The 125,000-nt window shown below is 42.5% G+C and overlaps 2 protein-coding genes across 5 annotated transcripts in view; one reads left to right on the top strand and one right to left on the bottom strand.

The window, feature by feature from the left end:
• The first annotated feature begins 19,329 nt into the window (after nt 1–19,329).
• On the top strand, nt 19,330–85,575 carry LOC121860703 (sodium-dependent phosphate transporter 1-B-like). Of its 3 annotated transcripts, none has more exons than XM_042358015.1 (11): nt 19,330–19,658; nt 68,086–68,606; nt 73,342–73,440; nt 73,572–73,715; nt 76,008–76,190; nt 76,360–76,479; nt 76,994–77,056; nt 80,675–80,845; nt 81,329–81,615; nt 81,859–82,097; nt 82,367–85,575. In XM_042358015.1, the coding sequence occupies exons 2-11, from the start codon at nt 68,414–68,416 to the stop codon at nt 82,455–82,457; spliced, it is 1,590 nt and encodes a 529-aa protein (XP_042213949.1). In that variant the 5' UTR covers nt 19,330–19,658; nt 68,086–68,413; the 3' UTR covers nt 82,458–85,575. The 3 variants fall into 3 exon arrangements, with proteins under 3 accessions (XP_042213949.1, XP_042213959.1, XP_042213940.1); XM_042358025.1 differs by lacking the exon at nt 19,330–19,658 and adding an exon at nt 46,777–46,965; XM_042358006.1 differs by lacking the exons at nt 19,330–19,658; nt 68,086–68,606 and adding an exon at nt 67,587–68,046.
• Nucleotides 85,576–101,357: 15,782 nt separating this feature from the next.
• LOC121860720 overlaps nt 101,358–125,000 on the bottom strand; it is a 63,109-nt gene continuing 39,466 nt past the window's right edge. For both annotated transcript variants that reach the window (XM_042358037.1, XM_042358046.1), the window contains exons 6-7: nt 123,835–125,000; nt 101,358–102,242 (exon numbers count right to left, since the gene is read on the bottom strand). The exon at nt 123,835–125,000 is cut by the window's right edge and continues 724 nt beyond it. The gene's annotated coding sequence lies outside the window, so the exon portion shown is untranslated. The remainder of the gene's footprint in view (nt 102,243–123,834) is intronic.

A 125,000-nucleotide genomic window follows, 5' to 3' on the forward strand; every position in this document is an offset into this window, starting at 1 on the left:
CACATTTTGAATTCTCTCCCCATATGCCCTTCTCTTGTCGTTCTCGTTCCTCCTATGCGCAGCATCGAGAGCTAGGTTACGGTGACAAACGGCCATGGGATCAAAAATCCTGATGTCGAAGAAAGCTCGCTGTCCCCGCGTCCAGAATCCTCGAGCACTGACGTCCACACGGGCTTCGTTAGATGTGTTTGAAGTCCTGTGTTGGAAGATCTCGCCATCCAGTGGAAGGAGGGTCGGTTCTACCATGACGTCCCGGCAGATTTCCTTCAACATATTTGCTGTGAGATCCCTTACCTCGTCATGCCTCATGCATATGAAGCCCCCCTTCTTGCAAACCATGGCGTGATCGCCATCATAGGAATAGCCACACACGCATTGGGAGGGCAAACCATCTACTGGCCAACCGTACCTTAGAGCAATGGCATCTGTAAATTCTTGTTTGTTAAGGCTGAAACCATTTGCCCTTATCGGTAACGTAGTTAACCAGTTCGAGGCGCCCACCTCCTGCGCTATAGCTACTTTTTTTGTCAAATTTTCTGGAACCAGCAGCAATAGTTGCTGCAACATGTCATTTTGGCAGTGCTGCCGATCTGTTGTAATGGACCTACGGATCTTATTAACTTCGCTGGTGTCCACTTCCCCTGTTGCATTCTGGGCTATTATGTGGTCAGTGAGGGCTGCCGTGAGCTTAAGTGAATTTTGATGTTCAGAGTCAGCAATCTCCTCTGGATTAGTTAGTCCCATCCCTCCCAGTCTTGGTGGAAGTGCAAGAAGTGTTCTTTCTACTAGGGTTAAGTCGTGGTGTTTCACTAGTTTGGGAATGAACTTGACACTGATTGCTTCTTCCAAAGGGTGGAGGAGGGGTCGGATCTCAGGGATGGTACGCATCAGGTAGTTCCAACGATGCTTGACTCCATGTGTGAATGCTGCAAAGGCCGCATGTGGCTCTGTGTTAGCAATCTCCGATAGAGCATGGATTTCGCTAACCCACTCATTCACTTTTCCCCCTACGTACTGGGTCTTGAAGTCCGTAGTGCCAATTACTGCGCCTAGATGTCTTTGGCCGTCCTTAGTTATTTTGACCTCACTTTCGCCGAAAACCTCCACAGCCCGATCATAATGATCTGGCTTCACGATGAGGAAGGATTTGCTGGCGTTAGGGTGGTACCCTATATGTGGACCTCGCGATGTTACCAGGTCCCACCACTTTTTGATGTCCTCCACTTTTCCTGCTCCTGTGAGGTCATCAGCATATGCCACTTGTTTGACCCCAGTTGTTTCATACTTTATTTCTTGTTGGAGCACTGATAGGCCTATTGCATACATTGCCATTGCAACGGGGTCCCCCTGTGTTGTTCCCTCGGTCGACTGTAGGATGGTATCACCTCGTAGAGCCTTGTTGTTTACTATGTAGAGGTCTGAAGGATTCCTATACGAATTTTCAACATACATCGCAAAGCTAGGACACTTGATCTTGATGTTGTGCAGTGCAGCCTTGCGGTTAAGTATGTTGAATGCGTTTGAAGCATCCACCAGAAGAACGGCCTCACAATCACGCTGCTCAAATATCAATCTCATGGCGTGAATGGCCGCCTCCCCACCAGCCTGGTGGCCAGCACACACTTGTAGGTTCCCTGCTGCTGCCCTGACATCATCCTTTACCACCTCCATTATACACTTTCCGATGATCCGCCTCAGCACTTCCCCCACCCCTATAGGTCTACATCCTGGATTCTTTTCCAGAGGAATAAGGCGGCAGGCCGTCAGAGCCTGGAGGTGATGGCAGCAAGAGGATGCAAGCTTTCTTGCAAGGGTGGCAATGGCAGTGCAGAGTTCGCTTGCTACAGGGCCAAACTTGTTAGTGCTGAGGATGACTCTCCAACCGTTTGCATCCAGACCTGAAGGGCCGGCTCCTCCTCGAGTCTTCAGTGCCTTTTTCCACACCATCTCTCCTGTTATTTTCTCGAACAGGACAACATTTGGTGGGATATAGTCACCCTGGAACCTGATGCCTTCATCTTCACTTGCAGGGGGATGTTTCTCTTTCAATAGTTTTAATGTCGCACTGTTTATTGGCATCACTCCACCGGAGGATTCATGTGTTAGAGATCTTACCGCGAGAGACACTTTTCCCACACGCATTTTGTTTCCAAATTTTCTTGCCACGTCATCGGTGTTTTGCTTTCCGTCACCCGTAGATTTTAGTCTCTCCTGCAGTGTTCTTGCTTCACATAGGAGATCATCTAGGGCCCCAGTCCGCCACATTGTCGATCTTCTCTTCATTGCTGCCACATTTTCTTTGTGCTTAGCCTTTGTGTGTGTCCTCTGACAAAATAGATGTGGTATTATTGCCAGTATTTGAAGAGCTAGGGGGGCGAGGAAGCGGTCCTGAGTGTAATCAGTCATGAAGAAAGTCATCTCCCGAATCATTTCTTTGGTGGCCGCACACTTGGGTGGTTCAAATAAGTTAGCGGGCGACCACTTGACAATTTCTGAGTAGGTTTCTTTGACCCATACGCCTGCATTTTCCATCGACATGCCTTTCCACTGAGGCGGCAGTCTCTCATTCTCCTCCTGGACACCTGCTACTGAGGGAGCAGCATTTATTAGTACTACATTTTCGGGTTGAGTAGACTCACTGCTATCATTTGGGATATCATCGGGTGGTTGGGTCCCGGCGATATCCACTGTGGCCGCCTGTGTCGGCTCCCTGCCACGTGGGTTCCGACACTGGTCTAGCTTCCTGCAACCCACACATGATCGATTGTTTCTCGCACAAAAACAATTTGTGCAGTTTTGGTTCGGGCTAGCACAGACGCAGCAAAGACTTGCCAGGCATAGTGACCAGCAACTTGGGCGACAGATATTTCCGCCTCCGACCTCTGCTATTGGGCCCATACGGACGAAGGAACTAGATCTTATGCGTATGAGGCACAGGGGTGACAGCCTGGCCTTCGGTGTCCGAGTAGTATTGGCATACGCGTGCGTGTGGTTGTGTCGGGCACCCCCCATGTGGGCGATAATCCACACATGAGAATAATCCACTGGGAGCAAGAATTGTCACACCTAACACTTGATTATGTCACTTTGGTAGAGATAGCCACCATTTCTATGGTCTCACTGATGTAATATTAGTTATATATACTCACTGGGTCAGCCGACACTACATGGAGTGGCCGTTACTTGAGGCACTTGGCCCCATAGGGGCGAGAGTCGCGATGCCACCCTTGCTAGGGTAGGCCTATCGACACACTGGCACTGACACTTGGCAACTCCAGCCACCCACTACTACTACTACTACTACTATTTTTTTTTTTTAATGGCTCCAGCCTCCCCCAATAGCCACACCTTCGCCACCATTTATTTACCTTAATATTAAATATCCTAATACATAAGAAGCTATCCTATCTGTGTTAAATTAGTTGAGCCGCAGATCTATGCGGCATTCAGTGACTGTAGCCTCATAGTCAATATCTGCAGCAGTTGTCGGAGTAGGGGCAGAAGCTCTCGTTCCCCTGAGGCAGAGCAAAGCCGACCGAAGGAGAGAGAAGGACAGTCGACATCTCATCCAGGCTGTAACATAACTTCTGGGCTGCTGCTTCTGTTCGGAGATCAGCTCCGCGAGTCTGGCGTAGAAACATCTTGCACTTGGGCCCATCCCACCTGAGGTTGTGAACACTAGAGGAGTGAAGCTGCCTTGATCAACATTTTGTATTCTCTCCCCGTATGCCCTTCTCTTGTCGTTCTCGTTCCTCCTATGCGCAGCATCGAGAGCTAGGTTACGGTGACAAGCGGCCATGGGATAAAAAATCCTGATGTCGAAGAAAGCTCGCTGTCCCCGCGTCCAGAATCCTCGAGCACTGACGTCCACCCGGGCTTCGTTAGAAGTGTTTGAAGTCCTATGTTGGAAGATCTCGCCATCCAGTGGAAGGAGGGTCGGTTCTACCATGACGTCCCGACAGATTTCCTTCAACATATTTGCTGTGAGATCCCTTACCTCGTCATGCCTCATGCATATGAAGCCCCCCTTCTTGCAGACCATGGCGTGATCGCCATCATAGGGAGAGCCACACACGCATTGGGAGGGCAAACCATCTACTGGCCAACCGTACCTTAGAGCAATGGCATCTGTAAATTCTTGTTTGTTAAGGCTGAAACCATTTGCCCTTATCGGTAACGTAGTTAACCAGTTCGAGGCGCCCACCTCCTGCGCTATAGCAACTTTTTTTACTACTACTACTACTTTGCTGTCACTCTGAATCGAGTATGACGATCTTCCAGCTATGATACAATGATATGAGTTATTAAGGATGTCACCTTCGTTGGTGAGCTCTGAGCTGACTTGAGAGGCCGATACGGGATGGGCAGGGCCACCCACAGACGTCTTTCCGGCGCTGGCGCTAGTCTGCATCGGTATGCAGTCGGGCTACTTAGAAAGTATTGACACCTTCTCATGTGGTGCTTCTCCTAGCATTAAGGTGTGGAATGATTGTCTCCAAGGTGAGGAGGGTCGATTTGGCTCTTTTTCATGTTTGTCTTAAGATTATCAGGAGAACTGGATGATGGCTGTGCGTGAGTTGATTTATGTGGTGAGGCAGGAGCGCAGGCTGCAACCACACATCTTGGTTTTCCCTTTTCCTGACCCAGTGGTGCAACTAGTTGCGACGACTGGGGAGAAGGAGAGATGCAGTGGACTGTCAAAAGCCCAGTTTGTTGGGTTTCGCCTTAGTAACCTGTCCATCTTACATTGCCTTCATCCGCCGGTGTAGTCGTTGGGTTCCCATGTTTTGTGTTTGTTTTTCGGGGAATAGCCCACCCGGGCACAGGTCATCGACCCACAACAGGGCCCAGGGGGTGGGGGAATAAGAGTAAAAAGAACTTAAAAATAGAAGAAAAAAAAAGATTATATTAATTTACACCTCGAAGATGCCGGAAAACCAGCTTTTCAAAGTGAGGCAGATTGTACGAGTATGGAAACACAGAAGAAGGCAGAGCATTCCACAGTTTGGCTGTGTGAGGAAAGAACGATGTACTATAACGGGTTATTCTAGTGTGACCGACATCTACAGAGAAACGGTGGGCACCGCGGGCAAGACGAGTGTTGCGAGCCCAAGGCCTTGCCAGCGGTACACAGGATGCCAAATCCACCGAACATTGTCTGTTGGTCACCTTTTATGCCTCTTCCGCCGTTGGGGTCTTACTGGAGCTCTGTAAACATGGCTGCCTGATGCGGGGCTCCACCACAGATTTTCCGTTCGGGGTTTTCTCCCGTAGCCTTGTACCTACCAAGGTTATTCCGCAAGGCAGCGGGGCGGTGGTTGGTAGGCGCTGGGGCGTGTCCACATGCCGGAGGGCCTATGCGCATCCTACTGGGGCCCACTGCTGATCCAAGATCCCCTGCTGGTCTAACCTGGGGCCGCGAGGCACCCAGTTACCGTGTGTTGCCACAAGGAGGCACAGCAGGAGTCTTGGTGGTGAAGAGGCTCTGTACTGGCAGGGGTGACTTACACAGGGTTGCTTCACTGATCACCACGAGGGCTAGCCAGCGGCGGTAACTAAACGAGAGAGGAAGCAAGTAGTGCCTGCACCTTAACACTACATATTGCTGCCACACTAGACGCATTACACCACCCTATGTACACACACACACACACACACACACTAAATACATAGACGCACACAAGCGCGCGTATAGTCTCCACCCTGGCTCTCCTACTCTCAATTTTATTTGATCTGTGGGGCGCTGGTGCAGGAATACCGCATGCCGTTATTGTGTCAATTGAGTCTATTACACTGTGGCTATCCTCTAAATTACGTCAAATTATATTTTAAAGATAATTAATTCCTTCATGAAACACCCAAGATTAAATGTGGTACATGTATTCTTGAAATTTGATGTGAGAATATTGTGGCAGCCCTGGTTTTAGCTGCATTACCAATTCAGTAATATAATTTTGGAAACGTCTTATTATCTTAAATATCGATGAATAGTTTATTGTTATAAAAGAGTTGCCTTTGGATTGCTTAATATTCATCCTGATAGTGACACAGCAGAAAATAGATCCACCAATCACCATCACATACAGCCATACTTCACCAAGTATTACTAGGTAAAATTGTGAGTACGAGAACCAGGGTGGGGTCAATGCATCTTTGGTTGACTGTACAGTAGGGGTCAAAGGTTCGTTCGCTCCCAAAATGAAGCAGCATTGACCCCAAACGGGATACAATAGTTAGGGTAAATCAGTTCGGAGACTCATTTCCGTGAATCAGTTTCACCTCAGGGACCGAACTTTTGTCCTCGACTGTACATCAGATAATACTCCTGCAAAATACTTTCATTGGCCCTCCTTGTTACTAAGATGTGTCACTTGATAGTTCACAGATGTAACTTATTGGTTCACAAGTGTTACTTATTGGTTCACAAATGTAACTTATTGGTTCACAGATGTACCTTATTAGTTCACAAGTGTTACTTATTTTTTCGCACAAGTAACTTATTGGTTCACAGATGTAACTTATTGGTTCACAAACGTTGGTGGTATCATGTTCAGTGTGTTCAGTGTATCTCGCTGTACACACCGTTGACTAGACCCTGAGTTACACCATAAGGTCATTGTACTGTACACAAGAGCTTAACACAGGCTCTGGGGACAGTGTTACACCCATCATGTGTTACACTGAGACACAATTACGTCAGAGATTTATATCACGAGTGGAGCAGGTTAGGCAGGTCCACCCAATACAGTCTACCCGAGGCTGTCATATAAGAACTGGTAGAGATTTATAGCCTTGGTTTTGACAGTTTGGTCAACACAGTAATGTCTGGGACTGGCTGTAGAGTCATCACTGTCACGCTGGTGGTCTGGAGAGTTTGGTGGTAAGGGAGGGAGGGAGGGAGGGAAGGAGGGAGGGGGAAGAGAGAAAAAGAGGGATACATAAGCAAAAGTTATTGGAATGCGATTAATCTATACAAAGAGTGTGTGTGGGGGGGGGGTCGAGGCTAACACTATCCATGATCAGTTACATTAGACTGGCCATGTTACCCGCATGGACGACAGTAGACTGCCAAAGCAGCTACTTTACAGTCACCTAACGAATAGTAAACGTAATGCTGGCGGGCAACTGAAAAGGTTTAAGGATAATATTGAGACAAACCTGAAAAAATGTCAAAACGACTCCCTCACCTGGGAGACGATTACTCCACACAGTAACACTTGGAGGATCACACAAGAAGGTGTCAATACTTTCGAATTAGCCCGACTGCAAACCGAGGCAGACAAGCACCAGCACCGGAAAGAGACTGCTGCCGCCCCTCCCGCACTAGATGTAGCCCTCCATACGTGCAACATCTGTGGACGGCCCTGCCGGTCTCGTATCGGCCTCTCGAGTCAGCTCAGAGCTCACCAACCTAGGTGACATCCCTAATAACTCATATCATTGTATCATAGCTGGATAATCGTCATACTCGATTCCGATTGACAGCAAAGTAGTAGAAGTAGAACTATTACTTTTAACTAAAACGAGAGATAGACTTACTGTAGTAGTGATGTACTGCTAGTGACCAGGGAGGTGTAGGAGTGGGGCCAGGAAGGTATAGAAATGTGGCCAGGAAGGTGTAGGAGTGTGGCCGTAGAGGTGTAGAAATGTGGCCACGAGGGTGTAGGAGTGGGGCCAGGAGGGTGTTGGATTGTGGCCGGCGGTATAGGAGTGTGGCCAAGAGGGTGTTGGAGTGTGGCCGGCGTTATAGAAGTGTGGTCAGCGGTGCAGGAGTGTGGTCAGCGGTGCAGGAGCAGGTGTGGTAGGTTAGGTACACGCGGTACAGTCCTCCAGGAATTTGTCACCACAGCCGAAGAAATGTCATCAGTAACTCATCACGTCGACAGTGTGTGAACCCCGACAAGGTCATGAGGGCACAAGAGAGTCATGTGGATGCGTCACAGGATCATGTTGGTCCAGTAGAGTTCAGCGGCCTCTGACTTTTTCTTACTTGACGAAATCTGCTGAGTTAACATATTTTTATTGAGAGTAAAAGTGCCATAAGTGTGCAGCTGTAGTATTTGCCGAACTTATGGTTGCAGTTTTACTTAACACTGTGTGAGACTTGATACAGGAGAGACGCAGTAAAGTATAAAGGTATCCCAACAGATGACCAATTTCCGTGTCAACCAAAACAAACAACCATTTTAGTCGCCCCTGATGCTGGCTTTATGGTTTAAGAAATTTACGTTTAAAATTAACCAAAGTTGGAAAGTGAGGAGGTAGGCTACATGACCACCATAACCTACATTTGACCTGTAAATATGTTGGTCACTAATTACTTTCCTCGGACTTGTGTTGTTGTAGTAATGAACAACTCTGATAAAGCGAGGTATCACACGGTTCTACTGTACTGTACGTTCACTGCTTCTCACGCCCTCGCCTGCCGTTCTCCCTCTAACTTTGTGTTAGTGGCGGTGACCCATGTGTCCCTTAACATGACTCTTGCCACCTGTCCACTAATTGGTGACCGTGTCCCGTGAATCATAATACAGAGGAAATATGAACTCAGTCATTGTAAAAAACACCACAGGTGTTGGTGGACTCCGCCAGTGACTGATTGTCTTGGGATATATTTAGCTCACGCTGTACCGTAACTTGTCGCCGCCAGGATAACTAATAAGAGTCGTCTTTACATCAGCAACACCTGCTGGAGGTGAGTCATCGTTCTCATCACATATTTAGAAGAAAATAGAAAACATTAACACCAGACAATAACAGGTTGTGAAGGAGGTGGAGACTGGTTGTTTGTGTGAGCTGTACAAGAGGTGTGCGTCAACAGCCAAACTTCTTCATTTATAATACATGTGACATTATAGTTGTCCTGGGTAATGTACAGCAGAGGTGAACATGAAGGATACTGCTACACGTCACTGTTTTATTACTTCTTAAAACTTGTAGCTGATGTGATGACACGTCTTCTTTTGTCTCGCTCTCTCTCTTAACGGTGACGGGGATTAGAGGATAAAGAGACAGAGTATTACTATAATATCCTTGGGTTAAATAGGTAGTAGAACCCCTCCTGTCCATGAAAAAGCTACCCCCTCCTCCCCGTGAAAAAGCTACCCCCTCCTCCCCGTGAAAAAGTTACCCCCATCCTTCATAAAAAAAAAGTTATCTTTGACCCTTGATTTTAATTTTCTTGCTAGAAAGTTGTCAGAGGAGGTGCATAAGATGAGGCAACGACACTTGGGGTGTGAGGAAGACAGACAGATAGATAGAGAGATAGACAGAAACTTATAGTGCAAAGACAGACGAGACCGATAAATTGACAGAAACGCAAAAACGGACACAGACAAAGTTAGATAGACAAATAAAGATCGACAGATAAACCCACACACACACAAAGAAATTTCATTAGAGAGAAAGAGAGAGAGAGAGCGGATGGGGGAGATGTTTTCAGTGTGGTAGACTTGACAATGACCATCAGTGTATCAGAGAGGTACTTGTACTTGTCAACATAACAAGAGAAGTTCAGCTGTATGATCTAGTTAACAGGAAGGTTACTGGGACAAGGATTTACCTCCTTCTTTATTCTTTAATTACCTCTCTGACCTGACCTAACCTAACCTTTCTAGTATTAAAGGAACCTAATTTTAACATTTTTCTTACGTTCGGAATATCTCTTCTTCTTTTTAATTCGTATATATATTGTTAGTGTGTTTGTAAGGGAAAGGAAAACAGATGCTTAATTCAGGTGTACTCAGTTATAAGTAAAGTGTAATGAAATATAAGAACTAGATAAAAAAATAGTCGTAAAATTTAAATTGGGTTTCACCATATCACGTTACTGTCCTGGTGAAGAACTTTTATAGACAAATGCCTCGTGGCAACTCTCAAGGAATTAAACAGTTGTAAATGTTAAATTTTGGAAGTGAGTATTGAGTCGGGTCACCTGATAGAATAGCCTATAGTAGTATACAAGGTGTTCCATAAATACCATTGATAAATCAGGGGATGTATTCCTGAGACATATATAAAGATAAATGACCACGTTGTCAATTGTCAATAATTTCAGAGTTACAGCACATGACAGGTTTGGTAGGAATGTGATGAAACCTGTATTGGGTGTAAATGAGACATCCGCTGTTGCTAGTGGCGTTTATTAAAAATAATAAGAACATAAGAAAATAAGGAGTCTGCAATAGGCCGGTTGGCCTGTGCATGGCAGCTCCTGTCGAGAGTTACTACCACTCTCTATCATCCATGAATCTATCCAGCCTCCTTTTAAAACTTTCCAGCGTTTCAGCACTTACTACAAAATTGCTAAGCTTGTTCCACTCGTCCACCACCCTATTTGTGAACCAGTTCCTTCCTATCTCCGTCCTAAACCTTAACTTATCCAACTTAAATCCGTTACTACGAGTCCTATCCTGCTCGGATATTATAAGAACTTTATCTATATCCCCTTTATTGATTCCTTTCACCCAATTAAATACTTCTATCATATCTCCCCGCACTCTTCGTCTTTCTAGGGAATGCAAGTTTAGTTTCTTTAACCTATCTTGATATAGGTTTCTAAGTCCCGGAATCATTTTCGTCATTCTTCGCTGCACCGACTCCACTGAATTGATATCCATTCTATAATAAGGGCACCAGAACTGAACAGCATAATCGAGGTGCGGCCTGACTAACGCAAGATATAGTTGCAATAAGACCTCTGCACTCTTGTTACTTACACTTTTAGATATAAAACCTAATACTCTGTTTGCCTTATTTCGAACATTAGCGCACTGTTTTCTAGGTCGTAGGTCCGGGCTTACAAATACCCCTAAGTCTCTTTCACAAGTCGACTTCTCTAGGTTGATGTTGTATACATTGCTGGTGTTGAATTTCATTTGCCATTTTTTTTACCACTCCTGCAGTTTATTTAAATCCTCCTGTAGTGCATTTGCATCCTGCCCTGAATTACTCTGCCGCCCTATTTTGGTGTCATCTGCAAACTTGTTTATGTCACTGCTCATCCCAGTATCTAGATCGTTTATGTAGATTATGAACAAGAGTGGGCCCAGTACTGACCCCGAGGGAACCCCATTGGTTACACGGCCCCACTCAGATTTAAGACCATCTACGTTGACCCTCTGTCTTCTATTGGTGAGCCATGATTTTATCCAATTTAAAACTTTCCCCTCGATACCATGAGCCTTAACTTTTCTCAGAACCCTCTGATGCGGTACTCTGCCAAACGCTTTACTAAAGTCTAAGTAAATAACATCGTAATTTTCGTCATTATCTACTACCTCGAAGACTTTCCGAAAAAACGTCAGCAGATTTGGTAGACAAGATTTTCCCTTTGTAAACCCATGTTGAGAGTCGTAGATTAATTTGTTTTCTCTAAATGGAAGAGTAGGAGGAGAAAAGGGAAGAGGAGAATGAGGAAAGGGAGGTGAAGAAGAAGGAACATGAGAAGATGCAAGAGGATGAAGAGGTGATGGAAGAGAAGAAGGGGATGGAAGAGAAGAAGAGAAACAGGAGGAGGAGGAGGAGGAAGAGGCAGCAGCGAGTCTTGTTATACAACTGTGAGTTTACAAAAATATCGTGACAGTAACAAGACACCGATGCAATATCAAATAAAGACACACACACACACACACACACACACACACACACACACACACACACACACACACACACACACACTCTTCCTTCAGCTGACGCGGCCATGGTCTCTTGACCATGGAGGCAGCAGCCAGTCTGGTCTGTCTGGCCTTCCCTTTTCCCATGTCTTCCTCCCCATCTGGATTTATCAACATCCTCCCACCAACAGTACTGTGCAAAGACTGACGATTAGCCCACAAGTAATATACAAGTCACAATTTCAACTCGAAAGGAAAAAACAACTGTTAGAGCGACAATCAGTACTTAGCGGCCAATGTTGACCTGACGCATCCAGCCCGTGGTACACTCGCCACCCCCATCACTGGATAAGAAGCCAAGAAACTCTCCAAACTACACCAGGAGAGAAATGAGGACTCCTACTCCACCCAGGTGAGGAACTATGAATTCCTAACTACATCATATGAGGAACAAGAACCATCTCCAACACCCTGTGTGAGCTGGAGGACCTACCCTGACCACGTGGTACATCTGCAGCTGAAGTGAGGTAGCGGCTTAGCATTCAGGTACAACGGCCATCAAGACAGTGGGAAGGACTTTGTTGGCGCCGAATTCAGGTCACAAGAATGTTTACAAGACCAGCTCCCACAGTCCCAGATCTAAAGTTGATCTATATGTTGACTCTGTTTCTTATGTTTTTGTATTGAAAGCTTTTGTCAATCAAGTGACCCACTCCCCAATTTCACCACATAAGAACAAAAGAAAATAGGGAGTCTGCAATTGGCCGGTTGGCCTGTGCAAGGCAGCTCCTGTTTGAAGCTATCTAGCGTATTCGAGTTAATGATGATTGGTAACTTGTTCCATCTGTCTAGGGATGGGATGGCAACCCTGGCTGGTTCTCTCGAGAGGGCAGTTCAAAAGATGTCGAAGTCTTTAAACTGCTAGGGGAACATATGAGCACTGGGGTGGAGGAGACTACAGTGGGAGTGGGTAAACAAAGTGAAAGGTTACAGGGAAATAGTGCTAGGAATTATGACAAAACTAAATTAGGCAGGGAGTTAAAACCTAAACACGACAAAGAGAGGACTCAGAACACAACCTACTTAAATGTCTACTACGCAAACAGTAGAATTATGAGAACAAAATGGATGAAATCAGGGCGTTGGTATGTACCGAAAAAATCGATATACGTAATAGCATTCACCGAAACATGGATAAACCTAGATTCACGTGAGTTACCTGTCGAATACCAAATTGCAGGTTACAAATTATTCCATACAGATGGGCAGATTAGGAAAGGAGGCAGAGTAGCAATCTATGTCAGGGATAATCTGAAGTGTGAAATAAATAAGGAAATAAAAACTGAGCGGAATACAGAAACAATTTGGATAGAATTAATCAATGGTAGGGAAAAGTTAATCATAGGAGTAATATATAGACCTCCCAATCTTGATAGAGTCAATGAGTGCCTTATTTGGGATGAAATGTGCAGGGCTTCCATACATAGCAAAGTCTGTATAGTAGGCGACTTTAATTTCAGCCAAATAGATTGGATTGACCTTACGGGTAAGTCAGAATCAGAGAATTTTCTTGAAACAATCCAGGACTGTTTCCTAAGCCAACATATAACCGAACCCACCCGGGGTAATAATATACTCGATTTAGTTCTGTCAAACAGAGAAAACCTCATTAGTAATGCCGAGGTAGGGGACGAACTTGCTAACAGCGATCACAAAGAAATTAGATTCCAGTTAGAATTTCAGAGCAGACCCAAGGAAAATTCCACTGAAGTCCCAGATTTCAGAAGGGCAAACTTTGATAGTTTGAAGAGGCAGCTGAGAGAAGGGGTATCACGCTTGGGGGTGAATTACATGACCTCACATGAGGTGACCTCACACAATGTACCCACAGAGGGCGACCTCACCTTACCCGGAGACCTGCCGGTAGAGAATGACCTGATAACGAGATCTGAGGTTGACGAATTCCACAACAACTTAAATAATGAGTTACTTAATGCACAAAGGCAGAACAAACCATACAGAATACTCAGATAAAAAAACAATGACCCTAAATGGATAAATAATTATTTAAAGAACATTATTGGACAAAGGAAGGCAGCAGGTAGGAGAATAAATCATGGTGAAGTTTACCTCCGAGATTATTATAAAGTATTGGCCGGTAGGGTTAAGACGGAGATAAGAAAAGCAAAGAGGAATAATGAACTGTAGATAGCAAGGGAGGCGAAGTCAAACCCCAAGGGATTCTATCAAATGTATCAAAATAAAACACGAGAAAAGATTGGACCAATACAGTCAGATACCGGCGAGCTAACTGATAAAGACGGAGAAATGAGCAATAATCTGAATAAATATTTTTCAACAGTTTTCACCACCGAAAATTTAAACATGATACCCGAGGCACCGACTCTATAGAGTATAGAGAGATAGTGAAGCCTGAAGAGTCAATGGTTTATGTCTAAGCAAGTTATTGGAAGCTCCAACAACTTTCCCTGAATACAAATTCGCAACTTTCGATTTACAGCAGGTACCTACTTTGCTGCGAGGTGAACAGGGACCAAGGGGGGCTGGGAAGTGTGTCCCAACAAATTTCCACCGGCCCGGGAATCGAACCCGTGACTTCTTGCTTGCGAGGCAAGAGCGGTACCGCTCTACCCACCGGCGCCCCTAACACCAAAATAAGATTTAAAATCAGTGTGTCACCAGTTGTTTCATGGCGTCTAACCCATCGTGATACTGTGGGTTCGCTCACCCCAGTTCGTCGTGTTATCTCAGTGTTTTGTTTACCCTCCTTATGAAGGGCAATGATAAGCTCTCACATCTTGCTATGTCCCCCCAATAATTCCTCGCTCTATTCAATGTAAGATCCTGTTGATGACTGGCATTGTGTTGGTGCCCTTATACGACATCCACTCTGAGTCATGATCTGAAGCCTCGGAAGATTCACATCGTTCGAAAACGTATATACTCATTCATGCTCAAAGGTCGCGGATGTAGAACTACCAACCGCACAGAAACAGGTCGAGTAACACTGCTCGGAAAGCCTCGAATCACATCAACCCCCATGGCTAACGATATTTTTTTGACGACTCTACAATGTACAGTCAGCCAAAGATGCACCGACCCCACCCTAGGTCTCGTGCTCGCCATTTTACCTGGCAATACTTGGTAAAGTAAGGTTGTATGTAAAGGTGATTACGATTGGTGGATTGTTTTCGGCTGTATCACTGTCAGGATAATTATTAAATAAACTATTCATTGTTATTTAAGGTCATGAGACGTTTCCAAATTTTCGTATATTTGCTTAAGTAATGAAGAAAATTAAATTAATGAATTTGCAACTCAACTACAACCACAGCTGCCACAAGATTATCATCAAATTTTATTCACAATTTAAACAAACATACGAACATTTGGAAACTTCTCCTGACTTTAAATAACAAGGAATAGTCTATTATTATAAAAATGTTACCTATGGTTTGTTTAATATTTATCCTGACAGTGATACAGCTCAAAACAATCACCATTACATACAGCCTTCCTTTACCAAGTATTGCCAGGTAAAATGGAGAGCACGAGACCCAGGGTGGGGTGAGTGCATCTTTGGCTGACTGTACATGTCAGGTTAGGATTACGTCAGGTTAGGTTAAGTTGGATTACGTCAGGTTAGGTTAGGTTGGATTACGTTAGGTTAGGCTGGATTACGTCAGGTTAGGTTAGATTACGCCAAGTTAGGTTAGGTTGGATTAGGTCAAGTTAGGTTAGGGTGGATTAGGTCAGGTTCGGTTTGATTAGGTCAGGTTAGGTTAGGTCATACTGTACACAGGAAAAGTTATATTCACTCACGTTAAAAATGAATTTATAAACAGTTTGAGTGCGGGAAGAGTCTTGCGTGGTTGATAAGATGAAGTGGTAACTCTCCTCCTCCCTTTAAATCAGTCGCGTCATTGTTATTCGTCGCGGCATAAGTGGCTTTCACTCACATACTCAATGAGGTTTTTCAGTGTCAGGATTCGCCAACCTTATCTAATAACCGGGGTCCGGACAAAAGCCTCCTTGGACAAATCCCCGGACAAAACTCCCCGGACAAACCCCTCGGACAGAACAGCCCGGATAATACCCCCTGGACAAAACCATCTCGCCGCTGTAGAATAATTAACCCGTTGAGTGAACATAAGAACATAAGAAAATAAGGAGTCTGCAATAGGCCGGTTGGCCTGTGCATGGCAGCTCCTGTCGAGAGTTACTACCACTCTCTATCATCCATGAATCTATCCAGCCTCCTTTTGAAACTTTCCAGCGTTCCAGCACTTACTACAAAGTTGCTAAGCTTGTTCCACTCGTCCACCACCCTATTTGTGAACCAGTTCCTTCCTATCTCCCTCCTAAACTTATCCAACTTAAATCCGTTACTCCGAGTCCTATCCTGCTCGAATATTATAAGAACTTTATCTATATCCCCTTTATTGATTCCTTTCACCCACTTAAATACTTCTATCATATCTCCCCGCACTCTTCGTCTTTCTAGGGAATGCAAGTTAAGTTTCTTTAACCTATCCTGATATGGAAGGTTTCTAAGTCCCGGAATCATTTTTGTCATTCGTCGCTGCACCGACTCTAGTGAATTTATATCCATTCTATAATAAGGGCACCATAACTGAACATCATAACCGAGGTGCGGCCTGACTAGCGCAAGATATAGCTGCAATAAGACCTCTGCACTCTTGTTACTTACACTTCTAGATATAAAACCCAATACTCAGTTTGCCTTATTTCGAACATTAACGCACTGTTTTCTAGGCCGTAGGTCCGGGCTTACAAGTACCCCGAGGTCTCTTTCACAAGTCGACTTCTCTAGGTTGATGTTGTTAAGGCTGTATACATTATCAGTATTTGTTCTTCTAATATTAAGTACACTGCACTTGCTGGTGTTGAATTTCATTTGCCATTTTTCAGACCACCCCTGTAGTTTATTTAGATCCTCCGGTAATGCATTTGCATCCTGCCCTGAATTAATCAGCCGCCCTATTTTGGTGTCATCCGCAAACTTGCTTATGTCACTGCTGATCCCAGTATCTAGATCGTTTATGTAGATTATGAACAAGAGTGGGCTTAGTACTGACCCCTGGGGAACCCCACTGGTTACACGGCCCCACTCAGATTTAACACCATCTATGCTGACCCTCTGTGTTCTATCGGTGAGCCATGATTTTATCCAATTTAAAACTTTACCCTCGATACCATGAGCCTTAATTTTTCTCAGAAGCCTCTGATGCGGTACTCTGTCAAATGCATTGCTAAAGTCTAAGTAAATAACATCGTAATTTTCGTCATTATCTACTACCTCGAAGACTTTCCTAAAAAACGTCAGCAGATTTGTTAGACAAGATTTTCCCTTCGTAAACCCATGTTGAGAGTCGTAGATTAATTTGCTTTTCTCTAGATGCGATCGGATGCTATCTGCTATAATTGATTCAAGAAATTTCCCCACTACTGACGTCAAACTGATCGGCCGGTAATTTGACGCTAATGCACTGTCTCCCTTTTTTAACATGGGTACTACATTTGCCTGTTTCCACAAGTCTGGCACAACTCCGATGTCTAATGATTTTGTAAATAAGTTTACGAGGGGTCCGCTAATCTGTTCCCTACACTCTTTCAAGACTCGAGGGAAAATTTCATCCGGCCCTGGGGATTTTGTCTTCTTTAGTTTATTTATCTTCTTAAGAACATCCTCTTTTCTGATAGTGATATTCTTTAATTTCTCTTCTTCCTTTCCCTTAAATATCAGTTCCACCTCTGGAATTTCATCGCGAATTTCTTCTGTGAAAACTGATAAGAAATAGCTGTTCAATGCTTTGCTTATTTCTTCACTGCCATTTATCACTCCTCCCCTCCCTGACTTTAAAGGCCCAACTTGACCTTTGTCCTATATACCTGGAAAAATCCCTTGGGATTCGCCTTGGATTCTCTTGCTATTTTGATTTCATAGTCTCTCTTTGCTTTCCTTACATTATACCTATTTCTGAGCTGCTCCTCCCCTCCCTTTAATTTCTTATATATTCCTTTCTTTATTCCTATGTCATGTTTAAGTTTTCTGGTCATCCACCTTGGCTCATTCTTATTTGACCTATTTTTTCTGTATGGTTTATTTTGTTCTTGTACTTTATGTAGTATACTAGTGAATATATTATAATCATGATCAATTGTTGTGTCATCTATGACCTCACCCCTTCCTACTGGGGACTGACATGACTGTTCCCAGGTGACCTCACCTAGGTACCTTCTTAACCCCTGATAATCCGCCAACCGAAAGTTTGGGACTCTGACCATATTGTCATTGTTCTTTGTTTCCCAATTTAGGGTGAACCTGATTTCTCTGTGATCACTGTTTCCTAGTTCTTCCCCTACTGTGATATCTCTGATAATATTTTCTTTATTTGTTAATACTAGGTCGAATATATTGTCACCTCTAGTAGGTTCTGTAATTAGTTGTTTCAAAAAATTGTCCTGTACTGCGTCTAGGAAGTCTTCAGATTCATAGTCACCTACAATGTTGTCCCAGTCAATATTTCTGAAGTTGAAATCCCCCATAATGCACAGGTTGTTATATTTTGCTGCCCTACTCATTTCCTGCCATATAGGCTGAGCTGCTTCTTTCCCAGACTTGGGGGCCTGTAAATCACTCCCATAATTAGTTTTTCTCTTCCTTCCGTGATTTCTACCCATACAGACTCGGTTCCTATTTCACCCTTTATTGAATTATTGATACGACATTTTAATGTATCCTTGACGAAGAGTGCGACCCCTCCCCCCTTCCTACCTTCCCTGTCCTTGTGAAAAAGGTTATACCCTTCTATGTGGTACTCTGAAAAAAGTTTTTGCTCGCCAGATTCATCCAAGTTTCGGTGATTGTTATCTCACCAGTACTCGCTCCCAGTAACACGCCTCGTGTAAACGTTCTTTAAGTCTATTGTAAGGAAAGATTTGTGCACTACCTAAAGATGCTTGTTGTTCAGACCCAGTGTTCAGATAGTTTAGCGTAACGTTAGTAAACTTCCTCTCACAGCGTTGATAAAAAAGACGAAATGTCGACTCCATCAAATATCATCACAAGTGACACTGTGGGAGGTGAGACAGTGGCGGTCACAGCTCGCTCGCTTTGCCCCCCCCCCCCATAAAAAACCAATTGCTACAAACAACCTTAGGATGATTGACATTTTCGTTATTACAAAACGTATTTGTAACAAACTAGTCATTATATTTTTGAAGAATGTATATAATTTCACATAATTTTCAGAAAGATTTGCCTTGCTGGTGGTGAGGGAACACATAGGTGGCGCCTCTCCCACACTTACCTCAGTCCCTTCACTCGTACAAACCCCACAGCTTTTGTTTCTCTGAGGAGAAAGACCTCCATTGATACAGTTACTATAACTTCAAAACACTTATCCAAAATATGAACAGTGGATTGCGATGTGTTACACGATATGTTTTACATAATCCTCGGGTCCACATCATAATTTCCTTTTAAAACATAGAGTATTATTGCCATACTGGGCACACAAAAGAGAAATATACTCTTGTAAGTGCAGCTGACACTAGTTGGGTGTGATGATGAATACGTGGAGGTGGGGGGTGGGGGGGGGGCGGAGGTGTGCGGCGCGTGCCTGCTATTGGTGCTGGCTGGTAGTGGCGGCGGTGGCAGAGCTTGCTAGTGTAATCCAGCCCGCGGCGCCTACTGGGCGCGCCTCTCCTCCCCTCAGTGCGGTCACCGACGGCAACACCTCTGCACACCTCTGTTGCTCCTCTACCTGCCGCTCCCCCTCACAGTCGTCTTCACCCGGGGACACCAGTACTGTAGCCTTTACCGTCAGTGGACAACCAAAGGCGGGAAATACATTCGTAATTCTGCAGAGAACTAAAGACTGAAAACTGCATATAGATAGAGTGGGTTGTACCACGTTGTTCTAGAGACCAGGAGAAGAAAAACCACATCGTGGCCCTTCTATCAACGCAAGAATGATCTTCAAATTGACTCACCTTGTAAGTACAGCTCTTGTTATTGTGTGAATGAGGGCGTGGTGAACATTACTTTGAATGGAAGCAAAATTAACCAACTTTTGCGCACGGGTCCCTGTGTAGTGTGAGGCACTACCGGCTCCCTCACCCAAGGTTAACTTGCCGGTACTGACGTACGGCTATAATCCCGCTCTCTTAGGCGACTCACTGCTGATATCCTCAACAGTAGTTTATCAGTGTTCTTTTATCTTGTACTGTTTCATCGTCCTTATTAGTCATCCTGTTCTGGCTGAGTGTGTACTGTAGTAGTGGCCAGCTAGTCGCCGCGACCCGAAGGGGGAGAAAGCAGTAATAGTGAGGGAGGAGGAGGGTGTGTTTTATAAGGGACAGGTTTAGCCCTGTACTAGGCTCATATTATTAAGGATTATGTCGAGGCTGACGGTGACTTTCTTCGTGCTGGCGTGAACCAACACCACCAGATATTTTTGTACTGAAGCGCGGCGCCCTCCCCCACTCTCTCTCTACCCTTCGTCCACGCACTACCACACTCTGGTCTCTCCTCCACACTACCACACTCTGGTCTCTCCTCCACACACTACCACATTCTGGTCTCTCCTCCACACACTACCACACTCTGGTCTCTCCTCCACACACTACCACACTCCGGTTTCTCCTCCACACACTACCACACTCCGGTTTCTCCTCCACACACTACCACACTCTCTTCCTTTCTGCTCTATCTACACTATCTCCTCTGCTCCGATCGTGTGTAAGGTTACAAATAATATTCCCTGCACATTTCTGACAATAACTTCGCTCTACTTGAAGGTCGTGTAGATAAGAGACGATTAGGATTTGGATATCATTTAATTCACATTTTTGTCTCTGTTGTAACGTTTTTTGTTATTGTGAACGACTAATGATATGCAGCCCCTTCACTAGCTAGTTATAGGAGTCAGGTAGTGCCAAGTGTTGAGAGAATTTTCGTCGCAACTATTCACACACAACTGAGGTTCAAAAGGGTGTATCCTCTCGATGACACTTTACTGGGGGGAGGGGGGGGGGAGTAAGGTATGTCAAGTCAATTAGTTATATTGGTTGATCTGTGTATTTCCTGTATCTTTTATTTTCTTTTTAAATTTTTTTCGTTTTGTTATCACGTGAAGATTAGTAGGCTCTCCAGATTATTTCACCTGGTGATTAAACACGCTAATCTAACCTAACCTAACCTGACGTAACCTAACCCCCCTAGGAAACTTAAGTTCTGGTTAATAATTTTTTTGGAGCTGCATCCCTAATGACTAACCATGAATCCTCAGAGGCAAAAGCATAAATTATTTCATGTTCTTTTCACCGACTTTATTGTCTTTCTACTCGTCTAATATTTCTAAAAGTTTAATTGTATTCCCCGTGGAAGTAATGGGAGGGTTGTCACAAGTGGTCGACAGAACGCACAGTACACTGTTATTTTCAGTATTTTATCTTTGTCCCTCCCAGAAAGATTGAAACGTGCTAGGGTGTCTAATGTTCAGGTGAAATAAGCTGGGTGTCTAATCATTAAGTAAAATAAGCTGGGGTGTCTAATCGTTAAGTAAAATAAGCTGGGGTGTCTAGTCGTTAAGTAAAATAAGCTGGGGTGTCTAATCATTAAGTAAAATAAGCTGGGGTGTCTAATCATTAAGTAAAATAAGCTGGGGTGTCTAATCGTTCAGTAAAATAAGCTGGGGTGTCTAATCGTTATAAGCTGGGGTGTCTAATCATTAAATAAAAATAAGCTGGGGTGTCTAATCGTTAAGTAAAATAAGCTGGGGTGTCTAATCATTAAGTAAAATAAGCTGGGGTGTCTAATCATTAAGTAAAATAAGCTGGGGTGTCTAATCGTTCAGTAAAATAAGCTGGGGTGTCTAATCGTTAAGTAAAATAAGCTGGGGTGTCTAATCGTTAAGTAAAATAAGCTGGGGTGTCTAATCGTTAAGTAAAATAAGCTGGGGTGTCTAATCATTAAGTAAAATAAGCTGGGGTGTCTAATCATTAAGTAAAATAAGCTGGGGTGTCTAATCGTTCAGTAAAATAAGCTGGGGTGTCTAATCGTTAAGTAAAATAAGCTGGGGTGTCTAATCATTAAGTAAAATAAGCTGGGGTGTCTAATCGTTAAGTAAAATAAGCTGGGGTGTCTAATCATTAAGTAAAATAAGCTGGGGTGTCTAATCATTAAGTAAAATAAGCTGGGGTGTCTAATCGTTCAGTAAAATAAGCTGGGGTGTCTAATCGTTAAGTAAAATAAGCTGGGGTGTCTAATCGTTAAGTAAAATAAGCTGGGGTGTCTAATCGTTAAGTAAAATAAGCTGGGGTGTCTAATCATTAAGTAAAATAAGCTGGGGTGTCTGTAGTGATGGGTTGTCAGACCACAGCTGACATCTCAGAAACTCTAGGCCTTCCCTAGGTCAAGTGTAGGGTAACTCTGCGGTTGACCAAGGATTGTAAATCAACTAGCTCCCCCTCCCATGTCACACATGTAAGAGGGCACCAGCCGGCTCTCTCCCAATATACACAATGTCCTACACCGCAGAGGGGGGCCAGTCTTGACCCGACGTTTGAGGGGTCAAGTGTAACTCTCACGGTGGACCGGGGGTTACAAATCAACTAGCTCCCCTCCCATGTGACATGTCACCACAACAGACATGTAAGAAGGCACCAGCCGACCCTCTTCCAATATACAATAACCTACTCTCTGAACAAAGGCCGGACCTGACCTCACAATTAGCCAGGTCACTTGTAACCCTTGGAGCCCAACTCAAGGCCTCTCGTGTTACACGGCCCCGCCTGACGACTTCTCCTTACATCTCAGAAACTCCAGTCTGACCCGACGTTTGGGAAGTCAAGTGTAGGGGAACTCTCACGGTTGCTCTCCCAATATACACACGGCCCCGCCTGATGACTTTCCCAGATAGTTCTGAAAAGGTCCAGGCCTGACCGCACATTTGCGGGGTCAAAATGTAAGGAGACCCTTCGCCGCCCCCCCCGGCCAGCTGAACCTGACGGCTCGCATCCCAATATATAGGACGTCCTGGTCCTCCCTCGAGGATTCGCAGAGAAGTAGTTGTCTTGTAACAAGGTGGCCAGCTACGACACCACCAGGCCTGCTCGAGCCGAAGTCAGAGGCCGGAGGCAAGTCGCCTCCGGTCAGGACCGAGACTTCCCTCCGGTGTCCCAGCTAAGCAGTCGCCCACCCGACACCAGTGTCCCCGCTAAGCAGTCGCCCTCCCGATACCAGTGTCCCAGCTAAGCAGTCGCCCTCCCGACACCAGTGTTCCAGCTAAGCAGTCTCCCTGCTAGGCCTCCCCTAGGTCACGTGAGTGTTTGTCAGAGCTTTCCATGGGATGAGTTACCTACGTGGGAAGTGTATTCATTTCATGTTCGTGTCCGAGAATCAGAGTGTCTAGTAACGTAATATGATGTCCTAGTAACGTAAATATAATGTCCTAGTAACTTCAATAGAAGGTGTTATTAATGTGTCCATGTCATGTTCGTAATTAATAAAGAGTTGTAACGAAGCAGTGTTTAAGAAGTCGCCTTTAAGAACGTAATAGATGTGTATTGACGTGTAAGACACGACCAGTGTACGATAAGAGTAAATAACTATCACGGCCACGCTACCAAAGTCTTCCTCTCTTTTATACTCCTCTCGCTATAATATTCTACTACTATAACCTCCTAACTTACTTCTTCTAACAAGATCCGTTACATTACATGTCTAATCGTTCAGTAAAATAAGCTGGGGTGTCTAATCGTTAAGTAAAATAAGCTGGGGTGTCTAATCGTTAAGTAAAATAAGCTGGGGTGTCTAATCGTTAAGTAAAATAAGCTGGGGTGTCTAATCATTAAGTAAAATAAGCTGGGGTGTCTAATCGTTAAGTAAAATAAGCTGGGGTGTCTAATCATTAAGTAAAATAAGCTGGGGTGTCTAATCATTAAGTAAAATAAGCTGGGGTGTCTAATCGTTCAGTAAAATAAGCTGGGGTGTCTAATCGTTAAGTAAAATAAGCTGGGGTGTCTAATCATTAAGTAAAATAAGCTGGGGTGTCTAATCGTTAAGTAAAATAAGCTGGTGTCTAATCATTAAGTAAAATAAGCTGGGGTGTCTAATCATTAAGTAAAATAAGCTGGGGTGTCTAATCGTTCAGTAAAATAAGCTGGGGTGTCTAATCGTTAAGTAAAATAAGCTGCAGTGTCTAATCGTTAAGTAAAATAAGCTGGGGTGTCTAATCGCTGGGGTGTCTAATCGTTAAGTAAAATAAGCTGGGGTGTCTAATCATTAAGTAAAATAAGCTGGGGTGTCTAATCATTAAGTAAAATAAGCTGGGGTGTCTAATCGTCAAGTAATCCTTTCTTTGTATTTATTTTTGTATTTAATTTTCTTTTTTTCTCATTTATTTTATTTATTTGTTGTTTGTTTATGAGGTTTGTTTTATTGACTTCTTTATTTTCTGTATTAATTAATCATTATATTGGCATTTGTGTTTATTTACCCTTCTGGTGTGTAATAATAATAATAATAATAATAATTAACGGTTTATTGAAAAAGTTCTGCAGCCCGAAGGCTGAAAATATACATTGGACATAAATGACTTATTACATACACTGGTGGTTTAACAAAAGCCTTCATTAGAGAAAGGTAAAGGAACATACAGTGAACATACAGATTAATGTAGGTGTTGAACAGCAAAAACGTAGTGTAGTAACTCCCTCCCAGATGGTGTTAGGAGGGACCTCACGTGGTGTAGTAGTTCCCTCACAGATGGTGTTATGAGGGGCCTCACGTGGTGTAGTAATTCCCTCACAGATGGTGTTATGAGGGGCCTCACGTGGTGTAATAATTCCCTCACAGATGGTGTTATGAGGGGCCTCACGTGGTGTAGTAATTCCCTCACAGGTGGTGTTATGAGGGGCCTCACGTGGTGTAGTAACTCCTTCACATATGGTGTTATGAGGGGCCTCACGTGGTGTAGTAATTCCCTCACAGATGGTGTTATATGAGTGAGGTGTGGTTCCAGGCCTTTCTATCGTAGACGGATTAACACATCGCTGGTAGTTGGGTCTCACAGGCCGTTATCACTGGGTACCTGGGACCTCACTGTGTGAAAGGTCAACTTGAGTACCACTGTTACTGTTGAGTTGTTCTCACTGACTTAAGCACTGTTCACCACTGTTCACCTCTGTTTAACACTGGTTCCATTTCTTTCCTAAATGAAATAGTAACTTCTGGCGTGAACTTGTTGATATTCCGGTGGGGAGGAGGGTTCAGGGGAGGGAGTAGGTATGGGCCAACATAACAGTTGACCTGGCTGCTCCGAGAGGAGCGCCAGGTACGTCTTGACCCTTCGGTGGTCAAGGATGTAGTGTGTGTGTGTGTGTGTGTTAACCGGAAACTTTTCACCACAACTCGACTTAAAAAAAAAAAAAAGATCGATAGTGACACTTGACCAATCAGAGATGGGCTACTTGACCAATCAGAGATGGGCTATTTGGGAATTGGCTAGGGCGGTGGGGGCGTCACTAAGTCTAAGGTCAAGGTCACCTGCGAAATAACTACTGGCCGATGGGTCAAGTCCGCTATGATGGACCATTATATTATTTCCCTCTTTATATCTGTTGTTGATTATTGTGGTTTCTTCTATGTCATCTGTATTACTTTGTTTATTATAATTATTATGAGTATTACGGTACATCAGATTAAGGGAATACTTAAATTAATCTAATTACCTTACGGATAGACACACTAGCTTATTGTACCTAGTGATTATACTCCCTCGGTTAGGTTAGCATTAGGGTGTTGAATTATAAGGCGAAATAAGCTCGGGTGTCTAAACTTCAGGTGATCCATCACGACATAACCACGAGAGGGGATAATAACTGAACCCATAGTTGTTGTGGTTAACTAGCTGCCACAAAAGTAATAACTGTTGTTAATAATTGTTCGAGGGAGAACTTACGACTCACACTGAAGAAGTCGACTATATGCAGAACCTTGTGTGCCAGGCCCATGGATCTCATAAAATTGTAGGGCGATTTTTTCTCCTAGCTGAAGACGTAAGAGTGATAAGAATTACGTCTAAAATTGAGCTGAATCATAAGAATTGCTTCTAAAATTGAGCTGAATCATAAGAATTGCGTCTAAAATTAAGCTAAATTATAAGAACTGCGTCCAAAACTAAGCGAAATAAAAACATTGCGTCCAAAATTAAGCTAAATCACAACTGATTTCGAAATTAAGCTAAATCATAACTGCGTCCAAAATTAAACCAAATCAAATGCATCCAAAATTAAGTCAAATCATAAATGCGTCCAAAATTAAGCTAAATCATAACTGCATCCAAAATTAAGCTAAATCATAACTGCGTCCAAAATTAAGCAAAATCATAACTACGTCCAAAATTAAGTTAAATCACAAGAATTGCATTCAGAATTGCACCAAATGTCTTCCCATGTTAAACCTTCACTGAATTCATTCACGCAACACAAGTCAAAATAATGCCGGAGACTCTCTGCTTCATTCTGGTCTGACATGTTGAATGAACGTACGAGGGAGAGCAGTAGTATATGTTGATGGCACTATAGAGGGTGATGTGTGTGTGTGCGTTTTGAGTCTTCAGTTTGGGGGGAAATTCAACATTGGGAACTGTTTGGTAGTGTAGATCCGACGCCTCGTCCCGTGTCTAGGTGTTGAGTGTGACACTAGTAGTACAGTAAATAGGCTTTCTTTGTCATACAGTAACGCCATAGCAAGAGAAATAACCCAATTATGTACATACGTGACTTGGAAGGTGTATCAAGTAGAGCGTTGGCCGGGGCTTATTATAAACACTGGCGCTCCTCCTCAGCACCTCAGGCGGGGGAGGCCACCTCTCACTCCCTCTCTTACTCTGAGCGTGAAACGTTTAAATTGTGCTTAATTCACTAGCAGATGTCCCGAGAACTAATTAACTACACCTACATTGACAATTAAACTAATGGAATTTATTTTAAGAGCCAATATTTATAATTTCCTTTATTGTTATCAAATTTGTCCTGTTTTACGACCCAAGTTTAATATGACAGAAAAGGGACCAGTGGTGAATTATAGTAAACTTGAGGAGGTGGACTAGGCAGTAGGTAGGTAGAATAGCAGTTGTTCACGAGACCTGCCTGGGGCCACCTGCCAACATGTATAAATATACGCTTCTCGTCACATGCTGGTGCTGTGACGTCACCAGGGAGGGAGGAGGGACGTTTTCCAGCACCATCAACTGCTCGTGACCTGCCGCACTAAACGTCTGCCAACGTCTTCCGCTGTACTTAAATTATCCTCACTTTCCTCATCTGTGAAGTTACTACCTATTCACAACTGGGTGAACTGGGGGGGGGGTGACCCGAACCCGTGATCCTGAAGGAAGGAGGGCGACCATTGTAGCCACTCGGCCGCTGAACCCAACACAACTTTTTACATTATGCTTAATTACTCGTACCTTCCGGATTTGTGGTAGTCCCTCGCTGTGACCTCTTGCCACTACACCTTGCTTGACCTCTTTACTTACTGGCCGTATGTATGTATGATACTCGTGAACATAATATAGAACGTATGGGGATATAGGGTCAGGTTGGATGGCAGTGATGGCGGCTGTTAAGAAGTTGACACGATACATCCAAGCTTCACCGTGGACTGTAGACTGTTCCCTCATACAGTGTAGCTTAATTGTGGGTCACCATCACTACCTGTCAGTTGTAGTGCGTTACTTGGAGTGGTGTAGTAGTGCGTTAGTGTTGTGGTGCGTTACTTGTAGTGCGTTACTTATAGTGTAGTAGTGCGTTACTTAGAATAGTGTAGTAGTGCGTTACTTAAGAGTAGTGTGGTAGTGCGTTACTTGGAGTAGTGTGGTAGTGCGTTACTTGGAGTAGTGTTGTGGTATGTTACTTGTAGTGTTGCTGTGCGTTACTTAGTTGGCGCCTGCCTTGCTGTCATAACTTCCCACATCTACTGTACACTCCACGGTTCTCTGCCAACTTATCATGTGCAGTATTTTGGACCACTACAAGGCAGAGTGTGGTGGTGGTGATGGTGTTGGTAGTAGTGGTGGTGAGGGTGGTCGTGGTGGTGTTGGTAGTAGTAGTAGTGGTGTTGGTAGTAGTAGTGGTGGTGAGGGTAGTAGTGGTGATGATGGTGATCGTGGTGGTGTTGGTAGTAATGGTGGTGAGGATGGTCGTGGTGGTGAGGGTGGTCGTGGTGATGGTGGTCGTGGTGGTGTTGGTAGTAGTGTTGGTGAGGGTGGTCGTGGTGGTGTTGGTAGTAGTGGTGGTGAGGGTAGTGGTGATGGTGGTCGTGTTGGTAGTAGTGGTGGTGTGGGCGGTCGTGGTGGTGATGGTGGTCGTGTTGGTAGTGGTGGTGGTGAGGGTGGTCGTGGTGGTGATGGTGGTCGTGGTGGTGTTGGTAGTGTGGTGGTGGTGAGGGTGGTCGTGGTGGTGTTGTTGGTGGTGGTGATGGTGGTCGTGGTGGTGTTGGTAGTAGTGGTGGTGAGGGTGGTCGTGGTGGTTGATGGTGGTCGTGTTGGTAGTAGTGGTGGTGAGGGTGGTATTGGTGGTGGCAGCATTAAGTGTGGTGCACCAGCGGGTTCTTAGCAGAGGTTGATCTGAGTAAGCCAGATAAAAGTTAATCAATTACCTCAGTTTCTCTTTTTTTTTCGTACATGGAGGAGAAAGTGGAGTAGTCTTGCTGTGGTCGTTTGATAGTTTGGTCCTCTGAAACTGAGAGCTTAATATTACCAATGATACACGGAGACTGTTAGTATACTCTGCCGTCTGTATTATTACTAGTAGCAGCAGAAGGGGGCGGATCCAGGAATATCAAAAGAGGGGGTCCAAGAAGTTGTGGGTGGGGGAACATGACGAGCACAGCTAGCCCACCCAGCTGGGGGGAGGGGGAGCTGTAAGCCCCCTGATTTTTTTTTTAAATCTGACCAATATCATTGCCATTTTGAGGCCATGTGCACTTGATATTAGGAGATATTCTGAAGTCAATAGTAAATGCTTTTTACTATTAAAAAATGCCTGAGTACAATACTGTATTAAAGATAAAGTGCTGGAATTTTCTGATGAAAAGTGGGGTCCGGACCTCCAGGACCACCCCCCCACCCGGATCCGCCCTTGAGTAGTATAAATGTTGTTTTACTAACTCAGCTCGGATAAATAATTTTGTGTTAGGATAATTAGGTAATAAAATGTGTGGAGAATGTATGCCTATAAGGTGAGATTGGAGGCCATAAAAAGGTAGTAATAGCAGTGCCTGCTAGTAGTAGTAGAGAGGGAAGCCGTACCTTAAACCAGTGTGGCTGGGGACGGTCTTAGTACACCACCCGGGCCTCTTCACAGTGTTTGCCAGCTTATGTGGGAGGGGGTGTGGTGTGTGGTAGGGGATATGTTGAGGGGTGGGGGGCTGATTCTCTTAGCCAAAAATTATTTAAGGACTTTTACCAATTGGAACACTATGTAAACCATGCGACACGGTTCAGTGGCCGTTTAGTTTAGTTTAACAAATTTATTGGCAAAGCTTGTAGTACAGTTTGCCTATTCTGAGTAATTCAGTCAGATCTTGACACTGAGGGTGGTATCACTTCTCACTGCCACGCAGGACAGAGGTTCATACACAAAGAAATACATCATATTCATTAACAGCTATATATGTATAGAGGTCAGATTCATGTGGGTAATGTCACTGTTCACTGCCATGCAGGACAGAGGTTCGTACACAAAGAGATGCATCATATTCATTGACAGTACAAATATATATATATATATATATATATATATATATATATATATATATATATATATATATATATATATATATATATATATATATATATATATATATATATATATATATATATATATAGAGGTCAGATTCATGTGGGTAATGTCACTCTTCACTGCCCAATCAGTCTAACATCAATAGTAGGCAAATTACTAGAATCAATCATTTCAAACTATTCGAAACCACCTGGAGAAGCACAAGTTGATCAATGATTCCCAACATGGCTTCACAAGCGGGCGTTCATGTCCAACTAATCTATTAACATTCTTTTCATCAGTTTTCGAATCGGTGGACGAGGGGCACAATTATGATGTGGTATATCTCGACTTTAGCAAAGCCTTCGACAGAGTCCCCCACGAAAGACTAATTAGAAAGGTAGAAGCGCATGGCATCAAATGGATTAGGGCGTGGTTACGGGACAGGAAACCGCGAGTGAGCATAAACGGCACTAAATCGCATTGGAGCAACGTCACTAGTGGAGTTCCCCAAGGCTCAGTACTTGGACCATTATTATTTATTATATACATAAACGACATAGATATCGGCATAGACAGCAACATAAGTAAATTTGCTGATGACACTAAAATAGGACGTGTGTAATTAAATCTGACGAGGACTCTGCAAAACTACAGGAAGATCTAAAAACAATTTTCGAATGGTCGGAAAAATGGCAGATGAAATTCAATGTGGACAAATGTAAAGTACTCAGTATAGGAGATGTAAACAGGGAAACCAGTTACCAGATGAACGACGATGCCATTGTGGAATCCGACTGCGAGAGAGATTTAGGAGTAATGATAAGCAGGAGCCTTAAGCCAAGTAAACAATGTGTTTTTGCTCGTAACAAGGCTAATAAAGTACTTGGGTTCATACAAAGGAGTGTTAGTTAAAAGACTAGCGAGGTCATCTTAAGATTATATCTAGCGCTTGTGAGACCTCACCTGGATTACACAGTTCAGTTCTGGTCACCGTATTACAGAATGGATATAGAATCCTTGGAAAGAATCCAGAGGAGAATGACAAGACTAATCCCGGGCATCAGGAACCTTGAGTACAGAGACAGGTAAAAGCATCTTAATTTGCACTCCCTCGAGAGACGTAGAGTGAGGGGCGACATGATAGAGGTGAATAAATGGAAGTCAGGGTTAAACAAAGGGGACATTACAAAGGTACTCAAACTATCCAACCAGGAGCGAACCCGTAGCAATGGTTTTAAATTAGACAAATTTAGATTCCGGCGTGAAATAGGTAAACACTGGTTTGGAAACAGAGTAGTGGATGAATGGAACAAGTTACCAAATATCATCATTAACTCGAATACGCTGGATAGCTTTAAACATAGGTTGGATGCTTATATGAGCAATAGGGGTTGGGTATAAACGGGACTGCCCAGTATGGGTCAATAGGCCCGCTGCGGTTTCCTCCATTCTTAAGTTCTTATGGTCTTATACAGGACAGAGGTTCGTACACAAAGAATGAATCATATTCATTGACACTATATATAGGTCAGATTCATGTGGGTAATGCCACTGTTCACTGCCATGCAGGACAGAGGTTCGTACACAAAAAAGGAAATACATCATATTCATTAGCAGTATATATAGGTCAGTGGATCACATACATTGGAGTCATATTCTAATTGAAGACTAATCAGTGTGGGCTAGCAAATTTTGGATAAACAGAGAGAATGTCCTCAAGCACCCCTGATTCAATGTAGTAATTACATAGTTCAAGATACAATAAGTCAGGTGACCTGACAGTGAGCAGCAGTACAGTGGTGCCAGAGCTCTGCCTCAATAACTGTCGGACAAATTTGAACGTAGAGATAGCCGAGAAAAAGATCCCTGTTGTATTGTGGATAAAATTCCGTGGGCTAAATTTAAGCATCCAGGAAGTGTATCTAACTGGATGAAACACGAGTAAAACTGTATGCTTGAACCTGAACGTTATTGATTATAGGGTACAGTAATAGTTGTACTGGTCCCCAAACACAACCTATACTTAACTATTAGGGATATAAACCCTTAAGACTGGTGAGGCCCAACAACCTTACCTCAACTTCCCTGCCGTCAGTTTAATTTATTTTTTTGTCATTACTCGGTGTTTTAGCAAAGCATTGTTGATATTCCTGGCACACGTGATGATGGCGTGGGAGGCTTTGTATGTCACGCACACTTCGATGCTAGTGTGTGTGTGTGTGTGAAAAGCAAGTTTTTCAGGAATAATGGGCCCAGGCCTAATAGACCCCAACCTAATTATTAAAATTGAAATCCATTAGGACTGGAACAGCCCAAAAATCTCCTGTCCGTGCACCCTCTCCCCCTCATCGTGGCTGACAGACTCGAGTCGTGTCCTGCCCGACACCAACGCCCGGGTACCATGACAGTCCCCCCACCATACCAGGTGCCGGTGTATTGTGTACTCAGTGACTCGTGCAGGCGCTGCTGGTTGTGTCCAGGAGGGGAAGTGTAGTGAAGCAGGGCCGAGGAGAGGACTGGGTGAGGCCGGGCCGAGGAGAGAGCTGGGTGAGGCCGGGCCGAGGAGAGAGCTGGGTGAGGCCGGGCCGAGGAGAGAGCTGGGCGAAGCCGGGCCGAGGAGAGAGCTGGGTGAGGCCGGGCCGAGGAAAGGACTGGGTGAGGTAGGGTCGATGAAAGAGCTGAGTTAGGCAGGGCCGAGGAGAGAGCTGGGTGAGGCAGGGCCGAGGAGAGAGCTGGGTGAGGCCGGGCCGAGGGAGAGCCAGCCGGGCCGAGGAGCTGGCGAAGCCGGGCCGAGGAGAGCTGGGTGAGGCGGGCCGGGCCGAGGAGAGAGCTGGGTGAGGCCGTGGGTGAGGTAGGGTCGATGAAAGAGCTGGTGAGGCCGGGCCGAGGAGAGAGCTGGGTGAGGAGGCCCCGAGGAAGCTGGGTGAGGCAGGGCCGAGGAGAGAGCTGGGTGAGGCAGGGGCCGAGGAGAGCTGGGTGAGGCAGAGGAGCGCAAAGGAGAGAGCTGGGCGAAGCCGGGCCGAGGAGAGCTGGGCAGAAGCCGGGCCGAGGAGAGGCTGGGCAGAAGCCGGAGCCGAGAGAGCTGGGTGAGGCCGGGCCGAGGAAAGGACTGGAGTGGGTAGGGTCGATGAAAGAGCTGGAGGCAGGGCCGAGGAGAGAGCTGGATGAGGGCAGGGCCGAGGAGAGAGCTGGGTGAGGCAGGGGAGGAGAGCTGGGTGAGGCAGGGCCGAGGAGAGAGCTGGGTGAGGCAGGGCCGAGGAGAGAGCTGGATGAGGCCGGGCCGAGGAGAGAGCTGGGTGAGGCAGGGCCGAGGAGAGAGCTGGATGAGGCCGGGCCGAGGAGAGAGCTGGGTGAGGCAGGGTCGAGGAGATGACTGGATGAGGCAGGGTCGAGGAGATGACTGGATGAGGCAGGGTCGAGGAGATGACTGGATGAGGCAGGGTCGAGGAGATGAGTGGATGAGGCAGGGCTGAGGAGAGGCCATCTTCGTGACGCTTCGTGACCGGTGTGAGCCAGTTCCAGGCAGTGTTAGCGGTCACCTTCAGCACCCTGACCCTGCTACAGTAGGTGCTGCACCGCCTGCTGTTGGTGGATCTGCTGCCGACCTGGCACTGGCTTGTCTCCTCCATTGTCATCGTCTTACTGGTGTTGTCGAATTGTGGCTGTAGTTTGATACAAGGCCGCAGCAGTTTCTATTTGTGGAGGGTTACGTCAGTGTCGCCAGGTGTCGTGTGAGGTGCACACCCCCCTCAGATAAATGATCATGACCCATCCTTCCAGGGGTTACCTGGCCACAACCCAGCCTTACAGAGATCACCTTTTGGCTACCACACTAGGATGGCTGGATACTATGCTACCTGGAGATGAATATCACAGTTATTCATGCACAGGGGAGAAAGTCTCAGAATATTCAAGTGAATATTCCTCCTTCCCTCGTTTTAGTGGTAAGGACTGATGCACAAAAAATTTGTGACGCAGAAATGCATCCGGGTGCAGCCAACACTGTTATACCTTCAGAGAGAACTTGGTGAACCCTTTAGACGAGAAGACTTGTGAGCTACCGAGGTACCGGTATACCCTGCATTGAAAAAACTTCAACTTGTATGTAATCTTACGTCCCAGGAGGCCAGTCTTTTGTGTTAGCAATAATAGCAACACCGGGGCACCAGGTGGGTTTCAGTCATTCGTAACTAGGTATAGCACGTTACCAGGTGGGGTGAGCGCCCCTGTATTATCCATCATTGCATAATGGGCGGCTTGAGCATCACTGCCCAGCCAAGTGCACCGCCAGGCTACCAGAATGTATTATATTGTTATTACTTTGGACCGCCTAAAAGAGCTCATCAGAATAGCAGGTGAAGTAAACAAGGGACCCAAACAAATTTATAAAGAAAATACGTGTGCTTTTGTAAATTATTTTATACGAACATAAGTTTGGAGAGGTTGGCAGCACTGAGTAACCACGTGATACCAGGTACATGTTGGCGCTACTGCCAACGTTTCCCGCGCACTGCGTGCAACGTGGGGGAAGAGGGAGGGATGGAGCCGCCAAATGTGCCTTGTCTCGTTGGCAGGGACATGAAAGAAGGACGCGGTTGAGGGAAGTGAGTTAGAATATGGGTGTGAGAGAGTGGTGTTACACGGATGAGGGGGACTAGTGGGGATATGGGTGAGGAACGGTATTAGCATTATGGGTGAGGAACGGTATTAGCATTATGGGTGAGGAACCGTAGCAAGACATGGATGAGGCGGCGCTGGAGGGTGGTGGTTTGAGAGAGAGCGGAGGGGCAGGTAGAGGGGTGACCCATCAACACGGCTCAGCTGATAGGGACTGAGCTAGACTAGTCTCCCAACTCTCCCTCCCAGCTCTCCCTCCCTCCCTCACACAGGAAACTGACTTGATAACGTTCCCGCCGCCTGATAATATGGCAGTATCGACGATGCCGTTCTACATGCATTTATAAACGGAAGACTGCCACTGACCCATCACGTGTGATTCTTCATGGGATTTTTTTTATGACTCACAATGTATTTAGACAAAATTAGTAACACACTGTAGATGAAGTTAGTTATATTTAAGACTGTAAGGATAGCGAGCCTCACTGTAACACACTAGGCATCATAAAGAGGAAAATGAACCCACAGTTGAGCGGTCGTTTCGTAACACAGCCCGGAGGCTTGTAGGGGAATATCCCCGCGCGGGGTGTACTGCGGCCACCCTGTAGGGGAGCCACACTCTTATTTCACTAACATCTGCATGGCAGTGTTGGACAACTTGGCAGCGTCACACCACTAAAATCAAACTGGTGTTCGCTGCCCGTCAATATTTTCCTCTTGTTGACCGGTAATGACACACCCTGTATCACCTGGTCATGTGAGGTTGACCGGTAGTGTCACACCTTGTATCACCTGGTCATGTGAGGTTGACCGGTAGTGTCACCCTGTATCACCTGGTCATGTGAGGTTGACCGGGAGTGTCACACCTTGTCTCACCTGGTCATGTGAGGTTGACCGGTAGTGCCACACCCTGTATCACTTGGTCATGTGAGGTTGACCGGTAGTGTCACACCCTGTATCACCTGGTCATGTGAGGTTGACCGGTAGTGTCACACCCTGTATCACCTGGTATCACCTGGTCATGTGAGGTTGACCGGTAGTGTCACGTGTATCACCTGGTCACCTGTATCACATCACACCTTGTCATGTCACCGGTCACACGCCCTGTATCACACCTGGTCATGTGAGGTTGACCAGTGAGTGGTCACACACCCCTGTATCACCTGGTCATGTGAGGTTGACCGGGAGTGTCACACCCTGTATCACCTGGTCATGTGAGGTTGACCGGGAGTGTCACACCCTGTATCACCTGGTCATGTGAGGTTGACCGGTAGTGTCACACCCTGTATCACCTGGTCATGTGAGGTTGACCGGTAGTGCCACACCCTGTATCACCTGGTCATGTGAGGTTGACAGGTAGTGTCACACCCTGTATCACCTGGTCATGTGAGGTTGACCGGTAGTGCCACACCCTGTATCACTTGGTCATGTGAGGTTGACAGGTAGTGTCACACCCTGTATCACCTGGTCATGTGAGGTTGACCACCCTGTATCACCTGGTCATGTGAGGTTGACCGGTAGTGCCACACCCTGTATCACCTGGTCATGTGAGGTTGACCGGTAGTGTCACACCCTGTATCACCTGGTCATGTGAGGTTGACCGGTAGTGTCACACCCTGTATCACCTGGTCATGTGAGGTTGACCGGTAGTGTCACACCCTGTATCACCTGGTCATGTGAGGTTAACACTTGATGGAGAGAGTTTTGATCAGGTAAAGGAAAAAAGTTGATAGATGTTCATTAACGACTACACACACACACTCTCTCTCTCTCTCTCTCTCTCTCTCTCTCTCTCTCTCTCATGTTTATATTCATGAACAGTGTATATATAAAAGTTCGTATTTCTAGGTCGCGTTGGGAGTTTATTGTTGTGTAAAGAATGTAGAGGGTGGGTGGTGCCGGAGCTGTTGAGCAACACACACACACACTGGTGGGACTCCCAGCCAACATCACCTAAGTCCTAAAGGATACGTTGTGGTTGTTTTTATAGACGTATATGACTACAGCATAACTATTTCCAGGTACAGATAGTGTTTTTTTTTTAAGTTAAGCAAGGAGAAAATCCCCAAATGCCGAGTCGACAAGAATTCATCACCACCGTGTATCACCAGATGGGTGTGTGTGTCCCCGTAGATGTTATCAAATTGGTACCCTGGCTTATCCCACCTGATGATTAAATACCTTAACGCTACCTGGTGGGGGTAGGTTAGGTTAAGTAATGCTGGGTTAGGCCAAGTTTAATCATCAGATGAAATAAACTGAGGATGCGTAATCTTCAAGTGGTCCCAGAAAAGTTTTGTTTTAATTTTCATTATTATAAAGTGCTGCCAGGCACTCCTTCAAGTACAGGATAACAGCGAGGCAGGCGGAGGGCAGCAGCGCGCGTATCGAAGTTTGACCTCAGTTACCTTGTGAGGCTTACTGTGATAACTGTAATTGCCCAGGAAGGCGGAACTACTGAATTACCTGAGATTACTTTATCAATAGTACCCCAGACCCAGGTGTTACCTATCTGTTCCTTCACATAAGATTAGCTGGATCACGTGGGGATTAGTCTCGCCAATTTAGTCTAACCTGACTCTCCGGGTGTAGCGTTTGGGCGCTTAATCATCAGATGACATAAGCTGGGGTGGTCCATCCAGCTCAGTTGTTTGTCGGGACGCTGTTGTACACATAGGTGATCACTTTGTATTGAAGGTCAACCATACTGTGATCTTGTCTTCATTGAAAAACTTTTAGTTTATTTGATAAAGTAATATTTTTTAACACTGTTGAACTTAGTCATGGCAGAGTTTAATGTTTTAAGTTATTGAACACAGGACACCTCCCTGTTGTGACGCCGGTGGGGCTCGTGTTAATACCCACAGTCTTAACCAGTGGATTATGGAAGGTTATTGGGTGTTTCACCTTTTATTACATAGGCTTATAGGGGACCACTTACAGTCCCTTGATGTTTTTGTTCACAGACAGAGTCCCTTTAAGAAAGTTACTCATCTGAACCATCGGTATATATTCCATCATTATAATAATAATAAACGGTTTATTAATAGAGTTGCAGCCGGTGGCTGAAAATATACAAATTTACATGTGATTTTGACAATAATATGCGTTCAATACATTTACAGGGCTGTACAGTACATAAATCAGGAGCTGTTTATTATTTTAACAATAGATGGGATGGTGCTGTTCTTATGTCTATCAGTGCGGGCTCTTATGGGCTTTATTTTGTTGTAGTGGCGGACTGCGCGAGGTGGGCGGGGGACTGCCGGTGGCAGTAGGTGGCGATGACGAGGATGGTGCAGTAGCCCACTGCCAAACCTTGCTATTGCTTGGTGGTGGAGGTCACTGGGGGATGGCATTTCCAGGGTGGAGAGAGCGTTGTTGTAGCCGGAGTAGTCTGTGCCGAGCATGATTCTGCAGTCTCTCTTCTGTACCTTGTCTAGCTGACGTTGTTGGGTAGAGTTGAGAGAAGACGACCAGGCTGGTGACGCATACATTAATTTGGGGAGTATAAATGCGTTGTAGATAGTCCTCAGCTCTGGCGTGGGTGCCCTGAGTGACCTGAGTCGTCGTAGCATGTAGAGTCGGTACGAGGCTGCCTTGATTGTGTTGTTTACATGGGCCTTCCAGTCCAGTTTGTGGTCTATAGTTACACCCAGGAGTTTGGCAGACTGCACTAACTGGAGAGGATGGGCACCCACTGTAACTGTTGGAGCTTGCACTGGAGTGGTGGCGGCATTGAAGTGCATGACTACGGTTTTGGTGTGATTGATGGTGACCTTGCTCTCCGTAGTCTATGCCTGTAGCCTGTCCAGGGTGCCTTGTAGCGATGAGTTGTCCGGTAACCGTGTTCTCTACCAATGCATGCTGATATATCGCTTAGACTTGTAAGTCACAGAGGTAACGGCGAAGAATAGTATTACACAGATAATAATGGAGTACCTACTGATATTTTGGATGTGTACATTACCCAAAAGATTCTGTAGTGACACATAGAAAGTGTCTTTGTAAACACGCCTGGCCGTCAGCACCGTGGTGAGAGGTAACGTTAAGACTCTACTCACTGTCTCTTACATTAAACTATTCACGACGAAGGTAAATATGTCCCTTAAGGTACCATACAGTTGCTCAAGTCAGTTCTCTTGGTGTGGGATAAACAGCAGAAAACAACGACATTTATTGACGCTAGAAAAATAAAAAATAAAAGACGAATAACAAATTAGATAGTTTGTTCAAGTATAGAGAGGAGAGCAACTGAGTGAAGCTGACCCAACTATATACTTCCTCCTGCGTGAGAATAATACGTTATTAGAGAAGTACTTCTTACATCCCAGGAAACAAACAGTTCCATGTCACACAAAACAGTGAATCTTAACGGCCCCAACTGACTGTCTTGTGATGATACAAATTTACATCGAGTGTGAGAGTCCTGGTGACGAGGCTATTTCCGTGAGCTGTGGCCCACTTGTTGGTCACAGGTGTTCCCCATATCCCAGGACCGTCACACACGCATCTAGGGTCGTCACACACACACCCTGGGTTCGTCACACACACACACCCTATGGCCGCCACACTTACACCCTGGGACCGTCACACTCCCGGGTCTGAGTAAGACTCGCCTAGCTATGGGTGAATCATTAGAACTAGTAGTAGGAAGACACGGCCGCCTGGGTGTTAACGAAGACCCTTGTGTTTGACGTAATAAACAGGAGGATAATAACGCCCAGGTAAACAGGTGTGTGTGCGCGCGCGCGCTGGCCTGGCACTGGTGCCAAGTGGGTCAGCACCATCTTCACCCCCCCCAGGACACTCTCTATTTGGCACCTCATGTACTCAACTTTTAATCGCGTTCATCTGCAGTTCTTGATACAACATTATTATGGACAAACTTCGAGACGGTGTATTTGTGTCCAGGGAAGAAATGTTTTCATATTAAAACAAAATAAACATCAATGAACACAATTACCGGTCCGGTATGAGGAAGATTTAGCATGGCTCTGAGACCAAACACAGGTAATCTTATGATACTTTCACCACGTGTGCTGTGAGGGCCACACCATATAGTGTAGTGAGTGTCTGCACTTGTCTTCTACATTTCATTTTTTTTTAATTCAGCGGCCGAGTGGATACAGTGTGTATCTGTCGTGAGTGGTGCCACTCTGGGCACCCCAGTACTAAATGGCCGCCTAACTTTACTGTTAGGGAAGTGGGGGGGGCCATACTGCCCTTCTTTTCTGGAGCTTTTCTGTTACTGGGTTCTCTCAAGCCGGTCTGGCTGTCGGTCACGTCTCTGTTATGCACTCTTGGCAGGTACTGGGCATGTACTGGCTTCAAAATGTACTTGAACATATGCCAGACCTGGTATTAAACGAACTCACACTCGGTGCCGTCACAACGCTCTCTGGCAGGTTATTCCGAGAGTCGCAACTCTCACCCCAGAAACTGTTCTGTTCATTGTGCTGTATTAGCACTGCTCTGAAGGACCCTGGCACCCATTACTAATATCCGCTACAATACATGTATACTGTACTCAACAAACTGCTAATGTAAAGCAATATTTAGAGTGTCGAGACCTCGGGCATACAGCTCAAGCTTAGCGGATGTGGACAGTGATGTATACTATAATTGAGATCAGGCGTGTGGTCATGTCCCCTGATACTGTACGGTGTGATATATACCAACCCCGAAGATGAACGATAAAGAAAATCGGTGAAAAATGAAGGAAACTGTGTGACACAGCAAAGCAGACAGTGTGTACCAGTGTGTCAGCACACTTATCTGATAGTCTGAGAGGATGTTGGTATATCTCTCTCTCTCTCTCTCTCTCTCAGGTTCATGTTTCCCAGTTATTTATTTTCTCCCCGTAGACAGAATCATTTTACACAATATGTTAATAATTCGTGTTGTACAGTAAGCATCTTTTAATGTTAATATTTCCCCAGTTAGAACATAAGACAAAAAGTGTCCACAAGAAAATACTCAATGATTGTTTTCACCTGTAAGACAAGATGACGTCACATAGATTCACGGGAATTGTGAGGGTAATGCATTAAGTCCTCTTTGGACTATTACGTTAGACTTGCGTGTCCTGATTTTCAGCAGTTCGTGGACCACTGCTCGACACTGGCTGCTGGTTTCTTGACTCTGTTAAACTGTTTGTAGAGGCTGCCAGATCTATGTAACACTACGAGATAAATATTGTCTTATAAGTCTGTACGGCATTACACCACAAGTCTATCGCTGCCTACACCACTGCTCCCAGGTCACACTGACATTATAAAATCCGGACATGGAGTGTTGCGCCGGGCGGGCCTTGTTTATCCTGCTTCACCTGAGAGTATTTTGATCCTTGCAAGGTGACGCAAACCTCTCAGCACCAGCTTACATATATACATAGTGAGCTTGTGTCGCGGTGTACCATAATGACATATAACAACGTCTCGGATGACTCTTGATGTTCTGATGTTTCATTCTTAACCAAGTATTCACGAAGACCTGAGGACACGCCGCGACCTACTTGCTCACCAAGACCTCGGTGCTATAAACGGTATGCAGTATAGTATTAACAGTAAACCTCCGTCCTAGATTGGGAGAAATTTTCATATTAAGATCCAGTAAACACATTGAACCGTTAATAGTAAGTGTTTGATCGACTGATACAGTCGCCAAAGAGAGGACCAGCAGGTCTGGCTGCTCAGTGGACAACTTCCACTCAGCCCAGATAGCTGCAGCTGTGTAGTGAAAAGATGAGTTCCACTGAGTATGATTGTCGGTCCTCGTGCCTTGTGCAAGATGTGCACGTGAAAGCTTTGTTTATCAGCCATGATGCTTCAGTTGTGTACCCGTGAAGGTTTCTCCCTCATGCATGATGCTGACCTCATAGTGTGGCCAAGGTTGACCCCGTCATTACTGTAGTGTGTACACGTGGGGGCTTGTCACCAGCCCGTGGTACTCCCTTGCTGACTCTCTCGGCACAAGTTGGCTCTCTCACATACTGTGACCGAGGCTGCCCCGTCATGTACGCACTTTAACTATTACATGAATAATATTGCTGTGTCATGTACACATGATGGCTATTTTTACTCGAATGAGCAGATTTACACGACTGTGCTCGCGCGACTTCTGTCCAGGACGGACGTCTTCATCACAGCTCCTGAGCCAAGTAGGGACACTCTTCCGCTTATTAACTTCATAATATTTTCTGGTTATAGTAATTTTTTGTTTTCTTAAGTGAAACCGTTTGTGTGAAGAGTAGTGTTTAGTGATAACTGCCGAGCTCCCAGTGAAATATATTAGCAAGGATCACTGATTAACTCACAATAATATCTTCAGGTTTTAGAAATTAGAAAGTAAATCGAGCGATCGGTTTGACCGTTTGAGGGACTTTAATATGATGATGGCCAGGTTGAGGGATACTGTTTACAGTGATAACTAGTTCAGCGTGACAGTAGGTAAAACTGATATTTCAGATACATGAAGCAAAAAGATATTGGCTCAACAGTATAGTGTAATGTTAAGGCTGTTTTTAGGGTTGAAGTTGAATAAGGGGATATTTTCTTGAGGCGACTTTAGCGTAGGATAAAGAGCTTCAGAAATGTATTTAATGAACTCTAGGATTGGCTAAGGGGTGATGTACTGTACTTAACCTTGGACAGAAACCTTCAGTGAGAGAGAGAAGCTGGCAGTGAGTGAGGCAGATGCTGGGGTGTATCTTAGGAATCACTATTGTAACTTAAGGTATATTTTTTCTTAACTCTGAAGAGTAAAGAGGAAAGGTTAGATATAGGACACGAGAGAACTGCTAGAAAATACTGAGGGTAGAATAACACAGAAAAAAGAGAGTGCGGAAGAGATAGAGAAGGATGGAAGGGAGGTTGACGAAAATAGCTTAGAAAGAAAGAAAAAGATGGTATTATGGATAAACACAGAGTGAACAAGGAGTGACACACACGGTACTGCCAGTAACAAGAGCCTGGGAGTGACATAACAGTAACAAGAGCTGAGGTGTGACGTGACAGTACAGTGTGTTGGACAACGATGAGTCCCTCCCACAAGGGTCGCTAGATTTATTGTTTCCTAAAAATGTTAATTCTTGTGCTGGTCAAGTTTGGTTGTGAGATACGCGTTGGAGAGTAAGGCACACATGGTAATAACTTGGTGCATCACCGTGGGTAACTAGGCGTGGCAGTGCATTATACAAGGGTGTCGAGTGACGCATGGCTGGGTGTAAATATAGGAGACTGTGTGTTGAGGGGTGTTTTTCTCAGTTCTGGAATTGCACAAACGTTTTCAGTTCCTACAGAATACACTTTTGAGTTTAAACGTTTTTAACAGTTTCTAACGTTTCTTATGCTTTTAATATATAACATTGAATTTTACACTATTGGATGACTAAAAACATAATTATTATTATTATTATATCTCTTGGGTGTTTTTTTTTTAGCCAATGTTATCACCCGTTACTATTGTTATAATCTAGGTATTCCGAACGACAGCCTGAGTTTCCATGTACCGTGAACCTGACATGTTGCCCCTAGGTGACACGAGGGTCATATTGATTTTTGGGTCAAAGGTCAAGTCGACTGGCGGATCACGTAGGCTGATAAAGGTGTCGGGGCGTTGGTGGTAGAGCGGTACCGCTCTTGCCTCGCAAGCAAGATGTCACAGGTTCTATTCCCGGGCCGGCAGAAGTTGTTTGGACACTCTTCCTAGTCCCCTTGGTCCCTGTTCACCTAGCAGCAAAGTAGGTACCTGCTGTAAATCGAAAGTTGCGAATTCGTATTCAGGGACAAGTTGTTGGAGCTTCCAATAACTTACTTAGACATAAACCATTGACTGTTCAGGCTTCTACGCCCTTAACTCATGAGACATAAAGGCAAGCATGAACTTAGCATGGTTCCCTGTTGGGCGCTGTAAACGCTTCTGCGCTTCACCTTACACAAGGATGTAGGGGGGTGCCCAATAAAAAAAAAGGTGTCTTGAGGTTATATTATAAAAACAAGAGTATAGTCCGGGCCTACTGCTGGTTATGGTAGTGTCGGGCCCAGGAGACAAACAGCGAGGGCCCACTGACAGCCAGGAACTTGGGGAACTCCAGAAAAACGTTTCTCGAAAAATATCGTTTACAGTGTGTGTGTGTACTAAGACTAGCTGCTACCCTTTTTTCTTCTTCCATTTCAAAATTGTTCTGTTATTTTTACCGACTACATCTTCTTGATCGGAGGCAGGGAGTGACAACCACCACGGTCACGGTTACTCTTGTCTCAGTTTGTGTTTTACGAGCTTCTTTTATCTTGTGTTTTGTCTAATAATGGTGTTTATTTATTATTACTATTATTAGTAGTAGTAGTAGTAGTAGTAAGTAGTAGTAGTATTACCATTATCATCATCATAATCATCATTATTATTTTTATTATTATTATTATTATTATGTGATAATTTTCTACCATGGTATGAAGAATTCGGTGATGCTGTTATGATATCAGACATAGTGTCATCTCCAGTAGAGTAGTCAGACCCGCCTGATCTTTGTCTCACCAACTGTCTTTGTTCCTCAGCCTCTAGTGTCTACAGTTCATTTCACAAAGTGTGGAAAAAAAACTGCTTACCAAACCACTTTTTCGTGTGTGTGTGTGTGTGTGTGTACACACACAACTAAGTCTTAGGTCCGGCCAGCCTTAGCATGAGGGTCATTCATTGTTATTACAAGTGCTTGAATGCGTGTTGGTAACATTGTCCAGATGGTGTGTGTGTGTGTGTGTGTGTGTGTGTGTGTGTGTGTGTGTGTGTGTACACACAAGTAGGTTGGCAGCGGTAATAATAAAATTAGTAAATAGAAAAGGCTGACGAGATGCCGCGTGGCAGCAACAAGTGTGTACATGCAGAGACAAACATTCGACGGGGAAACAAACATTCGACACAGGAAACAAACATTCGACACATGGAAACAAACATTCGACACAGGGAAACAAACATTCGACACGGAAAACAAACATTCGACGGGAAACAAACATTCGACACAGGAAAACAAACATTCGACACATGAAACAAACATTCGACACGGGGAAACAAACATTCGACACGGGGAACAAACATTCGACACAGGAAAACAAACATTCGACACAGGGACACATGGAAACAAACATTCGACACGGAAACAACATTCGACACAGGAAACAAACATTCGACACATGGAAACAAACATTCGACGAAACAAACATTCGACACAGGAAAAACAAACATTCGACACGGAAACAAAACACAGGAAACAAACATTCGACACGGGGAAACAAACATTCACACAGGAAACAAACATCGACACATGAAACAAACATTCGACACGAACAAACATTCGACACGAAACAAACATGACACGAAACAACACGGGGAAACAAACATTCGACAGGGAAACAAACATTCGACACGGGGAAACAAACATTCGACACGGGAACACGCTTCGACACAGGAAACAAACATCGACACGGGGAAACGACACGGGAAACAAACATTCAACATTCACAGGGAAACAAACATTCGACACGGAAACAAACATTCGACACAGGAAACAAACATTCGACGGGAAACAAACATTCGACACGGGGAAACAAACATTCAAACACTGACACGGGGAAACAAACATTCGACACAGAAACAAACATTCGACATAAAACAAACATTCGACACGGAAACAAACATTCGACACGAAACAAACATTCGACACGAAACAAACATTCGACACGGGGAAACAAACATTCGACACAGGAAACAAACATTCGACACATGAAAACAAACATTCGACACGGGGAAACAAACATTCGACACGGGGACAAAACAAACATTCGACACGGAAACAAACATTCAAACATTCGACACAAACAAACATTCGAAACAAACATTCGACTTATAGTTTTGTATGATTTATCTTCTGAAGCGACTAACTTCACATAATAACTCACAGTACTCATTGACTTAATTCATTGTACGTACTCAAAATCGTTGGTATTGTACTCAAGGCGTTAACGTACTCGATATTGGCCATGAATATTTAATCCACCCATATGCACAACCTCGTAGGCAGCGTGTGACGTATCACTGAGAAATTGTTTGTTTACTGTGTGGAAACGTTCACAAGAGAGTTTAACGTTTGATGTAGCCAGCCATAGAAACGTTTATTGTAGATGTTGAGTGACTCAGAGAAACGTTGGAGGAACCTAAGGCAGCCTCCCCCCCCCCACCAGTATCAGGTGAAATGAGCTGGGGTGTCTAACTTTCAGGTGATCCGAGACATTAATTTTGCGATAGTCATTGGCATTAAATAAGGAAGTGTGTGTGACGTCAATAGTGCCCCAGGGAACGTTCGTCTAGTGTTTCTTGGGAATGTGACGACTCACTGTGTGGTCAGGGTGAGAAACATTAACACTGTTACGTGTTTTAAGAGTAAAGTATAGAGAAGGTGAATATGTAATTTTTTGTTTAATCTATATAAAGAACAGTTGATTTTGTCTTGGTATTTAAGACAATTTTATCAATGGTGTTTAGAGAAAGTTGAAGAAAAATTACTTTTTTTATTGTCTGGTGTGTTATGGTGATAACAATGTTTGGTGTGTTGTGATGGTGATAATGTTTGGTGTGTTGTGATGGTGATAACAAGGTCCGGTGTTGTGATGGTGATGATAATGCCTGAAGGAATGAACGTTAAAGGGAAGGGTGGTGGCGTGTCGCTGCCCGGGACTTCCCCTAACAGTAATGGCGCTAAATAACAGTTCAACCTTATTTCTGGCTTGTGAAACAGTCAGGTGGTTTTTGTCGTTGGTAACCTTCATCCATTGGTCAGCGTAGGGGAGGAGGACGGGGGAAGATAGTGCTAACCTCAGGCAGATAGCTCTTTCATTGTGGTAATGTTGGTAGTATGGGTGATGGTAGTGGTGGTGCAGGTAGTAGTACTGATGGTGGTAGGTGCTATAGTGGGAGTAGGTGTACAGGTGTGTGAGGCAGTGTACAGGTGTGTGAGGCAGTTTACAGATGTGTGGACCAGTGTGAGGGGGTGGTAATATTGACCAGTGTGAGGGGGTGGTAGTGTGGACCAGTGTGAGGGGGTGGTAGTGTGGACCCAGTGTGAGGGGTGGTAGTGTGGACCAGTGAGAGGGGGTGGTAGTGTGGACCAGTGTGAGGGGGTGGTAGTGTGGACCAGTGTGAGGGGGGTGGTGTGTGGACCAGTGTGACCAGTGTGGGGGGTGGTAGTGTGGACCATTGTGAGGGGGTGGTAGTGTGGACCAGTGTCGGGTTGCGTCATCGTCCTGGCAGCCGAGTTCATTGCTTCGGGGAACGTTGAGTGCTGGGGCTCAAACTTGTGTGTGATTGGCTGGTTCCCCTGAAGATAGAGGGGTGTCGTCGGAACCCGGACTGGAATATTAAACAAATTTTTTTTTACCATGACACAAGTGATTGATAGATTTGTCGTGTATTGGTCATGGTGATGCCCGCGTTGAGTCCACCCTTGTATTGTCTGACTTAGCGTGCTCAAGGGAAAAAAAAAGCCAGAATTGAGATTGGTGTGGAACAATGAACAGCTAGCCGCTTCGCCCCTCCTTCAACCCCCCACTTTACCAGCAACGGTATTCCTCTGTTTTCCCCTTCTCCCCCCCCAACCTCCCCCTGTCACGACACAGTTGTTCTCAAGTCTGTGGAAACCAGAACGATGCAGTTGTGTCGGCAGCCTCCTCGTGGACGGTCACAAGCAGGGGAGTCTCTAGAGGGGTCACACACACGCGGTGTTAAGTATCGCCACTGTCCGCCACCCCTACTCTGGTCATCTACAGTGCTGACCCATCCAATACCACCTGCCACCTTACATCTGTCGTCTCTTTAACACCACCTCTGAATAGCCATGACGGTAAGTTTGGTCGTGTTGTCTTGTGCACGAGATCGCTATAGGGTCGCTGCCTCAGATTGTGGCTGCTTGGTCAGTGTACGTCCTGTTGTAGCCTTTCTTAGCTTGTGTGGTTAATGCTGTCGTCAGTCATCAGTGGGAACACCGTGTTCACAGTGAAGATAAACTAATGGCCACAACTACCATAACAGTCGCTATCAACTTGACAGCGAGACATGTTATCACGATTAATGGAATAACGTTTGTGGAGTTGTCAGCCAAAGAAACTGGTTCACAAATAGGGTGGTGGACGAGTGGAACAAGCTTAGCAACTTTGTAGTAAGTGCGGGAACTCTGGAAAGTTTCAAAAGGAGGCTAGATAGATTCATGGATGATAGTGGTAGTAACTCTCGACAGGAGCTGCCATGCACAGGCCAACCGGCCTATTGCAGACTCCTTATTTTCTTATGTTCTATTGTTTAAGAATTGATAGTGAGATTTTCAATAACTTTATCAAATCAGACTCGTTACTTATTTAGCAAGGACTTGTATAAAGACTTAGAGTGAGAGTTCAACCACCATCAGAGACACAGTATCGTGCATGATCTGGAGAGAAAGTCAACACTGGACCCTAGTAACAGCCTTAGTCAGCTGTAGCGGCCGATGTGTTAGTCAGGGCCACGTGTGTCCATAGCCGCGTCTACCTCCTTCCACCTCTTGTGAAGAAGATGGTTAAGTTTCACCGGGCACTTGAGCGGCCAGTCACCAGATGCTGACTTGATTGCTCTTTGGGTTTTCCCGCCGTATCGCAGATTTAGGGCGAGCCTGTCTCTCAACACCAGCCAAGCAGCACACGCACTCTCTAATAACCACATTCTAGACCTTAATAATTATCTTCCTAATTCATATGACACACTAAAAGTGAAATATATATAGTGGGCGTGTCATCGTGAGCATGATGGCGTTGCAGGGCTGATGTCCCTCCCCCAAGTCCCGGCGCTGTGATTGGTGGAACAGGAGGGTGTGTCTGACCGCCACTCCTCGGGCCACGACGCCGTCTGGGGGGAGGCAGTGGTAGAGAAATCATCAGTTCAAAACAGTCTCATTAAAGAGGCTCGCATACACGTTAAATAAGCTTGAGAACGGTCTGTTTTTATTAGGCCTTTTTCTCCTATTTACTGAGTACACAAAACCACTTCAATTATTCATATACTTATGACTGAGCATTTATTATTGGAAACGTGTACGGATGCTGTGTGTGTGTGTGTGTGTGTGTGTGTGTGATGGTATGCTCGAGCTGGAGGCCACGAGTCTACCCAAGCCAGAGACCTTTCACGTGCTAGCTGACCCTCGTCCACCCTCTCTCTCTATCATTTTATCCCCATACGTCGTTATTTTCACTTTGAACTTAGTGTGAGTTTATACCCTCTTAAAGTAGCGTTTGCCCAGGGAGTAGAGTAGGGGTTGGGTTAGAGAAGGTGGGCGTGGGGGCCTCAGTAGACGCGGGTGGGGAGCGGCTGACTGGAGCGTGAGGGGCACGTGATCACCTGATCCTCGCCCGACATTCCATCTTTTTGTTTGTACACACACACACACACACACACACTCTCTTCCGAGTAACCGCCACTTCTACCCCTGTGCTTACAGGATGCTGGGTGGTGCGTCTACCTTTTTCTGGAAATACGCATGAAGGACTGAGCCGAGCATTACAACATTATACCCATTAGCCAACCATACTGTAGTGTGGCGGGTGGTTCTAGTTACTGTTGTTTTTAAATAACTTAAAACTTGACGTACTTTACTACTACTAGTGCACTGACTATACTGCCTTGGTAGTTTTATGGCAAAAGTTTGACAAGGTTATATTTTTTAATATTGTGTAATGACTGGAAGATCAGACGGCAAGTATTATGACTACGCACACCTGACAATCTACCCAGACATTGTCAGTGTCTACATTACTATTCTTCACCGCTATTCCTTACGTCACTACGTAGGCTAACGTCACCTTGGCTCCATAATACGTCATCCTGTTTATTAGTATGGCGACAGCGTAGCGCGGATTACGGTCATAGTTCAGGTGGTGTAGGGTTTAAGGTCGTGGAGTCCACGCTGCCGTTGACCACACTTACGTCGACGGCACTTGACGTAAACCTTGACTTTGACGCACACATCCGAGGCAAAACAAAAGGACTAGCTTATTGAATGAGTGTGAGGCAGCGTGAGGAGAGGATGGTGGATAAGAAGCGAGGCCGTGGAGGTTGTGTGTTGCCCCAGGAGCTGGCCAGCCGCCGCCTCCCCTCGTGCTGTTCACGTGAAGACCCGCCTAAACCAAACTGGTCCCGCATGACGGCTTCACTCCGCCTTCACTCCCTCCTGGACTTTTGCCAGGCCTTCACCACTGCTGCCCCCTACCCCATCCTCTACCTCCACACTACCATGTCCTTGTATCGTTCAGTCTTAACATCATCCTCCATTGCCACTTAGAGGTCCGCCTTGCACAAGCTCCGCCAGCCCTCATGTGCTGGTGACGTAATGTGTGTGTGTGTCTGGCTGTTAGGCAACGACTCCCTCCCACCAAGATGCCCTGTCACACTATGCCATATTTCACGACCACAACAACACCAATCACTAACACAACAATATACATCACCACCACATCATTCATCACCACTACAACACTCCACATCACGCCATACATCATCACCACAACAACACACCACTACATTACACCACACCCATTTAAACTCACTACATACTATACCGTCACCGTGTTCCTTGGCTAGGGAGACGCTACATGAACTCACAAAGAAGACATTAGTCGCCACCAAGTAACCAGTTGATAAGTGTAATAACTAAGTGACTACCAACAGCTGCCTGGTGTATACTGTACAGGCTGTTGGGAGCACACACACACACACACACACACACACACACACACACACACACACACCTCATCATCATCCAGTGCGCGCGCGCGTGTGTGTGTGTGTGTGTGTGTGGTAGGAGCCAGGTACCCTGAAGCGGACTTTAGGGGACTCCCCGCACCACATCCTATGGTCCTCTTTGCTTTCAATCCAGGCCAGGCTGAGTGTGGTGGTGGTCGCCCAGGGCTGTGACGGGCTACAACTTTCTTATGGTTGTTGGTCGTTGTTTTTGTTTCATGTATCAGAGTTAAGTTACAGGAAGTACAGTGAACAAAGACCTGATAGAAATACAGTAATGGTAGGTTGTTAAGAAAAGATGGAATAATTATTTAAACTTGACACCACTGTTGGAGCTGCGGCCAAACAAGTACACGGTGTTTTAAGATCTGTCGAGAAGTCATGGATAATGTCGTAATTTTGTTCACTTTTTCTTGGTTAAGTGTTATGACATATTGTGGGCCCCCAGTTATAGTAGCAGCGTCTTTAACTGTCAACCGAGTGAGTACCAAGGACAAAATCATTTAACTCAAAATAAATGAGAACTACATGCATCTCAGTCACGTGGACAAAATCATTTAACTCAAAATAAATGAGAACTACATGCATCTCAGTCACGTGGACAAAATCATTTAACTCAAAATAAATGAGAACTACATGCATCTCAGTCACGTGGACAAAATCATTTAACTCAAAATAAATGAGAACTACATGCATCTCAGTCACGTCTCTATAATTATATTCATGTTCAGCCGATGGCCAGGTGAAGGCCTTGAGCGTTGTGGGTGATTCCGCCTCCACACACCACAGCGGTGCGGTTAACCCTGGCAGCTAAAACAACCTCTTGCTAGCATCCAGAAGGGTGTTGTGTGTCACCCGTCAACAATTATTTACGAACTTTAGACACTCAAGCTTGCTGGGTCCACATCAACACCGATACTTCATGTTAAACTGGTTCCCATAACTGAACCTACAGAAATTTCTTTGTTGTCTGGATGTAATTTTCATATAAGATTGGGAGTAATTTCTTACCCATTACCTTTACTCGACTTGTAACATAGCATCTTTATTCAACACAAACGGTAGAACATTAGTTTGTTACGTCTCCACCTAACGTCTGTTTACTCGTGTCCGTCCGTCCGTCGGTACCAATTTCTCCCCCTAACCTACATGATCTAGATGTTGTTAAGGGAATTTTGTTCGCCCTGATACCCCCCCCCAAAAAAAAACACTACAGCAGCCAACGTGACATTTAGTACACCTGCCATGTGTATAATAACGAAGGAATAATAGTGACTCGTCCAGTTATAGAATGTGTTGGAGGCGGCCGTCTTCCTCATCGATACAGTTGTCGCTTTACTTAAAAAAAATGTATCTGTACTTTCCGTCTCAATTAATTTTATGAAGAAAAAATCGTATGTGTTTTGCCACCGCACTTTACATTTGTTTTAACTTTATTGTAATTACGGCAGGCTGGGTATTACGGCAGGCTGGGTATAACGACCACCTTGGCCTGTGTGGAATGTGTCGTGGATGGTACAGGTGTACTGAATGACCTCGTAGTGGATTGAGGAGGGGGTGAGGGGTATGTGGGGAGGGGGTGAGGGGTATGTGCCTGGGGAGGGGGTGAGGGGGAGGAGCGTGAGGGTGCCTGGGGAGGGAGCTGGGGAGGGGTGAGGGGTGTCTGGGGAGGGTGGAGGGGTGCCTGGGGAGGGTGAGGGGTGCCTGTGGGGGGTGGGGGAGGGAGCCAGGGTGCCTGGGAGAGGGTGAGGGGTGTCTGGGGAGGGGGTGAGGGGTGCCTGGGGAGGGGGTGAGGGGTGCCTGGGGAGGGGATGTTGATCCCGGCCGTTAAATGTCATGAGGGAGGGAGGGAGGGAGGTGGTGTGTCTCCCGTATTATTGCATTAACCCCCTTCCTCCACACAGTAAGGCGAATGAAGGTGATTTATGGTGGCTCATGCCGTCGTGTACATCTGAGGTAGTCGTTTAAAGTGCGTCGTGTACATGTGAGGTATAGTCGTTGAGGGTGCGTGAGTGCGTGATATCCGTCGATGAAGGTGTGTTTGGAGAAGGTGTGGTGGACCAGGCCCCAGCCATAAGCTTGTCACTCATCTCACCAGGAAGTTGACTGGTCCTGCTGACCTTAAACTGACACAAGAAAAATGGATATGTTACCGTAAGCTAGTTTTTTTCCTCGTAAATACTTGTGTGTTAGTGTCATTTACTTAAGGAGCCACTCACCTTCTGCAGGACATAAGTGCCCCTCCTGGTGTCTCGAGTGTTTTGCCAGGGACGCCGTCAAGGTTCAGGTATGGGGGAGTTGACCTCAGGTTGTGTCAGAGTTTTCCTTGAAGCATCATGACTTGGCGAGGTTTTAACTCTTTGTTTTGGGAGTTAAGTCCCTGAAGATTATCAATGAGTGTAAATATGCCTCGTCATGTTTGTTTTGATGTAATGTATATGCCTGAGTCAGGTTGTGCGGGGGAGTCGCCGTAGTGTAGAGTTGCGTCATTCCCACAGGGCTGGTGCGGGAAGGTGACGGGCGTATACTTATTCTGGCCCCGCCAGACAGATGGTGCGGCCTTACACTGCCAGTTGCTTTATTAGTGGCCTCGTGATAATTAGAAAGAACCAAAGAGCAGTTAGCAGTATAAAGACGTGTGGAGTTGAGAGATGAGGTTCGTGTACCTCATACTTAACTTGCTTTACATATATTCTTAACTATGTATAAACACGTGAATTTTAACTTAGATTGTGAATATATACGTAGTTAAATATATACAAAGATTATGTAAACTGTTTTGATATATAGTAGTTATATTTAAGAGTGAGAACACCACTTATGTTGTGTAGGAAGAAGTAGGGTGTCCTCGGCGTCACCACCCGCCGCCCTCCGCCTGTCCTAGAACACACCTGCAGGAGGAAGAGTCTCACGATACAGTTAATCCATTAAACATAAAAGTGGAGGTGAGCTACATACCTCGCCAGGTGTTGCTACATTGTTATCAGTCATTGTTACTGACACATTGTTATCAGTCATTGTTACTGACGCCGCATAATATGTGTCACAGCCCTGGTGGTAGTGTCACCGCCCTGGGTCACTAACACTGGGTGATGCTAGTCTGTCTCGTTAACCGAAGAACACCTATGATACCAGTTTGTTATATTGAGAGTAGATTTGTGTTTCTCCCCGACCTGCTGGCTCTTGAGGTCTTGGGAGGTCACTCCGAACCACCTGCGTTTACACTTGTAGATTAATTGTTGACGTTGTGTTTACATTGTGTTGGTCAACGGCCAGTAAGATAATATCCCCGTCGAGGAGATACAAACTCAAACAGTCGCGAAATTTTGCTATTATTAGTAAGTGGATCAGTGGCAGAGGATATTGCTTCTGTGTTTTGTTTTAGTCACATGTTGTAGAGTAGTGGTGACACGTGAACGATAAAGTCTTTAAAACGGGAGTCCTCACACCAAAACTTATTTATATCACGTTTTATGTTAGTTCATATTTTAAGGTAGGTTTTATTTTATAACACTCCAGATCACCGGATGTTTCCAGAGACACGTCACAGTTTTGTTTCACGTAAGATTATAGTTTGGCTCGGAGTGTAGAGTGGTGGACGCTGTGTTAAGTGTCACAGCTGAAAGTATTACAAACACCACAACATAAAACACTAATGTGGGTTGTTGTCGCAATAGTGATATAGTTTATTTGTTATTAAAATAATTTACTGGATAACAAATACATTTGACCTTTTGAGTTGGCAGTAATTTCCAGATATATTTATAAATCTTTTTGTGGTGTAGGTGGAGAGTTTGCCCTCGGCTGCATATTGGTGTTTACTCCCACCTTGTACGTCAGTGTTCACCTTTTAGGGCGGGGTTCACCAGGGCCACCTTACCTTACCTTACGCACACACTGACACCCGGAAACTGTCAGGTATTGCCACGATGTTGTGCCTGGGCTCACCTTCCCTCTGCGGTATATTTTGTCTTATCTGTATTGCAATCTAACCTGACCTAACATTGTGACCCCTTTACTGCTACAAAATGCTTCGATTAGGACACAACTTACCTTATCTTACTGAAAATTTTGATATTATGGTAGTCAATACTCCTCCTAGATCAACTAGCTGGTTCACTAAACTAATAGCACGACTACTAGTAGCCACCGTGGTGCGTATAGTGTTCCTAGCCATCCTATCCGGGTGCCTCATTACTAGCTGGTACCGATTCCAGCCACTGTAGGGAAAGACGGAAAGGAATGGAAGGAAATTGCAGAGAAGATAGAGAGAAGGAAGGAAGGAAGAATGAGGAGGAGGAGGAGGAGAAGAAGGTTTGAGAAGAGAGCAGGGAGGGAGAAGATTGAGGAGGAGAGGAAGAGGAGAAGGTTTGAGAGGGGAGGGAGAAAGGAAGATGATTGAAGAGGAGAGTGTTGAAAGGGAGAGGAAGAGGAGGAGTGTAGAGGATGCTGGGTGGGAGAGATAACCGGTGGTCATTGAGCCAGAGAAAGCCTGTGGGCTGGTGGCGGGAAAGGGGCTGCTGAGGGGGGTAGGGGAGAGGTGAGGGCTGAGAGGGTTAGGAGAGAGGTGAGGGCTGAAGGGGTAAAGAATAAGGGGAGGGGGAGTGTCTGAGGGTCATGTGGAAGTTGGTGGGTGGGGGGGGGGGGTCAAGGGCGAGGGACGGACCCTAATTAGTCGAGGGAGGCAGGTGTGTGTGTGTGTGTGTGACCTCCCATTCGTGCTTCAAATTCTTGTCGATGGAAACCTGTTAGGTATTATGCAAGACGAGCATGACTTACTTCATCGTCGAGTGACAAGGCCCACAGCTGCGTCTAACGGTGATGACGCCGCAGAGGGTACAGTAGTAAGGGGGAAAGTGTATGTGTTACTGTCTGGTGAACTCTTGATGGTAAAAACTCTACTGTTAACGTCATTTATTGTGTGTGTTTATCAGCTGTTGAAAATGTGCGTTATTTTCGCCAGTTAAGACGACAGGAAGTATTTTTTATTGTGGTCAGCTGATGAAAGTTATGTTAACAGCAGCGTTTTAGTGTATGAGTGACGTCACTGGTCAACACTAGACCGTGGAAGGTGCCGACTGTTTTTTTTATTCATTTTACTTCTGATGGCGAGGTATATATTTAATCATTAAAATCCACTTACACGTTTATATTGGTTTATTGCATACATACATACACACACAGTAAAGAGTCCCCGGAAGAGTTTGGTTATTTTGGGTGGGTTATCTACCTGGGCACTCATTAACGTGTGCTGAATCGGACACACACACACACAGAGGGCCTTAAAAATCACTGTTGTGCCTAAATTTCCCCCTGTTGAGGCAGGTGTCCCACTGTCCTCCTGAAGCTCCCTGGCCCCTCAAGAACAGGCGAGGCTCAGTCTATTACACAACCTAGGGTGACCCTGTGTGGCCATCCCAGGTTTACAGTGGCGTTGTGCAACACTTCCGCGCCCGCTGCTGCCACGCACACCCCGGCAACAACCAGGAAGTGGAAAAGAAGGAAGACAAGTGGACAAAAGTAGAAAACTTAAGGTGTCGTTATTGATTACCTCACCAACTTACAGTCGTCGAATCTTTGTATGAAAGAGGGAAGGTTAAGTGAGACACAGTGGGAAAACTTGGCTAGGAGGAGGTGAGATGCAGTGTGAGATGCAGATAATATATAAACGAAAGAATAGTTACGAAGACAGGAAGATGCAAGTATAACAAAGAGAGGAGGAGTGGGAAGGAAGAAAACACCATCCAAGATTGAGGAGATAAGAGAAAATACCTGTATATGCATGAATGTTAAGGAAAAAAAGTGGACGTTAAAGACGGGAGGAGGACGGGGAGAGGGAAGGAAGACGAGGGTGTATCTCACTCATTGAGGGTCAGGAGTTTTTGTCACTGGGTTTCTCAACGCACTGAGTTACTACTGTATGATGAAACATGTACAACGTCGCACCAGCACTCGCCTTGTTGAACTTGGCTCTATTGATCATACCGAAATATTGTTTGTTTTTGTGATGATTAAAAAAAGAAAGAGAGAGAGAGAGAGAGAGAGACCTACCTTTAAACAGCATATATGGACATCATAACCCAAGAAGCACCACACATGGGTCACAATGTGTGTGTGTGAGGCCCAGCAACATTTGGGAAGTGCATTGTTGAGGTCATTCCAGTTTTTGTGAGGTTGAGGAAGGCAGACCAGCCGTCGGGAAGCTGGGAGGAGGAAAAAGAAAAAAAAAAGCACAAATAGGAGTTATTGAAAATGTAGCAATATGTAGAAGGTTGAGGGAGGTGATATTAATGGAGGGTAGCGTTGGTGACTGGGTTCCTTCATCACTGTCCGTTATGATAGACAGAGGACAGACGGTAATGGCGGTGTTTCAGTCCGCAGATGGCATAGCCTGGAGCCTAGCCTAGACGGTTGATGACTGAAATATATAAATGGCCGTCATCATAAAATTAAAAATTGTAATTAATCTCCCCCACTCCTCTCCTTATCCCCATACCCCACTCCTCTCTCTCTCTCTCTCTCTCTCCACACTTCATACTGTACAACACTGACCATTATGATATTCTTTAAGGTGTTGTAGATAAGTTAAGAGGCAGTAAAGTGTGTGTGTGTGGGGAGGAGGAGGAGGGTAACTGTGGCAGGTGAAGGAAGCACTACGGTAACACACACACACACACACACACACTCACACACACACACACTCAAAACAACAACTTTTTCTCAGGTTTCTTCCCCTTCCTTGTCGCGTCTCCTTCCCGATGTATAAGTACGATTACCTTCCTTGACTCCCAGGCTCGATTAGATTGGGGCCTATTTTACCTACAGGTGTTAATATTCTTTGGCAGGTAATAACACCTTTGTTTATATAAGATGATTAAAGACAATTATCACATACATGGTAGTTTTAACTTCATCCAAAAACAACATATTTAAGTGGTTCCCCCATGAAGGTTGTCAAGTGGTTCCCCCATGAAGGTTGTCAAGTGGTTCCCCCATGAAGGTTGTCAAGTGGTTCCCCCATGAAGGTTGTCAAGTGGTTCTCATAAAGTGCTTCTCTGGTCCCCCCCCCCCTCCCCTCCCCCTTACACTTTTATCTTCACTCTCGCCTTCTCACGTTCTCCTGGGTTGAATCTTGTTGACTTTTTTAACAAATGGCACACACACACACACACACCCCAGTAGTTTGTCACTGCCGATAAAGCGGCAGTGATCAGGAGTTCCCTATTGTCCATTAGTGTTGAATATCTTCCTGTATCCTTCTTTACCTTACTAACTCTCCCTCCCTCCCTCCTTCCCTCCCTTTCTCCTTCCTTTCTCCCTCCTTCCTTCCTTCCTCCCTCCTTCCCTTTCCTTCCTTTCTCCTCCTTCCCTTTCTCCTCTTCCTCCTCCTCCTTCCCTTCCTTTCTCCCTCCTTCCCTTCATTTCTCCCTTCCTTCCTCCTTCTCCTCCTTCCTTCCTTTCTCCTCCTTCCCTTCCTCTCCCTCCTTCCCTCCTTCCCTCCTTCCCTCCTCCCTCCCTTTCTCCCTCCTTCCCTCTCCTGCCAGGGATAAAGACGAGATTTTTAGTTTAGCAAATTTATTGACAAATCCTGAAGTACAGTTTGCCTATTCAGAGTAATTCAGTCAGTGATAAAGACGAGACAGACAGCAAGTTACGGTGCAGTTTCGACGCCATTTAGCTACGATTTTCCTATTGCTCAATTTAAGTGAGCCAGTTAGAGGGGTTCTCACATCTGCCTTACGGACGGAACATTTGAGAAGTGGTGTCGATTCATCTAGCCTTGGCTATGATAGTGGAGTGACCAGCCGCTTGGTGCGTCTTAATGTGTCGTTCGAGAGTGTTCCAATGATTAATTTTTGATGTAGTTTTATGGTGTGGTGGTGGGAGAGGTGTGGTAGGGAAACAGGTGATGGGAGACTTCCTATAGTGGTGGTATATGGGCAGTAGACACACACACACACACACCCCAGCTGGGTAAGGCAAGAAGAGGTCAATCTTGTGAGTGACGCCTCAACTGATGAGTGCCTGAGGCGAGGTGACCGTGTGGGTGGGTCATTATAGCCCTACATTACGTCACCTCTTGCTTCACTAATTTTTGTGGTGTGTGTTTTTGCTGTGTGTATGCCATAGATAGAATGTAATTATCGTCTCAAAGAGCGAGGCCAACTTCCGTAGCAGCAGCTCCCTGGAGAATTAGTTCGTGTCGGAACTTTTGGTGGTGACAGAATTACCTCAATTGGCACACTTATGGGCTTTGGTGGACGGCCAGGAAGGGGAGGGACCTCAGGGGGTACACTCTCGCCGCGCGTGTGTGTGTGTTGATCCTAATGTAATAGTTCTCCGTCATGATGGGGCACAGGGAGGTCAGAACCCCGTAATAATGGGGCAGAGGGAGGCCAGAACCCCGTCATAATGGGGCAGAGGGAGGCAGAACCCCGTCATAATGGGGCAGAGGGAGGTCAGAACCCCGTCATAATGGGGCAGAGGGAGGTCAGAACCCCGTCATAATGGGGCAGAGGGAGGCCAGAACCCCGTCATAATGGGGCAGAGGGAGGCCAGAACCCCGTCATAATGGGGCAGAGGGAGGCCAGAACCCCGTATAATGGGGCAGAGAGTCAGAACCCCGTCATAATGGGGCAGAGGGGAGGCCAGTAATAATGGGGCAGAGGAAGGTCAGAACCCCGTCAAAATGGAGCAGAGGGAGGCCAGAACCCCGTCATAGTGAGGCAGAGGGAGGCCAGAACCCCGTAATAATAGGGCAGAGGAAGGTCAGAACCCCGTCAAAATGGAGCAGAGGGAGGCCAGAACCCCGTCATAGTGAGGCAGTATGTCACACAACAAAAGATGAAGTAATCAATGACCCCTGGTGACAGTGTTGACCAGTGTGCTGCTGCTGTTGAGAATCTGAAGCAGAGCTGTTAAAGGGTCTCTCTCTCTCTCTCGGTCTCTCTCTTTCTCTCGGTCTCTCTTTCTCTCGGTCTCTCTTTCTCTCTCTCTCTCTCGGTCTCTCTCTCTCTCTCTCTCTCTCTCTCTCTCTCTCACACACACACAATAGGCGTTTTGGGTAAGCCAGGAACTACCTACATATCGTATGTATATTTCCTAAGGGCGCAAAGAATAAATGGCACTACTGCACTTGTATAATTCAGCGAGAGGTGAGTTTTTGTGGTTAGTAGCGCGCTCACTTAACGACTGTGGCGAGAGATCCCAGATAGTTCCTGGGAAATACCTGTCTACGTTTTTATGTATATAAGACTGATTATCGGAACTCAGTGATTCCCCGATGCTATTTTTGCCCCTGTACCGCTGTGGAAGCGGAAGCTAGCGAGCGTGATGGTGGCTCTAGGGACCTCCTACTCCACATGCAACGTTGTTTATAATAGTACTTCGTCGTCCACTCGATAGTGCTGCCTTCTCGGGAATTACATCAATAAAGCTGAGGTAATCCAGGTTTTCTTCCCATCAGTTGAAAATTTGGGGAGAATATTGTAGTGATATTGTCGGTCTCTTACAGATTTTGTTTCCTCTCGATTACTTTCCTGGAGCTCAATGGATTACTCTTATATTTATATGAAAATGTGAAGTGAGAGTTTCTAACTCGCCATCACTGGGTGTGTTACTAGCAAGAATATTTATGGGTAGGGTAGTTGTACCTGTTACTGTGAGTCACTTTTCACAACGTCCGCTGCATAATTTGGTGATGACGAATTTGAGATTACCAGCGTAAGTGGTTGATAAAGTGAATGATAAAGTAGAGTTGGTCATACCTGATAATATTGAGATGAACAGTGAGGTGACGAGGGCGTAACAGTAGTTCAGTTCTGTAGTTGGCGCTAGTGAGTGCTCCTTAATGGCCGCCACAAGTTTTGGATAATAATATTTTTTATATATTTTTTTTTCGATTTTGAGTGTCTCGTGTTCTTTCTACTGTAGCGTCAAGATTGTTGGGAACGAGTGGTACTGGAGTACAGTGCAGGAGGTAGCTAATATATGTACACAAAGTCCAAAAAAGTATCTTTACAGAAGGGTTCGGTGAATTTAAAAATGAACACTACGACTCCTGTTGTTTCGGGAGGACTGTCAAAGTCCTTCGTCCATTGTTTCATATTGTCTAACACGAAAGAGTAAAATTACTTTTTGATTGTGTACACCTCGGTGTTGACATCCTCTGGCGGGGTGAGACTGCCTTGAAGGTGCCACACAGTCAATACCGAATCTATTCAGTCCACTCTTGCTGACCCTCATGCTGACCCTCTCACGGTTACTAACTCGGCTCTATTTGAACCGTGACAACGTAGAGAAGAGAAAATGTGTGTTAAGCATCATGGAATGTTGGTGACGTAGGTAATCCAGGGTGTTGGGGGGAGTAATGAGAACAGAATACTGACAGGATGGTGGCGTGTTAGTTCTGTCATCTCGCGTCTTGTAGTTTGTGTCCCACTTATCTCTTGTTCACCACTCCTCACCACCACCACCACCTTGTTCACCACTCCTCCTCACCACCACCTTGTTCACCACACTCCTCACCACCCACCTTCTCACCACACCTTGTTCACCACACTCACCACCACCACCTTGTTCACCACACCTCACTTGTTCACCACCTCACCTCACCACACCACCTTGTTCCTCCTCACCACCACCTAATCCTCACCACCACTCACTCACCACCACCACCTGTTCACCACACCACCACCTTGTTCACCACCTCCTTGTTCACCACCACCACCACCTTGTTCACCACTCTTCCTCACCACCACCTTGTTCACCACACCTCACCACCACCACCTTGTTCACCACCTCACCACCACCACCTTGTTCACCACTCTTCACCACCACCTTGTTCACCACTCTTCACCACCACCACCTTGTTCACCACTCACCACCACCTTGTTCACCACTCTTCACCTACCACCACCACCTCACCACCACTTGTTCACCACTCTCACCACCACCTTGTTCACCACTCCTCACCACCACCTTGTTCACCACTCCTCACCACCACCTTGTTCACCACTCCTCACCACCACCTTGTTCACCACTCCTCACCACCACCTTGTTCACCACTCCTCACCACCACCTTGTTCACCACTCTTCTCACCACCATATCAAGGGAAGGTTCGTCTAGGTACGGCAGTGACACTATCCCTCCCTAACAAATGTAGTTACCGGTTGATAATTGTTTATATATGCAGTGATTTTGATGAAGTGCAGATAACTGTACAGTTATAAACATGATACCTTGACTTACTGTAGAGTGAGGTGGGTGGTGACAGTTTCCGCTCTACAACTTCACCCTGACAGATTTATGGTGAGGAACATCAGTCCATGAGTCGAGTTTTTTTTAATATGTGAATACTGTAATGCGAGGGTGTACCAACAGAGCAGATGTACGTGTTCGTGTCTTACACTCGTGTGAGGACTCCCTCGAAAGTCGGTCTCAGTGGCCAGTCTGAGAACATTTATGAGTCAGTCTACGTCAGCTCTGTAATTTAAGTGTTGTGTATCACAGACCTTTATGTGTAGATATTAGTAAAGCAGTGTCCGGGTATCAACCACACACTGCCGTGGGCACTGGGCACATCACTGTAGAATTGGATAGCCTATGTTTGAAGCTATCCAGCGTATTCGAGTTAATGATGATGCTTGGTAACTTGTTCCACCCGTCCACTACTCTATTTCCAAACCAATGTTTACCTATTTCACGCCTAAATCTAAATTTTGTTTAATTTAAAACCATTGTTACTAGTTCGCTCCTGGTTGGATAGTTTGAGTACCTTTGTTAGATGGCTTTGTTTAGCCCTGACTTCCATTTATACACATAAGATGACAAAGTTTACATAACAATTGCCTTTCTTCAGTGCCAAGGTGGCTTACTGTTAGCACTATAACGCTGTGACATGTCAGGCAGGCTGTACTTGACATAGTGTGGTCAAAGAGTATCCTCCACACTGACGACCACACCCCTGACCTCTGGAGTGGACAGCATTTATTTGTCATGCAATGTGTCGCCCTTTAGATGGAGTTGAAGACTGAGTCAACCTTGATGAATACAAAAAATAAACTAGTAAACAACTCAAAAGTCAAACAGTTTTCACGCTCTGTCTTTGACTTCACTTGGCAGTGTAAATAATTATTATATAACCTGATGTTCTTGATAAAAAAATAATAGTTTAAAAAATCGAAAGTAATAAGGTGAATAGTTTACCTTGATAATGAGACAGCAACTTGTATAACACCGCCACAGGTTGGGTCAGGTCGGTTCCCGCTATGTTTAGGTATTTAATATTTTTAGTGTCGTGTTATCCAGCACCATTACTGTACTAGGAGTCCGGAAACATGACTACGTTATTCTGTCTCCTCGTTTTCTATGATCAGTAATGGAACAAAAACCTGGGACCGTTTCGATAAAGTATGACCTCACACCTAGTATGACCTCAGACATAGTAAAGAAAAAAAAACGGGATAAGGGAGGCCATCTGCGTCCCAACATCCGGACACCTTCACCACGACCCACCCTACTGACTGGTGCACACTCTTATAGGGGCCTGTGATGATTAAAGCCCTTAGATGAAGATATAGTATTGCTCTTAACCGGTTGACTTGCAGCTCAAAAACACACACACACACACACACACACACACACACCTTGCAATATAACCATGAATCTCTAAAGATTTTGTCTGTTAAAATTTCTCTCTTAAGTGTTCGGTGTACAATTATCTAGTTACGGTAGGCAAGGTGTAAATTAAAGTGATTTTGGACGTTATTGCTATTTATTTAAGTGAACCATTTACTTACACTTTCACACCTCCATTTAAGTGGAATATTGATGGTGTTGCTGACCCTGGTTGATGAACCTTCCACACTTGGCTTCAGCAGCGACCCTGAGTTACCCCACACAGTACTTGTATAAACAATCCTTAAGACTTATGTTAACCCGTTAGAGGACAGAGGTGACTCTCAGCTGATCAATATCGTCTGATATTAACTGGAATAAGATAACTAAGTGAGATACTGCCCTCTGAAGGGTAAGTGCGGTATTACGCAGACCATGTTTGTTTGTATGCATATCAGACAATCACTTAGTTTTCCTTACTGTGTCAGATATTATCGGTATGCATGTGAATGAGAGCTGATCCTTGTGTGTGATAGTTAGCCTCTCGGTACAAAGGTTACTATTTATATTTTATAGTGTGTCTGTGGTTAATCGTACGGTTAAATATCGTCACCTTGTCTCTCGTTCAAGGTTAGGGTTTTGGGTTAGGTTAGGTTAGGTTGGGTTAGGTTAGGTTGGGCTTCTCGAGAAATATTTTATTCTCGGCCATCGCGAGAGACTAGGTGAGGAGACTTGTCCACAGCCTCAGTTTAATAGTTTTATAGTTATGTTTCATTGTATCGCCTACGTCATACTCTTAATTGAGAAGATTATCCTGTGGTAGGAGTTGAATGTTAAGTGGAGCAACGTGCAGTGTGAGGTGGGTGTTGTGTCGTGGTGGGGGTCCTGTTGCTCTCACCTGTGTGTCTACGTGCTGCACTGGAGCTCTGCAGCACACACACACACACATGTAACCTCATCACCTTACCTTATCAGCCTTGCCCTCTCCACCATCACACCCCCCTGCCCTCCACCAACACCCCCCCTGCCCTCCTTGCCCTCTCACCACCACACCCCCATTGCCCTCCACCACACCTGCCGCTGCCCTCCTCCACTTCCTCTCGCCCTTACCGACACAAGTCTTACATTACTCTCGCCTTCACCCGCCACTACCTCTCCTCCTCCTCCTCTTCCCTCCCTCACCTGTGACCTTCTCTCTATCTTCTGGCCACAGTACTCTGCGGGCCGCCCTCTCCCATTGACAGTACACACACACCTTGTTACATCCCTTTGTTGATATTGTATTACTACGTTTCGACAATTAGGTTTGTAAATACACGAGTTATCAACAAATAAAAATCACCAGTTATACTGTACATATCTCGTTCTGCTCCCTTACCACTTTCTTTATCTTCCCCCCTCCTCCTTTACCTGAGTGCCCCAATTTTCTTACGTACGCTGCACCTGGGGATGAGGGATCATGTTGGACGGGTGATGACAAGTGCGCAGTGAGTTGCGTCAAGAGTGATAGTTTGTAAACACGACAGCAGCGTCCCTATACCATTCTGGGATGAGGTGATAGTGAGATACTGAGACGAGAGACCCCGTGGATACATAGCTAAATTAATTACTTATTGTGTCATACTCTCCCGGATGTTAGATTATTATTATTAACAACAGGATCTCCAGTCTTTACTAGATCCGTAATAACACCAAAGTTTCTACCTTAAGTAATGGCGTGCAAGTTTTACTGAATAAATTTACATATCTACCTACTTATCTACTCTTTGTAAGCGCTTCAAATTACTATCAGTCGCTGTTTTAAGGGAAACCGGGCTGCCTTACCTTACCAAGTGTGGCTGTCGGAGTGGGGGAAGACTTTACACTTTAAATCCATGACATCATTAATACTTGACCTGACATTAAGTAAGGATTATATATATCTCCCTGTATGTGTGTGTGTGTGTGATGTCATTGTTTCTCCCAGCCATAAAGTAATACCCTGTAGTAAGGTAAACACGCCTAGACTTTGTGTACTCTGTGACTGATAATTTATTAGTCATATTCGTAGGTACTTGTATGGATTAACGTGCATCCTAACATGGTGAAACTGAGTGTATGTGTGTGTGAGAGGGTGAGTGGGGTGGTGACACAGGCTGACACTTCAATATTGTGAGATGATGATGATGATACCTTGCTCAAAGCTTTAATAATTATCTGTTTACTGTATTATAGACTTAAGTGTTTGTTAGACATTTATCAATGATCATTTATAAGATCATAGTTAACTACTCCTTCATGGATCCTACAGTTAACTTTTAATTATTATGTTCATTATATTTTTTTATCATAAGTTCTTTCATAAAATTCCTCATGTTTTAATATATTAAGTTACAGGTGCCCAGGATATTTCCCACAAGGATGGTGATATACGCCTGCCTAAGTCTGCCTTATTGAGTGTCGGGGAGCTGGCTTCATTTGGTTCTCACTGGCTGTCGCTGCTCACCAACAACCCTCTTATGTTGTTATCTGATCCCATTCAACAACTAAATAAAGCGATAGTAATTATTGTAGTATGAATTGACTGAGGGGAAGATGGAAATGAATTAATGGTGTGAAGCAGAAATCTAGTGTGGTGGTGATGATGGTGGTGATGATGATGATGGTGGTGGTGGTGGTGATGGTGGTGATGATGATGGTGGTGGTGGTGATGATGATGGTGGTGGTGATTATGGTAGTAGTGGTGATGGTGGTAGTTGTGATAGTGGTGATGGTGGTAGTGATGATGGTGGCAGTGATGATTTTAGCGGTGGTGATGATGATATAGTCGTGGTAGTAGTAGTAGTGATGGTTTAGTTGTTCCTCGTCACTTACTGGGCACGGGGTCAACTCCCATCCAGCACCGGGCAGGTCGAGCAGCAAGGTCACGGCCAACCAGCACCAGGGCGCAGGAAAACAGGAGGATAGAGGTCAGGGAAAATCGGGAGAGATCAAGGATGGGAAGAAAGGGAGAAGCCATCAGGTGAGGAGGAAGTGAACGGAGGAATAAGTTAATGAGAAGAGGGGAGGCGGCGCTGGTAGGAGTGTGGGGGGGGGGGGGTCAACTTGCTCACAGAACAGGAATATGAGGCAACAGGAGTCATATGTCAGAGGGAGGTCACAGTACAATTTGGCAGAGCGGGCCAGGGAGAGGTACATGTGTGGAGGAGAGCGTCCCTTCACCTACAACTAGGATAATTGGTTGTGTTGAATCTTCCTCCCAGGTGGCCAGATGAGCACCAACACTACCGTTACAACACTGTTACAACACTACCACAACTACCGTTACAACACTACCATAACACTAGTTACAACACTACCACAACACTAGTTACAACACTACCCACAACACTACCGTTACACTACCACAACACCACCGTTACAACACCAGTTACAACACCACCGTTCTACACCACCGTTACAACACTACCACAACACCACCGTTACAACACTATAACACCACCACCGTTACAACACTACCACAACACCACCGCACTACCACAACACCACCGTTACAACACTACCACAACACCACCGTTACAACACTACCACAACACCACCGTTACAACACTACCAACACCACCGTTACAACACTACCACAACACCACCGTTACAACACTACCACAACACCACTGTTACAACACTACCACAACACCACCGTTTACAACACACCACAACACCACCGTTACAACACTTGTTACAACACTACCACAACACCACCCAACCGTTACAACACCACCGTTACAACACTACCCACAACACCACCGTTACAACACTACCACAACACCACCGTTACAACACTACCACAACACCACCGTTACAACACTACCACCACCGTTACAACACTACCACAACACCACCGTTACCAACATACCACAACACCACCGTTACAACACTACCACAACACCACCGTTACAACACTACCACAACACCAACACCTTACAACACTACCACAACACCACTGTTACAACACTACCACAACACCACCGCAACAACTACCACAACTACCGTAACACTACCGTTACAACACTACCACAACAACAATTACCACAACACCACCGTCACAACACTACCACAACACCACCGTTACAACACTACCACAACACCACTGTTACAACACTACCACAACACCGTTACAACACTACCACAACACTGTTACAACTACCACAACACACTGTTACAACACTACCACACCACTGTTACAACACTACCGTAACACTACCGTTACAACACTACCACAACACCACTGTTACAACACTACCACAACTACCACAACACCACTGTTACAACACTACCACAACACTACCACAACACCACTGTTACAACACTACCACAACACCACTGTTACAACTACCACAACACCACTGTTACAACTACCACAACACCACTGTTACAACACTACCACAACACCACCGTTATAACACTACCACACCACTGTTACAACACTACCACAACACTACCGTTACAACACTACCACAACACCACTGTTACAACACTACCACAACACCACCGTTACAACACTACCACAACACCGTTACAACACTACCGTAACACTACCGTTACAACACTACCACAACACCACATTGCATAAGAGTCACGTATCACTACCACAGCAGCACTGTACAGATGGTTTGTATGATTGTCAGGTGTTACAGGTGGTGCGCGCTCGCGCGTGTGTTGACAGGTGTTGCGTGTGTGTATGGTTGTCAGAACTGTGATGGTTGAGTAGTTTCCGCTGAGGTAGGTGGTAGCCAGGCGGGATGTAGTGTATGTGTGTGGTGGGCCGAGAGAAGATAGCTGCTCTGAACCAGAAGACTATGTAGGTCACAACCGTGTTGCAGGTTAGGGTCCTTGTGGCTGCTGCGTATGTCATCATAATGGCAAGTTGACGTAGATAGTTTGGGAGTATCCGGTGGTCATGTGACGAGAACGAGTATAGTGTAACCTGTGGTGGTGGTTCCTGGGAAGAGCCTGACTCGTGGTCACTTAAGGGGGCGGGGCTCAGGGTAGAGGGGGAGGCGTGGTCATTGGTGGCCGTGTATATAAAGGCGAGGAGGCCTGGCAGTTGCAGTAGAGTTGGTGACTCGTCCCGCTAGTAAGCTGACTGCCAACACCACGCTCGCTTCTTGCCCGACCCACGTGGTCCGAGACTTCACTTGCTCGTGTTGAACTTGTGTTTCTCTCTGCTCTTAACTTCGGTATAGAGGACAATGCGTGTAGTAGCACTATTATCAGTGGCCCTCGTGTTGGGGGCTGCGTATGCTGACACCCCCGGCCTGGGCCTCAGCACATCGACCACGTTGGCACCCAGCCTACCGGACTCCTCCTCCTTGGCTGAGTGGCACTCTTCAACTCTCTGGATTATCGTGCTTGGGTTCATCCTGGCCTTCATACTCGCCTTTGGCGTGGGTGCTAACGATGTGGCTAACGTGTTCGGCACGAGTGTTGGCGCTAAGGTGTTGACGCTGCGGCAGGCGTGTCTCATCGCTACTGTGGCAGAAATCCTGGGCGCCGTCCTTATTGGTAAGTGACACACCTGTTTATATGTGACTCTGTCCACAGGTCTCCACCTGGAGCTGCCCCATCGCTCGCTCTTGCCACGCCCACACTCTCCTGTGACACACACCCTCACCTTAGTCTCCACTAGTTCACGCCTTCATTCCATATTTTGTAGTCACCTTCGTATTACCTGTCAGTAAGGCACACATCCCCGCCCAGTAAATAAGGGCAACAATTTACTTAACGACATTTCCAGTCAATACTTGAGTCTCACCAACGATCGTTCCCTTGTGCATTAACTCTTCTCAAACTACTGTTGTTTATAACTACCTGCAGCCCCTCTGCTACACCCTCGTATTCACTTATTAAAAGAAACACACACACACTCACCATGGAGCCATGGTCACCCGAACTGCTGCCCTTCGTCATTGCGGGCTTCATCATTGCCTTCATCTTGGCTTTCGGCGTGGGAGCCAACGACGTAGCCAACTCCTTCGGCACGTCTGTGGGCTCCCGCGTCCTTAGTCTCCGGAACGCGTGCATCATAGCCACTATATTCGAGGTGCTGGGGGCCATTCTCATAGGTAAGTACCCACGTGAATGTCTTCGCTATCCCTGCCTAGTTTCTTTTTTCTCATCAAAGTAAACGATGATGGTTTGGCGCCTTTCCCTACCGTTAAGGGGGCGTGAAGTAAGTGCTTCTGACAGGTAAACATTATTGGTAAACATTACATCTTGCTCACTCGCAGTACATAAATCCTGGTTATAATAATGGTGTTAGTAACTATGTTTTACTTAAGTGGAAGACATAAGTAATACGGATGTGGCCTCGGGACGTTGTCTTCGAGGTACATTTACCTAATACAGTTCATTGAGATAAACCACTTCACACGGTTACGCTGCTGCCATGTAAAGTGGAGTTTTTTTCTATTGGGGGTGACTGAGCAAGTTATGCTGGTGAGGAATGTTGATGGTGTGAGGGTGATGAAGTGCACTTGACAAGCATCTCGTGCACAGTGTTCTTCTGGTCACTGATGTGTGACCCTTCACTTACTATATAATTCAGTAGTAACAGAGGGGCGTGGCGGTGTGACACCTGTCAAACATTCTATGAACACTTCCTAATATTTTTAGTAAGCTAAAACTGCATGGTTGTGATTGTTGTTTCTTGTATACATATATATAATATTAGAATAAACATACAGAAAAGGGAGGCTCTGAACTCCAGCCAGGTGTAGTCTCCGTGACATCAGCGACCTGGTCAACGCTCGTCCTGGGTGGGGGGTGGAGGGGACGTGCTGGCTGGGCTGCCAGACGCGCGACACCTGACAGAAATAGGTTAGAAGTGTACATGTACTGGTGAGACACAGCTCACTCACTCCACCTTAGCTAAAGACCATTAGTTAATGATTTTCACTATTTGTATAGAGAGTAATTGTCCCGAATTTGTTACTGAGCGTACGTCTTTTAATATTATGATTACGTTTTGTGTTCTGTCATCACATATTATGACAACTAAGTTTATTAACTTCTAGTGAAATAAACACAAATATTATTATGAACACACACAATTACTGAGATAAGATCCAGATTACTACGCTATATCATGAATCCCAGATATCATAACATAACATTCACTTATAAGACTAGTGAGTGCGGATGGTGGGCGGCGGGAGGCAAGAGGGTGCCCAATAAACTAGCCCCCTCGCGCGGCAAATTGTATTAAAAATGCATTACAATGTCAAGGTTAAGGCATCATCAGTACGCGGCTGGTTTGTCAATCTTTCATCAAGAGCGGACTTCTTTTGTCCCCCAGTATGTTGAATATTGAAGTGTGGTGGCGGGGGTCAGATGACAGTTGTTTAAATTCAACATTATATTATTGCATCACTGGGCGGAATATCAGGTAGTGTTCACAGTATTTTATTACCGACCTTAAATTTCCTAAATTTTCCGCCAGTAATATAATTCTTGGTAACAAGTCCACGTTTTTGTTCCTTTGGGAGACGAGAGAAAAATTATAATTTTTGTTTATTTTTAAAAAGCCCCAACAATTTGAAGCTATTATGGCATGTTTACCAGACTCGATGAGGGTGTACGCCAACGTATATAATAATTAGTAGTACTGTACTGTATTGGAGATATTATCATCACTCTGTTTTAGATATTAAACTTATTATAGACTTTGAATTTGTAGAAAATATTAGTCTCTCTAAACTTTATTTTCCAACTGTCTAAAGTCTAAACGGTAGAATGTAAAGACTACATGTGGCAGGTATCACAAGGTTGCATTGGGTAGAGAAAACCAAATTTAAAGTTTTCCTTGCATTAAAAATCAATCGAAAGGAGGTACAGTAGATGAAGTACACTTTGGCTCGGTAACGTCGGCCTTTATCTGGGGAAGTTCTGGCATGGGAAATTTTGTAATATTACAATATGAACTTTTATCATATTGGTTTTAAAAGCTCATTCAGTTACGTTCAAATTAGCTCAGATTCCTCTTCGCGACAGTCGTGAAAGTTAAATCTTCTTTAAATGATGTTCCAATTAAAGTAAAGATCAATGTAACTGACCTTGTAGAATGATGTTAATAGGTTACAAGCCGTACCGCTCTAAATACTACTTTTTACCGAAATGTAGAGGCGGTGTATTGGCCATGAGACTCAGCAGCTCACCTTGTCCCAGCCTTGGTCCTCAGCTGACAACCACTGGCACACTCACCTCCAGGGACGGCCAGTTTTATCTAGATTACCTATACAGTACTCACATATAGTGTGTAGCGGTTTATATTTGTCTCAACAATGATCGCTTTCATATTTTTTAAACTAGTTTTGGATGTAAGGTTAACCTTGGGTGGTATGCGGGGAGGCACTGGGTGCGTCTCGGTCAGGCCCCTACCTGAACAACTTCCGACCTTGAGCCCGCCGCTCACTACCGTGCTTCCTGCCACCAAAACTCGTCTACTACATAGTTTGGTCAGTACAGACCTTGAAGCAGCTTTTGCCAGCACGCTGGATGCTAACTGTCGTGTCTGCGGGGCACTCACAATACATTTCTTGCCTTATCAAATATCTTGCTTCGGACGATATAACGTTACCTGACCTTTGAGTGGCTGCTACATGACCTTCGTGTTCCTCGTGTCCTTGGTGGGAGGAGGCGCTTGCTGCCCTTAGTTTATAATTATAATAAGTGACTGGTGCTTAGCCGTGAAGCGCATCACTCAACAGTGAGTACGACAATACTGTACTTTTTTCAGTGCCTTTAATCTATATTTTGCTCCCCCTTTCCCCACATCTCGTGTTAAGTGAATGATGATGCCTCTTTTAATTATTGTCTTAACACTTTAGATGCTCAGTTCCTCTGTGGATTAGACGGTGAAGAAATGTGTCTAACCCAGATTAATAAGCGACGATGGTGCGGTAAGAGGGGTTAGTTTGAGGTACAGCCACCTCCACATCCACACACCCTGCCACCCCCACACCATGTCCCTTTCACACCCTGCCACACCCACACATTCACCAAGCACACCTTCACTTCTCCTTCCCCTGCCAGCCACACACCCGCACACCCCTATACCCGGCCAGCCACACCCCCATCGCCTGGCGACCACTTACGCTTACACCTCTTGCCAATTTCACCCCACTTCCCCTCAGCGTTAATTCCAGGGATCCACTTTGCCCTCCTCAGGCTCCGTTGGTCTTGTCTAGCTACGTATAGACATTGTGAGTTTGTTAGTGATGTAACATATAGTAACTGGGAAAAGTCAAGCGAAAACCTATGAGGGGAAAGCTCGCAGTAAATTACTTCTCATGTAAACTAGTGATCCATCTCATGGCGTAACTAATGAAGGACATGATGTAGTGTGTATCGCTGCCATGTACAGTACTAGACAGCCAGCCGTGTTGACCCTCACACATTGAGATGAAAGTTAGTGTTAGGAACGTGGAGCAGATGACAGGAAGGGTGGGGGAGAAGCTCTCACCGTACCTCTCCAGTTAACACTTTCCACTTATCCATTACCTTACATGTATGGGTAACATATACAGCCACTTAAATTTATAGGTCGCCAGTTTGGGAAATTACAATTAGGAATCATACGTGTTGCTTATTTAGGCGAGTGTGACCGGTGCACCTGATCGGTGGCGCCTCGACTAGCTCTCACTGTCAAGGCGGTCTAGTGTTAGTTTGTTCTGGACGACTAGGCCTTGGCAATCTAGCTCTGTGCAGAATAATAAGATGCCAAGGTTGGATCATAGCTGGCGCCACAGGTCGGGTTGTTGTCGAGTGGCAACGACGGTGGGTTGAGGCAGCCTGGGAGGAAGTGGAGGACCATCAGTATGGCAGCTCCTCTTACCTGTGTTAAATTTCATTTACTCGTACTCACCTCTCACCTAACTGGTAATACAGTGGACTTAATTATTAATTATACGATTTCATATCTGATTCGTATGTAACATTGCCTCATTTGACGGTTGTAAACAAAAGTTTACTTTCACACTCACTACTAACATTAGAAACAAACAAAATGTATAGTATACTGTACTTAAAGATGCGATATAATAAAGGCGAGGTGAGTGAGAGCGGCGTATTGTATAGACCCTGAACAAGTACTTATCACAATAATTACAAACAAATATTATTCCATTATCATCTGGGTTAAGTTCTTTATCTCACTAGACAGTCCTGTGACGTAGTACTTGTACAGTAGAGTGATGGACATTTGAGAGTGATAGCTCACAAAACTAGTCATTCAGCTGAGGTCGCTTTAATGTAAAAAATCTTAGTTGGACCCATTGCCAAAAGGTGCAGAGCTCAGAAGGTCCCGGGCCACGTAGGAAAGATTGATTAAGTAGTTCACCAGCAGTAACCAGTCAGCACTAGAGACGAACCTTGTTGAGAAAGATTTCCAAGTAGCTCTTTGATTAAATATATATGCCAGGAGATGAACCCACTAGGCCCTGTATGCCTTAAGGATATCGAAGAAAAATCATCCTCCAGTACGGTTACGTTCAACTTGATTTGGTCGACCAAACAGACGGTGGAACTGAATATGTTCGTTTGGCTCGCTTTGCTACCTTACAGTTTCAGTAGTTCAGTGTCGTGTTACCAAGTACAGCATTACCACTTTATTTCGGTTTTTAATAATTCTGTATTTCTGATGTACGTTTTTCCTTTGCTCAAAGATTTATTCATGTATATTGTCTGGTGTTAATGTATGAATCAAGAGGCACCATTTATTAGTGAATACTGTACATGTAATCATAGGTGTAAGCTCTGGGTATGGCTCGGTGCATTAAATATTGTGTTTATTTATTGCAGGATACAAAGTGTCGGATACGGTTCGTAAAGGTATCCTCGATGTCTCTCTCTACAACAACACGGAGAAGGAGCTCATGTTGGGCTCTCTGGCGGCACTTGGTGAGTTCTTGCAATCCTTTCGGCACTTTCAATCATTTGTTATTTGTTCTAAGCAATTATTCTTTATGTGCGGCACATAATGTGCCATATATATTTATATAAATTAAGAAGTTTACGTGTTTGTGATTCAGGCGGTAGTTCCATATGGAACCTGGTGGCTACCTTCTTCAAGCTTCCCATCTCTGGCACCCACACCATCGTTGGCGCCACCGTGGGCTTCTCTCTGTGTGCACGCGGGTTCCAGGGCGTAAATTGGGTCACCTTCGGCAAGATTGGTAAGTAATTTTGTAAGTACTTTATAATATATATATATATATATATATATATATATATATATATATATATATATATATATATATATATATATATATATATATATATATATATATACATACACGTTATAATGGTAGGCTCTAGAATTCTTTAAAATTACAATTATCCTTCATTGCATTGTCTAATTTTTGCCAGTGACCACAAGGTATTAGTGGCAATGTGATGTTGCCAGTTTCTCCTAGTTCAAACTCTTTTTTTATAAATTTCAATTGGTGGGGAAAAATGGACCAAGGGGTGTCAATCTTCCACACCTGCGGGACCAATAATGTCGTTTTATCATGGCATATCCAATCGGGCGAGTTACATTCACAGCGTGTCTCAACCAGAGAATAATATTTATTGAATTTCAGTATGCAGTTAAAGAGCCCTAAATGATATCGGTTTCTGGAGCAAAGCTACCACGTTCCCCCCGGATGAAATCTGCCCGGGAAGAAAGTGTGTTGAATATAACATAGCTTTGTATCGATTATTGATAGAAAAGGTTGAATTTATTACAAGGGCGAAAGTTGGCAATACCTAACTAGTATGAAATACATTACGGGTGTTCTTGAACGTCTGTGGCGTTCTTACTAAGATTTGTCCTATTTGGGTATTGTTGATTCCCTTTAAAAAAAAAAAAAATTTGATTTCCCCTAATGAAGGTTACGAGTTGTTTGGTGTGAATAGTGAGGGTAGCAGGCTGCCTGGCACACCCTCTCACGAACTGGTTCCCACCGGTTCTCCCTATTTTGGGTGGTGCGCGGGGGCGTCCAGCCATACACTATGAACCTTTAATACCCAAATGATCCAGAGTGTACAACTCGCAAACAACAGTGAGGGGTCAAATAAACACCACCTGCAGGGATTTTTGTCTTCATTGTATATCAACACGATTATCACGCGTTGGAACTCTGCCACTGAAGGATCCCAGCTTTCCTTTTTTTCGACTCTTATAGCCTTGCCCTAACCATGCTTCGCCTCCGGGCCTAGTACAGTATCTACCATATCTGGTTGTATCACGAACCGATTATGTTAAGGTACTCGTCAAGAATATACCAAGCCTATATCAATATAAAGCTCTTATAATAGGGTAAATTAAGTTTCTGGCAACAACTTGGGGTTGGTACGCCTGGCGGTCAGTTACTATCAATGTTCACATGGTAATTGCATTGCCTCCCGTGACTACCCGATCAGATTTGTAATATCTGGGAGCCACACTCAATTACAGACCATAATTTGAGGACGAAATGAAACTTTAGCTATGTTGTAAGAAGGTTTATAGGCCTGATTGATTGGGTTTATATTATATAATTAACAAATATACTTGTGCATTTTGAAACTTGCTAATGACTAAACTCTGCTATAGAAAGCCTGAAGGTTACCCACGTCGCTATATAGTAGTCACTAATATTATAAGCAATGCATGTCGTGCTAAAAATAGTTCTCAAGGTCGTCAGCATTAGTGCTGAGGAATTGTTGAATAAGAATTAAAAACAGGAACGGCAGTTTACCTCCTTGTGCCGGAGGTATTGCCTGATGCTGTGAAATTGAAACTACGAATCGTACTTTCGTCCACCTCGAAGTTCTCGAACATTGGTATTTTAATGGAGATATGTATATGGTAATTCGACCAGTCTTTTTTTTTTTTTACGAAGTAAATGTTAACTGTACTCCTACTGTCCACTAAATTAGTGAAACAGGAGAGCGTCAGTATCACTTTCGCCATGTGCCGAGTGTCACTGTTTTGCAAATGACTTGTTACCATTTTTTGTTCCCCTAGGGAAGACTAAGAAACGACTGCCTCGGGCTATTGTAGGATTGGTGGTGGTAACCATCCACATTTTTGACGTTTGTACATTGACAGTAAAATCTGACTATCTGTACATAGTGATAGGGCCTACCTCTGTACTACAACTGCGACGGTGCCGTTGGGTTACCACTAGGGTTGTAGGAACACAATTCAGCAACTGTACCACACGTTGACATCTAATACTGTGTGGTTACTTTTTAATGCAATCTATACAGTACTTATTTTTTTTACTTTTTACTTGTTCCATAGCCATGTAACCAAATATGAATGCTTCTCTGTTCACTGTTTTCATTAAGTTACATAAGAAATATTCTTTGTCCTTGGATATTCAGAATAGACTGAGGCTCTCAGTACACCTAATTTAGCTATTCATATTTGTCTGTACTGTAATGATAATTTCTCAAAAGCCAATGACATGAATTTGACCTATTTACTCGTCTTGCAGTTGGATCATGGTTTGTGTCCCCTGTTCTCTCCGGCATCATGTCTGGGGTCATATACCTTGGGCTGAATCACTTTATCTTGAAGAAGGAAAAACCCCTTGAGCCAGGTCTCCGTGCTCTACCCTTCATTTACGGCTTTACACTTCTCGTTAACGTCTTCTCCATTGTTCATGACGGACCAAAGAGTAAGTACAGTATACTTATTCACCTCGTACATTAATAGTCATAGATTGTGCATATCACCGCAACCAACTCAAGTATTTTAGTTGTTTTTTATGATTACATTTGTGACTTCATACAATGTACAGTACAGTATATGTGTTCCTGTTGCTATATATTTTTTTTTTTTTTTAGTGCTGAAGTTCGACTTGATCCCCTGGTGGGGTTCCATCGTGATCTCAGTTGGTGTGGGTTTCATCGTTGCTCTCATTGTCCAGCTAATAGTCGTCCCACGCCAGCGTAAATCCATTCACGGTGAGTTTCCATCATGTTACCCTTCTGCTGAATACAGATTTGGGTGTAGGGTCTGTGCTTTAGTGACTAGTAAATATGATGTGTAATTTTGTCTTACACTGCATTTGTATTTTGAATTTGGGATGACGAAAGCTTATTTAAGTTCACTTAAGTAATTTTCTCATAACTTATTGAATTCCTTGTTTTTCAATATGTATAATATTAAATATTAGCTCCCTGTAGATATTATTTTTTAAATCCAGTAAGACCAACATTATACTGTATTTAAACAATGTACTGTTCTGTGAACCTAAAGTAATCTTCAGTATTTGATGTGTGGGTATCCTTATATGGTAGTTTTCAGGAAAAAAAATTCACACAAGCAAACTTCAGTGCTTCCTGGGCGTGGGTTATTAGGGTGTCAGAAAAATGTTCAATACAATATAACACATTCTATTAAGATAATATCACGTAGATATTTTTAAACAAACCAACCATCTTGTGACTGACTGATGTTCCCCCCACTCCCACACAGCTGTACTTGCCAAAGAAGCCACGAAGCAAGAGAATGAAGTCAAGTTTACCTTCGACTCTTCTGGTGAGTGTTATTCCTGTACAGTACCAGTATTTATGAACAAATCTTTCTTCAGTACTATTCTTGGATTTTTACTTTAAGAACATATGCAGTTGCTTTAACCAGCTTTTTGGATCAATACCTATCATCTATTTTTATTGTAAATGGATATTATAGTTGTAATTGGAACTTGCTCTGCATATCAGTTTAACAGTGTGTACCTTGGATTGAAAATGTAGTAGGCACTCAGTACTGTATTTCAAAAACTGCCTAAACATTTCCCAAACTTTATAGTGTAAGTGCGGCACAGAACTCTTCCTGAATACTGTATACTGTTCTTAGTAAAAATCTGTACATGGCATTTATAAAGAGTACCTATGAGATGCTGAAGTATAGAGGTGTCTTCCTCCAAATTAGACCTCCTAAAGTTTTACTTATAATTTCAAATAAAAGTAACTAGTAAACCATTGAGGAAGAGAGTGTTTTGGCTAGACCCATATAGAAATTTTTGTACAGTATAGTACATACCTTTAATTATTCTTTAATTTCGTCAAATATCTAGCTTGTGGTCCACTCCATATACCCAACATCCTTTTAATGGCAGATGTTTGGACTCAAGCTGAGGTGCTAGTCCTTTTAACCTATCATCATAGATGGTACTTAATAGATGAAATGGTATATTGTCACTAAATACATCATCACTGGAAAAGGTTTTTTTATTTTGTTCCGTGAACAATTTTCACTTTCTTGGCTGAAACACAGTTCAGTATGTATTCTAGTCTAGTTAACTTTTGTCATTGTGAAAATTAATGTTGTACAGAAATTAAATTATTACTTGAAGTTGCATAACAAAACATCAATTGATATGGCAATCCTGAACTGTCAGAACAAGTACATTCCAGTTAATGGAAAGATATACATTCTTTACTTTTATAATTCAGCTTAAGTCAGCCTTTTAGATGAATTCCTTTATATACAGTACTCTCAAAAAAGGAATATTCATTGTATGAACCTATATGAATGCCTTGATAGGTGCCATATAAATATACAATCACATATGTGGACTTCAGCACATATTCCCAACTTCACTTGGCTTTAACATTAATATTTTAAGAACTAATTATCTGTGCTAATTATGAATTCATTGAATATTCTTTCAGATCACTTAGAAATGGTCGAACTTTTATATGATAAAGGTAACTGAAAAATTCCAGTACTGTCTGACAGTATTTCAGTTCTTGACCAAAGCTCGTTATCAACATCCAGTTTTATATCCTCGAGTCTTTTATGCACTTGGGCATCTGAGAGCAAATTACAGCATTTATATTTAGTAGATACAGAGTAGCACAGTGTATCTAGCATAATCTTGCTAGAAACTTTTATCATTTAACATCGTTTGCTTTTTTAATCAGATGTCATACCAAGTCAAGAAGCCAGTACAAGATTCTGCATTTTCAGTTGCCTGAGTTTTGCATTAGACAATTTTGTGTAACCTGTTTACTGTGTTTACATATTCATGCATAATAATTACTAAACTGAATTTGAACCTTAGTGCTGGATATCAATAGTTTAATCCTTCTGGTAATATTATTAAAGTGTTCATCGAGTTAATATGGGTATTGAAAATTGTCATCTATCTATATCTCTTAACATCTTTTTTTCTCTGGGGCAGAGGAGACAGTTACCTATAGCATCCTTTACATCATAATCAATTATCTCCAAATTTTGTAAGGACTCTTAACAACCCCTGGAAATTTTTATTTTTATTTTTTTATTTGGGTGGTCTCTCTATCACTGGGGTGAAGCATTCACTAGTTTCTTGCCTGGAGAAACACTTAAAAAAAGATGAAGACAGCACTGGTTAGCATACTGTACTTAAAAGGAAAAAGTAAAATAAGGGAGACCAGTAAAGTGGGGGGAAAAAACTGCTTTGGAGGAACATTGTGGAGTTAAGGAGAGATTTGCAGAACAAGTGCTTTAGCAGTTTAAATAGAATATTGATTATGAGAAAGGGAGCCTTCTTTACCTCATCCAGCAAAGTGATTCCATGAGCAACTACTGAAACTGCTCAACTAAAACCTAACATCATGCCCTTATATTCCTGTTTGTTCATAAAGTTTAAATATTGGTTTAGAAAAGGGAAATATGAATTGGCACATAAGAGTACAGTATTGCACTTTTTGGTGCTTCCATCAACAGATACCCAGTACATTTCACTTGAATTGATTGCTGAATAAAGAAGCTTGCATACTACTTTATGCTCCTACGATGACCAAACATCAGTACAGTATGACATGACATTATTCATTTAAATTGGATGCCATAATATAACCAAAGATTTGGTTAAGTACTTAATGTACTTTTAATTATCAACATACGCCAAGAAAATATCCCTTTAATTATTCTGTAACAAATAACTATGGTCATGTATTATCCAGCAAATCATTTAAGGGAACATTTCATAACCTTTGTATATTAATAATGTTTTGTACAACCCTCATGATATTAACACCTGTACTGTATTGTATAGACATTTATGAATATACCTATACTGTACAGGGTTTTCATCATGCACCAATCTTTGCCAAATATTTTTTTATACCATCTTCCATTGCTGTTGGATGGCATCAGTCACTTGGTCACAGGCCATAACTTGGTCTTCTCACACTTATCACTGTATGTCAAAAATATCCACATAACAGTGCTGCATTTTATCTCTTAATTTTCCTTCAGATTTCAACTTTACTTGCTAAGGTTAGAGAGGCACTTTGTGATACGTATTCATCTTTGTTGTAACGGTAGAACTTATCTTTTGTCTCCACCTCTCTGTCTCCTTTGCCTGGCATTCATCTTGTATTATAATTAGTACAGTATTTTTTTTTGCTTTTTTATATTTTAATGGTTTATTGCTAGAGCTAATTGATGACAATAGTTAGGAGGAATATGCAACTAAAATCGAAGACTTTTAATTTTAACCATCACTATTGGTAATGGACAGGTGTATTAAATACAGTAATATATATATTTAGAGGGGGAAGTTTGTACAGACCTGTGATTTTTTTTTTTTATGATCACATATTTTTACTTATTCTTTGTTATGCAATACATTTAAAAAAAATCAATATTACTGTACTTATTTAGGAATAGTATTAGATACCTGAAAATGTTCAATATTGTTTAAATTTAGAATGAAGATCCTCTTTAATTTTATATATTATAAAAGTACCATTAAAAGAAAAGAAAACAATGAATACGTTATGTGGGTATTGTTGCATATGCGTGTGTCACTGTGAAGGAGTGAATATGACGAAATGACCAATGTTGTGCACTGTACATCATAACAAATAACAACTTGCCCAACCTACCCTGCAGTAAGACCCATCTCTTATCATACAGGTTGTAAATACATTACACCTGTATTGTATTGTGGCACCCTTTTCTTAATAATATTGCGACCTATTTTGTCTGCCATTACATATTTATTACTGCAGATTAAGAAAGGTTTCACTTCTGCAGCGGCATTATACAGTACTGTTTACATTTACCAAAAATTTATTTTTTATTCAATAATGAAAAAAATTGGATGAACTAATGTACTGTTTACATTTATTATATATTTAAAATTGTTCTTTTCTTTTACAGACAACTCACGTTCTCCCTCACCCCCAAGCCGAGAACTTTCTGTCATTGAAAAGGGTATCTCCCCCACCACCTACACCTTCAATGGTAACTCAGACTGCAATGGCTATATCCCTGCAGAGACTAAGACCAATCTTCTCGGTTCTGGCCTCGATACCACATCACAATCTCTTAGTAAGGAAATAAACCTCATTTTTTGCATTTTCAAATAAAGCTTCCTGTTACCTTAGAAAACAGTAAACTAATAGATTTTAGTAAATGTACTGTACTGTACAGTATATTTGTGTATAGAATGCATTCTAATGTTGAAGGGCACTGGGCGGAGGTCTGGACTCCAAATATAAGAGGCTCAAGATCAGTCCTATGCCTAGGCTGTTTAAGGCATTATTTACTGTGGTGTGTGCTGAGCAGCCCATTTGCCATATCAGTGGCCCTTCTTCCCTGAGAGTTGCAACACCAACAAATATGGGAAATGGCACTTAGGATGTGATTTAGCTTTTAGCTCATTGATCTGGTATTTATACATGTTAGTCTCTGATATGGTTATAGATTTGTCTCTGCTGATAAACATACCTAAAAGTGGTTCAGTGAAAATTTTCATTTGAATGCTTTTTCATTACACTCCAGATATACTGATTTATTTTTTCTTTGTGCCAGGTGTTACCAATAACAGCAGTCAAGTGCCCCTTGTGAACACCAACCAAATGAAAGTGATCTCGATGGAGGAACTCACTAACAAGAAGGAGGTTGACTCTGACCGACCTGAGGTGAAAGGTCTCTTCTCCTTCCTCCAGATTCTTACTGCTACATTTGGCTCTTTTGCTCATGGTGGAAATGATGTTAGCAATGCAATTGGTCCTCTGATTGCTTTGTGGGCCATTTACACCGAGGGTTCTGTTGCCCAGAATTCTCCCACACCCATCTACATCCTGTTGTATGGTGGGGTAAGTATCTCCTAATGTTTCAGTGTATCCTTTGAACTAAATTTGATATACTTGTAATCAAATTTTTTATCAGTTAATGTTGGTCAATTTAAATCACTTGGACATGACAACTGATGCAGTTACTATTCAACTACATTATTGAGTTACTTTAATAAACATTATCAAGTTTAAGAGTATTGCACTGCTTAGCTAAAGAAATACAGTAATATACAGAAATTGTTAGTAATGAAATTTAATTTACAGTTGGGTATCTCAGTGGGTCTATGGGTATGGGGTCGCCGTGTTATCCAGACAATTGGTGAAGATTTGACCAAAGTGACACCATCTTCTGGATTCACCATTGAAATTGGTTCTGCATTCACCGTGTTGTTAGCCTCAAAGATTGGTCTCCCCATCTCCACTACCCATTGCAAGGTTGGGTCTGTTGTCTTCGTTGGTTGGGCCAAGTCTTCTCGTCAGGGTGTTGACTGGAAACTCTTCAGGTAAGAAGAGAACATTTTTTCTTTCTTTATTGTATATAGTTAGTCTTACATGATTTAATAATGATACAGGGAAAGGAATTACTGCATTTTTCTCTTTTGTCTATCATTAAGGAAAATAATATTCAGTAAAATCATCATAAAAGTTTACAATTGGGTAAGAACAGTATTACATAGCTTTTAGAAGTTTAATTAATCATATACCAGTGTGATTGATTCATATGCTTTCAGCGATCTCTGAAAAGTCCTCATTAAATTTCTTTCCACTACAGGAACATCGTGATAGCATGGGTGGTCACAGTACCCTTAACTGCTGGCATCTCGGCCCTGCTCATGCTTATATTTAGGATCGCCTTCATGTAAATCACTACCTGCTGCTGTGATACTCTGCAGGGGACTCGCTCACACTCCCAGGGCCTCTTACCCGGCATACTTCAAAATTCATTCATTCAAAGCAGTTTGAAATTTTAGTTTTGTTGGATATAAGTGATTATGAAATCACTGCTCGGTTCATGCTGCACAAAATGCATGTGTTTGTGCACATCCTGGTACAGCATATTTATATTTAATAGACATACAGTAGTAATAGCAGCCAGTCGATGTCCAGTATATTATAGAATAATCTATGATGTTCAAAATTTGCATGATCATTGTGGTCATCAAGGACCTGGTGCTGATGAAGAGAAGAGTCCCCTGTGTTACAATCATTACCAAATTTCACTACCCGTAGCTGCCTCAGCTTTTCTCATTTAATGTCTTTAACCACAGAGTCTGTTAAACCATAGTCAACATTTCTAAGTACTGCTTTGAAAAGTGTTATGTAATTCTCAGTTGTAATTTTATATTAATCAGTAAAGGTGCTTCCTGTACAGTATTTATTATGAGTTTTAAGGAAAGATAGAAGTAGACTGAGCAGATGGTGAATGACATTAATCAAGACAATATTCAATATGTGATCCAATCCCTACATTTATTTTGTGAATAACTACTATGGGAGCAAAAAATATGCCTTTATAAAAGAATAATGGCTTTATTTCATTTTTTTTTGGGGGGGTTTTACAATACAGTACTTTTACTTATGGTTCACATATCTTACTTTTATTGATATATATTTAGTTGACAATTTTCAGGGGATTGTGGTAATGAACAGTGAATTTAGACGAGATATATTATTGCAACATAAATATAGATGTTTAAATATGAAAATGCTGAGGTGGTTTATGGAAGTTCTTATATTCATATGGAGTTGAATTTTCTCTCTCGCATGTCTGGTCAAAGGGTGAGAAGTAGTTTATGATCATCTGGTATCATCAGAAGGTAGTAATCGGTTTAGTATGGTTATTCATTTTTTGGTTGTGAATCAACTTTATCACATTTAATCCAGCAAAAGTATTTCATCTTTTGTGTTTAGTATCATTGGTAAGGTAAAGAAATAGAGATGATATCACTCATACTGCACATTTTTTAGATGCTGTTTTATGGCTGTGAGAGGGTTAGTTCTTTTATGCATTCATAATCATACAATGGGCTCCACACTTGTTCACATTCACTTAAAAGGACACTTTGAGGTATCCTCACATTCATACATACATACATATTTATCATTTTCATTATGGTACTTGTTAGTTGCTTTTCTGGGAAGCATAATGTTGACTTGGAAATTTTAAATGTGATTTTTTTTATAAAAGGACATGGAAATATGTGAAGTTTGTGTTAGAAGTCAGGTTTCTGATAGTATGACTGGGTAGTAACTGTGTCCATATTTTGATATACAGCTACTTCCTTTGCTTGAATGGTTAGGAAGGTTTTAAATGTATTTCTTATTCAGTGTTTCTGTATCAGATAATGCCAGTCAGAAAATAATTAAGGAAACATATCTCTGCAATTGTATTCTTTTTTTGTTTAGCATTTTTTAAGCTAAACAAAGTTTGCAAAGTAATGGATTTAGTACGTGGGCGAGTGTATGGAATGCAAGGTACAGTATACATGAGATGCAGAAGTAATTGTTTTAATTTTATACAAGGTATAATCCCAGTCGTGATTCGGAGTCTCAATCCAGGCACAACATTACTGATCATTAGCTCTGTGCAGCCAGGATGGGGTGGGAGTTATGTGGGGAACATATATTTAATAGATGGGGAGGGATTTTTTAGTGGGGTGGGAAAAGATGCAAACTAGTCGTGTTTATTGTACTGGGAAAAAGTGATAGGTTTCCTGAGCTGTATTTTGATTTCCAATATATTTGTATATTTTCATGATTAAATAATGAATGATATATGAAATAATTTTTATATATAACAAAGAATGAATAACAAATATAATATAAAAATGAGATTTTTACTCCAATGATTCTCCCTTTTGGGTTGTGGAGGTAATAGGATTTGTTTGTTCATACGAGTTTTGAGGATTATGTGCAACAGGCTACACTGCAGGATATATTGAGAGCACTGATAAATTCTTTCCTAAAGCAGTATATCTTTATTTGTGCTTAACTTTCATGATCTTTATACAGTTAAGTTCCTATTGTTGAAATAACTACCTGTACTGTACTACATTGACTTTACATACTGTAGTATTACTCTCACTAGAAGTCTGTACAGTACATCAGTCAAATTCCATTATCTTGAAGCACAGAAAATCTATCTTGGCAATACCCAGTTTTTGGATCAATCTCAGTTATACTTTATACTTTTCTAGTTCATTATGAATGAAAGGTATTACTAGTTATTTATTTTACTTAATACATTATTTTCTATAATAGTTTTATGTTCAATCCATACTTTTTTATTACAAGTTTTGTGGTGTAAAGTAAGATATTGCAATAATTGGCACTCATTTCTTCAAGTTAATGTGTGTTGATCTCAAGTCACTGTACATATTATCTTTTGCTATGTTATCACATAATCTATACACCTGAATGGGTCTTACTTAAATTGTTATTGATTCTGCCTTTGTCCTAACTCAAAATATAAATAGACAAAATATAAAAAATAATTTGTTTGAATACAATTTTTTAAATCTTGTAATACAATATATATGCCTACCACACCTAGGGTCTTTTTATCTTACACCATAAAGTAACATGACTAAAGAATAGCCATTGCTGCAGACTAGTACTTGTGATCATATTAACATTGTAAAAAAAAAATTTTCAATTATTTACTACAGTATTAACATGAAATGCAATATATTTAAATCCTCCTAGGGCAGAGTAACATTAAGGTATTCTTAATTATTTATTGGGTGTTGTTAAAAGTAAGAAAAAGATGCAGACCAATCACAGAAGAGCATTTTAGACTAAGTCAATCATGTTGCTAAGTTTCAATCTTAAATTGTAAACCATATTCAAATAAGTACTGTATTATTGATTTAACAGCAAAAATAAATTTTCTCTATGAGGATAAATCACTGCTAACAATCCACAGCATTTGTACAGAATTAATAAAATATTTTGTTTTTAATAAAAAATTTTATATCCATCTTTTTATAGTTTGCATGTTTGACATTTTTTTTTTAATCATATACCATAATGGGCTTAGGTGGTGGTCATCTGCTTGAGACTCAATGTACTCCTCCCTACCTTCTTCCTCCATGTCCTGGTGTTTAGCCCAGGGAGGGCCCTAAAATGGTCCCCCTCTATAAACATTACAATACAGGTACAGTAATCTGTTGGTATTATTAGAAAGGGCTGACTTTCATACTGAGCATCACCACCTCTGAGGAACCACAAATCAATTAACATCCAGGTTCCCAATTACTGTTGGGTAGACAGAGGCATATGGCATAAAGAAACTTGCTCCATAGTTTCACCCTGCCTGGGGATCGAACCTGGGTCTGCTCGCTTGTGAGGCGAGCATGCTGACCATTACACCACAGGTCGAGACAAACTAAACTTCCCGGCGGGGAATCCAGTCCCGGTCTCCAGCTTGACAGGCGGGGATACTCGCCACTAGACTACCGAGGAATTGGTGAGGGGGGGATATAGGTAATTTTGTCAAACTCATTCTGGAAACAGCGCAAAGAAAAGTGATGATGTATCAGGGTTAAGGGGTTAAATAAAACTCGGGAAATATGTTAGTGTACCTGCACTTTGAGGTCCCTAAACCCCCTCCTAGGAGGAGAATTGGGAACCCTATGACAACTGTACTTGCTAAAGCAAGAATAGGCTACACTAAGCTTCCTTGCTGAAAGACATAATTAGAAAAATAACTAAAAACCTACTCTAGAAACTGCATCGGTCATCCCTCATTCCGTTGTTTCCAACACCTGACGAGTGAACAGTCAGGCCTGATCCATCCATCATTTGCTTTCCAGCTCTTGTGGGGTGCAGAGGTGTTTTCCCTGATGTATGCTTCGTGAAGTTTTTTCTTCACTTCGCTAGTTCTAAACGTTTTTTTCTGGCGAGTGTATTTGCCTGGGAATAACAGGATTTCTGGAGATTCCTCATTCCTTAAATAGGACCTTTTATTAAGGATGGAATCAATTGCCTCTGCAATCTTCAGTACTGGGGCCCTTGCTGATTAGCCCTTTGTGCTTCCTTTCCTATAATTGGCTTTAATTTTGTGTTTGTTCTTCTCCAGTCTCAGCCTTTAGGTCCAGAGGTTGGGGACCCAACTGGTTAGGTTTGTGTACCAGTTGCTTGTTTCCAGCAGGGTCATTTCATTGCTGGTGTAGAGCTCCAGTTGACCTGCTTCTTGTTGCCAAGCTATGGAGGTTCATTTCTGCTTTGGTTGCATTTGGCTATTTGGTGATTCCTGCAGGAGGCCCCATCTCCTGTGGTGTTTTGGGGCCATGGGAGGTTATTGGACATTCTGCCACATACCCCACACTTGCCTTGTCGCATTAGTCAAAGCATAAAAATGGGGATGAGTAATTCTGGTTTAGAGCTCTGACTGCCTGCTTCTTGGAACCACACCAAGCAAGTTCATTCTGCTTTCGGTTGCGATTCTCCCAGTGGCAATTGGTTAGCTGACGCCCCCTGCGGAAGGTCCCATTTCCTGTTGTGTTCTACTAGGGCCCCCAGGTGGTCATCAGGCATTCTGTCATTTAGTTGAGGCATGAAAATGGAGATAAGCAATACAGGCTACCATGGTCAGTTGAGCAGTTCCTTTTTTTTTTGGGGGATTAGCTCTGGCTTCACCCACTAGGATGCATGCCACCAAATGATGAACCTCATGGGAGTTCCTACTGCACTGAGTGTTCATCAGATGTTGTCGTCCTTTTATTGGTTCGTGTCTAGATAATTTGGACATGAAAAGGGAGGACCACTTGGATAGGGGTCCCGACCTGGGGGATTGCACTGCAAACAATGTAGTGCTGTCCAGGGTTCTAGCAGCCAGGTAACGATCCCCGGTGGATCCCTTCTACTTAGATAAGACATCCTGACTGCATTCACCATCCCTGTTGTCTGGGGCCACATGCTAATCAGCCTGATGCTCAGCAAAATTTAATGAGGATGGTCATAAATTCTGCTCGTCACATGCACCCTGATCTAAGGAGGGTGTGTTTTACGCCATGTATCAAACACGCTCACATATTAACAAGAAAGATCCTCCTAAAAAATAGGTGGACCACGTCAAGTAAATCAGAAGGAAAATAACACGAAACTACAGTGGAAAGACCCGGATTTGGGAGCATGCCTCGGTGTCACATGTGCTACGGAGGCGTCTGGTGGATCTGTGTCAAGAAAACTCAAGTGATCGGGAACATAGTCATGTCAGTAATGCAACATGGCATGTAGGAGTCCACCTCCTGGTAGAATTAGGCCATTGATGACGAATTCACCACTGTGGTTCAGGAACTACACCAGGAGCTGACAGAGCTGCAGGGGTCAATGACCGTGTCCCAGGAAATCGGCTCCTTTCCCTCAATTCAACAGGAGGAGCCAATGGAGGAAAAGGAGACACCTCACTCGCCGCTCCTTTCACGTTCAGGATGATGTTTCTGATACGGAGTTGGATGTCACCGACTCAGTTCTTACCGCCATCCTTGGCACACAAGAGAACATATTGGTCGGGAGATGACTACAGACTCGTCTGCCACACACCTCTCAAGGACAGAGGGTGTTCATGGAAGGCACAGATAATTTAGACACTGGCTCCTGACCACTGGAGGATTCAAGAGATGGAAAGGGTTTTAGTGGCCCTCCACTAAGTACGTCAAGTTGACGGATAAACAAAGATGGAAAAGGTTCCTCATGTCACACTGGTGGCTTCCGGAGGCTACTACTTTTTTAGACGAAAGGCAGCTGTCTCACTCCTTGGAGGATTCAGCTGTCCAGGTGACAGTCATCTGCAATTGAAGGTGGAAAGAGAGAGATCAAGTTAACAGATCTTCCGTCTTATCCCTGAAACCAATTGTGCAAGGGAATAGACAACAGGTGGGTTCGAGCTGCTACGTACAAAGATTTACCCACATCCATGGCACAATCTTTTGCATTTGTTATTTATTGTAACTGATCTGCAGTAAGTGTCAGTGCCAAACCAGTTTTTGCTCTGCTCCCAAAGTTCAACCTGAGAACATCCCCTGGGAGGCCAAGTTTCCCAATTAGAAAAATGTAGCAGATGACTATCACTACTGCCACACGGTTTCAGCTCTCCTCTCTGCTCAGGCAGTAAAGCTCCATCAGGCACAATGACTTTGTAGGCTGCGACAACTTCTCCAAAACGGTATTCCACCGGCAGACTTAAGAGGCTGTGTAGACAACCTAGCCCTACTGACAGAGTCCACAAGACTATCCATTCAACCGGTGGTGTGGGAGACCCTGGAAAAAATGATGCCGGCATGCATAAACCTTCGATGCAGGGGGTCCTTCAAGTAAACCCTCTAGGACCAACTCTGGATCTCAACCATTGCCCAGCAACTGAGCATCACATTCAACCTTCCGATCCCAAGGCAGAGGAAAAATAGGGTTAAACCTAGTGCCTCATGGGACAAAAAGGGTAGCCCATTTTTCGGCCCTGCACAGCTAGGAGGGACTCAACAACAGGCCCCTACCAACACCATCGCCCCACGAACCAGATGCCATAGCAACCACATTCACACGGCATAGCCCAGTGGCTACAAGGGGCTCAGGGCCAACAATCATCCTGTTTTCAAGCTAGAAATCCGCAAGTAGAGGCACAGCAGTGACCAGCTTCCCAGGGGGCAGCTGCTTGGCTGGCAAGAGACCTGGCTGTAGGTCACATGGACCAGAAGGGTTGTCAAGCGAAGACTTGTGAACTTGGAGCCGCTTGCCACCTTTCGTCACTCTCCACCCTTCACAGCCGTCACAGAGGCAATACAAGTTAATGTAGACTAAATGGAGGAAGATGGGGTGGCAGAACCAATGTCATCCCTAGTCTTCCTTTCAAGACCTTTCACCTTCCTTTAGCGAGACTCCATCAACGATCAACTAGTGACAGACCTAAGTTCTCTCAACCAATTCATGATAGCCAGGAAGTTCAGAAATGTTGACTGTTACATACATCAGTACCTCAACATATGCGAGTTCAATTCTCATGAATTGGACTATCTGCGAAACTACCTCAGAGGTTTTTATGTATTAAAATAACATAAAAAAGGTAAGGTGCTTATTTAAAAAAACGCGGGCATCCGCCATGATGTGATGTCATGGTGTTGTGCTGCAACCCTCTTTCCTTGTCTGAGAGTTCTCTCACATCGCCCGCCAGTCTCATCTGGGAACAATTCTGAAGTTAATTATAACTGTCATGGCTCCCAAAGGCCATTACTAGTCGTAGTGCATCTGTTGCAAAGAAAGTGAAGAAATTCATAACTGAAACAGAAAATTGAAGTGTTAGATAAACTTGATAGCGGCCGTGTGCTTGAAGTTAACAAGTCAACTGTTCATTCCATAAAGATGGAAGGTAAGGAAATTAGAAGTAGTGTTGCTCATAGTGCACCACACAGTGATAAAGTTACACATCAGATATGTGATAAAGGTATGGAGAAGGCATTAAGTGTAAGGATTGAGGACATGAGTCAGGAGTGCCAAAAACTTAACAGATATGATTTACGACTCTGACCCACCAATGAAAGTAAGCATCAAAATGAACCAGAATATCGACTGTTTTAAAACCTTGTCAAAAAATTTATAAAAAGCTAAACAATTGCCAATAGCAATGATTTTAATGCCGAGATCCACCCCCTCCTCCACTCCTGTCTCTCTTCTCACCAACCAGCCCGGCCTCTCCCCTTCACTCCACCGATACAGCTTCCTCACCTGCCAGCCTTACATTGGACATACTGGATGATCTCAGTCTAAAGGTCTTAATAAAGGAGGAGCAATAATATCTTCAATATCATTACTGAGGCCTCTACAGCAGCTATGATGAGATGAGAAAAGTACACTTTATATACTGCTAATTATTTTTTTCCCATAATGTTGATATTACACTTATGAATGGAATAAATTATATACTGTACATGTATTCTTCCCAGTCATAAGTTTGTTACAGGAAAACCTAATATTCAGTATCTATGCTTGTTTCATTCCATGTTGCATGTCAGGCGTGCATTCGTGTGTATGTGTGTTGACGCAGTTGTGGTGGTACTGTACGGGCCGTGTGAGGCAGGCAGCAGACGATGCGTTGCTGCTACTGCAATCCAGTTGACTTCCCTAACATCACACCACATTTACTTACTTCTCATTTAATTTATTTTTTATTTAGACAACAATAATACAATTATATAAAATAACTGTGCATACCTGTGTAGTATACACATTAAATTAGGGTATATTAAAGAATGTTATTCACAAAATTTCACATTCGCGGGTGTCCCAGGAACCTATCCCCTCTCGAATGTTGAGGTACTAGTGAATGTCCATGTATTTACCTTATATACAGATGTCTGCTGAAATTCATTTAATAGCAGTCACTGCTATAAGAACAGTACTGTATTCTGTGAAGGAAGCAAATATGAGAGCTGTACTGTATATCCTTTGTAGTCATAATATTATATACTTTTATAAAGAAGTTTTGAGTTACGAAAATTCTAATTGTAAATGATGTACTTTTTGTTTGTGTCTAAGAGCTCTCTTCCTCTGGGGGTAATACAACATGTAGATGGTGACTGTAATTTTATTTCATCCATTGTTTATCTTATGTTTTGGCATTAATTTATTCACCAGTACAGTATTATGAATGAACGTTAGGTGATACTTTGTGAACGGAGGAAGAGCTGTATTGTGAGATTATGAAAGATAAATTACTAAATTACTTGGGTTACAGGACCATGCAGTGTTATTGTTTATGCTATTGTTTTACTGTCAATATAAGAAGTGTTGGTTATTATAAATATGTATTCCTTTGATTCCTGACTCACTTTACACAATATAATGAATGGTTTCCTTGGATGTATTCTCAGTGGAATCTTCAACTGTTAGCCAGAGGTAGCAAAAAATTGTCTATATGATCCTGGTCTGTTAACCAAAGCTGTTATTTCAGAATATAAGTCTGATTAATGGGCCTAAGGGTTGAGGCACTGCTGAAAGTGGAAATTATTCGGTAGAGGCCATGACATGATCATATCCCAAGAATGTCTCCATCTTCATCAGGATTTCTGGCATTCCAAACCAGTACAGAAATACTCCAATTTACAGTTATGCCATTCGGTCTCTCCATAGCACCAAGAGTATTTACCAAGCTGACTCGTGTAGTAGCAGATGTCCTTACTACCAAGGGCATCAATTCCCTGTCCTACTTGGATGACTGGCTAACTTTCGGTCCATCCAATCACATGACATCCACCAAGGTCAGCACTATCATTCAGACAGCTCAGGACAGGGGTTTCAAATTAACTTCCCGAAGTCATCTTTAGTGCCGACACAAAGCCTGGAATGGATCGAGATGTGCTGCGACATGGTAGAGGCCTCATTTGCACTCTCCCAGGACAACAGATGGAGACTATAGAGGAAATTGTTCTCGGCGACAATGTCAACACTTTCACTTGTCACCTGTGGGAGAGCCTGATGGGCTCATTAAACTACACAGCAGAGGTTATACCTCTCAGTTGGTTACGGTGCAGGTGCCTAACACTAGAGGGTAACCATATATTCCTGCTGGACATCAGGGATCATTGTCAAGAATGCCATGTTATATATAATGGTTGCTTCGGCAATGGCAGAAACTGGGGATCCTCCAAACCAAGAAGAGATGGAGGGATCCCAGTTCTCAGCTGGACACCAAGGACAGAGCAACATCAGTGGAGCCATGTGTTCACTGCTCAGATGGAGAGGTGGGGTAGACCAGAGGTCAATCTGTTTGCAGCTCGTTCCAATGCACAGCTGCCTCAGTACATCACCCGCTCACTGCCAACACCAACAGGGGGTCCAGATGCCTTTACGATGAACTAGAACAGGTGGGTCTTCCTACACCTGTTCCCTCCTCCGACTTCCATGATCCTTCTCCGAGTCTACCTTCAGGGGAAGGGTTTTACTCATAGCTCCTCTTTGGAAGTACAGCCATGGTGCCTCACCCTTCTTGAGTGATGCTCGAACCCCCTTCCTCTGGACAACTGCCTTCAGGTGAATGGGAGCATGCAACCAGAGAAGTGCTTAACCTTATATGCGTGGCATTTCTTCAATCCATACCCAAGGACCAGTTCTCTGGGCGGGAAACAGAAGATATCATTTCAGTATTTTGGTAAATAGGCAAATAGGTGTCTCATCTGTCATATGGACAAGACAAAAGAAGAAAAACTCATTAAATACTGACATTAAATATACAGTCTCTCCTCGACTTACGACAGGATTCCGTACCGACGACCAGGTCGTAAGTCGAAAAGGCGAAAATAATACATAGAAATTCTAAAATGAAATACAGTACAGTAAAAGTAATCAATAATGAAAAATGAATAAAGTGCTACTGTGAACTTACCTTTAATGTAGTCAGCTGAATGCACACGGGGCCTCAATAATATTTTAATTAAGCATGGAGACTACATTCATTGGATGAAGCAGAGGAGGAGACAGGGCTGGGTGGGTCATCAAGTTCGCTTTCTTCAGACAGGCTAACATACTTGCTTGTTGAAGGAATTGGATCATCTTTAGGGAGTGAAGAGGCAGCAGTGGTGGGGCGTGAGGAGACAGCAGTTGGGGGACTTCTTAAAAAATATGTCCAATTTAGACTGCACAGTTTGCCTTTTCTTTTCATTGTAAATCTCCCTGTACCAAGCAAGTGCATCTTGGATCAGTCTGTCAACTTTTGCAAAATGCTCAACATTTTGATCCATGTCTTCAAACATTTGCATCCCCTTATTAATACAGTAGTAGCAAATGCCCCTGCCATTTGTTTCACTGAAAACTTTTTGGGGGGTGCAGGTTCTTCTTTTACATTTTGTCTCTCTTCTTCCTTTGCAATTTTCTGTGCATCCAGTTCAATAAGATCCTCGTTACTTAGCTCTTCTGCTACACTTTACACCAACTGCTCAACATCTTCATTATCAATTTCTAACTCCAGCTGTTTACCCATCTGCACTATCTTGTTACTAATCTCAGAAATTGCTTCATCTTCATTAAATCCTTTGAAACTGTTCACATATCTTTTCAGGACCTTCTTCCATATTCCATTCATGCACTGACCTGTAACCTCATCCCATGCTGCAGCTATGTTCTTTGTACATTGCAAAAGTTGTAGTCCTTCCAAAACTCTCTGAGCGTTTTCTCACCTTCAGTAGCAGCAATAGCCTGAGCGAAGGTCGTACGTAAAGAATACGCTTTAAAGGCAGCAATAGCATCTTGATCCATGGGTTGGATGATTGAGGTAGTGTTAGGTAGAAGGTAGACTACCTTAACATCAGGATGCAGGTCGTCCAGGTGTGGTGGGTGTCCCGGAGCATTATCTAAAATTAATAAAATCTTGAACGCAACCCCTTGTTGCAGACAATATTCCTTAGCTCGTGGATGAAACAACTCAGGAACCAATCCTCAAACAGTGCTAGCTAGGGTCATTCATGCTTTCTTATTACTGCGATAAAACACTGGCAGTGTGTGCTTGCTGACATGTTTAAAAGCCCTTGGGTTCTCTGAATGATATATCACGAAGGGTTTTGCCTTGAAACCAGCTACATTCCCCCCCAACAGAAGTGTGATTCGGTCCTTGAATGCCTGGAATCCCGGCATGGTTTTCACCTCTTTATGGATGCATGTCCGTTCTGGCATGCGCTTCCAGAATAAGCCAGTTTAATCCACATTAAATATTTGCTCAGGCAAATACTTTCCCTCCACGATGACACGATCTAGCTCCTCCTTAAAAGCTTCAGCAGCACCCACATCAGCACTTGCTGCCTCTCCACTCACCTTTACACTGTACAAATTGTAACGTTTCTTAAACCTTTGGAACCACCCATGACTTGCTGTGAAGTTTTGGTCGCACTCATCTCCTGCCTGCTCCTTCAGGCTTTCGAAAAGGCTTCTTGCCTTAGCCTGTATGGTTAGAAGGCTTAAGGGTACGTCTTTTGCAGCTGATCTTCCATCCACACCACAAGTAATTTCTCCATCTCATGAAGAGGACCTTGTCTTTTTTTCCTTATTATTGTTCCCTTTATAGGTGCTGATCCTTTCAATACCTCACGAATTCGTTCCTCGTCCTTCAAAATTGTTGATATCGTCTAGTGAGAGAAGCCAAGGTCGTGTGAAATGGTTGCTACCGTTTTTCCATTTTCATATTGCATAATTATTTTCATTTTCATCTCAAAAGTAATTGACTCTTTTTCTTCTCAGCACCACGAGAACTCTCACTTTTACGTTTGCCAACCATTTTAAAGGGAATTACAAACCAAAATTTTGTCAGTACACAGCGCAATCACTAACGACAACAACGACGACCAAACACCAACTGAGCGGGCTACAGCGAGGATGCTGTACACCAAGAGGCGGCTCAGCCCAAGCTGTCGTACGGCGTCACATTATGACCAAACTTCGGGACTCGAAAATACGTTATGTGAAAAATATTTTATACGGCCATGGCGGTCATATGTCCGGGTTGTCGTAAGTCGAATATATGTCGTAAATCAAGGAGAGTCTGTATACAATAATACAAAGAAGAGAACATTAAAGTACAGTACAGTACATGTACAGTACTTTATTTGTACAGTACAGCCTCACCCACTCTGAGTGCTACTGGGTGGCAAGTCAATTACACAATTATGTGCCATCTGCACAGATATTATTCCTCGTTTAGGATAACATTTCTCATTTTCCTTGTTTAGTTATCATTTCACTTAGCGGTCGGTTTTTCAGGAACGCATTCCTATCATTAAATGAGGAATACCTGTACATCAATTTACACATCCACATCACCAAGATGATCTTGATGATCTTTATGAATTCTCTGTCCAATTTCTGTCGCTCAACAATGTGCCCAAATGTCAACACGTTTTGTTATGGAAATGCAACAAGACCTGACCCTCATTAATGAGCATTATTAATGATATATGGATGTAGAAGCCTTTGAAACAAATTACTGTATTTTAAATAAGAAATTAATGTTGATGACTAAATGAGTGTGAGACACCACTATGAAGAGAGGGACAGCATAGGTGAAAAGATAATGCAGTGACACAATATGGGAGCACCAGATGTACAGCCTCCTCCACTTCCAACTGGTAGTCAGCACTGTCAACCCTCCCTCTCCATGTGATGTGAATTCTGGGAGTATCAATTTGTGGATCCAAAGAATTCACTAGTTAGGGGGAGAGAGAGGCCAGGGTATGACTGGGGCCAGTGTGTGAGTGCGTGACAGGGTAATTTGAGAATTTAGGAAGGACAGAACGTAGGGGTCTAGAGGAGTGGTAGAAAGTTAAGAAGTTACTGTATCTGTGCAGCTACAATGCAGGATGTATTAAGCAAGGATATAAATAAATAAATTAAAAACAAAAAAATTATCAGTTGGATGTGTTACAGTACTACACATTAGGGTGGCATTCCCAGCTTGTACTACAGGTCTGAACCATTTTATGCATATTTATGAGATAATAGGCCACAGAGCGGCACTAGGGAACCACTTGGGGCATATCTGTACAGGAGGAAGACAAAAAAAATCACAACCTCCCTTACCCTAAAGGTCGTGGGAGGCCTGGATACTGAGTGTAGCGTGAAGACATAGTCTCGTCAACAACACAGGTGTTGGTTACAGACTGCGGAAGGTGGTAGAGGTGAAATCAACACTGGACCTGGAGATGCTGGTGTCAAAGATCTTGGGGTGGCTCATTAGCATCCACCAGTAGACTTGGGACTGAAGGCACCGGTTGCCAAGCGCACCCCAGCATGATGAACAGAGTTCAGTGTATCGAGTCTAGCCTCAGTGGCTGAGGAGTACACCTCACACCCATAATCCAGTTTGGGTCTAACTAGCACGTGGTAAAGGTATAGCAGAGTTCCTCGGTCAGTACCCCATGACGTGTGCCCCAAGACTCTTAATAACTTGAGAGCATGTTGGCAACACTGAGGTAACAAATATGTGCCTGCCACATAAGCCAGTTGTTGAAGATAATGCCCCGAAAACGGGTTTCCAAAGTTCGATATCTGTATGAATGACTCATGACAGTTCTGAGCTAAAATGTGTGTTGGCTCCAACAACACCTATCACAAGTCAATGTGAAACTTCAAGTCGTGTGACTAAGGTCTCAACCCATCCTTCAACCATCTGAATTCGTTTACAAACAAAGATACAGCAAAGCCTCCGATAACGACAGTTCGACTAACGAAGATTCATATCTAAAACCCTGGTTAATTTAGGACCTAATTCAATTTACACCATTATTTTCTTCATATTTACAACGAAATTAAAAAATATATACATTTCATTTTCGTACAGTATAAATAGTAACTAAATCTCAATATTAAAAAAAAAAAAAAAAAAAAGCCTTTACGCACAGAGGCTGCGGACTTGTTAGTGGTGGCCTTTAGCATCACTAGTACAAACAATAAGCAGCTAGCTAATAGAAAATGTACAAGGTTAGCCGAGAAATGATATGAAAAAGGTGAGAGGTCTGTGGATATTATATGGAGCAAGCAATGAACATATTTTCTGAAGTGGATCCATTAACAGAACAAAGCATTAAAATTTAAATAAATGCAAATGACCTCTACATAAAGATGTATAATAAGAAAAGAAAGTAGCTGTGCAAGGTTCTTTCGACAGCTTTATTATTCGAAGGCCTAAACCATCAACTTCAGCTACACCATCAAATTCAGCATCATAAGCAACTTCAACAACAACTTCAGGTTCAGTAACAGTTTCAGCAACAGCTTTATGGAAAGCTACAGCTTCAGCCAGAGTTGAACCTAATGACTTCGTCATCTGAGTAAATACTCGCACAACATCATTGGCTGCCCTTATGTTTTAGACTTTACCACTATTGGTGAGTAGAATTTTTGTTTTACATTCATAAGTATTATTTAAAACACATATGAACAGTATATAAGTGTTGCTTTCATATTCATATGTAGAGAAATGGCGGTATGTTTTCACTGTTCATACGTTGGCCTTCCCAATCGTCTCGCTTTATTTCTTTACCATTAGTGGTTAGCTACTTCTAGTGTTCCATTTATTCACACTAAATAACATTACTTAAAACATACATACTGGTATTCAATTTTTTTTTACATTTAGTTCACTACAGCTACAACCAGGGTCTTATTTTCATCAGTTTCTTATGTAGAACCATCGTCACTCACGAAAACAATGCCATCTTGTCTCCTCGTTTGTTTTAATATTCTACGTATTATTCATGAATTGCATTGTGCATTTCACATATACAAACATTAATTCAATCAAATACATATTCAGTAATAAACAATAATGAGTCTTTTGCACATATTCTTAATAAGATAAATGACGCTATGTTTCCTAAAGTGCACACGTATACTGTACGTTGGCGCTCCGTTATCAGTCTCTCACTGTTTTCTTTACCGTCAGTGGTTACTTCTACTGTACAGTACATTAAATAACATTAATTAAAACATACATATTTTTTACATTAATTTTACTACAACAGCCAGGATCTTATTTTCTTCAGTTTCAGGTGGATAACTGACATTATGGGTGGAAACGCTGACAACAATACCATCTCTTATCCTCTTGTGTGTTTTAATATTCTACGCATTATTAATGAATTGTATTGTTCATTTCGCACACATAAAGATTAATTCAATCAAATGCATATTCAATAATAAACAATAATGAATCTTTTGTACATATTCTTAAAAAGATAAATGACGCGGTATCCTTAAATGCTCACGTATACTTTATGTTGGCGTTCCCAATCCATCTCTTTTTTTTTCTTTGCCATTAGTGGTTAGCTACTTCTAGTGTTCCATTTATTAACATTACTTAAAACATATACAGTATTACCCCGCCTAACGCGGTTTCACTTAACGCGTTTTATCATATACGCGGTGCCTCGCCAGAGCTGAACTTTCACTTAACGCGGAATTTTTCATCATATACGCGGGAAGCGGCGCGGGCACGATGCGCACAAGGTCGCCCAGTCATCAAAACATTACCGAGTTCTTCACCCGCCACCCACCACAGCAGGCCCAAGTCAGTGATAGTGATAATTATAGTGAGGATATGGACTTATATGGCCTTTGAGGGGTTTGACAAAGAGGCCCTGCAAGCCTCTGTGGTGGATAGTGATACAATTGATACAAGTGATACAGGTGAGGGCCAATAATCTGCCCTCTGCCTCGGAACCAACCCCCCATCCCCGTGTGCCCAGCCATCTTTTCTACTAATGCAAGTGTTAAAAAACCTAATATTATTGATATTTCTCTTAATTATTAATTGTGTGTGCATACCATCATAAAGCTAAGATAAAATTTTTACTACAACATAGTTGTGTGTCGTCAAAAAGTGGAGTTTGGGGGTCGGGCCAGTCTCTATTGGAATTAATCCCATATGTTCTGTTGTTCACTTAACGCGGTTTTCACTTAACGCGGTACCCTGTGGGTTCAATTGACCGCGTTAAGCGGGGTACTACTGTACGGTTGTACCCTTAAGCATGATCAATGGGGCAGAGATCCCATGTTAAGTGAAATCATTAAGTGAACAATAAACCCATCTTAATTTTATGATGGTACATACAGTGTCTAGAAAATGAAAAACTCTGTCGTAAGTTAATGTCCATTCAAATAATGGACTCAACTCCCTCCCCCTCTTCTCACACTACACTCACTGGCTCTTCCCTCTGAGAAATTTTTTGGGGAAAACCAGGTATAGTAATAAATAATTCCTCAAACTAAAGTTAGGATAATATAATTGACATTGCTGGATTCCTTGTAAGACCAGGAATATTTTGAATATAAATGTCATATATTTTTCACAAAAGATAACATATTTACTCAGAATAAACTTTACATCTAAAATTTGTATGTCTAATGCAAGATGTTTATATTCAAAATGATCATCATATTGTAATAATTCCAGCAATGTAAATTATATTCTGGCCGAGTAATTTGTATGAATTTTATGAGCTAAAACAAATATCTTCAGTTAATAAAAAAAAAAAAATATTCTTCACTGTAACAGATGGTCGGTCGGACCCTCCCTCCCCCCCACCCCCCACCAACCGTCTCACCAGATGTGTGGGAAAACCAGAATATTTACCTTTTAGTAATAAATAATACCTCAAACTAAAGTTAGGATAATATAATTGACATTGCTGGATTCCTTGTAAGACCAGGAATATTTTGAATATAAATGTCATATATTTTTCACAAAAGATAACATATTTACTCAGAATAAACTTTACATCTAAAATTTGTATGTCTAATGCAAAATCTATGATGTTTATATTCAAAATGATCACCAAATTATAAGAATTCCAGCAATGTAAATAATATTCTGGCTGGGTAATTTGTATGAATTTTATGACCTAAAACAGGCAGTCAGGCAGGGTGGCGGGTGGGGGAATCTAAATATAGCTCTCGAGCCGGACACTCACCGCTTATATGTGGAAAAAACCTGCGTTAAGTGAAAGTTCAGCTCTGGCGAGGCACCGCGTATATGGTAAAACGCGTTAAGTGAAACCGCGTTAGGCGGGGTAATACTGTATATTCATTTTTTTACATTAATTTTACTACAGCTACAACCAGGGTCTTATTTTCTTAATTTTCTCGCATACAGTGACCCCTCGTTTAACGAACGCCTCGGTTAACGAAATTTCGGTTAATGAACTGCCTTCCATAAGGATCTTCAATTCGGTTAACGAATTTCTTACGAACCGACCTCAACATGTTTTCGCTTGCACTGACCGGGCAACCAGCTTTAGTATCAGTCCGCCAATACATTAATCGGTTCTAGGGCTTAAATTCCTTACTATTTTAGTAAATATCAAGAAGTTTATACTATTCAATAATTTTAAAAGTTTAATATTAACTTTTTTAGTCATTTTAACAATTATTGAACATAATTGAAGGTAAAGAAACTAGTTTCTGGGGTGCCATCCAGCCTGTTAACACACCAGACAGGCGTTAGTCTCTCTCTGTTTTCAGTGGAGGTAACATCTTGCTTGAGACTCTTCAACTAAACGCTTTTTTTTCTGTGTTTCCAAGCAAATTATTGGTCATTTTGAAATATATTTTACATATTGACAATATATAATGCAGTGCAGTGTTGATTTAAAGAAAATAATCTTGAAATACACCAAGAGAACTAAAATTTTATGGGTGAAATGGTGCCATGGGGTGACTTCTCTTCCACCCCAATGCCTTCTCTTCTCCTCCACCCCCAGGCCCTAATTCCCCATCATCATCATCATCCAGGAGCCTTGCCAGACAATTCCCAAAGTAAGTGAACTTTCATTTCTGCTGAATTCTAGGTACCAAGAGCTGTCCATTGATCAAACCATTTAAAACAATGGTTTCGTTAACGTAATCCTTTCGGTTAACGAATCTAATCTTCTGAACGGATTGAGTTCAAGTAACCGAGGGTCACTAAACCACCACCCGACTCCCGGCTATAAACACAAATGAAAACAATGGCGTCTCATCTCCTCTTGGGCATTGTTTTGGGGGAAAAGAGGGTAAAAAGCCACACAAAAGATATGAAAAGGTCACACTAGGGAATGCATCTCATTATTATTGCTTTATTTTAATGGTAATTAATGATTCGAGATACGATGATTTACCTTACACTGCAATATTGGAGGACACATTACCATCGTTATTCGAGGCTTTACTGTACAGTATAAACACTACGTACACTCCATGTACATACAGTATTATTGAATCACCAATGAGAAAATAGCATCCTTAAGAAATATTATTAATCCATTTATTTTAATAATTTTTATTTACTGGCAATTTGACAAAATCATATAGGAAATTTATTAAATATTCGAGACCAAATTTGGGGTTTCGTTCATGGTGCGATTAAAATTAGTGGTCGGGTTTTATAAACAAGGTATTAAGTCTACCAATTGGTGGTTGTGTCTATTATTTTAATTCATATGTCAGTAGACGAAAAAAATAATACAAATACCTGTACCTGCATCATTAAACTTGTTTATCAGTTTATTCTTGAAAAGTACTGTATAAAGTTGTTCACACACACACTCGTTAATGCTTTGAATCCACACGTTGATACTCCTAGGGTTCACACTGCACAGAAATTGAGTATCAACAATGCTGACTGCACCAGTTGGAAGTGCAGGAGATTGTATGAACACATATTTTATCAATTTAAAAGATTTATACAAGAATATTCTTCATGACCAAACCTTACTCATTTCTAAGGTGAGGCACCCATGGTTGCTGGTGTGTACTGAGCCATGAAGTGCCCTGGCATAGGGTAGTATTCAGCAGCAGGGGGAGGAGCCATTGGATATGGGGTCATGAGATGCAGGAGGAGGAGGCATCATGTGAGATTTGGGAGGTGGTGGAGGAGGAGGGGGTTTTTGAGTGATATGATTTAGATGTTTCATGCAATGGTGTTGCATCCCAGGTTGAGGCACTTGTACTGCTGAAATGCCACAAGAAGCTACAGCAACAGGAGCTTGGTGGTTCATGGGAGCTACACTGGATGGAGGAATGATGGAAGCAACTGAAGGAGCTGGTGACTTTTTCTTCCGTCTAGGTCCCTTTAACAGCCTCAGTCCTCCTCTGCTTCCAGCCTCATCTTCTATACTTGCCCAGATTGACTTCACCTGATTGAAAAAGACATAATACTTTCAGTTTCTTATACAGGTAGTTCTGCTATAACGCGATAATTGTGTTCTTGTAAAATATCGTGTTATAGAAAATCGCGTAATAGAAATAACAGGGCTTATGGAGAAAATAGGGTTAGGTGCAGATTACTCGAAATCGAAAAAATTTAGTAGTTAGCCTAACACAAAGGATAGCACAGTCTAAATAAATGTTACATTCATATCTAATAATGAAATCATACAGTAAATGTAACACTTTACTTGATGGGGGAGAAGGGTGATTTTGAGGTTGATAAAATCGAGCTTCTCTTCAAGTGTTATATCCTTTCTTTTACGATCATCACCGGGAATTCTATCACCAGAACGCTTCTTGTTGATATTCTTCTTTACTATATTCACAGTTAATACAGTACCACAAAATTGGAGAAAGAGTAAGCAAAAATCGCGTTATAGCAAACAAGCGTTCGCGTTATACAAATATCGTTCCTAATTCATAAATCGCGTTATCAAAACACGCGTTATTGCAGAACTCACTGTATGTTGATGACACATTTTTAATTTTCAGATCACTTGACCACGTCCCTATGTTCCTAAATTACGGCACCTAAATTCGAAACATGGCAACATCAAATTTATTGTGAATTAGGAAAGGACAATATTGTAATGGCCCCTGTCTCATCAACAGAAGTATTATATAAATGGGTTTTTACATCTGATTTATATTCAGATTCACCACCTGTAACTTTCCACTAACTATGAGTAAGACATGAACTGATCATGTGAAGGGTAACTTTCCCAAGAGGGAGAAGCCCATATGTCAGCATCTATGTAAGCGCGCACTAGCGCGATGCCTTAGTCAGTCACTCACATCAACTACTATCGAACGGACGTTGATCCACATTTATATTACATAAACGCCGTACTTTCTCATTCACTCATAAATAGTAGAACTTACGGTTGATATACATTCAGGAATTATAAACATAATACTTTTATAATAAAACAAGAAACTTCAATTGGGTTTCGTTACCAAAAGCCCAATTATATTATATGTGTACCAACCTGGTTAACTGGGGAATTAACCAACGTAACAATATTACACCATTTCTTGATATTAATATCCACTGTCTTTATAATAGTTTTGAGACAGTCTTATACAGAAAACCAACATAAGGAATAAACAATTGAAATTGAATTGAAAACCAACATTCACAGGTTTGAGTAAAAAATTTTCATCATTCAATCCTCTTAATTACAAACGAAGTCTAGTGCGTACTCTTACCGACAGAGCCTTTAATATACAGTACTGTATGTTCAAGCTACTTCCACCTGGACATTGAAGTGAAATATATAAAGGAACTATTCTTTAATAATGGCTTCCTTGAGAGATTTACAGATACAGTAGAACGTGGATATAACGCGAGATACATTCCAAGAGAGGTCGCTTTAAACCGAATTCGCACTAAATCAAAGTGTTGTTTCAATGGAATAGTTTAGTTTGGTACTTGAGAGAAACACAAAATACTAAAAAGCCTGAGAGTCTACCCAGATGCACCACAGCCCATCTCCAAGAATACACAAAACATTGTTTTTTGCAGTATTATGTTAAAACAAACACTCATAAATCAACACAGCTAAAATTAAGGGATGTGAAATGGTCTGTTTACTGGCTGGGAGGGAGGGAGGTGAGGTGATATGATTGACAGTTGATGCCAAGGTCTAGTGCTTATTTATTTATCTGTCCTTAAGAGTGACTTTTAAGTTTTCTCTTATAAAATGTCACTGAACTGACATGGGAGAATATAATTAACATTGCTGGAATTCTTATAAGATAGTGATTAATTTGAATATAAACATGCTATAGCTCGCATTAGACATACAAATTTTAGTTCTAATTTAAGAATTTTATTACAAAGAGCAAAAATTTTGATCTCTTGTGCAAAATATATGACGTTTATATTCAAATTATTCGCTGTCTTGCAAGGATTCCAGCAATACAAATTATTTTCTCCAGATTGACTCGCGCAAAATATGAAAGATTCGCTTTAAATTAAAACATTGTCCTTAATTGTGGGTGTTGCTTTAAATCAATAACCTTAAATTGAATCGCTTTAAATCGACGTTCTACTGTACTCATATAAGCAAAATCCTTAATAAGATTTTTCATCCCACACAGCCTCAAATCCACACCGCTCCTAAATATTCTATCTACAGTATAGTCTGGATTTACGCGGTCAATTGAATCCGTGGAGGTCCGCATAAAACGAGAAACGCGTAAACGAAATTACAGAACATATGAGATTAATTGAAATAGAGACTGGGCCGACCCCAGACTACCCTTTTTCCAACACAATGCATACATTGTAGTAAAAATATCATCTTAATTTTATGATGGCATGCACACACAATTAATATTTAAGAGAAATACAGTCGCCGGTTAATGTCCATTCAATTAATGGACTCAACTCCCCCCCCACCCCTCTTCCCACGTTCGCTGGCTCCCTCCCTCCCTACCCCCCACCTTCCCGAGAAATATTTGGGGAAAAGGACTAGGCTTACAGGTTTAATAATAAATAATATCGCAGACTAAAGTTAGGAGAATATAATTTACATTGCTGGATTCCTTGCAAGACAGCGAATAATTTGAATATAAACGTCATATATTTTGCACAAAAGATAAAATTTTTGCTCTCTCTAATAAAATTCTTAAATTAGAACTAAAATTTGTATGTCTAGTGCAAATTTTAGCTTGATTATATTCAAATTATATTGATTATATGTAAATTATATTCTGGCTGGGTAATTTCTATGAATTTTATAAGCTAAAAACAAAAATTTCAAATAAATAAACAATTTATACTTCATCAGACACAATACGTACGTTGTAGTAAAAATAACATCTTAATTTTATGATGGTATGCACACAAAATTAATATATAAGAGAAATATCAATAATATTAGCTTTTTTAACACTTACGTTAGTAGAAGAGATGGCTGGGCACACGGGGATGGGGGGTTGGTTCCGAGGCAGAGGGCAGATTATTGGCCCTCACCTGTATCACTTGTATCAATTGTATCACTATCCACCACAGAGGCTTGCAGGGCCTCTTTGTCAAATCCCTCAAAGTCTATATCCTCACTATCGCTATCACTGACTTGGGCTGGCTGTGGTGGGTGGCGGGTGAAGAACTCGGTAATGTTTTGTTGACAGGGCGACCTAGTGCGCACCCTGCCCACGCCGCTTCCCGCGTAACTAATAATTGCCGGTCTGGCCAGGTGCCGCGTAAATGACCAAACGCGTAAAGGAAATCCGCGTAAATCCAGACTATACTGTATTTCACCATCCTGTACACAGGCCCAGTCAATTTCACCCTTAAACAAACTTAAGAAGCTTCTCAATGAATTCTATCTGCAAATTTCTCTTAGACTAGTTTTCAAAGCCCAGAGTTCAATTAAAAAATCCTTTAAAACTAAAAACACCAAACCTGCACACATACGATCCTCACTTGTTTATCAATTTATGTGTGCTAGCTGTAGGGCAGCATATATAGGTAAAACAAAAAGACACTTGATAACTCGCATACATGAGCACTTAGGCTGTTCCATCCGAACAGGCCAGTTAATCACACAACCACCATATTCAGCTATCCTTAACCACGCCCACCAACATGACCACCCGTTCTCGCAGTCTGATTTCTGTTCTTGGCAAAAGCAACTGTGAGATGGACCTTGTCATAATGGAACCCTTGTATCAACACAAAGTAAAGCCATCCATTTCTGATATTGCTGCCTGTGAATTGTTGTGTTTTTCTCACTGAGGCTCATCTCAATTAAGGTAATACCTCCTGTATGTTTTAGTATGTTCTGATTTTAATTTTGTACTTAAGTCTCCTGACATTTTTATTGGTTTTAAATTGTAATGCTATGTTACTTTTAAAAGTTTTGTTGAAAGTAATAATGGTTCATTTTTCTTGTATATTACCAGCAATTTTTAAAACTTTGTGTCTGTTTTCTAGGCTCTGATAATGGAAAATGATTTTCCAAAACATTACCAATTAGAGAAACACAAATTAGTCACAATATTTGTGTTTTCCCTGGTTATCCTCTTCATATACAGTAATACCCCAATTTACGCGGTCAATTGAACCCGCGGAGTAGAGTGTAAAACGAGAAACTCGTAAATGGAATAACAGAACATATGGGATTAATTGAAATAGAGACTGGGCCGACTCCCAAACTCCACTTTTTCCGACACAATACCTACGTTGTAGTAAAAATAACATCTTAATTTTATGATGGTATGCACACACAATTAATATTTAAGAGAAATACAGTCGCCAGGTTAATGTCCGTTCAAATAATGGACTCAACTCCCCCCCCACCCTCTTCCCATGCTTGCTGGCTCCTCCCTCTCTGAGAAATGTTTGAGTGAAAACACTAGATTTTAAGGTATAGTAATAAATAATACCTCAGATTAAAGTTAGGATAATATAATTGACATTGCTGGATTCCTTGCAAGGCCAGGAATATTTTGAATATAAACGTCATATGTTTTGCACAAAAGATAAAATTTTGGCTTTGTAATCAAAATTCTTAAATTAGATCTAAAATTTGTATGTCTAATGCAAATTCCTTGATGTTTATATTTAAAATAATCAAAAACTTATAAGAGGTAACCAAAACAAATATCTTCAGTAAATAAACAAATTATACTTCACCCACGTAAATGAGTAAATTCACCGCATAAATCGGGCATCCCGGTTCTGACAAGGTACTGCGTAAATGACCAAATGCGTAAACGAGAACTGCGTAAATCTATTTACGTTCAACTGTATACATATATATAAAATAGACACACACACAAACTCATATCCCCGTTTGCTGGAACAATTGGCGCTCTTCCGGCAATGATAAATTTCTGGGTAATGAGACGACTCTTCCAAAAACAGAAAAATCCCACATCCACAGAATTATTCTGGATACAGTATTTGAAAAGTTTCCAAGAGTCTAAATTATGCATCTTGCACAGACAGACACAAGACCACATCCCCGGAATGTTTCTGGGTACAGGAAATCCTCCGATAATGATGGTTCTACTAATGATAATTCATATTTAAGACCCTGGTTAATTTAGGACCCAATTAAATTTATACCATTATTTTCTTCATATTTACGACAAAAATAGAATAAAAATTAAAAGAAATTACATTTTCATATAAGTAATAACTAAATCCCAATACGTACTGTATTATACAAATAAAAAAAAACATGCCTTGTGCACGGGGGCTGCTGGGTTTGCGAGTGGTGACGCCAGCATCACTAGTATAAACAGTCGCAGCTTGGCAGGCCTTTTGTTTTCACGCATCTAAATAGGAAAAGGAGAAAATCCTTCTCAGGTTTTTACGGCATTTTGCATCCCTATTTAACATGAGCAAGAGAGCAAGTGATGGTAGTGCTGGTTCAAAATCTAAAAGAAAGTGTATAAGCTGAGCCGAGAAACGACATGTGCTAAAACGATATGAAAAGGGTGAGATGTCTGTGGATATTATATAGAGCAAGCAATGAAAAAATTTTCTGAAGTGGAGCCATTAACAGAACGAAGCATTAAAATTAACAGGGATGTGAAAAACACATATGACCTCTACATAAAGATGTATAAATAAGAAAAGAAAGCATCTGTGCAAGGTTCTTTCGACAGCTTTATTATTCAAAGGCCTAAACCATCAACTTAAGCTACACCATCAACTTCAGCTACACCATCAACTTCAGCTACACCATCAACTTCAGGTACAGCTACTGTACACCATCAACTTCAGGTACAGCTACTGTACACCATCAACTTCAGGTACAGCTACTGTACACCATCAACTTCAGGTACAGCTACTGTACACCATCAACTTCAGGTACAGCTACACCATCAACTTCAGGTACAGCTACTGTACACCATCAACTTCAGGTACAGCTACTGTACACCATCAACTTCAGGTACAGCTACACCATCAACTTCAGGTACAGCTACACCATCAACTTCAGGTACAGCTACACCATCAACTTCAGGTACAGCTACACCAACAACTTCAGGTACAGCTACTGCAATAACTATCAACTTCAGGCATAGCTACATTGTACACCATTGGGTCTTCTAGGTATGTGCTTGGCTGTGCACCATCAACTTCAGGTACAGCTACTGCACACCATTGAATTTCAGGTACAGCTACTGTACACCATCAACTTCCAGGTGCACAGCTACTGTGCACCATCAACTTCAGGTACAGCTACTGCACACCATCAACTTCTGTACACACACCATCAACTTCAGGTACAGCTACTGTACACCATCAACTGCAGCAAGCCACAGGTTCATCAATCTCAGTACAGCTACTGCACACCATCAACTTCAGGTACAGCTACTGTACACCATCAACTTCAGGCACAGCCACTGTGCACCATCAACTTCAGGCACAGCTACTGCACACCATCAACTTGGTACAGCTACTGCACACCATCAACTTCAGGCACAGCCACATTGTACACCATCAACTTCAGGTACAGCTTACTGTGCACCATCAACTTCAGGCATTAAGCCACTTGTACACCATCAACTTCAGGTACAGCTACACCATCAACTTCCAGGTACAGCTACTGCACACCTCATCAACTTCCAGGTACAGCTACTTCAGAAGCACCATTTGTCTCTAGGTGTTGTGCTACTGCACACCATCAACTTCAGGTACAGCTACGGTATGACCATCAACTTCAGGTATAGCCACTGTGCACCATCAACTTCAGGTACACAGCTACTGCACACCATCAACTTCAGGTACAGCTACTGTACACCATCAACCCCAGGTACAGCTACACTATCAACTTCAGGTACAGCCATTGTACACCATCAACTTCAGGTACAGCTACTGCACACCATCAACTTCAGGTACAGCCATTGTGCACCATCAACTCTCAGGTACAGCCATTGTGCACCATCAACTTCAGGTACAGCCACTGTACACTATCAACTTCAGGTACAGCTACACCATCAACTTCAGGTACAGCTACTGTACACCATCAATCTCAGGTACAGCTACACTATCAACTTCAGGTACAGCTACTGTGCACCATCAACTTCAGGTACAGCTACTGTGCACCATCAACTTCAGGTACAGCTACTGCACACCATCAACTTCAGGTACAGCCACCTTTCATCAACTTCAGGTACAGCTACTGTGCACCATCAACTTCAGGTACAGCTACTGCACACCATCAACTTCAGGTACAGCTACTGTACACCATCAATCATAGGTACAGCTACACCATCAACTTCAGGTACAGCTACTGTACACCATCAACTTCAGGTGTACAGCTACTGTGCACCATCAACTTCAGGTACAGCTACTGTACACCATCAACTTCAGGTGCTACTGTGCACCATCAACTTCAGGTACAGCTACTGTGCACTATTATCAACTTCAGGCACAGCTACTGTGCACCATCAACTTCAGGTACAGCTACTGCACACCATCAACTTCAGGTACAGCTACACCATCAATCCCAGGTACAGCTACTGCACACCATCAACTTCAGGTACAGCTACTGTGCACCATCAACTTCAGGTACAGCTACTGTGCACCATCAACTTCAGGCATGAAGCTACTGTGCACCATCATCCTTGGCAGGCACAGCCACTGCACACCATCAATCTCAGGCACAGCTTTCACACCATCAACTTCAGGCACAGCTACTGCACACCATCAACTTTGTGTACAGCTACTGTGCACCATCAACTTCAGGCAAGGCTGGTGCTACTGCACACCATCAATCTCAGGTACAGCTACTTGTGCACCATCAACTTCAGGTACAGCTACTGTGCACCATCAACTTCAGGTACAGCTACTGTGCACTATCAACTTCAGGCACAGTTACTGCACACCATCAACTTCAGGTACAGCTACTGTACACCATCAACTTCCAGGTACAGCTACTGTGCACCATCAACTTCAGGCACAGCTACTGCACACCACCAACTTCAGGTACAGCTACTGTGCACCATCAACTTCAGGTACAGCCATCAGCACCATCAACTTGCAGGTACAGCATTGTGCACCATCAACTTCAGGCACAGCTACACCATCAACTTCAGGTACAGCTACTGTGCACCATCAACTTCAGGCACAGCTACTGTGCACCATCAACTTCAGGTACAGCTACTGTACACCATCAACTTCAGGTACAGCCACTGTACACCATCAACTTCCCAGGTACAGCTACTGCACACCATCAACTTCAGGTACAGCTACTGTGCACCATCAACTTCAGGTACAGCTACACCATCAACTTCAGGTACAGCCACTGCACACCATCAACTTCTTACAGGTACAGCTACTGTGCACCATCAACTTTCAGGTACAGCTACTGCACATTATCAACTTCAGGCACAGCTACTGCACACCATCAACTTCAGGCACAGCTACTGTGCACCATCAACTTGGTGGGTACAGCTATCAACACCATCAACTTCAGGTACAGCTACACCATCAACTTCAGGTACAAGCATTGTGCACCATCAACTTCAGGTACAGCTACTGTGCACCATCAACTTCAGGGTACAGCTACTGTGCACCATCAACTTCAGGTACAGCTACTGTGCACCATCAACTTCAGGTACAGCTACTGTGCACCATCAACTTCAGGTACAGCTACTGTACACCATCAACTTCTTGTGTACAGCTACTGTACACCATCAACTTCAGGTACAGCTACTGTGCACCATCAGTCTCTGAGTACAGCTACATTGTGCACCATCAACTTCAGGTACAGCTACTGTGCACTATCAATCTCTCAGTACATTGTACACCATCAACTTCAGGTACAGCTACCAGCACTATCAACTTCAGGTACAGCTACTGTACACCATCAACTTCAGGTACAGCTACTGTGTACACCATCAACTTCAGGTACAGCTACTGTGCAACTATCAATTCTGAGTAGTACAGCTACTGTGCACCATCAACTTCAGGTACAGCTACTGTGCACCATCAACTTCAGGTATAGCCACTGTGCACCATCAACTTCAGTTGCTATCAGCACCATCAACTTCAGGTACAGCTACTGTGCACCATCAACTTCAGGTACAGCCACTGCACACCATCAACTTCAGGTACAGCTACTGCACACCATCAACTTGTACAGCTATCAGCACCATCAACTTCAGGTACAGCTACTGCACACCATCAACTTCAGGTACAGCTACTGTGCACCATCAATCTCAGGTACAGCTACTGTGCACCATCAACTTCAGGTACAGCTACTGTGCACCATCAACTTCAGGTACAGCTACACCATCAACTTCTTGTACAGCTACTGTGCACCATCAACTTCAGGTACAGCTACTGTGCACTATCAACTTCAGGTACAGCTACTGTACACCATCAACTTCAGGTACAGCTACTGTACACCATCAACTTCAGGTACAGCCATTGTACACCATCAACTTGTGTACAGCATTGTGCACCATCAACTCAGGTACAGCTACACCATCAACTTCAGGCACAGCTACTGCACACCATCAACTTCAGGTACAGCTACTGTGCACCATCAACTTCCAGGTACAGCTACTGTACACCATCAACTTCAGGTACAGCTACTGTACACCATCAACTTCAGGTACAGCTACTGTGCACCATCAACTTCAGGTACAGCTACTGTACACCATCAACTTCAGGTACAGCACCATCAACTTCAGGTACAGCTACTGTGCACTATCAACTTCAGGTACAGCTACTGTGCACCATCAACTTCAGGTACAGCCATCAGGCACCATCAACTTCAGGTACAGCTACTGCACACCATCAACTTCAGGTACAGCTACTGTACACCATCAACTTCAGGTGGCCAGCCATTGCCAGCACCATCAACTTCAGGGGTACAGCTATCAGCACCACATCAACTTCAGGTACAGCTACTGTACACCATCAACTTCAGGTACAGCTACACCATCAACTTCAGGTACAGCTACACCATCAACTTCAGGTACAGCTACTGTACACCATCAACTTCAGGTACAGCTACTGTGCACCATCAACTTCAGGTACAGCTACTGTACACCATCAACTTCAGGTACAGCTACACCATCAAACATATATAAACAGTAATAAGTGTTGCTTTCATATTCTTATGTAGAGAAATGACGATATGTTTTCACGTACGCACTTACATACGATGGCATTGTGCAATCCATCACCCTTTTTTCTTTACCATTTCGCATGCATAAACATTAATTCAATCAAATACATATTCAGTAATAAACAATCATGAATCTTTTGCACATACTATTCTTAATAAGATAAATGACGCTATGTTTCCTAAAGTGCACACGTATACGTTGGCGCTCCGTTATCAGTCTCTCACTGTTTTTCTTTACCATCAGTGGTTACTTCTACTGTACAGTACATTAAATAACATTAATTAAAACATACATATTTTTTTAACATTAATTTTACTACAACAACAGCCAGGATCTTATTAACTTCAGTTTCTGATGTATAACTGACATTATGGGTGTAAACACTGACAACAACAATGGCATCCCATCTCCTCTTGTGTGACCATATTACAGTGATATCCCAGTTAGCCAGAACAATTGGTGTAGAGCACTTCCAGGGATGAGAGATTTCTGGGTAACAAGACGACTTTCTCAAACCTGGAAAAATTCCTTATCCCCGGAACCTTTTCCGGTTACTGGTAAAAGTTTCAGGGCGTCTAAATTAGACCTCTTGCACAGACGACAAACTAGTCCACTTCCCCAGGATGTTCCTGGGTGCTGGAGATGTTTTCCTTGAGTCTAAACTATTGTAATCCATAAATACAGCTCTAATTAAGTTAGAAACTTAATTTCTTTACTATAATAATCCAGAATAGTTTATCTAAATGTTTGGTTAAATAAATATATTTAAAAATTAAAAATCTAAATAATATGGGCATGAATGAAGCTGTGTGTTACAGGAAAGACTGTTATTTTCCACTCCCATAGAGCTGTGGGGGATTAGTGGGTCTTGAGTAACTGATCTGACCTGATGCAATGTCAGGTGGAGGTAGGGTGGGGGATTAACAGTCTCATATTACTGATATGATGGAATGTCAGGTCACCCTTTCTTGGGTGGAGGATTAGTGGGTCTCATGACCTGAAGATGTCTTGAATAAACATGAAACTTAAAATACTTTCAGAGAGATTGTGATAAGTATAAGAATAAATGAACAAAGTTGTATCCCTTCAACATTACATTACATAACATTTTAAAATATGTAGTGAGAAAGCAGAAAGGTGTGGATCATTAGAGAGGTGGAGTGGAAATGAGTGTTGCCAAGTGCTCCTCAAGAGCTGCTATTTAACTCGCTACCATGCAGTCACACACACACACACACACACACAGATATGTTTTGATTCCCTTGCCCTGTGTGTGTGTGTGTGTGTGTGCATGCATGTGTGTGTGTGTGTGTGTGTGTGTGTGTGTGTGTGTGTGTGTGTGTGTGTGTGTGTGTGTGTGTGTGTGTGGTGCAGACGATATCACACAAATCATCACATACCTTGGCAAATCAACAGCAATAATGGCACAACATACTGCCAACGCAATAGAGAACATCAACCAGTACGAAAAAAGTGGAAGATATAGTACAAACGAACACCAACTAGTTCAAAATAATACCAATCGCTAAAAGGAAAAAAGACCCCATTACAGTAATTACAGTAAACAACAAAGTAATTCCATATGCCATGGAAGGCACTGTCCTAGGGCTGAAGATAACAACAAAAGGCTACAAAACATTCATCACCGAAAAACTTGCAAAAACCAGAAACATGGTAATTAAATTAAAACGCTTCAGAAGCCTGTCAGCAAAAAACAAGTTAAAGTTATATAGAGCCTTTGTCCAATCCCGACTAGTATATCCACCAATTCCCCTACATGCAATAAAACAAACAAACATAAAGAAACTGCAGACAATTCAAAACTTAGCCCTAAGGGATGTATATAACATCAGATATCCTGACATAGTCACCAACCGTCAACTACACCAACGAGCGCAAATAGAACCCCTAAACGTTTACCTACACCAACACTCAAAAAGAATACAGTTTAATATTAACTTTTTTAGTCATTTTAACAATTATTGAGCATAATTGAAGGTAAAGAAACTAGTTTCTGGCATGCCATCCAGCCTGTTAACACACCAGACAGGCGTTAGTCTCTCTCTGTTTTCAGTGGAGGTAACATCTTGCTTGAGACTCTCTTCAACTAAATGCTTTTTTCTGTGTTTCCAAGCAAATTATTGGTCATTTTGAAATATATTTTACATATTGACAATATATAATGCAGTGCAGTGTTGATTTAAAGAAAATAATCTTGAATTACACCAAGAGAACTAAAATTTTATGGATGAAATGGTGCCATGGGGTGACTTCTCTTCCACCCCAATGCCTTTTCTTCTTCCTTCTCCTCCACCCCCATTCTAATTCCCATCATCATCATCATCATCATCCAGGAGCCTTCTACATACACACCTCAAAGTAAGTGTCCTTTTCTACCTTTTTTGTTGAATTTAGGCAATTTTCGGTGAGCTGGAACCAATTACCCAAAAACCCATTGAAACAATGGTTTCGGTTCACGAGTTTTTCGGTTAACGAGCAACCTGCTGGAACGAATTGTGCTCGTTAACCGATGGACCACTGTATGGACAAAGTTGGAAGAAATAGAGGCAGGACCAATCATAGAATGGATGGAAGAGACAGAAGAAGGAGGAAGAGAACACTCGTGGTTTCCTCGCAGTAAAAGAAGAGCCCTAGAACCCACACCAACTCCACTCTATTGAAAGATGCAACGTTACCCCAGTGACAACCTTGGCAGCCCTACCACTTACAACGTTAGATCATAAAAAGACGGGATGTTCTTAGCAGAAACACAAGTACCTGCCCTAGACTCCCCACCATTGGCTAAGACACAAGACCCAAAAATGTAAGGCATAAAATTGCAATATTTGCTAAACATACAAACACCTGACATAAATATAACACCAAAGACGAAAATTAGCTGAAACACAAACATGGGAAAACAGAAGCACTTGGGTTGAGCCCCAAGACCTAGCATTCTACTACTACTTTCCAATTTCCTTGCTTTTTTTCTTGCACTATCCACCAACCCCAAGTCCCTCCAAATTCCACCATCATTCTTCAAGTCCAGTTCCCACACCACCAATCTACGCACCAGCATCAAGATCTCTTCATACTTTACTTCACCCATCAATCGATCGGTGTTGGTGTGTTGATGGAAGTGAGCCTTTTTTGGGGATTAGGGTCGCGTGGTTAGTCCTCCCTCCCCCCCCCTCTCCTCGCTCAAGCGTGACTAATTGTGATAGGGAGATGAATCTGATTCCATAATGATGCTTAATAAATTATCTACCAAACGTTTCCAATAAGATATCCTCAAACAAAATATTTCTATATGATATAGTGATGGGAATTCCATTCTATATATATATATATATATATATATATATATATATATATATATATATATATATATATATATATATATATATATATATATATATATATATATATATATATATATATATATATACATACAGTGACCCCTCGGTTAACGAACTCAATCCGTTCCAGCAGGTTGGTTAACCGAAAATTCGTTAACCGAAACCATTGTTTCAATGGGTTTTTGGGTAATTGGTTCCAGCTCACCGAAAATTCCTAAATTCAACAAAAATGGTAGAAAAGTTCACTTACTTTGAGGTGTGTATGTAGAAGGCTCCTGGATGATGATGATGATGTGCATTTGAAGTGGGAGGTGGAGGAGGAGAAGGGAGAAGAGAAGGAAGTGGAGGTGGAGGAGAAGCATTTTACTGCTTCTTGGAAGGTGAGTCACCTTCCATGAAAATGTCAGGAACCTCTGGACTGACAGATTCTCCACCATGAACATCCTCTCTCCTTCTTGAAGTGGAAGGCTGAGGGATAGCATCTTGTTCCCTCTGCCTTTTACTGAAGAAAGTGTCAATTGTGGTCTGTGGGGCATCTGTCCTCCTCACCATTAACTTATGTTTAAAGAAGGAGACCACTGAGTCCTCAACATGACACAAAGTTAGTTCATTTTTTCCACTTCTGGGTGCTTTGAAGCCAGTTCCCTGAACTTCTCCCAGTAGTAAATCACATCTTTCAACTGTTTAGCTGACATATGGTCATCACTTTCAATTTCCTCCTCACCACTGTCAGCCTCTACCCGTAACATCTCATCCAGTTGCTTCAAGTCATCAGGAGTAAGTTCCTCCTCATGAGACATCACAAGCTCTTCCACATCCTCCTCCTCCACTTCAAGGCCCAATGACTGACCAATGGACACAATCTCCTGGTCCAACTCTGTTTCTTCCTCAAATCCCTCAAAATCATGGACTACTGATGGCCACAGTGCTTTCCATGAAGAATTGAGGGATCTAGTGGAGACTTCTTGCCATGATGACACAATCAATTTTACAGCCTCCAGGATGTTGAATTGTGTCTTCCAGAAATGTTTCAGTGTTAGTTCAGGATCATTGGAAGTTGCCTGATGACACCTCCTAAACATTTTCTTCATGTACAACTTCTTGAAGTTGCTGATCACATTCTGGTCCATTGGCTGTATGATTGATGTAGTGTTTGGAGGCAAAAACAACACTTTGACAAAGTCAAATTGATACTCCAAATTTCTGGCAAGGTCAGGGTCATGACCAGGAGCATTATCCATGAGGAGAAGAGCCTTTAAAGAGAGTTTATTGGTGGTTAGGTAGCTCTTGACAGAAGGGCAAAACACATCAACAGCCCATTCATTAAAGAGCTGTCTTGTCACCCATGCCTTACGGTTGGACTTCCAATAAACTCCAAGCTTTGTTCTTACCACTTTCTGTTGCTTGAACACCCTGGGGTTTTCAGAGTGGTAGACAAGCATAGGCTTCAGTCGGAAGTCCCCTGAAGCATTGGCACCAAGCAATAGAGTGAGACGGTCTTTCATGGGTTTATGCCCAGGTAAAGAGGCTTCATCTCTGGTGATGAATGTTCTTTTGGGCATCTTTTTCCAGAACAGCCCAGTTTCATCCACATTGAACACTTGCTGTGGAAGATAATTTTCTTCTTCCATCAGTTTTTTAAATTCATCTAAAAACTTTGCTGCCCCTTCCTTATCAGCACTGGCAGCTTCACCATGCCTAACAACACTGAAAATGTCACTTCTTTTCTTAAATTTTTCGAACCAGCCTTTGCTGGCCCGAAAATCTTCAAATTCTGTGCCTGAAGAACCAGGTTGATCTGCCTTTAAATGTTCGTAAATCTCCCTGGCTCTTTCACAAATGAATTCAGTAGAAACTGAATCACCTTTCATCTGTTTATCCCTTATCCAGATGATAAGTAACCTCTCAGTTTCTGCAATTAGGGATCTACTTTTAAACACACTTGTAGATTTGTCTCTCACTTTCACTTCTTTAAATTTGTCTTTCTGTGCAAGAATTGTCGACACAGTTGATGTCGACGTGCCATATTCTTTGCTAAGCACATTTGTTCTAATGCCTTGTTCATGTTTTTTTATGATTTCCTGCTTGGTTTGGATTGAAATTGCTTTTCTTGATCTCTTAGGTCTCATGCTGGATTCAAACAATGTCAACACGTGCTTTTCAAAGTTGAACTTGTTGTAAATAAAGAATATTTTCTTTAAAATAACACTGCACTGCGCTATATATCGTCAATATGTAAAATAAATTTAAAAATGACCAATAATTTGCTTGGAAACACAGAAAAAAGCATTTAGTTGAAGAGAGTCTCAAGCAAGATGTTACCTCCAGTGAAAACAGAGAGAGACTAACGCCTGTTTGCTGTGTTAAGAGGCTGGATGCCGTGCATTAAACTAGTCACTTTACCTTCAATTATGTTCAATAATTGTTAAAATGACTAAAAAATTTAATATAAAACTTTTAAAATTATTGAATAGTATAAACTTCTTGATATTTATTAAAATAGTAAGGAATTTAAGCCCTACAACCGATTACTGTATTGGCAGACTAATACTACAGCTGGTGGACCGCCAAATGCAAGCGAAAACATATTGAGGTCGGCTCGTAAAAAACTCTGAATCGAGGGATTGCTCGTTAACCGAAGTTAAGAATCTTATGGAAGGTAACTCGTTAACCGAAATCTCGTTAACCGAGGGATCACTGTATATATATAAACGTAAGTAATGTTGATACCGAAGTTAGTAAAATCAATTCTAATTTTGTAAGACACACCATTTTTTTTTTCAAAATAATCCTGTATACTTTATCTAAAAGTTTGGTTAAATAAATATATTTAAAAAACAAAAGCTTGATATGATACAGGTGTGAATAGAGCTGAGTTACTTTTATCCTCTTCACCACTGATCGGCTCGTAGTTGCTTGGGCGATCGTCACGTCTCTGTTACACACTTCACTCAATTGACTGTACTGTCTTGAATGACATTTTTTTTTCCTATGGGGTATATACATACAGTAGCATTATACTGTATTGTTTATGAAGGATACATGTATTAATAAGAACAGATTATTACAGTAACGTATTTGTACCAATTAATGAAAAACAAATAAACAATATTGTATCATGAATGAGGCAGTACAGTAGATAATCAGTGAGGCAACCCTTTGGGGAAGGGGAGGTGGCACTGTCACTTTTACTCCCCAATGGACCCTTCTCCCTCCGGCTGGGAGGAGGGGGTAGGGGGGTGGAGGTGGGTTTTTGAAAGCCAGGAGGGGAGATTAATGCATACTGTACTTAGGGATTATGAAAGGTAGAGGGGTTTTATTTTTTTGCTTATAAAATGTCACTGACTTGACTTACAAAAATATATCTTGCATTGCTGGAATTCTTGTAAGATAGTGATTAATTTGAGTATAAACATCCCTTATTTTGAACCACACATAATAATTTTAGTAATTAACTTCGCACAATTGAATACAGGTTGTAATAATTTATGTGGTTGCTCAGAAGTTGTGGTTGCAGTTTCAAAGTTTTGTGACATCACTAATGTATAATGAGTCTCCATATGCCCTGGTTTATTCATTGATCAGTTGTCTAAGCACAAAAGTAGCCCTGTCGAGCTATCATGCATCAATAAATTTCAAAATGGAAATTATAATGTAAAATGTTATAAGACAATGGTTTAGTAGTGCTGTTAATGTGTGTGCTGTGTAAGTGTCTTGGCATGTCACCTCACCACCTGACTCCTGAACAAACTCTTCATCAACTTCTTCAAATCCTACAATGTGCTTGGCAAGCTAAAACACACGCAGGAATTAAGGCAACAAGCATCCAGTGAGGGTCTTGTTGTGTGACTGCCTGGCAGCGAGATAAACATCAGCTGTTGAGGAGCTTATCACTTGGCAACACTGGTGCATGTTACCACTCCATCTCTCTAATCATCCACACCTTTCAGCTTTCTCACTCCATATTTCAAAATGTTATGTAATGTAATGTTGAAGGGATACAACTTTGTTCATTTATACTGATCACAATCTCTCTAAAAATACTTCAGGTTTCAAGTTTATTCAAGATATCTTCAGGTCATGAGACCCACTAATCCCCCACCCAAGAAAGGGTGACCTGACATTCCAACAAAAGGTCAGTAATATGAGACCACTAATCCCTCACCCTACCTCCAGCTGACATTGAGTCAGGTCAGGTCAGGTTCTCCCCCCAAAAATACTTTAACTTTCATATTTATTCAAGACATTTTCAGAAAATTCTCTCGATTTTCAACCTCGGAAACTTTGTTCCTAAAACCGGAAATTTATTTTTAAATTCCGGCTTTGGGAATGATTTTCCGTGCAAATTTCATTTCTGGCTATCGAAGATTTCTGGGTTTAAGGTATTTTGGCTAACGGAGATATTACTGTGTTATTAATATTGATTTATATTGTATAAGGTGCATTCATGAGTATTATTTAAAGAATATACCATAGTTTACATTTTTCATTAATTTTATTGTTTTGGGGGAAAAAGAGCGTAAAAAGCCATACAGAAATATGAAAAGGTCAGAATTTGGAACGCATCTCATTATTATTGCTTTATTTTAATGGTAATTAATGATTCACATTACGATGATTCACCTTACACTGCAATACTGAAGGACCCATTACTGTCATTATTTGAGGCTTTACTGTACTGGGGAAAGTTTCCCAAGAGTCTAAACTATGCTTCTCATCATCTCATCTCGCATGAATAAACACTCTTCCATTACATTTAGACCACAGGCATGAGCAAAGATATTTAGGGCTAGTGAAAAAGTGTATAAACTTTTATTCATAGCAACTGTTCTGTGTTAGAGTTGAATTTCATACCAAAATGATCCTAAATTCTCTACAAGACTTTTCCAATAAAAGATCCTTAAACAAAATATTTTGACATAATATAATGATGGGGTCTCAATGTATTTCAAGAAAAAAACATAAGAAATGTTAACATCAGAGTCTGTAAATGCAGTTTTAATTAAGTTAGAAACATCAATTTTTCCTAAAATAATCCTAAATAGTTTATCTAAGAGTTTCGTTTAATAAATATATTTAAAAAACTAAAAAGTTATATGATATGAGCCGGCGAGTTGCCTCGTGAATGAAGCTCTGTGTCACAGAGTAAACTGGAATTTTCCATTCGCACAGAGCTGTACTAATTTATGCAAACCCAAACTGTAGGTAGGGTAGGGAATTAGTGGGTCACATGTCACTGACCTGACCTGATGCAATGTCAGGTGGAGGTGGGGTGGGAGATTAGTCATCTCATATCACAGGGGGTCCCCAGAATCAGAGTACTGTATTCATTATTCGTGGATCTACAGTTACGAGGCCAAATTATTGTAGAACTATACATAAAAATTCCCGGAAACCATTAGGCATTCCGCAGACGAAATTCATCTGTTGAGGGCATAAGCCTTTGAAATTCCCTCCCGCCTCCCCTTCTCTCAAAGTTTAACTTTCTCGCCGGCATCACTCATGCTCCAAGGATTTTTTGTGCATTTGATCACATTGGTGAAATTTTTTTGTAGCCATGAGTTCTAAACTAAAGCAAAGTGGTGTAGTGGCTAAAAGGAAACGTAGTAGCTATGGGATGGAAGTGAAATTAGAAGTAATCCGTCATGAAAAGAATGGAGAGCGTGTGTCTGACAACTCAAGTGCCTAGCATATGCCTGAAACAACCATCCATCCCATACCATACTTAAGAAGGTGAAATTTACACGGCAAAGCATGGGCATGTATGTGTGAGAAGTGAACATACAGGGTATGTGGAGGCGGTGGGCTATAACTACGTTGCTAACTCGCCATGTACTGTATATTGTTACTTGTAATGAAAATATAAAAGTTGTGGGAAAATCATTACAATACAATACGCTTATGTAGCTTAGAAATAATGAAAATATTATATAAAACAATAAAATAAGAAAAAAAAAAAGAGCCTCAGTGTGTCTATACAGTGATCCCTCGGTTAACGAAATTTCGGTTAACGAATTACCTTCCACAAGAATCTTCAATTCGGTTAATGAACAAAATTTCGGTTAATGAAATTTTTACGACATCATGTCAAAATGTTTTCGTTTGCTCACCAGCTGAAATATTAGTCCGCCAATACAGTAATCGGTTCTAGGGCTTAAATTCGTTCCCATTTGAGTAAATATCAAGAAGGTTGTACTATTCAATAATTTTCCAAGTTTTATAATAAACTTTTTAGTCATTTTAACACTAATTTAACATAATTGCAGTATAGGAAACTAGTTTTTGGTGCGCCAATCAGCCACTTGACTCACCCAGCAGGCGTTAGTTTGTGTCTCTGCTCAGTGGAGGTAACATCTTGCTTGAGACTCTCTTGAACATAAACTATTTTTACATTTTTACAGTACAATTATTGGTTATTCTGAAATTTATTTTACATATTGACAATATATAGTGCAGTGCAGTGTTGACTTAAAAGAAAATAATCTTGAATTACACCTAATGAACTTAAAATTTTATGGGCGAAATGACGGCATGCAGCATGGGGTGGTTTCTCTTCCACCCCCACTTCCTTCTCTTCTCCCTTCGCCATCCCCACTTCTAATTCCCATCATCATCATCATCATCAACAAGGAGCCTTCTACATACACACATCAAAGTAAGTGTACTTTACTGCATTTATTTTTACTTTGTATGTAATTTTCGGTGAGCTGGATCCAATTACCCAAAATCCCATTGAAACAACGGTTTCGGTTAACAAACGACCTTCTGGAACGAATTGCGTTCGTTAACCGAGGGACCGCTGTATAAGGGAAGTGAATGTGTGTTGAGGCGGTGGGTTACTGGGCTATAACTGTATGCCTGCACTCCCTCCTGATGTGACGCCTCTCATCCTCCAAGTAATCCTCCTCTCCCAACATCCACCTCCATCCACCCAATCAAGCCCAACATCTTTACTTTTGAAGGTAAACTAATAAAAATCAATGATAATTTAAAATTATTTATTTTTAAAACATATTAATAATGTGTTTCAATGAACCACTTTCACTTTCATTGAAATGAGTAAGTGAACAGGTGTGTGCTCAGTTGTACGGCTGCGTGGATAGGTAGCCTGCCCTGCGCCAACACATCATCCCCAAATGACTTTAAGTACTGTACCTTAAACAAGTTTTAAGTTGAATAATTTTGTAAAATACAGTAATGTCTGATCAAATGATTTACAAATGTTTCTAAGGTATATAAGTGCTAAAAGATAAATTAAACTTATGAGAGTCAGTTACAATGTGATGGTCCCGATTTGACCCGATTCCTATTGATTCTCAGTGGAATTAATTCCCTTTTATCCGTGGATTCACTATCAGTGGCTTTTTTCTGGTCCCTAATAAGCAGGGATAATGAGTACCCCCTGTACTGTGTACTGGCCTTCTGATGCAATGTCAGGTCACCGATTGTTTGGTGGAGGATTAGTGGGTCTCATGACCTGACGACGTCTTGATTAAAGACAAAGGCTAAGATATTTTTTTATGCGTGAAACTGATGTACTGTGTACACTAGTAAGGGTCTCTATAATCTCTTCTGATTCAGCTTACAGCTACACAACATTCAAACTCACCGCGCTGAGGGAATATTTACGTTTTCTAGTGGGGAGTGTAACAGAAAATGGTAAACATTGGAAAGGGGTAATTTGCATGCATTATGTTCTTTTATATGAATTATACCAGTGTCCGTGCTATAATCTTAACTATGTATACTGGTAGTATTAAGGGAGAACTCAAGGTACAGTACCTATATAATGATTGGGGAGGCCCAACTGATACGGACTAGTGTACTATAGTGAATAAGTGTCATGGTATTTACCTCTGTGTAAGATTAGTAAACAGAGCTACCTCAGATATCAGATGAAAATATGTGAGAACAATGATCTGGGAAAAGGATAAATGTATCAGACATATGTGAAGTGTTGGGGTTGACCCATAAACTATACTCTAAGAAAAACATCTTGGTACCTTGGTTTGAGCTTAATAGCTTGAATCTCAGTGGAAGAAAGTATTCTACTCACAGTTTGCTTGGAGAGTGTTATAACTTTCCGGTATTCTTCAGGAATGGTAGTGGCTCCCAATCTTTAAGCTAATTATAGTTTCCCAGACACTTGTCAAGTGTCTTGCTGTCTGAGATGGACTTCATCTTCATAATAGACAAAAGGGAAACAAAGTAGTGGTAGAACTCCTGAGTCATAACAATATCTGTGGAGAGAAAAATGTAGGATTGATACTAAAATCCAGTTATATGCACACACAACCAGACAGTTTCTATTAATGCACAAGCCATTTTGGTGGGATCTAAAACAGTAGACTATTCCCTAACTGGCAGCGGGAGGCTTATCTAATGAGCCCTCATTCCTCCCTGTTGTAACTTTGGTGTTTTATATACTGTCAGTGTCAAAAGTTCGTGTGAAGCAGTGAAACTGTGTCACGGGAATGAGTCTCCAAACTTACATACCCTGACTGTCATCTGGTGTGGGTGTGTTGCTTTATCTCATTTGGAGTTGATGCTGCTTCATATGAACTTTTGAACCTGACTGTACAGTACATATTATTTTGTATTTATAACCTTTAGGTTCATATAATTTTTGCACATTCCTGATACACTGTACTGTATTTTGAGTTCATGGTCGCTAGGTCCACTGCATCCAAGTTATAAGTCACTCATTAGCTCACAAAATTATTACATTCACCATTCAGTTGGTCCCAAGGGTGTACAAACTTAAGAAGTTCTACTATATCTATATCTCCCTTTTCAGACATGTCCCATATTAGATATGGTCGGATGAAGTCAGCTATGTATACCCAGCCATTACATACATTACACCATGACAGCAGTTACCAACAGGGATTCCCATTGCTTCACTAGAAAGTAGGAGTTCAAGATCCATTCTCTATTTCTTGCTTAACACCCTCTGCCATCCAGTTCCTGTTAACAACAGCCAACTAGGGTGATATAATGCCTTAGTTACTGAAGCCCCATAAAGAGATACAACACTCAACCTGAGACAAAATAAGTGAATGTAATACAGTAGTGTCATAAGATACTGTCTATCCAAAAACTGTTTAACAGCATATAGATTTTTATTTATAGTCCCCAAATTTTGAAGAGCCAAAATCAAATGTACTGTCTTCTCTCCAATTTCCTTGGATGAGGATAATCTTGGTTTGGCCATCATGCAAC

The sequence above is a fragment of the Homarus americanus genome, unplaced genomic scaffold, assembly GCF_018991925.1.
Source record: "Homarus americanus isolate GMGI-L3 unplaced genomic scaffold, GMGI_Hamer_2.0 scaffold40248, whole genome shotgun sequence".
Lineage (NCBI taxonomy): Eukaryota > Metazoa > Arthropoda > Malacostraca > Decapoda > Nephropidae > Homarus > Homarus americanus.

Coding starts and splice junctions, on each gene's coding strand:
- LOC121860703 (XM_042358006.1), top strand. CDS start 67,734: ATGCGTGTAGTAGCACTATTATCAGTGGCCCTCGTGTTGGGGGCTGCG. Junction 76,480..76,993: donor CCAGCGTAAATCCATTCACG/GTGAGTTTCCAT, acceptor ACTCCCACACAG/CTGTACTTGCCAAAGAAGCC. Junction 82,098..82,366: donor GTTGACTGGAAACTCTTCAG/GTAAGAAGAGAA, acceptor TTTCCACTACAG/GAACATCGTGATAGCATGGG.